Raw genomic sequence first — 144,179 nt, forward strand, 5'->3', positions numbered from 1 at the left:
TAATATTTGTATAATGGGAGAGGTACCTACTATTTCTAGTGGTAGAATAAAAGTAATACCCTATAAATATATATAGTAAACACCCCTATAATGGAACAGACACCAGTAATGGGATGGTATAGACAAATCCTGTAAAACAAGTATTTACCATCAGTCTTTAATCGCTGACAACATTTTACCATAAGAGCCAAAGAGCTGCTTAAGTTTAATTTTTCATTGATGTTTGTTATTTTGAAAATGAATGGCGCCATACATTCCATGACTGGAGCAAAAAACCACAGTTTTAATTGGTTAATAATATTGAAACCAATTGCAGTAGTTTTCATTAAATACATAGAAAACAAGAGAACGAATTGGACATTCAACTTTTAAAGCATAAAGCGGTAGAAATTTTACAGGTGTCGGTGAAATATCAAAAATACTCATATTTTTCTCTTAAATGTATGTATATTTCTGGTTTCTAGTGCATAGTATGATCAAGGTCTAATTGTATATACGGGAGGGATATGGAGCCAAAAATATCTATAGGTACACCTTAATGTACAGACAATATTGTCTGTACATCAACGTGTAGCCGTGTACATATTTTCGGCGCTTATTCCGTGTCGATATTTTAGACCTAGAGTCTACCTAGAGGACCCTAACTAGCTAAAACACTATAAAAGGTAATCACGGTTTATATCCAGGTCTATCCATATTGTTAAAATATTTAGTCTACTTATCTAATTCGTATTTTAACTGTGTTCCTTTATTAAACTCTGGAGCCGGCCTTTGTTCCCGGCTAGCCCCGGTTAGTCGACAGGAAATTAAAACACTCCGGCGCACTCCACGTTTGTTTTACGGAACTATTTCACTCGATCCGTATCTACTTGAAGAACAGGTTGCTAAAGCAATCGTTTCGAAAAAAAAAATTTTTTTCGACACATTATACTTTGTTCTTTGCATAGGTAACGGCAAAAAACGTAGAGCTCGCTGAAATTACTTAATAAGGGAAATTACAACAGTAAAGCAAATTTAAATTGAGACCTTTTTCGTAAAAATAATAAAAAGTACAAACGGGGAAAAACTGTAACTGCAATTTAATAACAAGTTGTATAATAGGTTAAAGAGTCGAGTTTGCAGTATTTTTACCCCTGGAGTTACACACAATGTTCCCTAGGGAGTTATAGCTTTTTTTCAGAATTCATAACTGCCGCGGCAACAATATAGGCCTTGGTCCTTCTGTACTGCATGAAATAAGACCTTCTTCAAACAAGTGTGATGAACTAGTACATTGTGCATTGTGCAACGAGGAGTTTAAGTGAAATTTTGGAAACGAGGTTTTTAAACATGAACCAAAATATTAAACTATGAACGTCAGTATTTTAAAAGTTTAATTCATTTACTTGGTTTGCATGAATTAATGACACATTAAAAAAGGCAACGCGGGAGTTATAGCTGTTTTATTTTTACACACCCACGGGAAAAATATAGGCCCTTGTCCTTCATTCCACCTGCATGATATAAGATATTTTTCGAGCAAGTGTGAGAAAAAAAAAATAAAGATGTAGGCAACTGTTCGTTTAGGGTCTTTTTAACACAATATCTATGAATTACCTATTAAAAATAAATTAACTAGGAGACCGCCTAAGTATATTATCGTTGTATGTTTTTTTGGTAATCGATATACTAACATAGATATATCAATACCAAGATACCTAATATGTACGGTTACGTCTGAAAATATCGGTACGAAAAAAGTGCAAAAAATATGTATACACGACTTTATTGCCCATATATTAAGGTAGTGTATACATATTTTTGGCACATTTTCCGTACCGATATTTTCAGACGTGACTGTACTAATGTATTTGTATATGTGGGTATAAAAATAGTACTTATAGGACCTATCCTATAGTACCTATACTAAAGGATTGTTCACATAGCTTGGGAACGGTGACATCGGTCATTTGTATACAATTTATAACTTTATAACGCACACTAGGTAACGCATAGTCTTTGTTAGTACGAGCTAAACATTTCAAATTTTAGTGTAATTACTTCAGAACAATGCTATCGATGTAAATTAGCTAAGTATCAAAGATTGTCATCAACACACTTCAATCAAACTCCTTGAGATTAAAGTCGTAGGTACTTACATACTTCCGCGTTCACGAACCATCTTGTGTCTCGACACTGATGATTGCTTTCTGCCAAGTTTACATAAGCAGCTTTGCGTCGACGTATCACAAATCATAAATGTTCAATATTACAGCCGGGATCGTTTAATATCTGCGGTACAGGTGCTTCTTCTGTCCCGCAGGCAGGCGATAGCGACACGGAGCGTTTTATTAAAACTTCAACTACTCTAATATATTCTATGTAAATTTTCCGTTCCTAGTTATTGTCGACTTTGGTTTGTGTAAAAGCTTCCTGCTTTAAATCTTGCCATAGAAATATTTCTAAAGGATGGACAGCGGCGTAGCGCGACCTAATCTAACCGTGGGCGGACACGCATTTGCGAGGCCCTTTTCTTTCAATATATCCCCAATGGTTGCACCCGCGGGGCCCCCTTTTAAGTGCGAGGCCGTGGGCGAGGGCCGGCTACGCCCACGCCTAGCTACGCCACTGAGGATGAATTTGTTATGTAGGTATGTTCACATTGGAAAAATTCTAATCTTATCAGTCGGTGGGTTCACACTCCTGCCAGAGTGGTAATCGTCACAAAGAATTTGAACAAACTGGTTGACTGGTAGATAATGCCTTTAGGCATTAAGTCCGCCATTTGTACTTAATTTTTTATACGGTGCAATAAAGTTTAACTAAATTAATTAACCTATCAAAATTGCTTTTCTTATGCTTGTGTGTACTGCTGCTCTAATTTAGATTTTAGAATAATATTCGTTCAATGTTTTTTTTAGAGCAATAATAACTGCATCAATAAATTGCTCTGATATTTAGATTAAGATGATATTTGTAAAATTTGACGATTTAACAGTGCTTGTTGCTAGGCCTATTTGAATAAAGAACATTTTGACTTTGACTTTGACTTTATTGATATGTTATAGGATTGTTAACTTTTTTTTGTAAAATACTTAGTGTTGGTCATATTTTTGCAAACGGAAATTACAAAATCCAAAATTAGTGCCTATGCTGATTTTCGGAATCAGTTGCCAAGCGGACTCCAGGCTCTCATGGGTCGTGGCCGGGACAAACGCTAGGAAGAAGATATTATTTGTAAAAAGATTAATTTGCTTTCTGCTTGTAAGAGAAATCTCGGAAAAACGGTTTATCCGTTAATGAAACCTAGTTATAAATCTATTTTACAAGCTTTTTTCTTTATTGTTTTTGTCTCTGTAAACCTGGATTAGTTAGTGCTAGTTTAAAAGTATAGGTTATTCAATATTAGATTCATCAGCTAGTGACTTAAACCATCTCTTAACTAATTCCTTCCCCCAAAGTGTAATTTTCAATAACAGGTGCGTTCAACGTCGCCGTCCCGTATTCATTACGGATTCCCGATAATACACATTTTTTTACGATAAATCCTTGGAATTCTTAATGATTACATTCGGGCTTACAACGTTTCTGAGGTTAATTAAATACTTACATATAATCACGCTTATTTCTCGGAATGGCAGGCAGAGACCACGGATTTCAACTTGCTACGATCCTTGATTAATTAAATATCCATAATTATAAGACTAACCACAGCCGGGCCCTATAATTGCACTAAATTATAAAGAAATGAAATTGAGATTTCCTAATAATATTTGAAGGATATGAGTACAATCGTAATCTGATGAGGGGAGAGAAAATTGATAGCAGATATTGATGTAAAGAAATTATTTGATGAAGGTACGAAGATATTGGAGATTTCATTAAAATATTATATTAATAGAATATCTAACATCTACCATCTATCTATTCCTTGAGAGTTAGTAAGTTGACGAAGCCTGTTGCAGATTTTACCGCCGTATGGTTTCGTGACGAAGCCTGTAGCTGATTGTGAGTTTGTGTTCACCTGACGAAGCCTGCGTTGCGGGCATAAAATTATGGTTCCTGAATGGTTAATGAGTATGGACATCTACTACCCTGAATTGGAAATGTTGCTTCTTCGTTTTAATCAAAACTCACTTTAGTAATGCATAGTTTTACACTTTACTTGAGACACTGAATTCTGCCAGCTGCATAGAACTGTAACGTCGTAACAGACTTTATTTTCCTGGAGCTACACGCCTTTTCACGGATAGAAGCACGAAATCCGTAATTATGCAGGCTCGGTGTTAAAGCTCGTGTTTTGGTGCACAGGCACGTGTTGCCTGTGAAGTTTAGGTACTCCGTGACGTGGATAAAGCTAAGGAGTGTTTATGAAGTCATACCGGGTGTACCGGGTACAACATATTTTTTAGCTAGAAGTTTTTAAAATGACGTGGATTTTATATTCATTGTTACTGTTGTTATCTTAACCCCCTAAAGTTCACGGTCTTAGCTATAGTACTTATTCAATTTAAATCATATCCAATTGAAACAGTTGCATTGTTTTGTTCAAGTTTCAAACAAAACAATAAAATCTCTATTTTCTACACTTTAGATTCAAAATACAGTATTAATTTTTAGATTTTTTATGAATATGGCTAGGACTTAAGAGGCTAAGTCACGTCAGTACGGACATGATGGTCGTTCTTGTCTACGTGACAGCGTGATAAAACGGTGTCGGTCATTTTCAACCGCGCAGTGTTAAAAAGTGACGGTTAGTTTATCACGTAGATAAAGCGATCCATAATACGCCTGCAGGTGTACAGAGGGCCTTTATAAGTCCGTGGCAAGGTTAGGGAACCTTAGTAACAATTTAAGCCTCGCTCCAATTTAGTCCAATTAATTTCACGTAAAAGCGGTGGTGGCCGAGTGGATGTGACGTCCGACTTGCAACCTGAATCAAATCCTGGCTCGTACCATAACTTTTTAGGAGTTTATGTTCGAAATCTCATCATTTGATTTTTACCACTAGCTTTTCGGTGAAGAAAAACATCGTGAGGAAACCTGCATACATCCGCGAAGAATTCAGAGGTGTATGTGAAGTCTCCAATCCGCATTGGGCTAGCGTGGGGACTATAGCCCAAGCCCTCTCGCGCATGAGGAGGCCTGTGCCCAGCAGTGGGACGTATATAGGCTGAATTTGTATAATTATTAATTTCTCGTAGCTTGCTTTTGACGGATCGTCACCGCTCGCCGTGCATAGCCCGGGCCACGGCTTCCGTCCGGCTGTTCTATATAATTATATTTATTACAGCTCAAAATCTATCAAAACAAGTACTTAAGTGAAATAAATTAATACCCGGCCAAAATTGATTCTGCTGGGAAAGTAGCCTCGGTTCTTTCCATTTAAAACCGAGTAGTTTTAAACATTCTGTATAAACTGGAACTGTGGTAATTGTAATATATGCACGTGTTAAGTAAACGTCATCATTTCATAGAAGTTTGACGTTTACAGTAACACGTGCCCCGTGGCTATCAAAATCGCTGCCTGTCTGACTCTAACACTTACACGTCACGTCATTTTAAAAAGGTAAAGTAATGTAAAGAGGTGAAGAAATCATATTTCCTGATCGCAGGGATTTTTACGAGCACCAAAGTCAAGTTAAAATCTTTACGTCAGTAAAGTGGTCTACAGATAATCCAATTTACATTTTACGAGGCTCGGTGGAATTCAATTTATTTCCATTACCTTTTGGGGCTTGGAACGCAAAAATCAACTTTCGATTTTTTTCGTACGTAAAATAAAACAGAAAAATAGATTTCTTATTAAAACAACAAACTTATTTTATTTATTTTATATCGACTGCTTTTTAAATGTGTCATACAATCATATTTTGTGATTCTTTGCAACACAAGTCAAGTTAAATGTTTGATTTGTATTGGGTAGTGGCACATTGTCGTAAGAAATGTGTAAGAAAAAATATACCATATTTAACTTTGGTACAACAATTTACTTGCTAAAATGTGACCACCGTGCACGAAGAATTTCTTACATTAACCTGCAATTACATATCTCCGTATACCGCGCGTAACTGGTCACACGTGATAAAAATGCGAGCATATGCGACGGCAATACAATTTTGCTGTAAGCCAGCAACAGATGTATTACAGGTTGATTCTGTTGTGTGTGACAGTAGGTAATGGTACAAACATAAAATCTACTGTTCCACAGAAAATATCGACATAATTATGACTCGTCGAAACGTGTAACAGCATATATTTTTCGCGATTTCGGGGTTGGTTTCAATAAAAGTAGTAGATTAGTATGAAATAAAAATAGGTTTTTGTATGTCATATTTCTTTTGATATTAGCGAGCAATAAAGAATATTTGTCGAATTAAAATTGTCGTGAGACATAATAACGTTAAACTAAGAAAATTTAGTTTTTTTGTTTGAGAAAGGAGACGTAGGCTCTCCGAAACCTGTCGCGCGGCGCGAGTGACTAAAAACACGTGAGCGTGAGTGTATACCGTAGAATTAGTTTAACGAATTATTGTATTGTATAGGTATTAATAAAATATGTACATAATTGTTTGTTAACGATGTCGGTGGTTTATTAATACTACACCACAACGATGAGTGCTTCCCCGTGATGACTGCTGTGGTCTCGTTGTCACATCAGTATATATGGTCGCTCCTACTTAGATTATTATGCGAAATTGTTCGTGCACGATATCGGTGGTTCATTAAACTTACACTAGGGAGTGTTTCCCCGTGATGATTTCTGTGAGTTTGTCGTACTTACATCAGTTCTTTCCGGCCACCTGTATAAGGGTCAATGTACTAAATTGCTCGTGAACGATGTCGGTGGTTTATTATGACTCCTGTGGTATTGTTGTAACACAGTTCTGTGGCAGCTAGTATAGAGGTTAACGTACGAAACTGTTCGTGCACGAATCGGTGGTATATTTAAGCTACACAGAGGAGTGCTTCCCCGTAATGACGCCGGTTGTCTTGTTGTACACCAGCTCCCTGTGGCCGCCGTTGTTGGGCCGGTCATCGGCGCGCTCGCCCTCTGTTACCAGTAGTCCCTTTTTGTCTCTGAAATCATAAAAAGCGTTCTTACCAAAGTTCTACTTAATTCTAGGGAATTAAGGAGTCAGGTAGGCCTGACTAGCACAAAAACACCAATCTCATATTCCTCTTTGAGATTTGATAGACAGTTGCTTGTATAATTTACTGAATGCGCAGTGTTGATCTTCCTCACGTTTTCTGAATCACCCTGTATTGCTATATATATTTTCTCTGCCCTAGTAAATACTTGACAACGTAAGTAATAAATGGATCAGTTGTTAGCTAATACATATTAAAAAAAAAAACTCGCTAATGTCTGCCGCATGCAGGAGTGGGTATGTGTTTTCAATCTTACCGGGAATTAATATTATCAGCTTTCTTCTTATTCTTCCTAAAGTAGCAGCTTGCGATCATGCCCTGTTTCCTCCAGCACAGAAGCAGCAGGTCCAACACGAGAAGGCAGAGGACCACCGCCACCACCGATATGCCGATGACTGCGCCCGCTGAGAGAAGGCCTTCGCCGAATATTTTTGCTAGAAACAGGTGTTTATTTTTATACGTTTGTTCATGAAATGTTTTCATTCTCGTGTTTGTTTAATCTAGACTAGCATCGCAGATGGATATGGACACCCATGCGAGATCATACTGTAGAAATTACAACAGTTTTAAGCTTATAAAATGCACTCATTTTAGTCATTTTTGTAAAAAGTATTGGAGTAGGGTAAAGCGTCTATTACTGGCCACCCCCCAATTACTGGCCACCTTATACTAAAATGGCTAAAATAAGAATTCTATTTATTTATTTACACAATTCAAGTAAACTAAATAACTATCGTTCTGATGATTCAATTAGGTTGTGTGATTATTAAACAGAATCCCTTTTTGTATAAGGTGGCCAGTAATTGGAGGGTGGCCAGTAATAGATGCACACTTCTTTCGCTTCATAGCCTAAATAGATATTATAGGACATATTACACAAATTGACTAAATCCCACAGTAAGCTCAATAAGGCTTGTGTTGTGGGTACTTAGACAAAGATATACATATATATAATATAAATACATAGAAAACACCCATGAGTCATCCGTTAGGAACTAATATCCGTGCTTAACACACAAATAATTGCCCTTACCAGGATTTGAACCCGAGGCCATCGGCTTCATAAGCAGGGTTAGGGTCTTTTCCCCAAAATATGCTTTATTCGTTTTAATTAATTAACTGTGTAAAAATAACAATGCGAATTTCTCAAGTCGGAACGAGGGAGAATGCAAATTGGCTAGCATAATGTATAACAATGTAAACTTGTAAAGGTACCTTATGGTGGTTGGCGCTTATGCTATTAAGCGCCAACCACCATAAGCTATCTTTAGCTGAGGAGCGTCACATTTTTGCACTATTACTATAGGTACTACAGTTTATAATATATACGCACGCATAATTCAACAGGGTAATTAATTTTACCTGGCGTCCTTATCTCCTTATACGTGTAATCCGAGTAGCCTTGAGAGTTGTGTGCACTTATTCCGAACTTATATTTAGCGTTCCTCTCCAACTTCCCCAGCGGGAATGCAGTGTCTGACACGTTGTCCTTTTGGCAGAGCGTGTGGTTGACAACTTCACCGACAAACTAAAACATTAACAAAATATATCAATAAAGATTTATTTATTTTTCAAATTTTACTATTTATTATTTATTGGGACATCATAAGACGACAATATACGGTAACTAAAGCTTTAATAAAAATTAAATAAACTAACTAATCCTTAAAACTAAATTAGCTGTCTGTTAATATATTGTTTTTAAAACTTCAAATAGACTTAAAAATAAACTTGTAAATAAAAAATCCTCCCCAGGTCGCTATCATGTGTTAAGGTGCCCAGAAGACTGGCAGCGCAACCTCTTTGGTGGCCAGAGAATCTCTGGCTGAAGTAGTTGCCAGCCTTCTGGTCACCTGAGGCAGCCACAAGGTGTTGAGAAATCTTCTTATATAGGGATTTTGCACTGGGCCATACGGTCCCAGAGTTTCGCCGCTAAACGGCGCAAAAATGTAGCCCATGCCGAGGACAGCGAGTACCAATAAAGTGATTGTGCGACAGATGGAAATTGCGATTACTTAACTGTTGCTAGAAAGAATGGTTTTGCGATGAAAGTTTGTTCGAAAAACCTGTATCGTGCTTAATAGTCAGACGAGCGTAATTATTTGAGTTGTGAGTCGCGTAATATTGCTCAATTTGTTGCTGTTGCATGTTGCTCTACAGAACGGCAGACCGCTTGTCGACAAATTAAATAATATTAATATATTTGCGACAAAAATACTGTGTTGTAGTAATGTAATCTCCACAAAGATCTATTACCTATGACTTTTCTCTTTCAAACAAACCAGAGCTTATATAAATAGACATACAAGGTGTCCGTGAGCATTGCGAGAGATTTTAACGGCGCATTCCTGATGGCAACAGAAGCAAAAAAAATTATATGACTTTTTGTGAAATTCGACAAAAAACTTTTTTTTTGTTTTTTTTTTTCAGTTTTTTGAACACTCCTGTACATAAAACGTAATTTATTGATAAACACATAACCTAAAATTAACTAAAAAGTTTTTATTTTTATTTGGGGGTAGCCTCTCGAATACATTTTTTTAATTTTTCGATGTCAATCAATAAGTATGTCCAGACTAGACCTCAAAGTGGCAATACCGCAGTCAAAAATGTGTTTTGTATCGACTTATGGCAAAATAATGATTTCGAAAAACATTTAATTATCTCTGAAACTAAGCCTAATCTACAAAATTTTATATAACATTTTAGTTTCAAAATATTACCAGGAATGCTTAGTTAAAATGTCTCGCAATGCTCATGGGCACCTTGTATGTATGATGATATAATTAACTAATACCAAACTAAACATTTGTATAGCCACGCCGCTAATAACGCATGACTAGGCCTTAATGCCCTTAATTAATTGGGTCTCTGCAAATTGTTTACTTTGGTAACATGACATAATACAGCTTGTAGCCCCACGGCAAAGGTCAATTGTTTCAGATACTTGTATATAAGACGGGTTGAACTGTTAAATTGAATACACATGTATAGGTAGATATTGCATAAGGATACGGGCCACTGAATAATATGGAATATTATGAATCGGACCATAAACTTAAGGTAATTGTCCCGAATGACAAATTAATCTAGCTTAAAGCGCTTTCGGCGCCATTAGTTAATTGTATAACTCTATACACTGACCTATCACACATAGACAGTTAGTCCTCATAAGGCTAATCTGCCAAAAGTGAAGCCGAAACTCGATCGATGTGTGCGTGCGACGCTCGTGTCTTACGCTCAGCGACACACACATATATACAAACATGGGTTGCCAGAGTTCATTTATTCCCCTTAAAGTAGATGGATTTTAACCACATCCTTATACTTGGCTATCAATCATTTGGGAGTGTGTATGTAGATATTAAATTTGTAGCAAAAGCTTTCAAGGTTTCTTTTAAGGACTTTGCATTTCTGTACTTTGTGAAATAATGTTTAAATAAAAAAACGTTTATTTTTTTATTTTACAAATGTTCACAGATAATAGCTGGTAGAATTGACTTTGGAATAATGATTTTAAATGATAAATATTTAATGACGATCATTTGGATTTGATTTGGTTTGATTTTATTTGACTAATATTTTCTTCGGGTTGGTGTGGTGAAAATTTTTGTGTTTCCCTTGGGGCAAAATTTGTTTAACTCTCGTAACTTGAAACCCTCGCAACGCTCAAGATTCAATTTTCCGACATTTTGGATCTTTATTTAGCTCGAGTAGCAATATTAGCACGAGCGGTTAAACAACAACTTTTCCACTTGTAAAACAAATAACTATTTATCGTCAGTACTCGTAATTGTACCTGCAGGCCTAGCCAAGGTGGCAATCGCTATTGCTTCGAACAACGAAACGCTTTGTGTCTCTCTATCAGTCTTCCATATAAGTGCGACAGTGACAGTTGCGTTTCGTTTTTACAGACCTTAACTGTAACACCTGTGTTCCACAAATAAAATTTACTTTACTTGCTCATCAAAATGGCGAGAGCATATTCGACTATGTTTAGTCGGTTTCCATATTGCATCGTTCCTATTTAATCTAATTTTTTCCGTCCATCTCGCAGACAGAAGCGGATCAGTCGGAAATCTAAAACGAATATCACACAAAATAAAAATATGAATTTAAACTGTAATTTTATAAAAGACAAAACATAATTTGAAATAAAAGAATGAAAAACTAAAAAAGAATATTTTCTATAGTCATACAAGGAACTTAAAGTAAGCATATTAATTTTATAAATGTAATCGTCATGCCTCATTTGGAGGAAAAAAGATTCATATCACCTGGCAACATTTATTAGTAATGGCGGCTGACATAAATTTGGATTTTTGTATTTACAATTACGTAAAAATATCACATTAAACTGGATACTTACGCGTGAAATGTTATATCAGGCGGTTTGTTTTTATTCACTGATGTGTTGTGACACCAATTCACCGCACAAACAACCATCTTTCTTATATTTTTTAATTTATAACCGGGAGGTGTACACAAACCAACTCGACCTTGAGTACTGCGAGGGCCGTTCGGATACGATGACACGAGGGCGACATAATGTCGTACTCGAAATGGCTTCACTAGGGATGTACAGACTAGGCATCTAGGCTAGTTATAAATCTATGACTCTATATATGTAATATGTGCGCATTAAACGGTGATATGTTTAATATGGGTGCATTTTCGTAATAGCATCATATTTTATTCACATCTCAGCTATAACGGGCAGGTAATACCTACTATTTGAAACATTTGAAAATATTCAAATGTTTTGCATACACTTTCGTTGTTGCGCTTATATACTCCGTAATTATGATTTTAGTATAGTTTAAAAGGTATTTACAGTTATTTAAAACAGTGTCATAGTGGAACTTACAAGTGTATCGACGTTATAATTGACTGAGACACCGATAATATAATGTGCAAAAATATATCTATAAAAACGGCAACAGCAGGTAATTGTAAAATAAGCAATAAAGATGAAATCAAGTGTGTCGACGTTAACACCGATAGTTTGCATTATACATCTGTTTTTCGTAAAGAACGTCTTAAAAACGTTATAATTTTTTTTTCAGGAGGCTCGTGTAAAAATACCAACAAATCCCGATCCCAATAACTATTTGACCGTTCCATATTACCACTGACGATCGAATAAGCACTTACCGGGCAGAACTCGACGCTGTAATGGTCGATGGGCTCGCCGTTAGGCTCGGGCGCCTTCCACCTGAGCTTGCCTTGATTGCCCCACACTTCTGTCGGCGGTTCGGGCGCGGACCTGAAGCATTATCATATTTGGGACACAAGAAAATATATTTTAATAAAAAATAGGATCTAGGTAGGTTGAAATGTTCTCATGTGAGTGAATTGTTCTTGTGAAAATCAATGTCTTTAAACCGAGCATGTCTTTGACCTGAATGTTTGACCACTCGCCATAATATGGCATCTTTAGAGGAATGTGTTTTGACGACCGGTCTGGCCTAGTGGGCAGTGACCCTGCCAACGAAGCCGAGGGTCCCGGGTTCAAATCCTGGTAAGGGCATTTATTCGTGTAATGAGCATGGATATTTGTTCCCTATGTATTTAAGTATTTATAAATATTAATAAATTATAATATATATCGTTGTCTAAGTACCCTCAACACAAGCCTTATTGAGCGTACTGAGGGGCTTAGTCAATTTGTGTAATAATGTCCTATAATATTTATTTATGTGTAAACGTACATCATCGTATATATTTTATAGTAAATCCCAGAGATATTTTTTAACTTCCTGTGGTCAGATTTTCTGCAGATAACCGTACCTACTAGGCAATACATTTTCTGAATACATCGGCAATTTCATTCAGTCATTTAATACAAGTTGCATTTACCGGCTTAGCATGAAAAGAAAGGTGTAGATGAGTAAATTATTAAATTGCGTTATAAAAAGATAACGTTGCATATTTTGCAACAGATTACAAGCAATCGAATATCTAAATAATTCAGATAACAAATCCTTACGATTCAGGCGTCATGAATTCAAACGGCTCCGACCACTCGCCATCACCAACCGCATTTTGGGCTGCGAACTTAATCGAATATGTCCTGTTGGGCTTCAGCCGGTCTATGGTAAAGTTCCGTTCCACGCCGCAATAGCTTATGTTATGGTGGCTGGTGGTGGCGTAGTTCTCCACGAGGTCGTATTCTGCGACGTAGCCGCGTACGGGGGCGTTGTCTGCGGAGTCCGGGCCATGGATTTGGAACGTTACAGATGTTGCTGTCATGGTTATGATTGTTTTCTGTGAGCAAAATGATATTATAATTTAGCAGACAGTTGTAAAAAGCGCAAAGGAACTTTAACTTGCCCTGCATGCGGGTCAAATCTTGGAAGCTAAATTTGGCCCACTTCACGATTTCCGATTGATGATGTAAGGTGACACAGATAAAGAAAGGTGGCCATGAGAAGTCTGAGATAAAATAACGCAAAACTAATTGTGGGGTTGTTAGAATTATCTCAATGAGTATTAGTCGCCTGTGAAAAAAAGTACAGTCAGCGATAAAAACTTATACCGAAAAATATATTTTTGCCATAAATTTATTATGACACGTATTTATGACTCATGAAGATTAAGGTGTATTATAAAAATAATAATGTAAACCATGCATTTCATTACACTGTCGAACGGGCCTCGACTCCGCGCACGCCTACCTAATGTCTGAAGCTCCACGTATGCCAGTTCATTGAAGTAAGCTACTAACACTTTTTTCAAGAAAGACTGGGCATTTTTTACGCACGATTCCAATGCGCACGCAAGGAGAAGGCGCGAACGTAGTCGACAAACAGCCAATTAAAGAAATGTAAAAAAGCTAAAATTTTCGTATTCTATTCGACGGATGGAGTTAATGATAAAATGTTATGGTTCATTAATGTAATTTACGAAGAAACGCAAAATTATAAGTGCGTACTTACATTTTTGATAGCCGTCGGTTTGAATGCTTCTCTCAAGTATATTTTCTTCGTAGTATTTCCATAAGGATTGACAGCTGTGCACTCGTACTCCCCATACTCATTAGCGTCAATTTGGAAGGCTAAGTATTGTTCTGAACTGCCGTCACTCAGTTCTTGCAGCCGTTTATTGACTTGATCGTGTTCAGCTGTCGTTGTTTCGCGACTTTCACTCCCAAGGAACCTGACAAAAGTTTTAAGAATTCAAAATTAACTGAATTGGCCGCAAAGTTATTGCTGCGCACCATGGGAATTCATTATACTAAATTGCGCAGCGCAGCGAACAATTTTAATTATTATATTTTTTCTATTTTTATAAGTCTGTACTTAGATATTTACTATTACTTACTTGTTAATTGGTATTTAAGTTGTCGATATAAGTTTTTTATGAATTAATTTCAGTGAATTTCTGTGAAATATTTCTTTTCAGCTTAAAATTGTGACCTAAGTAAAGCTGTCTAACAATAGCTAGTTACTTGAAAATCATACTTCCATACTATTGTGGATGGTGGGTTGCTTGCGTGGACGCAGCTGATGTTGACCGTGTGGTTGTGCCAGCCCCATATGGTCTCGTTTTGTACGGGGAAATATGGCGCGTACAGGACGGTCAAGTACATTTCCTGAGTAACGTTGGTGACTGCAAAAAGGCAAAAGAAACACTTAGGTACTTCTGGGCACAGGCTCAAACTAAACAGCAATATAGTATTTATATTATTACAAACATAAATAAATATTTATCTTTTCTTCAAATCTCTCTCTCTTCCTCCTGCCCTTATCCCACGTTATGTGGGGTCGGCACAACATGTTCTTCTCTTCCATTCTCCTCTATCTTTCGTCACCTCAGCACTCACTCCTTTCTTTCTCATATCCTCTTTCACACAATCCATCCATCGTTTTTGGGTCTACCATCCGCTCTCCGTCCATCAACATTCATTCCTAACATTCTTTTTCCTATATGGCATTCATCCCTCCTCATTAAATGCCCATACCACGCTAACCTACCACTCCTTATCTTCTCCGCTACCGGTGCTACTTTCAAACTTCCCCTTATATACTCATTCTTAATTCGATCCTTTCTCGTCACTCCACACATCCATCTCAACATTCTCATTTCCGCTGCGTGCACTCTTCTTTCATCCGTCACTTTCGTCGCCCAGCATTCTGATCCATACATTACAACAGGTCTCACGATCGTCCTGTAGATTTTCCCCTTAAGTTTAAGGGGCATTCGTGGATCGCAAGTTGTTCCAGAGACCTGTCGCCATTTCATCCATCCCGCATTTATTCTATTTTTCACGTCACGGTCGATGTTGCCGTCACTTTGGATCAATGACCCAAGGTACCGGAAATCGGTAAATCGGGTATCGTTAAATTGTTGATAGAAAACTTGATTCTGAATGTTATTAGCGTATATGCACCGCAGACTGGATGTGATGATAGTTTGAAAAAGAAATTCTGGGAGGATTTGGATGTGGTAATTATGGGAATACCAGAATGTGAGGAGATGTACATTGGAGGAGATTTTAATGGACATGTGGGAAGAATGAATGACGGATATGAAAGAGTGCATGGGGGCCGTGGTTACGGAGTCAGGAATCAAGCGGGAGAGGCTCTACTGGAAGCAGCCTTAGCCTTTGACTTAGCCATAGTGAACACCTACTATCAAAAGAAAGAACAACACCTTATCACATACCGTAGTGGCCACCACTCTACCCAAATTGATTACTTTCTTCTAAGAAGGAGTAAAATACATTCGGCTAAGGACTGCAAAGTAATACCCAGTGAGAGCCTAGTTTCCCAGCATAGGTTACTGATTCTAGACTTAAATCTTAAAGTACAACATTTGCAAAAGAACTCGAAGCCCCCACCTAGAACAAAATGGCATAGATTGAGCGATAGGGAGTTAGCTGAAAATTTTAGAAAAAGAATAGTCGATAAAATGGTAGGAATGGGTGACATGGCAGGGATGAGAGCGAATGATTGCTGGAATGAAATGGCGGTATGTTTAAGAAGTGTGGCAAGGGATGTTTTTGGGGAAACAAAAGGGAAAGGAAAGATTGATAGGGATACATGGTGGTGGAACGAAGATGTGCGAACGATTCTGAAAGAAAAGAAGAATGCTTTTAAAGAATGGAAAAAGGTGGAAGAGGGGAACGATAGAGAGAAAGAAATCAAGAGGTCAGCTTATTTAACAAGTAAGAAGAAGGCTAAGAAAGCAATAGCAATCGCAAGGGCCAAGGTACAAGATAAATTGTACGATTTCCTGGAGAGCCCCCAAGGCCAAAAAGACCTCTACAGAATAGCAAGAGAACGAGAGAAGAATGCAAGAGATATAAATCATATGAAATGTATGAGAGACGAAGCAGGAAAGATTTTGACGGATGACAAAAGCATAAAAGAACGCTGGAAGAACTACTTCAATAAACTTATGAACGAAGAGAATGATTGGAGTGGAGTGCTAGAAAATGATAGATGTAACATAGGTATGGTGAAAGAGATCTCTGTAGAAGAAGTAAGGTTGGCAGTGCAAGGTATGAAGAATGGGAAAGCGGTTGGGCCAGATGGTATACCTGCGGAAGTATGGAAGTTTCTGAAAGCGGATGGATGGAAGTGGCTGACTTTATTCTTTAATAAGTTGTTGCAAGAAGAGGCGATCCCTGATGAATGGTGCAACAGTTCGCTGGTGCCCATCTTTAAGAATAAGGGTGATGTACAAGATTGCAACAATTATCGGGGAATAAAGCTCATGTCACATAGTATGAAGATATGGGAAAAAGTAGTAGCGAGACGAATGAGAGAAGAAAGTGAGGTAACACAGAACCAATTTGGGTTTATGCCGGGCCGGGGAACTACGGACGCCATATTTGCACTTCGCCAATTGTGCGAAAAATATAGACTTGCGCAAAAGAACTTACACATGGTGTTCGTGGACCTGGAAAAGGCATACGATAGAGTCCCCCGTAAGGTTCTGTGGTGGGCTATGAGAGAAAAAGGAATGCCAGAGAAGTATGTGCGGCTTATTAAGTCCATGTATGATGTATGATTATCTTTTCTTCAAATAGCCTCATTTTTTGTTTTTTGAAATCTGTTAAAAAAGGCGTGTACAGGTTTTTTAAAGTGAGGAGTTAAAGAAAATGTTTGTAGCCTAAATGTTAGCAGAGAATTTGAAATAGAGGTGGATTGTGAAAAAAAAATTGTAGGCACAATAAATTTACTGCCATCTTTCGACATATGATTAAAACTTTTAGAACGCCATTTGACTTTGATCCGTATTCATTCACTGCTGATAAGATAAGTTTTAATCATGTGTCGAAAAATGGCAGCAAATTTATTGTGCCTACATTTTTTTTTCTCAATCCACCTCTATTTCAAATTCTCTTTGGCGACAACCCTGGAGTTGCAATCGTCTATACTATAGGCCCTATGATTTTTAGCCACCAACGTGGTATAAAAAAGTGTTCAGAGTGTCGCTAGAACAATTTACGATTTCTAATCATACCTAGTTATTCGTCATTTGTTTAATTATTTGATAATTCTGGCCAATCCGACATACTTAATATAAAAATGTGGAAAAGGAGCCTTTCCAAAAACAAAAATCGGACAAGTGCGAGTCGGACTCGCCCACCGAGGGGTTCGTACTTTTTAGTATTTGCTATTATAGCGGCAAGATATATCATCTGTGAAAATTTCAACTGTCTGCTATCACGGTTCATGAGATACAGACGGACAAGACGGACGGACAGCGGAGTCTTAGTAGGGGGTTATACCCTTTGGGTACGGAACCCTAAACACCAACCAACCTGCATTAGCTGCACTGCATCTGAATATACCCTCACATGATCTGGACACGTTCACAATTGTCAAATATAGCTCCGACGTGTCCGGTGTCGGGTGCATGATTGCTGTTGATACCCTGTTTTAGAACAATAATAAATAATTTTATTATTATGGGACAGCTTAGCCATGCTTGGCCATAGCTTTCACTTGGAAACCGTCGGACGGAAACCGTGGCTCCGGGCGTCCTGTACACTCTTGGCAACGGTCCGTCCTAAGAGAGCTACGAGCGGTCAGGTTGAGTCGGAGCGAGGCCAGAGGGCGAGCTGAAGATAGGAAAGCGTGGCGCGAACTTGTGAAGGCCCTTTGCACCTCTGCTGGGGGTGCTTTAGGACGACAACCAACCTATTACGGGACAATCTCCCACAAATCGACATAGTCCTACAGTTCATCTCAATAAGGCTTGTGTTGAGGGTACAAGACAACGACATATACAGGGTGTTTCCCATCATGGAGCTTTAAATTCAGGCCTCGATTCTACTCGCTATTTTTATTATGGGACCGACTACTCCGAAATCGCGAAAACATTTTTGGCATTTTCATAGAAACATCGACATCTGATCAGCCAAAATGTATTTTGAGCCAAAAGTCGGTTCCATAATAAAAGTAGCACAGTCGTCAGGCCGAGACCTGAAATGGAACTGTTAGTGTGTGACCTTTTGCGATTAATTCCCAGACTCATATAATCAGGCGAACTGGTAATCTGTGGCCCTCTTTAGACTGATTACTAAGATACTAATAACGTCGACAAAAAAACTACACCTTTTGTCTGTCTCCAATCCGTCCAGACTGGTCTCTATGAGAAGTACAGGGGCAGGAACTCCGGTAGCCTTGCAGGCAATCTGTGCTGCGTTGCCTTCCACGACGGTGACGTTTTCCAGGAACGTTATTACTGGCGGCACTTTGACCTAGTAAAATAAAATGAAATTAATTGCTATAAAAATTAGGTGAAAGTAAAAATCTTTGACTCGGTAAGGGTTTGACTTGATCAGGGCTTACTGTGTTAATTATGATATTTTCATTAACTGAATTTTTAGGTTACTAAATTCTGAAGTAGTAAATTTCGAACTATCGTGTCTTTAGAGCTAAGTATTTTACACTTCTGACTAGACGTATTCATCATCTTCTTTGCGTTTTCCCGGCATTTTTTGCCACGGCTCATGGGAAGCCTGGGGTCCGCATGGCAACGAAATTCTGACTATGTATTAGCGCTTCAAAAAAAGTAATGATATGTTGTAACAAGAACCATTTGCTTCCAGCGGATAACAAAAACAATTCCATGTAGTCCCTAATGTGTTTGTACTTATCAGGCAGATATACTTACAGCAATGGAAACTTTTACAGCTGCACTATCCACAGTGTTTGCTGCGGTGCATACGTATGTCCCTGCATCTTCTTTTTTGATGCTATCGAATTTTATTGTATTAACCATTGGTGTCCACGTCGAGTTTGCATTTTCTATAGGATTACCGAACTGAAAAAACATGACAAACGATTGATATATAGAGAAATATAATGTTTATTGAAATATGGTTACGTTCGCCAGTAACGTAAAACAAGATTTTTGTTAATCTTTTTTAATACTTTAAAAATAGTTCTTAAAAATTATTAAATAGATGAAAAGTATAAGAAAAATACATGTATTTGTTTTATGAAATATAAATGCAAATATACAAAACCTCTAGAGGCGTTTGAATGAATGTAAGTATATTCAAAAGAACATAATATGGCACATTAGATATCATCAATTCATTAAGTTTATGTACATTATTGACCCTTGATATTTTCGTATTTTTTGTTATTTTCCATTTTTATCCAGATACAATATTATACTAAAAACTTATTAGCTATTTAGGTATTAATTTGTGATGGATTGGTATAGGTGGTCCCGTGACAATACCAATTAAACGAGGTGTCAGGCAAGGCGACCCACTGTCTCCGCGAATATTTATAGCTGTATTGGAGAATATTATAAGAAAACTAGACTGGAACAACATCGGCCTAAAAATAAAAAATTAATACCTACCTAAGCCACCTAAAATTCGCGGACGATATTGTATTACTTTCAGAAAAAATCTCCGAACTAGCAACCATGATAGAGTGTCTAAATCAAGCAAGCTTAGAAGCCGGATTGGAAATCATTTTAACTAAAACAAATTGATGACAAACAGCACTAAAGACGAAATTACTCTAAATAACATGCCCATAGAATATGTTGATAGCTATATCTATTTAGGAAAACAAATATCTTTCCTTAAACAAAACAATGGCATGGAAATAGACAGGAGAATATCTTGCACATGGAAAAAGTTTTGGAGCCTTAGAGAAGTCCTGAAAGGTAATTTGCCACTGAGACTAAAGAAAAAAGTTATGGATACATGCCTCTTACCATCTCTTACATATGCGTGCCAAACCTGGAAATTTACTGGACGGACAAAAAAGAAATTAAATACATGTCAGCGGAATATGGAGAGAAGCATACTAAAAATAAGAAAACTATACAAAATACGCAATACCATCATACGCCAAAAAACAAAAGTTACCGATGCGCTCTCCTACGCGCAAAAATTAAAATGGCGATGGGCAGGCCACATAGCCAGATTGACTGATGACCGCTGGACATTACGAATAACCTCATGGTTAGGACCAACAGGAACCAGGAAACATGGCAGACCTATCACAAGGTGGGCATACGACATCACCCAAACAGGAGGTAAAAAATGGATGGATGTTGCCAAAGACAGAGATCACTGGTCATCACTGGAGGAGGCCTTCACCTTCACAGGAGGGGTTCTTGCAGAATAAAAATAAATAAATAGAAAAAAAGCAAATTTAAACGAAATTTTAATTACATTTATTGCATGATATTATAACATTGAATTGTCATTTGAATATCAAATATTATTGTAACTAAATACTAAACCTAGAGTTAATTCAAGTGTATTGCTTTCGCTAATTATGTTTGTTAATTAAGTACCTGCGAGAAATAAAAGGCTTTTTTATTTATTTATTTTATATGTAATGGATTATAAAGCAAGTAAATCGTACCTCATCAGTAATCTTGGTCCAGGTATATTCAGGGTAGGGTATGGCTTCCGCAAGGCACTCCACAACCACTGAATTGCCGACAACTATTGCCTCAGGTGGAATGTTAAATTTCGGTTCGAATATTACTGGCCTTGCCGCCGCCTGTGAAAATTAAATAATCTGTATTTAGACCAGACCTGTGATGGTATTAAAACAACTGGGAAAAGATAGAAAAAAATAGGCGCGGAGGTTTGATATCTAGGCAATGTTTTGAGATCGCTTATTTTTTTAGTGACGTATTTGGCTGACTAGACGATATTAGTTAAATCTTATTTAAAACAAAATATTCAAACTTCACCCTTTGCAAGAAAAGTAAATAAAGCTTGCTCAAATCGAAAAAATTGACTGATCGCAACTACTTATCGAAGCAGTCAGCCAAAATATTCGTTATGCAGTTCAACATATACGATATAACGTTCGCAAGTACTCCTGCTCATTATCACAAATCACTTTGTTAACTGTATTTCCATAATTGTTTATTGCATCAATATCATCTAACGGACCGGCTAGCTTTAAATATGGTGCCGCCAACTGCCAACGGATATTATTTAACTTTACGCATATATAGGTTGGCTGTTATTTCTGGTAACTGCAGAAATGTTGACAAATAATTTTTAGGATTCTTTTGTCGTAGTAATAACAGATGCAACTTTTAAGCAATGTATATTTACCTGTACATTGATACGTATTGGTATAGAATCCCCTATGACAATGTTATTGACTGTGCAGTTGTAGTACCCGGCGTCCTCTTTAGTGACATTTCTGATGAGTAGGCCATGTTCAGGCAATATCTTGTACTTCATGTCGTTGACCAAAACCTAAAAAACACATTTGTACATAAACAAAATCAAGAAATGTGTGATGCGCTTTTAATTCAAAAAATATGTACACCAAGTAAGTAAGTAAGTAAATATTCTTTATTGCACCTACTATTATACATTTTACATACATGTAAATCTACAAATAAATTTTAAAGGAAAATAGAACCAGGTAACAACAGGCCAACTAACCAAGTTACATAGGCATCGTTTTATGTTTTTGTAATGTCTAAAGGGTATTCAACTCATAAAAATGGCAAGTTGTGACGTCGTCATTATAATGTACGTATGTATACTAGAGTGGTCTAAGAATGTAGGAAAAAAACATTCCACAAGTTTTTTCTTGTTCCATTGTTTTCAAAACAGAAATTTACCAAAAATTATGGCTTCATATTAACTCATTTAGAGGTTGCGATGGTTTGCAAGTAACAGTACATTAGTATGGAAGTCACGAAATTTCAAATTCTAAAATCCGCAGATATGACCGGTCGAGTCTAAGCGAGACTCATTTAGGAATTCGTATTCCTATCCCCGTTCGAGCCAACGTGCTAAGGCATATTTAGTATTTTTAGACATCAAAATGCACAAAATGCACGAAAATGATGTAAAAATGGCTTATTTTTGACTTTTAAGACTACAGTGCCGACTAGTCCATCAAATCCACTTTACGCGAAAAGAAAGAGTCTAATATTATGTAATATGGCAATTAGCCACTTTCCGTGTTTAGCAGTGACACTCTCTTGTTATTTGAACTACGTGATCATCAACAAAAAATACCAGTTCTCTATATGTTGGGGATTTTATTTTATTGTCTACCAAAATGTCGAAATTGAAAAATCGTCTAATCATCGCGACCCCTAGACACAAATTACGCTAAAATTTGCATAGCGACATTTGAGATCTAATCAAGTACAAAATTTTCCAGCAGCATTCTGAGAATGATATCTGAACGGGTAGATTGTGTATATCTCAACCGCTGTTGTAGTATACACCTGAACCGGGGTGTGAAATATCTACACTGACATCCTGACAACTGTATAGAATAGCGAAATTGTATGAAGTGACATTTTATCAAATTTGACATCTGTATTAATTAATACCTGCGGTGTCAGCATGGTTCCATTTTTATCACTTGTCACTATGCCCATCACTTTCGCGCTTACATACTTGTTAGAACGTGACAGGCATGGTGACAAATGATAAAGAGCCGACCATCTTAGCCCTACTGTATTGAAACATTTTTAAATTAATTTTATTTGCATTTATTTTTATTTGATTGAATTTTGTTTTTATTGTATTTTGTTTGATTTAATTTCACTTCTTTCCATTTTCAATTAATTTATTTATTCTTATTCATCATTAATTTATTGACATTCTCGTTATTGTGTATACGTAGTACTAACCATATATTTTAAGATATAAAATTTGTACTAACAATAATGATCTCAGTTGGTCTCTCAATAAATGAAATTGAAAAAAAAAAGCCTTGTGGAACGAGAATAAAAAAAATTGTTTTTGGATCACCCCATTGTATGGATATCCCCTTTAGTTGACTCTGTTCACCCAGCTCAAATCACCTGGCTCAATCCTATAGATTGGGAAGAATAAACATTTATGAAATTGTGGACAAATGGAGGTCACCAAGGAACCTATTCGTCGCCGATAGAGACCAATGTACTTTAATTCTTGATGCATATTTCTTAGTTATACGTGAGACGACATTAATTCAGGGTCATAAATCTGTCAGTTAATCATTTGATTATATATATTAATTGTATATTTATTTTTACAAAAAGGCCAGAGGCTACGTAGTAGAAGAGACAAATATAGAAAGGGAACTCTGTGCTCTAAAGTAGCTGATCATGATAAACGTCATTTATTGATCACCTTGGTAATGAAGGAAATGGCTCGTAACTACAGGTTTTAAGCAAGTTAGTATAAAAATATCATACCACATCCGCTCGGTCTGTGATTCGGTACCAAACCATCTCGTAATCCGCGATTCCCCGCACTTCGCATCGAACTATCGAGTCTTCTCCGATGATTATATTCTGATCCTCAGTCGTATTCACAAAGTACGGGCTATCTAGAAACAAATTATACGCAATAAACATATTTTAGTGTAAACAAATCACAGAAGATTCATTCACAATTTATAACGGAGTTAGAGGGGGTCAAAAAGACCCGGAATTTCTTCGAGAAAAGATAGTACGGTTGCGTAAATGGTAAAGGGCTCATCTACACCGCAGTAAAATTTTGGGGAGCAGCTGTGGAGGAACACTGTGCAACAGTAAGTAACTAGGTAGGTTACTTAATGTTAGCGTGTTGCTCTACAAAAGTTAGCTGGGGTGTGGTTGCACCTTTACGTCTAAGCACAGAAGTTTTAGTTATTTCTAAAGAGCACCTAATGTGGAATAGAATGTGGTACGAACTACGATTTATTTTACACTTTGAATGGAGATTTGCATTTAATCAAACAAAATAAAATTTAAATTTAATTGCTAAATACATGAGTATAATCAGAGTCTGACTTCCGAATCCTTTCTACAAATTTTTGAATTTTGGTGTCCATACGTGATGATCTAATAGGCTTGACGCTCGATATTGTAATGGTTGCAAAGCTTGGATGCTGCCTTAGGGAAATATTGTTTCATATTTTCCGAGTTCAAGTCCTGGCACCCTGGCAAGGTGAGTACTAAGGGCATAAATTTATGTGTTCATCACCAATATTTATTCCCTTTGATATATCGTTAGTACTCACAACACAAGCCTTATTGTTCGTTTTATGTAAAATTGTCTCATAATATTGCTTTATTTATATTTTGCGCGTTTGACTATAACGCCTTACGATTAAATGAATAATACGTACCATATGCTTCAATATTATAAGTCTGGCTATACGTGTTTCCTTCGAAGTTCGTCTGGCATGTGTAGTTGCCTGCCATGGACTTGCTGATGCTCCTCACCACGAGGCTCAATATACCCGTGCCGTTGTGCTCTTGAATCTCCGTGTATACATTTGGATTGCTCGAATCTGGTCTTAGAGAAACAATCATTTATCTAATTAATTTACTACAATCAGCATCAATAGTAGCGGATGAAAGAACGCGCCAAAAGTATCTGAAATCCTCGAAAACTTTTACAAACAGAAAATTATTCGTACATTTCACGTTTTAAAAGATACACATCTCTTTTTGTTAAGCTGTGTTTATCCGTTACTATTGATGGTGACTGTACAGGTTTAAATACCTGCCTGTATAGCTGGTGCAATTTTAGGACCACGACAATAGAATATACAATTCTATTGTCGTCTTAAGATTGTATGTTATGAGCATTTCGTTAGCCACGTAGGTATGACTATACTTATGTAATATATATGTCGGAGAACGACTGAATCGTGCCATCTATCGCCTTTAAGAGGTGTTTCATCACGCCATATTTGATAAATAGAGCAAGCTAGGGTGTTACGTTACATCTGAGTGGCGTTCAACGCAGTTCCGCCAAGGCCTCATAGAGTGCGCTGTTAAAACAATTGAAATCGAGAACAATTGAAGTTATGGTGTCAACCAATCTCCAGACGAGAACGGGAGAAGATGACGTCGCTGGCATTTTCTGGTTCAAACCCACTGGCTTGCTTACGATAAGAAATGTAACGTGTGCTGTGATTTGTAATTAGTCTTGTCCAGGAAAGACTGTGAGTTGGACAGCGTGTTTCATTGAAAGCCCTCGTCATCCACTATTGAAGGTTCTGATGTGCTGTCTCTAGTATTACACGCCCACGATTCCCGACATAAATATATTATGATTATGGTTACCGTACATACTATAGTCCGCGGTCAAAAGTAAGTCAGCATGATTATTTATTTTTACGGTATAAATTATTCGATAAATATGCTCTTACTTATTACTTCTAAAAAAAGAATTATGGCCCTTTCTGAGAAGATGCCTCTAGCCAGTAGTGGGACATAATAAATACATAGGTAACATATTTAGGTACAAGATTTCGAAATACATTCCTGAAAATCTTCTTAGGTTAGGAGGACTTCTCTACCTGAAAATATTCCGGTATTATATTCTTCTCTTCTCTTCTTTAAGAAGTTAATTGAAAAAAAGAAAATCTCGTTTTTTTTTTGCATAGCACCACGGAAACAGTGACCGCGCAGACTGACTCATTTGAAAATACCTACAACCGATATGGTCAATACGATGGAAAGGGCACCCTTACCCATTGATTGCGTTGCCGTCCGGATCCAACCACGTCAGATGCTTCACCGAGTACCCGACTTCTTTGCATTCACAGTTCTTAACATAAGTGGAGCCCGTCGTGCCTGTGTACTTTTCATATTCGCTGCCGATAAAACACGCCGTACAGGCTGAAAAATAAATGTTTCAGAATTATAGACAATGGTTAAATTACATCATAAAAAACACAATTCCATAATGTTTTCTAGCCGCCTAAACTTTAAAACTGTCAACTGTCAAAGCAAAGATAAGATTCAAAATAGAATGGAATAGGAGACCTTTTTTTAGACTCTCCGCTCTGGGTGGCTTCGGCGGCTAGAGGATATATCTGCCATAGTGAAAAAGGGTACAAGTCTCGCGCAGCTTAGGTATAAAAAGGCATAAGTGTAACGTGAAACTTACACCCTCTTACACCTGCGCTGCCCGAGACTTGTACCCTTGTTCACTACTCCTCCTTGCATCGGTTTCCTCATCACTAGGGAACAGCTTCTCTTTGACAATTTGCCGCCACCTCTTTCTGATTCACCAAAAAGATATATTCTACTCTAAACTGATAGATTTAAGTCATCATAGAAAATAAAATAAACTGTATCTACAGTAAGCCGTAATTTTTCTTATCAAAAGTCAAATACGTATATTATATTTATTTAATTCCATTTTTATCATTCTAATTATTTAAAAATTGATGATCAAACGAACTTCTTGAAGTGAAGTTCGATCGATATTATATGAGTCACTTCATTTGAAGATATAATTTTATATTAACCATGTAGTTTCCCTATTGTACAGATAGCATCGCACATACTTAAGAGTAACTATTTTGATTAAAACTGTGAAAAACAACTTCCGCCCACTTCCGGTTACTGGTTACCTGCGTGCGGCGACCGCTGCGCTCTTCATTATTTTTAGAGAAGGCAAGAACCAAAACTTATATCAGGGTTCTAGGGTGGGTGGGACCTTATATTATATCTTCAAATGAAGTGACTCATATAATATCGATCGAACTTCACTTCAAGAAGTTCGTTTGATCATCAATTATATTTCGTCACTTCATTTTTCAGATATAATTTTATATTAACCATGTAGATGTTTAGAGATATAAGTTTTGGTTGAAATAAGACAAAAGCTTTGGCTGTCTGAGTGTCTAGTTTAAGTTAAGACGTTCCTTCTAACTCCACACACCACATAGAGAAAAAAAAAAACTTCTCAATTTATATGCCATGCCAATGACCGCAGGATTTTTATTTTACGTTACGTATACACCGTACTAACATTAGAAATATATTATTAAAAAACATCATAGTGAGACACTAAAAACATATATCTATCTTAGTCCGAAGTAAAATAAGTCATTCGGGTGAGATTTATTTGTTAATGTTAACCATGGTGATAAACCGAAATATTTTGTATTTTTTTTTTTTTAAATCTGATCTACTGTATTTGCAGTTAGTATCCTTGGTATGAGATATTTATATTATAGTTCACGTTTCAAAATCAAGGTGATATTTAAACAGTTATTATAATAAACACAAATGGGTGGAAAAACAATTAAAAACTTATAAATAATTATTATAGTTTAATATTTCAAATTATTAGATTATGTAAGTTAATGGCTAGAATTTATTTATTTTCAGGTGCTAGGGATTTATTTTGATCTGAATTTATTTATTTTCAATTTCTAGGGATTTATTTTGATAAGTTGTATTAAGTTAGTGTCCCAAATGTACCATATTTTGAGTTATATGATTTAAAACCGTATTTCTGCAATCGTTTAACTTTAACCAATTCTGTAATAAAAGAAAACGATCTGATGATCCTTTTCCATGAAAACACATGATACTATTTTAATTGACTGCTAAAGAAATCCAGAAGTATGGTAAATTAAATTGAACCAAAATTAAATCAATGCTTTAGCGAACAACTGTCTAACGGGTTGTGTTTTAAGCCATCAAGTAATTGAAGTTATTATCGCTGTATCCCACCTGCGCAGAGTAGCCCACCTGCGTAGACTGCAGACCAAGTTCAGGACATAACATGTGTACTATACACAAGTATACTATGCCAATTGAGTTATAAAGCCTTGTTTAAAAGCATAAAGAAAGTTTAGGTATGTAGGTTCAAAATAAAAAGTACATATTAGGTATGTACACATGATATATATATATTGTAATACGCCTATTAGGATATCAAAACAAAGCCTAATAATCACGTTTCAATTTGTTGTTCACACTGAACCATAATTCACTAAGATTCTATACACTTTGTGGTCTACTTTACATTCAGTTTAATTCGATTACAAAAAGTAGAATTAATTCATAAAACGTCCTTTTATGAATGTATGAAAGTTCACTAGCGGTCCTTGTCCGCGATACGGAATTAAAGAAGACAGGCGGTACTACTATTGATATCAACTTTAGACTTGTCTAAGAGTAATAACTAAAATAAGACCTAATTTATGTTAACGATACAACCCAGCGTTACCTCCAGACAGGGTGGGATACGCTGTGTTCACTGAGCAGCTGGCGACAATGAGAAAATTCAGTTATTAGGCTCATGCACACGCATGTTGGCTTACAGCAGCTCTTGCTGAACGAATAGTGACACAACGGCCTACAAAGACTTACGCGGCCTAGCGCGTTTTAAGATTTTTAACATAAAAAGAATAGTTTTTTATTTTACTTTTCTCCAAAACGTGTCTAACGTCATTGAAATTCGTTAAAATCTCTGATCTATTCAAGAAGAAATATACTTTGGATATTATCATATGTAAAAATCCATCATGTTCTTGAAATATAAGAAATATATGAACGTGCATAATTCCATATGCTTTCGGTTAAGTTATGAAAAAATAAATTTATAAGGCTACTATAACTACTACTCAACTTTCGAAGTTGTTTCTTATATAAGATTAGAATTTACCCAAATTCAAATGTTTATTATTGCGCTCATATTGCATACAATAAATAGGGCAAGGGCCGAGGCCCATTAATGACATCAGAATATATTTATAAATTAATTTTATATACCTTATGTATATTCGAGCTACTCGTATTACGGTGCTAAGTTAATAATAACCAGTTGCACCTGAGTAGGTAAAGTCAGCGTACAACAAACATGACCAGTAAGTCTTTTCATTTGAATAAACTAGGGAATGCAATAACCGGGCGTTTTTCATTACCGGTAATTTACCGACGCGAGGTCCCACTAACCGGTTAACCGGTAAATTACCGGTTATACGTTTATGATATAAAAAACATTGATTTTGCATTATTATTGAATGTGTCCTTATTTTCGTCAGTAACCTTTAAAAGTAATCAACAGCACGTTATAGAAACATCGACAAAATAAAATAATGAAAATAAACTATAAACATTAAACAAGATATATTTACTAATCATATTAAATAAAAAATCAAACATGTATCATTTCAAAGCGAAATGAACTTGTACATTAAATAAGCAACATTAAACTTTTTTAATTCTTTAAAAATCGCAGTAATCAAAGGGTAACAAAAAAGTGACAGTCGTCATTTAAATGTCATACACGTTTGCATTTACACATCTATCAATATAATATTGTTATTAAAGTAACTAAAACCTTAATCAACATTCATTAAAATCTAGTAAATATAAGAAAAAAAAAATTAACAGCAAGATTAGTTTCATATCATTTTAACACTAGTTACTTTAAAATTGCACTTTAAGAGGCCGTTATCGATTTTAGTCGCATAAATGTCAAATTGATAGATTAAGCGCATGAAATTGTACACCTTTTGTTAACTATTAAAAATAACAAGTACTGGTTTGTATTAGCACGTCTTGTTATCTTTCATTATAATTTTTTTTTTTTTTACTGACTCACTTAATTAGTAATGATTTTTTTTCTGATGGACGTTTAGGTAAACGCGCGAAAAGCAGTGATTTTGTCGATCTTATTTGTAAATTTCGTTAAGTTTGGACTGCTAAAAATGGTAATTTTGTATTACACATATCCTGTACGTCAACTTCAATAAACTACATTTTTGTTACTATAAATTTGAAGTAGTGTAAATGAAAGTTAGACGAAATCAATTTTCTCCAGAAATTACTTCAAAACAAGTGACAATTTCTCTGAAAATTGACTTAATTTCAACGTAATTTTGATACTTAAACAATCTACAACATTTGCTGAAACTGTTCTTATACATCATTTTGTATAATTTACTACCATAATTTATATGAATTTTTAAAAACTATCCCTTCTCGTTACCTATTACCGGGGACGCACGCTTGCGACGTCATTATTAAAAGGCAAGATGAAAAAACGTGCTAATAGAAACTAATACTTGTTATTTAGATATTACGTAACAAAAGGTGTACAATTCCAACGACTAAATCTTTCAATTTAAAATTTTTGCTCTAAAATCGTTACCGGGCTCTTAAGATAGGAGTTGGAATCCGGAACATATCATCATCAGATCATTCTGTTAATTATATATAAAATATAGAACGTTGCTTAGACATTCGTGAACGATATCTTGAACACAAGTAACCAGCGGTAGAAAATGTTTTTTCGCATTCCACACTTGTCTGACACTACAGACTAAAACAAAGGACACTGAACATAGTAAGGCGGATCGGGTAGGGGTGGCGAGAAGGGAAAGGGCGAGGGATTAGCGACCACTCATTTGTCACAAAACATTGCTTCCTAGTTCCTACTCCGACGAGATCATAAGATAAAAGTAAGTATTTTAAGTGTCTCTTCGTAATCGTAAACCGTAGTAATTGTTTTTTTTTTGTAAGTACGAAGACATAGATGGGCTAATTCAACAGGTTGTTACATTTTTATTTGCCTATACAACGTTCGGTAAATTCCCGGTTACGGCTGGAAATTACCGGTATTTTACCGACTGTAATATTGGTCAAATTACCGGGTAACCGGTTAACCGGTTAACCGGTTAGCATTCCCTAGAATAAACATAAATAAGATGAACTAATTTTTTTTTTTTTTTTAATATTAATGACATCATGACACGTTTGACCATATTTGCACAAATATCGGTGCTGTAGCTGCTATTCTCTCAGCGCAAACTAAACCAGCACAGCAATCAACCACGATAACAATAACAATCCACAGTATTTCAGGTATTAAGCATCAAATCTCAAATGCCCTCTATTTTTATTTTATCCAAATATTCGCTCTGTCGGTAACGAAAGACTGAGACGTAATGTTGTATATTTTTATAATGTATAAAAAAATACACTTATAGAACTGACATAATAAAATAGAAAATGTATTTGCTGTATTGCTACTGTGGTTGTATTGTGAGTTTAGAAAACAAATATTATATTTAGTGATTCGGTCTTAATTTTATGAATGACTATATTAATTATAATACTAAATGTATATGTACATATATTTTAAACTTAGCAAAAACGTATTGCATAACCGTTTTGAGTTTTTTTTTTTTTTTAAGTCTTGTGAACGTATTGCATAGTACCATCGCATTAATGATGGCTGAAAGAGTACCGCGACCGACACATGAGAGTTGAACCATACATTAATTTATTAATTTTGTACGATTTCTATTACCTATTTAATAACTTAGTTATTTAAGTAGTAATCTGAGGGGTAATCCTTTAAAGGATAATCAGAGGGTAGTCGTCTTGTTGTTTTAATACAATTAAATGAATATATGAATAGGTATTTACCTAGTTACCGATTATTTACAATCATAAAAATAAACACTCAATATCTGTGAGAGATGCGAACAAAATTTATTAATAAGTGCAACTCGCCAAAATGAAGAGAAAACCGCTTTCTGATTAACTCAGATGGATGGTACTCTAGTGGTGCTTGACACTGTTCTTGCAAATTGTGATGAAAAAACTCGTCTTCCTCTAATTCAATTGAAGTAAGTGTACTTATTATAATTTAATGATTCAATTGAATTAATTATCCAATATAACTTTAAGAAGAAATCTAATTTTCAAACAGATAATAAGTACTTACTGGCATCGCCTATGAGCGACCATGACAAATAGTCATTTATTATCAAGTTTTGTTATATCTTATTCTGAGAAATAAAGATTCTTACAGCTGATATTATAAATAGGTATATTTTTATATAAGTATTCATTTGGTTGACTCTTTTTTTTTTTTTTTTTTATGCGATTTAATATAGGAGTAAACCAAAGTTGTTCAAGTTTTATCGCCCATAACATTATTGACGTACGTAGCCATATTTTTATAGTTCGATTTATGAATGTTTCTGCACATCATAATCATTTAAAAATCGACACCAAAATGTATGCACTCTCAGGGCACCACTATACATATTAACAAGATATTTTATCAAGATTTAAGTTTAGAAATTGCTTTCAAATTCACTACACGTCTTTTATAACATATAAGAGTTTAAATATTGTACGTCAGAAAGAATATACTTTAAATAATACTGTGACGTGATATAGGTACACGTAGCAATTCCCACTTTTAGAGACAAGTTATACCTACCCAATGTATTAATATTATATTTATGTGGGTAGTGTAGTATAAAAACAATGTACTATTGTGTTAAATACAACATTTGTAAGTCGCTTGTTGATTTACATTCAACCTATGGGCGGGGATTCATACTTCTTTTTTCATTTAATACCGTACTATGGGTTAGGTGTGGCAGGAGAATTTGGATATATTTTAATTGTTGGGCCATCTAAAACCAAATAAAAAGAAAGCCTCCCTCGGCTCGTTATTTCCATTTTTAAGGCAATAAATTTCCCACAAAATATATGGGTATTATGAAAAATGCACCAATATAAATGTCTAGGCCCTTTGTTTCGTTGTGCGTTGTGCATTATCCGATCTTTTGGTTCACGACCAATCGCCGCGCCGGGCGAAATCGGTGTTCGAAATACGAACAGACTTTCCTTCGTGTTGGTTCACGACCAACCCCCAGGATGATTTTTTATGCCTTTGTTTCGTTGTGCATTATCCGATCTTATACCTTCGTGTTGGTTCACGACCAACCCCCGGGCGAAATCGGTGTTCGAAATACGAACAGACTTTCCTTCGTGTTGGTTCACGACCAACCTCCAGGATGATTTTTTCCATCGTGTTAGTTCTCGACTAACCTCCAGGATGTATGTATGTCCTTCAAGTTGAAGGATTGCACAACGATTTTAAAAACAAATATATGTATATTGCACAACGAATTCAATGAAATCTCACAGCTAACACCATAGTAGGCATAGGCAACGAAGATCGTTGTAAAAAATGTGGTCTTGTGCCGAAGTGTTCGGCAACTAGACCGAGGTGTGGACGCTACCACACACAAATAAAGAATGAAGAGCGCAGCGGTCGCCGCACGCAGGTAACCAGTAACCGGAAGTGGGCGGAAGTTGTTTTTCACAGTTTTAATCAAAATAGTTACTCTTAAGTATGTGCGATGCTATCTGTACAATAGGGAAACTACATGGTTAATATAAAATTATATCTGAAAAATGAAGTGACGAAATATAATTGTAAATAAAAAAATAATATAAACGTGCAAATCCAGCACTTTCATTTGATACTAAAGTCGACCATACTTTCGTGCAAATAAGATGACCAGAATAGCAAGACCCCTCACAAATAGTTTTTTTGCCTTCTAGGCTCTTCTAGCTCTATAATCCCTTGATAAAGCCTGCTCATAATTTAATGACTAGAATATACTTCCCTCAACTATACGTTTTAATAATAATTTTTATTTTATTTGATTTAAAACCAATTTACTTAAGTTATTGGCCATCAAACTGTCCCTCTAGCCAGCGGTGTGTTCCAAGTTAAATGCAAGAACTTCACTTCGCTTCGTTCGCTCGTTCGATAACTCAAATATGTAAACGCCATCAATAAAATACGTATGCCAACTTATTCAAGAATTATTTTGACCCTCGTCTAGATTTAAACAAACTTTCAACGTTTCTTGCCAACATAGGTAGTTCAAGTTTCTGTCAAACGTTAGCAATGTTCGAAGTTTGGGTTATTGATTTCCTTTGAAGAACAAGATTTAAAAAGTTGTCCGGATCTTATTAAAGTTGGTCTAGACTTGGCATGCGGTAGATCGTAATCAGACGAGTTCTAGTAATGATAGTCTAAAGTTTAGTAATATAAGTTCAGGTTTTGTCATATTCGAATACTAGCGACCGGCCCCGGCTTCGCGCGAGTTAACAAATTATATACCTAAACCTTTCTTAAAAATCACTCCATTGATGAAAAACGTATGAAAATCCGTTCAGTAGTTTTTGAGTTTATCGCGAACATATGAACAGACAAATTTCGGAGACTTTTCATATTGTATGGGGATCGAAATTTGCTGTTTCCAGAATGAAAGATTCCATACCTTTCTATGGAATTTCTGAGGAATTTTCCAATTTTTTTTAAACTTTCCGCAAATTGCAAATATTTAGATCTACCGTTATAAAATAATTAGTTACTGATGAATTTTCAGTGGTCTGTATACTAAAATTGGTAATTGCGTTGCCGGCCTTTAAGATGGGAGTACGCTCTTTTCTTGAAGGTTTGAAGGTCGCATCGGTCCGGAAATACCGCAAGCGACAGTTGATTTAGCTGTCATACTCGTATTTAAGGCACAAATTTGCTTAGACTTTGGTCCGACCTGTTCTACTACGTATGTATCAAAAACTCTTTGCTTTATACATCCATTAAACTTACTATATTCTTAATGAGTAATATTGTAATGACTAGTAATGAGTGTGAGTAGTATTGTATTGAGTTTGATTCAAAGACATAGATTCATACATAATGTCATTGCAACTGGGTACCGTTGGCATAATACAGATGATTGTGGTTAGTCATGAAGGTGAAGATTATTAGATGAGTTGCAATATTATTTCATAATAATATCATTGCGAACCATTATATACGAGATGGGTTTCTAATGGGTCGGTAAAATTAGTCGGTAAAACTAAATAGCGATTTAAACATATTTGAATAGTCTCCTAATCTAACTTTTTATTTATTGGCAATTGGCATTTACAAATATAAAAAAAGTTGTGATCAGAAATATCGTTATACAGAAAAAAATAAAAAATAAATAAATATTTGGGAACAAACTTACATAGATCGAACTAATTGCAAACGAAGCAAAGCTTGTACAATGGGTTCTAGACGATAGTATGTATGTTTAAGTTATTCTATGATTTATGTGACGTGATAGCGCTGCTCTCTGACGGCAGAACATTGCAGTAATACTTCCTATAGTAAACGATATTGTCAGAAACACAACAGGCAACATTCAAAAATTCAGTGAGTGTTTAATTTTACATAGGTAATATTAACGGTACTAGGCGAACCCTTGTTCCCATTATTTCCTATTACCTTATGTAATTCTAAGTTCAATTTTCTTCGATTTTATATTTCAGGCTATCAACTTCTTCCCGCCGTGTACCTACGGATTAAAATGGCGACACATGGCAACCGCTTGAAATTTTAAAATATGATACTTATTTCTAAATCGTAGCAACTTCTGCTCGCAGCTCGCTTTCATATATAAGCTGGGTGCGTAGCCAAGATGCCAAATGTTTACGTTATATAGCGAACGAAATGCAACTGTTTCTGTCACACTAATATGGAAGAGTGATAGCTTTATCATGAAAACAAAAACATTAGGTACCTTGTTATTTACTCATCTATCCTCTCTCAAATTTCTTTTTTCACCCGCTGACATCGTAAGCCAATGAAAGTTGTTTTTATCCCTAATCGAACAGCGGGAAGCCTTAAGACAATCAGATGGATCTAACTTGCTGACCGTACGTCAGTATTGGATATCAGAGTGACATTTAATCAATCTACTCTGTTAGCATACCTATGCCTTCGATGTAGTTATAGTGTGTAAATGGTTATACATGTTTATTTAGTCACCTGCAATAATTTACTGGGTGAATATAATGGTCATATTGAGTAACTTTGACTATGAGACCAACCCCGAAATCGCGGAAAAACAAATACTCACCCATAGAAAATGTCAGACAGCCAACATCTATGAAACAGCCAATTTGTTTTCGCGATTTTGAGGTTGTTCCCATAATAAAAGTTGCTCAGTATGACCTATATATTCACCCCGTAAATTATTGCAGATGACTAAATAAACATCCTATATAACCATTTACACACGAAGAGTGAAAGAGACACAAAACGATTCGTTGTCGAAGCGATAGCGATTTTCACGTTGGCGAGGCCGGCAGGCATCTTTGTTCGGGTGAGCGCTATCACGTTTGCATCGCACCCACACAAAAATCTACCTTAACACGAGTTTGATACTTACATACCTATTGGCTAGCGTGTGCGTAACTTACTTTCTATGCATCTCGCTCATACTGGCATGTTAGTGCGAGCGAGATGTATGGAAAGTAAGTTATGCAGACTTTATGGAATACGTCAGTTTGACACTGATAAAGCAGTCGTGGTAAAGGTATATATATTTATTCATAAGACTAACATACATTTTTAAGAAGCTACTAACCAATTTTTATATGGATTATGGTCCGAAATAAACAATTTTTATTTATTATTTATTTATAAAGCCGTGGTGGCCCAATAATACGTTGACAAAGTTTTTTTAGGAATATTTTTCTTACTTTTGCCATGTCTTTTACAACATGTCATTAAATTTAATACCAATTAGCTAAATTAAACGTTTTCTAAAATATTCTTGGGCCACCCCGTAATACTTACTCAAAAGTCAAAAGCTTTGAAGAAACGTGAGAAAACGTACTTACTTTAATATCAATATGACTCACGACAGACGAATTTTAATTACGGTCGCGATCGTTAATTTGATGTTTCATTGTGACCTAATTTTTAAGAAACCATAAAACTACCCTCAGTACTTTGATTTCATAGCAGTCATCAAAGTTTAATAACAGTTTCCTGGACATATATGGGTTAATAGGCGAGTTAAAGCATGTTATGAAGCGCGTGCCAACAAACTTACATTATGAAATGTCGTAGTTTATATGCCGTTGGTGGTAAGACTATTTTTGCATAATTTAAAGGAAAATTAACGTGGTTGGGCTATTAACAGGCATATTTAGTGTAAATGCATCGTCACATTACCATTTATCGATTATAATAGTATTTGTCACCATCATAATGCGCGGTTAGTGGAACAGCAATTATTAGCATCGATAGCTTGGAGGGTGGAGGCCTTGGAGCCTAAGCGGCTCATACACATTTTATAGTATGCTTATCTCGTTCCCGTCTTTCCTGTAGACATCGTAAAGTTAAGGTATCAAAAAGATAATGTTTACACGGCAGCCTTAAGACGAAAGTGGAGCACCTGTGCGAAATCGCTTTTTTTTTGTATGAAAAAGCGTAGTCCTCATTTTCCTCTGTAATGTTAATATCTAGATATTAACATTACTGAAAATATTTTGACACAATTGGTTGTATATTTACCACAGCTATACCCCTACGTTTGATTTATTTGATATTTTTATTATTATAAGAGTTAGGCTCGTTTAAGAATGTGTATGAAATTAGTTTTTCGCCCCTAATTTCTACAATAATAAAAAAAATCGAAAAAAGTCAAACGTAGGGCATAGCTGCCGTGAATATACATCAGTACCCCTAGTGTAAATAAATTCGATTTCCAAACGTGACGTACGCGTTTGCGAGTTCTTAGTAAGTTTTATTATGTTTGTTTATTTCTCTGTTTTTGGATATTAAAGTTTGTAAAATAGTTAAGCTTCCTAAAATTCCAACATTATATAGCTTATTAGATTCAACATCGCTTGGTGGGACCTGGGAGCTTCTTTACGGATTTGGCCAAACGGCTGGTCGATATTGCTGGGGACAAAAGATTTGACACAGGGGCGGATTAAGAAGGCGCGGGGCCCTTAGCACAATAGCACGCGGGGCCCCCCTGGTTTAAAAAAAAAAGATTAAGTGCGAGTCGGATTCGCACCCCGCCCGAGGATTCATTACCATCACAACATTTTTACAATGTCTTAATTTTTTTCCACTCGTTCTCGATTAGTTTTAACATGTTATGCAGTGTATTACAAAATGTGTTTTCTTTAATTTTTTTTTGCTTTGACCCTGTAGTAGCGTATGGTTGGATAAGGTCTTTCAAAACGAATAAAGGTCTTCAAAAACCTGTTTCTTAACAAAGTTATTATTTACTGAAATATTCGCCCTCTTTTGAACCATGGGCCCAAAAAACTTGAAAAAATCGTGAAACAAAAGCTTAATAAATACTTTCAATGAAACCTATAGCGAAAATACTACATTGCCAAAAAGTTGCAGATTTGAACTATAAGCGATTAGGAAGAAGAGCGGGGCGCGTCTTCGTGGATGACACGAACTATAGGTATATGACGTCATTTAAAATCCGGAGTATTTTCCTTATTTATTAATTTGAAGGAATTCCGATTTATTTATTTTTCATTATTTTAATCAGCCATTTTAAAAGAGCCTAATGTTAATGAAGTTGTGTTATTTTATCACAGTTCCTTTCTTTTATATAGGTATCCTTCGGTCTTCATCATTTTGCCAAATTTTGACAAATGGTCAAAATAATAGTTTGCAGATGGTTTGCAGATTTTGAAAAGAACTTACGAGTATTGAAAGTTAAATAAAAGCATGTAGGGATACTGTTTAACAACATCAATATTATTAAGTTTAATAAAAGCTTATAAAAATAGGTGAAAAGTGAGTCTGACCTCAGAAGTGGGAACTAATGGCTAAGTGAGCCAAAAAACAAGGCCGAAGGCTGAGCCCCACGAGCTAAATATGCGGACCACCCGATTTCGTAGCATTCCCGTGCGAAGCTGAAGGCCAAGCTGCAGGAAAGCGGAGCCTAGATAGAAACCAATGCCAGAGTGTGAACGAGGCCGTAGGCCGAGCTCCGTATAAGGGCGGAGGCCCGGAGCGTTCTATCGCGGCGCGCCACCATGCAAAGGCTGAATTGTAGGAGAACAGAGTTTGGAATTGAACTAATGTGATCTCGGCTCGCCTGCTGCTCGGCCTTATTTCTTGCTCGAAAGTGCGACTTGCTGGGATGCTTTGGGTATCGGGCCCTATGTAGGGCTTTACATCCGGCCTATGCGAATGCAAAGCCCTGTGCAGGGGCCCCGCTGTTTTCTTTTTATAACATTTTGACAATTAGATCATATGTATCACGGCTTTGCAGCAACTCTGCATATTTTGGGCGCCCGGCCAGCCGTAGAGGAGCGCGTCCTTTGGCCTCCTATGGGTTCAAAGCTGATCATCATTAGGCATTAGCTGTATAGGTGCAATTTGTTATTTGAAATAATAATTAATGAATAAATCATCCTTCCTTGCTTTTCACTAATATGTTTTTAAACACAGTATATTCTTTTGTTCGTTTCCGAGCTCTGCTGTTTCCTGCAGCTAAGCCATGCATAAAAGTTTTGAGACACTCTGCACCTTCGGTTTTATGCTAAACTCTGCTCTTGGTCTTTGCGGAAGTCTAAAATTTTTTTAAATTTGGTATCGTCATAAAGAAAAATAGACAGGATAATTACAAATAATAATAATTGATCAATATTGTTACTGACTTACGAAAAAAATACATTGTAAATAAAATGTGGTAGTAAAGGATCCGCGGTGTGCGAGTTCTACTTGAACTTGGCCGGTTCCGCGTGCCGAAATCACATGGTCAGGTTCGGAGCGCGGGGCCCCCCTTCGGCGCGGGGCCCTTAGCATATGCTTTTTCTGCTGTTCGGTTAATCCGCCACTGATTTGACAGCTTCCTCGCTCAAATAAGCGTTGCGATTCTGCGAGGAAATGCTGCAATATCTTTGGCACTGTGACCTGTGACCCAGGGGCCCTCTTAAGACATAGATTTTTAGTTTTTAATTAGTTTAAGTTTGTATTGTACCATTATTTACATTTTACTCTAATAATTTGTTAATTGAAAACGTAATAAAAAGATTATGAGCCTAAAAAACGAAATACATACATAATGTTGGAATTTTTCAAGACGGAAAATAGGGAAAGTTCACAGTAAGTAAATTCGTTCTCTTTGTTTTTATTTTAAGCCAAATACGCGTGGTATGTTACCTATCTACCCAATTTCAATACACAAGAAAACAAAAAATCATCAGTCACGTATACATTACAGATAATTCCGGAATTCTTGTATTTCCTGAAGCATGTGTCACGATATTATGAGTCACATTTCGCACAAATACCACAAGTTGAATAATGTATTGAGTGTTAATACTATTGTTAGTATTGTTGGTCGTTTTGTGTTTAGGACGTGTCTGACATTGTTATGGTAGTTATCTGCAATGTATGAAAAGACATTGGAATAATGTCAAGAAAATTACATATTTTCTCAGAACTTTCATGACTTGAATTAAAGACTGTATAGTGTATATAATGTCTGTGTATTTCTGTATAAATATCTCTCAGTGATAATATTTTATTCTAACATATATTATATTTAAAACTTAGAGATCTACATTAAAAAAATATTGAAAATCCTAATAGTTAAAATAAAAACTAAATACTTTTATAAATAACATGAGAAAAACACACATCAATTTTTTTTTTTAATTTACACAAACTTAGCCTGCTAAAATCAGAAGTATTCGGGTAAAAATCACGAAACAGGCTAGAGTCAGACCAAGCTAAGTTGGCAGCGATTTTGATAGCCCACCTGTGCAAGTGTTCAGTAAATGTCAGAATTTCATAGAAGTTTGACGTTTAAAATAACACTTGCCCTATCTGTCTGGGCTGTCAAAATCGCTGCCAATTTATCTTTCTACAGCTTAAAAAGCCTGTAAATCGGGCAAGTAAAGAAAAGTCGTTAAAGTAATAGACTGACTTTTTGATTACCAGTAGCCGTACCATGTGTTGACAGTTGACGTTTACATTAGCGACTATGTAAACTCAATCGTAGTCTGTCTCACTCGCACTGATGTATCGGTGGGATAGAGAGGGAATGCGATCGAATTCACGCTGTCGCTAACGTAAATGTCAAAAGCCAAATCTTGGTAGCCGTATAGAACATGTTAAGAGGGAAGAAAAGCTTGACGATCCTAATCGAACTTACGTACATGTTTGATGAGATTTCCATTTCGGGAGAAAACGGTTTCCATTAACTAAATCTTAACAAATCTGATTTTGATGTCGATCGCTTCTGCATAATATATTCTAGCTTCTGTTAGGTTTATAGGTTTCGCTTAAAAAAATCATAGTTTTTATAAAACAAACACCTTAATTCGACAGTTGTTCGGGATTGTCAACTTTTTGTTCTAACTGACAGGCCCAGTGGGCCCCTTTAAGCGAATGTATTGTTGACCGCGTGTCATACTTTAAATGACTTTAAACGCTGTTAACGGTTTGTATGCAGATGAGCTTCTGTTGCATAGACGGGTCATTGCTTGCCTTATTTATGTATAAGGAAACTTTTTAAACCGGTTATGGGTTATGCAAGATGTATTTAAAATTTAATTCAGTTTCTATGAACAGATTCACAATCACGAAAATGTGACTTTTGTGTCGTGCTGTTGTAGAAAAACATCTAGTAATTAGTCCCCTTGCGTATAAAATGTAAATTTACTCTACTGCTCGTATTAAATACATATAAAGCAGTAAGTAATATCAGCATAGTTTCTAGTAATTGGCGATTGTCCCTATAAATTAGCAGGTTCCAACAAAATTGTCAAATAGACTTTGAATTTCAGAGACATGTAGAGCCCGAAGTTGCGAGTCGGCTGGAAGCAGATTTACAATAATAATGAGCTACAAGTCATCATCATCTTCCTCGCGTTGTCTCAGCATTTTGACCACGGCTCATGGGAGCCTGGGGTCCGCTTGGTGACTAATCCCTAGAATTGGCGTAGGCATTCGTTTTTACGAAAGCGACTGCCATCTGACCTTCCTGACTGATCCAACCCAGAGGGGAAACTGTCTTATTGGGATTAGTCCGGTTTCATCACGATGTTTTCCTTTACCGAAAAGCGACGGGTAAATGATTTCGTACATAAATTCTGAAAAACTTATTGGTACGAGCCGGGGTTTGAACCCGCGACCTACGGATTGCAAGTCGCACGCTCTTTCTGAGCTACGAGTTTCATACATACATCATAAAGTTTAAGTAGCAAACATTCCCACAATACTTATTTAGACCCAATTAACTACATACATGCATAAGGAACAGGAACGGCCTCAATATTGATCCCTGCGGTCCACCCATAGAGACCATCTACCCTTTCTTTGTTAGAAATTATATTTAACACCATGTATCTTGACTGTACATGTATAAAATAAATAAACAAATAACTAAGATTTGTATTTTGGTTGCCTTAAAACTTTTATCAAGGAAGAAGAGAAATGTTACCATATAAATTTGTATTCTGCGTTACAAATATTGTAAGATTATCTCAAATAGACAATCGTGTTTTCCTCGAAGGTTGAAATGGGTCACGGTGTCATTCGTATTGTGTTGAGTAGCGGTTAGATGTTTGAGTCATTACGTCTGTGCACTAAATAAAAGTATGTACACCCAAAATATACTGTTATATTTTATAAATGCTATGTATGTGCTTAACTATTATTACCTAAAATTCTACGAGCAATGTTTGTGGATATTTGTAAATGGGTTCTTGGAAACAACACTTACATTTTCGATGCAAATTATAATGTAGAGGCAAATCCCGGTAAGGGCATTTATTTGTGTGACGAGCACAGTTATTCCTGACTCATGGATGTTTTTTTTTTATATTATAATTAGGTATGTGTTGTTGTCGTTTACCGTGGGACTTACAATTAGTCAATTTGTGTAAGAATGTCCCTATAATATTTATTTATTTAATTATCAGATAAAATGGATTTAGCTAATGTTTTTTAGCAGAAAGTAAGAAACTTCTTGAAATATATACTTAAGAGACCGCAGCAAGCTCCGTTCTCCATACAAACGCGCGTTCTCATTTTAAAACGACTAGCTATATTACTTTGAAACTTTGTTACAATAGGATAAAGTATATCTATGTCTGTAGGTACTCGTAATTAGTTAAAAACCATAGTTAAAAAAACAGCGAATTAAAGTCTTTCATACAAAGCTTGTTTTTGCTCTATTTCGGTTTTTTATGTGCTGGAGCTATTAAAACTAATTACAGGCATAAATATACCTTATGCCATTGTATGTGAAAATTTTTATTACAATCCAACACGTAGTTTTAAAATGAAGTTACGTTCTCATTTGTTCCGTTTGTGTGGGAAGGTGAAATTCGGCCGAGCGTGCTGTGGACTCTTAAATATGTCAAGCTTCACAATTTTGTAATATCACGTAGTTTATCGTATGTTTAAAATTCGGAGTACGGTTACATTTAACCAAACCTAAAAAAACGGTTCATATACAAATTATGATTTGTAAACATTTTATATATATTCATTTATTTATTGAATCAAGTTATTATAATTATAACATTACAGCTTACGCCAAAGCGTTACGTAGATTTATTACTTAAAAACTACTTATTTATTAATTAAAAACTAACTTACATCTACGAATATCTGTCGTGCATATTTTCAAGCATTCCCTTCCACTCAGATATTAGCCTTCCTATCCCTGCCTACCTATACATACCTATATATACTTCCTTATTATATAAGCGTTGGTGGCAAAAAGATGATCATAATTGATGATGACCAAATAACAGTGAGGCACCTAGACAGTTCAACTTGTGTTTTTATAGTTATTTTACCGCACTTGTGCGGTAATTAGTACTTTACGTGCCTATGACGAAAATTTAAAGGGCAATATGAATTTAAAAACATTGTACGATACAAGTGTAATAATTATTGTAATACCCAACTCCCTTCGGTCATGTTTTAATTTATCACCACTCGTTGCGAATTTCCTACTTTCCGCACTTCTATCTTAAGTAACTATTATAACTAAGCGTCAAGTAGAAACTGAAAAGTCTGCACTTTTACCAAACCAGATTCTTCTATTAGACCAATCCAATATTGTTTATTGATTCAATGACAAGCTTACGTAATTTCCTCAAAAAAAACTAATTGTGGTGCTCAATAGTGCACTGTTGAAGGTAAATATTGATGTGTGTGACACGTACCTATTATTGTGAGATATAAATAAACATTGAATGGCGTAATCGTTCTGTACCGGTCGGGGGTTTTACTGATATTTTATGTTTTATTTAATACGAAATTTCATTTTTGATTCACAGTATTTGTCACGGTGAGTATATGTCATTATCGTTATCGTTTAGTTTTGGCTCCTACACTCCTAAATCCTGCTAAGTGCTGCATTCAATTGTGTATTTATCACAAATATTTGTTGAGTTATAGATAGGTTTTTTCTTTCAATGTAAGAATGTTTATAAGTATTTATAAAAAGGGATTATGTTTATCGTCGTCCAGTACCCACAACACAAGCTTATTGCTTTGCTAGTAAACCCCATAGTAATACTAGTCCTATAGTAGCCACGTAGTAGTCTCGTAGTAATGGGAGTAGGTCGATTTTAGTATGATTGTCTACTGATATTTATTTATTTTACTCTAATACTTCATAAAATTTAATACCTGTTAATTATTAAGTATGGAAAATATTTCATTGTAGATAAATAAATAAAAATGTGTGAGTATTACACCTACGGTTTCAGATGCATTTCGTATTCGCTAAGTCAAAGTATAAGTAATTCCAATTTAAAAAAAAAAAAAAAATAATAATAATAAAATTCTTTATTGTGCACTACTAAAGAAATACTCATATTACAAACAAAGACAGGACTTAAATTAGTAGGTAACAACAGGCGGACTTATCGCTATAAAGCGATCTCTTCCAGACAACCTTCAGATAGCGAACCGGTGGCAAGAAATAGGCTATTGGGCAGTGCAAAACAACAATAAAACAAGTATACTTATAATATGTTAATTTTAAATTATAAACTACAAACAATAAAACATACACTACATAAACTACACAAATTATTTAAATTACAATAATACACTACATAAACCTACATAAATAAATATTAAGCATTCTAGGGAGTGAAGTAACAACCAGGTAGAGAAAATAAAGGAGAATTTAATTACATGAATAAAATGACCAAGACTAAGAAAGTGATAAATAATGCTCTTTAAGACGTTTTTTAAAAATGGTTAAGGATTGAGCTCGTTTTATATCAATGGGCAAAGCATTCCACATTCTTACAGACTGGAAAGTGAAGGATTTGATGTAGAACTTACTAGATGACCGAGGGGGAGCAAGAAGAAGATTTTGAGAACACCTAACAGACGAAAGAAAACTAAACCGCTTTTTAAGGTAACCAGGAGTATTAGGAATAAATAAGGTACTGTAGAGAAGAGAAAGGATATGCGTATTACGTCGAAAACGTATCGGTAACCACTTGAGCTGTGACCGAAAGCTGGAGACATGGTCAAATTTCCGTAGCCCAAAAATGAAACGAATGCACACATTTTGAAGACGTTCAAGCTTGTTTAATTGCTCTTCTGTAAGATCGAGATAAGATATGTCAGCATAGTCTAGAATAGGAAGAAGAAGTGATTGCGCCAGCGCAATTTTAGTGGCAAGCGGTAAAAAGTTGCGGAGACGCCTAAGCGATCCCACGGCAGCAAAAATTTTTCGTCCAACCTCATTAAGTTGCGGACCCCAAGAAAGAGTACGATCCAAAATCACTCCCAAAATATGTAAATGATACGATTTAAAATTAAAATAAACGACACAGAACTATTAAAAGAAGCAATCAAACCAATTTGTCGTCTGTGTCACCGTCCTGTTTAAACCCTACTCTTAAATAGTCTAAATGTAACCGTGATTCACGTCAACCTTAACGTCCTTAACCAAACGTAAGTGATACAAGAAAATAAACGAGATTAAAGGTCCTGACATCAGCGCGTGTGTAACAGCTATTTCTAGTGCTATTACGACAATTTACCATGTTGCCTTTTTAACACTGATTAACATACTCCGCTTCGACGGGTGCAATTTGGTTCGACGTTTGAAAAGGGCAAGGATAACTTAATAATAATCGATATCGATAAAATAAGAACGAGTACTTACGTTCACAAACTCTACACCGCAGTAAAAAATATGAATACAATTTTCGCCTTACGCTCATGTGACAGTAGCGAAACGGCCAAGCCCATTTCGTTACTGTCACATGCCGTCACAAGTACATATTTTGACTAAGGTGTAGAGTTTGTGAAGTTAGGGCTTTTGTATATCTGTACCCCTAGTGTAACTAAATTCGATTTTGAAACTTGACGTACGCGTTTGCGTTTAGTCTCATTTTGTATTGGATTTAGGAAGAGCGCGCCAAGCGGGACGTTTTGGAACCTCAAAATCCTATACAAAATGAGACTTAACGCAAACGCGTTCGTCACGTTATGATGTCGATCAAAGTTACACTAGGGGTACTGATATAATCTTAACACAAGTTATGAGGTTGAAACGACGACGCTTCGAGAAAAAAAAATATTTTCAGGTAACTAAGGCCTATAGACCTTACCAAACAAAAAAAAAAAAACAACAAAAAAAGGTAAAGGTAAAAGGTATGGATAAAGATAGGTCGTACCCTTGCGCTTTGCTTGACTCGTCTTGGCGGGAGCACTACCGCGCCCCCAGATATTTTTTTGTACCTGTTTTTTATCTGTGGTGTGTAATCCTGATATGAATAAAATTTAAAAAGTATGTATATTAGGACGTTTGTTCCTCCCTCACGCAATCCTGAACGGATTTCGATGAAAGAAATGTGGCACTAAGATATTCACAGGAGTCTATCCCGGAATTCATCCCCGAAAGGGGTTCAATAGAGGCAGCAATGTAGTACAGTCAGCATCAAATGTAGTGGAACAAAATGCGCGTCAAAAGTGTCTCTTTCTTTGAGCTATGTCTCCGTATGTAGAACAATTCGACTGTACCTAACAGATACTTCATACAGCAAACTGTAGAGATTTATCTCTATTTGGAGAAGTATTCCAGGGTGGCAGATATTTTTGGCGCGTTGTTTCACCCACTACTATTGATGCTGACTATGCCTTCAACACACCAGACACAACAACACACAGACAGACAGACAGTCAGACAGGCCAATTTGAACTTGCACCTGACATGAAACCGATATATTTTTTATAATCATTATTTTTTATTTTAATATTAATACTCGTACATTGAACATATTATTTTTTACATTTTTTAATCATTTTATTTAGCTGTCATTCGCGCGGACATCTCGCTTGCACTAATACATGTATGGACAAGTCAGAGCGAAATGTACGCGCGAATGACAGCTAACTAATATGATTCCAATATTATTTAAATATCGGTTTGATGTCAGGTACACCTTCAAATCGGCCTGAGAAGCAATTTTTATTAACGACCTCGTCGCGGGCGGACCCTAGTAAATAAACTATGATAAAAAAACACTTAATACCAAAATTCACTTTAGGAATTAAGAAAATTGTCCTGTGCCTGTTCCTACAAATTAAATAGAACCCAAGGTCATATCCATTCAGCGCATCTCGTGTTTAATATCGCCAATATAATTTGGCTTGCCAACTAAATACAACATATTAGTTCATAATGGGGCCAGGACGAAATGGCTTTATGTCATAGTGATATAACAGGTCGTTTTGACTGTTGCGTTGTGAGAAAAAAACAAGTGGCTTTATTATTATGAGTCGTTTTACAGTTTGTGTAACTCCATTTTATTTTGATAACTCTAGTTGTACTTGTGGCTTTGCCTGTGTGATATCAGGCAATATTTTTAATGGGGACTGGATATCATAAAATAAGTTTAGCGATATTTTTTTTTTTATACTACGTTGGTGGCAAACAAGCATACGACCCGCCTGATGGTAAGCTGTTTCCGTAGCCTATGTACGCCTGCAACTCCAGAGGAGTTACATGCGCGTTGTCGACCCTAAACCCCCCTCCCCCTCGTTGAGCTCTGGCAACCTTACTCACCGGCAGGAACACAACACTATGAGTAGGGTCTAGTGTTATTTGGCTGCGGTTTTCTGTAAGGTGGAGGTACTTCCCCAGTTGGGCTCTGCTCTAGATCTGGAATAACATCCGCTGTGCTGTGCCCTACCACACAAAGCGAGATGACATTCACAATGCCCATACCTCTCTTTTGGACGTAGTTTAAGGACGTACCTGGGTCCAGATATCTTATAAATATAGCGTGAAGTGAATTTTTTTTTTCTCGTCCATTATCCAACCATTGACACAACATTTAATAATATTTATATTGGCTCGAAACAAAAAAATTACAATACTAAACATGCAAAAAGACAGAAGCGCCAGTAAATAAGTAAATTCAAAGACTCAAATTACTCAATGTAGCACTTAACGTGTGTGAGAAATTAGTTGTCACAATAGACATATTGAATAGCCGCTACATCTCTAATATTGAGTGCAATTAACGCTTCAGTGGCGACAGTAGTAGTGCCATTCAATTCAATCCCAACCAATTACGTAGTGTCTCGCTCTTATTTACCCACTTCGACGCAAGTGCACTAATGTGCAAGAACTAATAGCAAAGACACTTTAACTGTTCTGACTTTTTCTTGTCCTCAACAAGTACAAATTCAATTCGAGTTTTAACGATATAGAAACAAAGTTCCAAATTCAAAAGCGGATCTGGGTCAAATCTTGTATAATATTTAATAATTATCGCGGACCACATCATCGCAATAAATTGCTCAAGAATTGTCAGTACAAAAAGTACTGAGTCTGACAAATACGTGCGTTTTTCCGAGAATATACGTCTGAAAAGGATTACTGCCTACATCTACTATTTCTACTGTTAGAAACCACCCTTAGAAAAGAGCTAAAAATATTTCACTTTATTGTTAGACAAAATTGATCGGAAATGCAATCCCCCTAACTTACCGGTTCGTTAACAGGAAAGCATCGGGAACTCGGTCCAGGATTTAATGTTATTTCTCCCCAGCGGTGGAATTAGCACATGGAAAACATCCCCGGCCAGTATTACTTTCCCGGAGGTCGGAATAGATGTGAATAAACAACAATGTTTCAGTTTGAGAATGGATACTTGAAGGAGCTATTTAGATTTATATTGTGGTTACATGGGTACGCTGTTTTAGAAAGAGAAAATACGAAGGCTGATTAGTAATTTTTTCCGACTCCATTTTCGAACAAGCGAAGTGTTACAATTTAGTTAATTTGGAACTGTTATAGTAAAATTAGCAACCTAATTGTTACAAAATTGTAAAGATTATCCTCTCGTTAAAATAAATACATAATAGTTATAATTTACACCTTAAATTTAAAAAGAACTAATTGTATTCAGGGACCAATCGAAAAGTAAAAATGTATCGTGATATCAAATGCAATCGAAAAGTCACGTGGCTTAGGCTTCTAGATTTCACCACTGTCATGAATCTTACATTATTATGAATAGTAAAGTAAGTAGTAAGTACTATCAGTCGACTGTGTCAGTTGACTGACCAATTGTGATCCTTATTACAACGTTACAAGGTTTGCCACTGGGCAGTCACTGTTAGTAATAATAGTTCAGAGTACGTACAGCACACGAGGCGTCTATTATGCTCCGTCATGTATCACAAGATTACAACCCGTTCAATCTTCCTCAATACTTTCTCATCATAAATAATTTGGATCTCTCAACTTGCAGTCCCGCATGATTTGCCGTCACGGTCAGATCATTTGACCTACACTATTTGTTTTAAATCAGGGCAATATGGCCCTAAGTTGTCTTTTAATCTTGGCTAAAACTACTTACACCCGAATCTTTGGAGTCCAATTGTTTAAGACCACTCGTTCTATTTATGTAATCCTCGTTAAACTTAGACTTTGAGCCTATTCAAGTCACCGGTAGTAAAATTTGGGTACTTAATTATAATTATAACATAAAAGCATTATAGAATCCGATTTATTAGAATACTGCAATTTAGTTTGAGTAGGTATGACTGGTATGAGTTTGAGTAGGTATGACTGGTATGAGTTTGAGTAGGTATGACTGGTATGAGTTTGAGTTTGACTTATTTTTTCTCAAACTTGTAATGAAATGTTGACATGACTTACTTCAAATTAGGTTCGGAAATACCACATATCATGTGCGATGAGTGAAGATGATATGTAAAGGAATTTCATACAGCCTTACACACCTAGGCCTGTAAGGCAAACTTCTTTTGTTTTTAAATGACACGCCTTGGCATTCAACCTTAAAATTCTGCCATTATGCTTCTTTTTTGTCTTTTTTGGAAAAAAATATCACAATCTATGTCTATAACTACCACAGGAACATACAGGCCTTTGTCCTTTAGTACACCTGCATAAAAAAAGATCTTTTTCGAGCAAGTGTGATGAAAACCACATTTATTTTTAAGGTCTAAGATATCTTCTTCAAGTGTCTCTAATCTATGGCATGCGGCATGCGCAGACGCCTTATTGGAGTGACATAAATATTGTCGTTACGGCGGCGGCTCGCGTGCGCGGCTCACTCGACCAATTACGACCTATTAGGTCTCAGGCTGAATTCAGACGCTTAAAATATAATGCTACTTTTATTTCAACATTATAGTCGCGCGCGCTTAGCGCGATGTTACGAGTGTGTGATGGTGACACACTATGGATGTGAGATTGATATTATATGGTGCGTGTCGGAATCGGCCTCTTGTTTCTTCTTTACCAGTCATGCAATTGTTTGGTTTCTTAGATTATTGCTCTGTCATTTAATGATAGGGAGATAAATAGTAGATTATCAACCAAGGGATGAAAGGCACCGATATTTAGCCAATAGTCCGAGACTTAAATGGTACCTGTCACCCGAGTTAAGAACTCTTCATTCATTTCGAATACGAGGAAAGTAAAATACATGTGCATTATAAAAACACGGCTAAGTATAAACTTCAGTAGTATTTCTTGATTCTGATTTCTTCAATTACCAATTTAGGTAAAAATATCGTTATTTATGGAATGGGGAGTTAATTATCTGAATGCCATTTTTACCACAAATCCATTTCAAACCAAAATTTTAATTGCTTATTGTAAAAAAAGAAGGAATGTACAGTGCTCTATAGCAGAAACCAATCATTTTCTGCATCCTTTTTAGAACAACAACCAACTTTCAGAGCATCATCATCTCATCTTCCTCGCGTTGTCCCGGCATTTTGTCACGGCTAATGGAAGCCTGGGGCTCACTTGACAACTAATCCTCAGAATTGGGACCCACTTTCCGAGCAAGAGAAATGAAAAAAAAAATACCTATATGGCCACCGAAACAGCTGGCTGGCTGTACCGTTAGGTCAGTTCGTTTAGGCTAAAACTATTTACCCATAAGTACCTATCCAAAATACATACATGCATAAGTAGGTATAAAAAGCAATAATATAATAGTAGGCAGGGACAGTCAGCATCAAAAGTAGCGGATGAAACAACGCGCCAAAAGTATCTGATATACCGGATAATTTTTCTAAAAATAAATCAATTTCTAAAATTCGCGTTCAAAAGTATATCATTTAGAGTTTTAGAGTCTTAGTTGTTCTATATTAAACACATCACTTTTTGTTAAGCTATTACAGAATGGTAGATACTTATGAAGCGTTATTTGCGATACTTTTGATGCTGACTGTACAACGATATAAATCTGAAAATAAATAAAAACAAGACATGTTTCTGTGTTTTTTTTCAATCGAACTAAATTTAACTTAGGGGTCCCTAGCAAGCTCGGTTCTCGATACAAATGTAGTTACACTCTCATTGAAAAACGATTATCTGGATTGCTTCGATACTTTGTACTTACAATAGGATAAGGTATTTCTCGTCGTGTAATTAGTTTATGTAGCTTCAGGTACCATAGTTAAAAAAATACAGCGAATTTAAGTTTTTCATACAAAATTTGTTTTTGCTCTATTTCGTTTGTTTTATAAACGTATTACAGGACAAGATGAACCTCATGTCATTATATGTGGAAGTTTTATTAATTCATTACAATCTAACACAGTTTTAAAATAAGAACGAAACTTTGTACGGGAAAAATATGGGAAAGTGAAATTCGGCCAAGCTTGCCGGGGACTCTTAAGGTTTTGTTTGAACTTTGCCATTGCTAATATAGTCTGGTTTCTGTATATTTTTTTGTGCATCATATGCCCCTAATTAAATTATATAAAATTTAAAGATAAAAACTAGGTACAATTTTGCATCATCCCCCTCTTCATACCGGTGGCGCCACACTGAAAGTAATGTTTGCATAATTGTAACAAAATTTTGGTTACTGTTTACACAAACATTGGGACTTGCGAACTATGTGTTATATGTTACAAAACCGTGTTTGGCTATCAGTGTTCAGGTACTGGGTATACACTACAAAATAAGTTTGCAAATTTATGCAAAGTTTATTTTCTTATAACCGTAGTTTAGTTATTTAGTAAAGTTACAAAACCAGTTCGGCTATCTATTTTTTTCAGTGCACGCACAATCAACAAAGTGATCAACGTTAAATATGCCGATGGCAGCTGTCACGTCATCAAACTTTCATTCAAGTAAACTTTAACGAACTAAGACGACGTTAACAGGCGGTCTGTAACCGGTACTCATAGTACTTAGTAAGTTCTAGAGTTGACATTTCATTAAACATTAAAGCTTGCCATCAAGCAGTATAATCCGCAAGCTGGTAAGGCGACGAATAATTCATAACTTGCGAAACTAAGATAAACCGGTGTCGAGTCCTAACCGCTAATATCCGCTTAAGACAGGAGATTATCAGACATTTTTATAATACAGACCGTCGATACAATATAAATTGTTTTCGTTTGGGTAGTTAGAAGAATTACTATCTGAAATGAACACAGTTTTTGACGAGTTCGAACTGAACAGAAACATTAAGAAAACTAAGGTACTTGAAGCTTCAAAACATACCTCAAAAAAAAGCGGCCAAGTGCGAGTCGGACTCGCCCATTAAGGGTTTTATTTATTTTATTTAAACTTTATTGCACAATACATGAAGAGTACAAATGGCGGACTTAATGCCAGAAGGCATTCTCTACCAGTCAACCATGAGCCAAACCGAAAGATCCTAATTGGTGCAGGGTCAGAATACAGAGTAAAATGACAAAAAAAAAATCACAAAATTATATAAAATTATACGTACATAAATAATATGATACATAAATATAAATACATACATATATAAATATATACCCATTGTGAAACATCATGAGGACGACCTTTGAACCTTGTCAAACAGATGCAAGGGTTCCGTACCATTTATGACGTATTAAAAAACTACTAACTAGATCTGGTTCAAACCAATTTTCGGTGGAAGTTTGCATGGTAATTGTAGTTGAAGACCTATCCCTAGATACCCCACACGTATGGGTTTGATGAAAAAGATTTTTTTTTAAATTTTATGACTCATAAAAAAAAACTACTTACTAGATCTGATTCAAACCAATTTTCGGTGGAAGTTTGCATGGTAATGTATATCATATAATTTTTTTAGATTTTTCATTCTGTTATTTTAGAAGTTACAGGGGGGGGACACACATTTTTTCACTTTGGAAGTGTCTCTCGCGCAAACTATTCAGTTTAGAGAAAAATTATATTAGAAACATTAATATCATTTTTGAAGACCTATCCTTAGATACCCCACACGTATGGGTTTGATGAAAAATTTTTTTTTTTAATTTTATGACGTATAAAAAAAAAACTACTTACTAGATCTGGTTCAAACCAATTTTCGGTGGAAGTTTGCATGGCAATGTATATCATATATTTTTTTAGATTTTTCATTCTGTTATTTTAGAAGTTACGGGGGGGGGGGGGGGACGGGACATTTTATCACTTTGGAAGAGTCTCTCGCGCAAACTATTCAGTTTAGAAAAAAATGATATTAGAAACCTCAATATCATTTGTAAAGACCTATCCATAGATACCCCACACGTATGGGTTTGATGAAAAAAGATTGTATGAGTTTCAGTTCTAAGTATGGGGAACCCCCAAAATTTATTGTTTTTTTCTATTCTTGTGTAAACATCTTAATGCGGTTCATAGAATACATCTACTTACCAAGTTTGAACAGTATAGCTCTTATAGTTTCGGAAAAAAGTGGCTGTGACATAATCGGACAGACAGACGGACATGACGAATCTATAAGGGTTCCGTTTTTTGCCATTTGGCTACGGAACCCTAAAAACTGCAAAAACAAAGCCCAATCAACTTAAATAATACTACAAGAGAACAGGTAAAATATAAGGTACTAGTGACTTCAGATGTATACAAGGTATCACTACTAGAATAGCGATGCCTAAAAAAGCTATTAACGCCAAAAGTGCCTATTCAATGTCCAGATATCAGGAAATATACGAAAAACAGTATAGCACTGTACGGGAACGAAACGTGGAAATGAGGTAACGTGATAGGAAAAGGCTGGAGGCTTTTGAGATGTGGTGCTGGTGTTCTACGTATAGTATGAGAGAGGAGGAGTTTAATAAGAACTATAGATAATAAAAGAGGAAAGGTGCTTGGACATCTGTTACGACACGACGAATTTATCAAAAACATCATAGAATCATAGAGTTGAAGCAAAGATGAAGAAGGGAAGACCAAGGAGAGCGTACACGGAAAAGCTCAACGTCGTGTTAACAACTCAACTCTTGCTGTCAAAGAGAAGGCAGAGCAGAGGATCGCCAAACATGGAAATTGCTGATTATCGTTATTGCTGTAGAGTAGGTGGCGAATTGGCTGTAGAATTGGTGATAGCGTGCGCTACTTGGCCGTGCCAAAAGTCGTAAGAATATACAGGTTGAAATTGTTGTTTGAGTTTGTCCATACGCTGTAGGGTGAATATGTATGTAGGTCATACTGAACAACTTTACTACAGGGTCAATCCCGAACTCGCGAAAAAATCTGCCGTCTCATACATATTGGTGAATCATATGTTGTTCAGTATGACACGCACATTCACCCATCAGCTTATTTATTTATTTAATCTTTTTTGCACAAAAGAAAACCTTATAGTACAAATGGCGGACTTAATGCCATGAGGCATTCTCTACTAGTCAACCTTTAGGCAAAGCAGAGAGATTGTGGGCGGTGCTACTTATTGCTTAGGTTATACAGAGTAAATTGTTATGGTCAAACATAACAATTTACTCTGTATAACCTGTGCCAAAAGACAGAAGAGCAACCTTATCTTATGCGGCCCCTACTAGAGGATACAATACAATACGATACGATCATTTAATGATAAATAAATATTTTAAATGTCATGTCTTAATGCTAAATAATCTATACCTACATCATTATTTAGAGTTTTGTTTAACTAGTATTTATAAATCTGTATTAGTGCGTATCAGCAATTGTCACGTTATCAAAGGCGATTGACAGAAATGTTTCCCATAGCTCATGCCATTGATTTATCGGTTACCTGTTTGAGTGACAATCGCTTCTCATTGTTTTGTTTTCCCTCAATTTCGCAGTCTTGAAGAACCCAGAAACATTGACGCATGGCGTATATTCTTCGTTTCTAGACCATTTCTCTTCTTCCGTTAAAGCCTCCGCCTTCTCCTCCTCCGTTTTTCAATGTTATACTATAGAAATCCGGGGCTTTTCGGCAGAATAGTACGAAGAATTGTTGCAGGCATTGGTTTTTACGAAAGCAGCTGCCGTTTGACCTTCCAAACGAGGGCAAAATAGGCCTAGTTGTAGTGGTAAAACAAATATATTGCAGCCGGCCATGGTTCTAACCAGTGATCTCAGGTTTAAAATGTCGCTAAGTTACACACCCCTTAACGCGAAATAGTCAATTACTAGTCTTAACTAGTCTTTGGTATAATCTAGCGTTCAGAATCTCACTAAGAGACCCGGTGGCTTATATTATGCAATACTATTGTTAATTTTGGTACACAAAGCTATTAATTAAGGCCACACAAGGGAACAAATGTATAAATACATCTATGCACCTTATCCCATTGTAATACGGATGAAACATGTACATATATTTTTGGTTACATTGTATGTTGCAGACCGTAACGTGACGTGTCGGTTATTCTCGCTTTATGTAGATTGAAGTTGATTAAATGCAATGTCAAACAATATCAAGTATTATGTTTATGTTGTCATAATAATTGTAAGCTGGGTTTTGTTTGATGCTACAAAAACATGTGATAAGGGACTTTTGTCATCGACTTTATCCCTAGTTCCTATTAATATTATAAATTCGAAAGCAACACTTGTCTGTCTGCCTGTTACCTCTTCAATTGTTTCGATGAAATTTAGTTTCAAGAAAGAACAAAATTCCTATTATCGTAGAAATCAATGCTTGGGTTTGACTCACTCTTGGAAGTGGGATATGGAAATATTAAATTTACGCATACGAAGTCGCGGGCAGAACTTGTAGTACAATATTTACGGCGTTCATAAAAAAATGAAGGATCGACTACACTCAGCAGCGTAAAAGACGTTAACGCACCGTTTACGCAGTAAAATGTATGGCGTAAACTCAAGACGTAAACCGTGTGGTATGTTCTAAATAATAAGTAAAGTGCAAAGTGGAGTTCTTTAGAAATGGCAAATAATGTAAACAAATTATATATTATGGCAGATTTTGTTAGCATTAGACGTATAATCTAAAAGTTTTACGGTGGATGTTTTCATTGAAATATTAAGAATTAACATATACTAGTAATTGATATAAATAAAATTATGAGTAGGTACTGTTGATAAAATCATGGCTGTGCACAAGAAGTACGAGATTACGAAGAAATTATAGTAAATTAGTTTACTTTACTAGGTTTTTCTATTTAACTCCACTTTAGACTAGAGTCGAACCAAACCAAGCTAGACAAAGTGTAGAATTGTCATGAACTCATGAATCATGATCATTGTCAAATTTCCATGAAAACATGATTTTTGATTATTTTTAGTTACACGTAAACATCCAAAACATGGTGAGGAATCATTCTGAAGTCTTCGTTCTCGTCCTTTGGGTAGGAAGTTCTTGGTAGGAAAACTGGTTTCTTCCGCGACTTCTTTGAATTGGGTTGGCGAGCGGACCCCAGAATTACTTACTTAAACGGCAGGACAATGCTTGGACAATATATATTAGTGTAACTTTTTTGCTTGTAAAAATATTAATATAATATCTAAAAATATGGACTACAAACCAGTTACTCACTGATGATAAAATCAAGCATCTGAGAGCCTACCGCGAACCACGTTCGACGTGTTGCCTCCCTGTCACAATTACGTACGAATTAACAAGTGCGACAGAGAGGCAACACGTCGAACGTGGTTCGCAGTAGGGCTTCTGATTCGCAGTGACCATTAAAATGGCCTCAAAACTATTAACACTGCACTTTGCATGTTGTTATCGTACGTGCTTACTTACAAAGTTTTTATAGCCGTTCGTATAACGAGTTTGAAACAAGTAGAGAGCCCATTCGACCTTTACAAATCTCAAATAGTTTGATGTTTATCGGTTATTTATTTGACATTACTAATTGTGCAACTCGTGCGCTAAGTTAAAGGCGCCTGAGCACACCGGATGTATGTGCGTAGTTTTCTTTAAAATAATACAAATCAATTTTTTTCTAATCCAGCGGTGGCAGAATGGTTGCATTTGTATCGCCTGTTATTATGCCTGTCACTTTCGCACTTACATATTTGTTAGAACGTGATAGGCATGGTGACAGGCGAAAAAAATGCGACCGTGCAACCGGCGCAGGTCCATAGTTATAGATTATAGACGTTATTAAAGGTTAGATTTTACAAATCTGCGCGTCATCGTGGATGACACGAACTATATAAAGTATACTGTCCCCGTGACTTTACTGTGCCAACGTGTCTTAAATAGCTCCCAGTGACGTGGAACAGTTAATTAAGCTAACCCACTAATTGGGGCGTGAACCCGAGCTTTCAAAGGCATTAAGGTCATTGATTACCAAAATAACAGGGAACAGGAACTTTGTACCGCGTAATTTTGAGATGTTGCGGAAATTTGCGCGGATGTGGTTTTCAAATTTTATGATATTTAGGAGTAAACGTTAGTTTAAGAGCAAAATAAATTTTGTAAGCAACATTTTATGACGGCTACAAATAGGTAATGAAAAATTAATTGAACTAAGTATTCGACGATAAATTGAAAATAAATAGGTATTATGTAAGGTAAGGTAGGGTAAGAGAAACATTGGGACAAGATAATCATCCTCAGAGTCAGTGTAAAAGGGTACGGTCTATCTGAGGTGGGGAATGTAAACGCTCCAGGTAGATTCTGAAGATAATATTTGTTTTTTCAAACAACAATACAACTCTCGAGTAACTCAGATGCTTGCTACTTTCAGAACGAAATCGCGTGCAGATCTTTATTCCTTCAGCAGGGCCATAGTTCTGAATTCAAATAATCGTTGCCAGTTTATCTATCTCGAGACTGTGAAGGTTTCCAACCTTCACAGTACGTCATGAGTGGAGCTCATAAGGGATATTATGCATGCATTCTTACTGCCAACTGTGTGAAAAGCTAGCGTGGTCTAGCTAGCTCGAGCGTAATAAACGTAAAAAAAAAATTAATAAATAATTATATATAATTATATACATATAATTATAAATACTTAAATACATAAAAAACATCCATAACCCAGGAAAAAATAATAGTGATAAACCTACCAGGATGCAATCCCGTCCTGCTTCATAAGTAGTGTCACTAACAACATACCCAAGAAGGCCGTCATACTTGTAATTAAGAGGCCGTTATCGATTTTAGTCGCAAAAATACTGTCCCGTTTCGTCACATATGAGATGAGAAGACGTGCTAATAGAAACCAATACTTGTTATTTAGATATTATGTAACAAAAGGTGTAAAATTTCAATGACTAAATCTATCAATTTTACAAATTTGCTTTTAAATCGTTACCGGGTTCTTAATATTTTGACAGAAACCATTAAAGAGTGTGCATATAAAAGTAACCATCAAAAATGTTTGGTACACAGAATGCGGACCCATCAACCTACATAAGTGTAGTGACCTTATCAACCAATTGAATAAATTTGGTAAACGGTGTATTATTATCTCGAAGATTATGAGGTCTTTGGTCTCTGTATTTTCATTTTTATTTCTACTTGACTACGGGAAGGGGTATGATTTTAGCAGTCCTTGTATTTATGTAGGTACCTTTGTAAATGTTTGTAATTCTTGTATCGTTTTGTTCCACCTTGTTTGAATTACGTACACCACCGATTTTGATGAAGTGTCAATTGCATGTATACCAATCCTAATGTAATGCCTTCTCTATAGGTTACGCGTTGTATATAGGTTCATATGAGTTCTTAATTTCCCGCTACCCAAAGGTTGTCTGGGAGAGATCGCTTTTTAGCGATAACACCGCCTATTGTTACCTAGTTGTAATTTTCTTTTAGATTTTCATTGCAATTTTACATGTACAATTTATTGTTATTGGAGCAATAAAGAATATTTAGTTACTTAATAATTTATGCTTCTGTAAATCGCGTCCATCATACTGTATCAAAATTACTTAGATAATGTTCTTAATAAATAATAAAAGCTTAATTAATTAATTTAAGTTTATTTATAAAGTTTACAATAGGCTACAATTGTTACGTAAAAATCGTATGTAAAATTAAATACAGTTATTTAAGACTCCCACAAACTTGGCCGCAGCCTGTATGGCTAGCAGACCGGGATAAGTGGCGTACTGGAAGAGAGGCCTATGCTCAGCAGTGGGCGATAAAAGGCTGATATGATGAATATGATGATACATGATACAACCAAAGTTACGCTCTGAATTTAAAACGACATTATGAAATAACATGAAATTTGACATGAACATTTATTTATGTATATATTTCTGGTCATCATCATTTAAGAGCATGGCTCTTGTCGGTGGAGTAGACGCCAGTTTTCGCGGTCCTCGGCCAAGTTCTTTAGGTCCCTGTAAGACACAACATTGTCTGGTACGAGTTTTCATTGCTAGAAATTGTAATACGAAGAAATTAGACCAAATGCCAGTTTTACATATAAATAAATAAATATTATATGGATATTTTAAAACAAAAAAAAATGTTATATAAAATTTCTACTCGCTCTATTTTCTTTGTTTCATGTTATTTATCATGTCGTTTTAAAATGCGAGGGTAACTTCGATTGTGTTGACTGTTGATGTTTTTTAGGGTTCCGTAGCCAAATGGCATAAAACGGAACCCTTATAGTTTCGCCATGTCCGTCTGTCTGTCTGTCTGTCTGTCTGTCTGTCTGTCTGTCTGTCTGTCTGTCTGTCTGTCCGAGGCTTTGCTCCGTGGTCGTTAGTGCTAGAAAGCTGAAATTTGGCATGGATATATAAATTAATAAAGCCGACAAAGTCGTACAATAAAATCTAAAAATTTAATTTTTTTTAGGGTACCTCCCCTACACGTAAAGTGGGGGTGATTTTTTTTTTTCGCTTCAACCCTAGAGTGTGGGGTATCGTTGGAAAGGTCTTTCAAAACTAATAGGGGTTTTCAAGAAACATTTTTTGATAAAGTGAATATATTCGGAGATAATCGCTCCGAAAGAAAAAAAAAATGTGTCCCCCCCCTCTAACTTTTGAACCATAGGTCCAAAAAATATGAAAAAAATCGTGGAAGTAGAGCTTAAGAAAGACATTAAATGAAAACTATAGCGGACATGATCAGTTTAGCTATTTTTGAGTTATCGCAAAAAGTTTTCCCTTCATAGTAAAAAGACTTATTTTAATTAGGTACTGATTATGCAAATTTGCCTATTTGTTTAACTCAGGTGAAAGGTACCGTTTCATCCCTTGGTTAACAATTTACTATACTTTAAGCTCCAGTTTAGCTTATTGTGACGGAAGAGTAACTACGGAACCCTACACTGAGCGTGGCCTGACATGCTCTTGGCCGGTTTTTTTTTTTTTAGTTTATTTCACATATCACAATATACAATGTGCCTATAATTAAAGTTTCGCCAAACTGTAAAATAGTGTGTGTACAACTAAATTTAAAAAAAAAACGACCTAACCTAACTTTTGCACATATTTTATTGCCAGCATACCAAGAGCTGGTTCCAAAATTACCGTGCTATTTTAGTTTAACGATCAACTGCATAGTAACTTTACAAAGCAAGATTATGCGTTGAACTGGTTTTCGAACGTATACGGGTAAGGTAAACGTTCTAGTACTAGACAACCTAATTTCAATAGTTGCCAGCCCGTTTGCGGCCTCTATTATATGGAACCAAGATCAAGGCAATTATGGGAACATTTACGCTGCCTGTTCAACAAAAATCGATGGATATGCCAAGAAAAATATACCAGGATCCAGGTACGTCCTTAAACTACGTCCACAAGAGAGGTATGGGCATTGTGAATGTCATCTCGCTTTGTGTGGTAGGGCACAGCACAGCGGATGTCATTCCAGATCTAGGGTAGCCCAACTGGGGAAGTACCTCCACCTTACAAAAAAACCGCAGCCAAATAACACTAGACCCTACTCATAGTGTCGTGTTCCTGCCGGTGAGTAAGGTTGCCAGAGCTCAACGAGGGTGCGGGGTGTTAGGGTCAGCAACGCGCATGTAACACCGCTGGAGTTGCAGGAGTATATAGGCTACGGAGACTGCTTACCATCAGGCGGGCCGTATGCTTGTTTGCCACCGACGTAGTATATAAAAAATATATACCGGAAATAGTTATTTGTGCAACAAGAGAGGAAAGTTGGTTTTTCTTGCGAGTGTTGATTTTGAGTCCTGAGTAAGCGAAAGACTCTAAGTTAGAATCTTGAGCATAGCGAGGGACTCAAAAACATGAGATGTAAAATAACTTTGCTCTCGTGTGACACATACAACTTTTTACCTCAGTAGTGAGAACATATTAAAGGTAAAAAAAAAACAACATCAAGTAAAGTTTATCACATTTATTTACATTCATGAATGAAAGGCATCATCATTATGACGAAAGCTTGTCTCACTCCCTGAAGCGACGAAAGTAGCTTGTTCTAGCTGCTGAGGTAAAAAATATACTTATATAATAACTTTAAGCTATATCTTTTACTGAGGTGTGCCAATAAAGAGTATTATTTCTATCTATCTATTTACCTATTAAAACTAGTCTTTTTCATATAATTAAGAAGACGTACCTAAAGGAATCGTTGTAGTTACTATTTACTTTATCTTATAAAACTTCTGGCATATTTAATATTGCGCTGCTCTGCTGTGTAGTGCAATGTAGTGTTTTTCAATTGATGGTCCGCGCTCCGCGGGCCAACCACTCGAAGACGTCCGCGAATTTACAAATAAATAGAGGAGCCCTTTCATAATTTATCTCATCTACTTCATAACTATTGGGCGGTTCTAGGCAAAACAGAAGTTTAGTGAAATGACCGAATATAATAACAGTAATCCGATAATTTCTCGTCAAACATGATCGAATCAAGTGTATTTCAGCCATGGCGTAAAGCGAATGAAAATAATTGGTTAGGTGGGTGTATAACCTTTGGTACTACTCGATGCCATCCAGGGGAAAATACAGGCATTTTTGTAGTAGGTACCTATAGGGTTTCCAATCCACAGTCTTTTAAAACACCCCAAAAAGTGAACTGGTCTTTTTATTCCGCATTATGATAGATTATGTGCATTTAAACACTAGACTAAAACTCCCGCGTCGCTAGTGTAAATAATAATTTTCAAAGTTAGCGAAATTCCGATATCGGAAAATAAAAAAACACGAATAATTCGTTATAAAACTACAATTTTTTTTGGGTTTTTAATTATAATTAGACCCTTATACAATACACAATGCTGCTGAGTTTCAGCTCTGTACATCCAACAGTAATTGAGATATAGCAATTTAAAAAAAAGCTGTTTAGTGAAATGACCGAATATAATAACAGTAATCCGATAATTTCTCGTCAAACATGATCGAATCAAGTGTATTTCAGCCATGGCGTAAAGCGTTTAGATGATTTGTCATTAGTTTGTGCTACAATATGATCGTTTGACACGAATAGCGCACATAATTCGGAACGCTGGTACGCGAATATGAAAAGTGATAAGTGCGTAGAGAAATGTAACGTACATAAGCTGTTTTGGGTTTAAAGTGTTGGTTAACAAGCTCAACTGGCCGGTGCCCGCTTCAAATACTCGTTGATACGCGTCTAGTATTTAGTTACGCATTTTAATAATTCCTTAATTTACTGAGAAGTCCGATCCGAACATGGGAAGAATCTATAAACTATTGTATTTTATTTAATTTTTGTAGTGTCACTCGATGCCATTGTTACAATTGGTTGTCCTGGGGTAAACCAATCCAACTACTAAGCCACTGGGGACGCCTTGTCTGTAAATTCCTGTACAAAACAGTCTGTCGATTTTTGCGTGGAAAGGGCAAGTCAAATGTTTGGCTATTTGTACGTAACGTGCACATAGCCATGTCAGATAGACGTCAGTCCATACAATACATATGATGCTGACCATTGGCCGAGGTCTTTGACAGAGGAGTAAGCTCTTAAAGGCGTCTCCAGTTGTTAAATCCTCCAAGACTAATCCTGAAGTAGACCATGATACATTTTTTTCCTAACAAACTGTGTCACAGTTGTCACTACAAAAAAGACAGTACCCAGGTAGAAAATTTGTATATTTAAATAATAGTTAGCAAGTTGTGTTCAAAGTTAGTTAAGTTAGTATAAGGAGCATAAAATGCAGTTTTAAGAGTTTACAAATTATATCAGGGATCAAAATTCGTTTTTGTCGTCCGAAATCAAAATTGAAAACGTTGGTAACGAAATCTGAAAGGAGTTTAAAATATTGTTTTAAAAGTACAGTGAATATTCTCGCCAGACATGGTAACAAATTGACAAAACAATTAAAGGTAACAAAAACCTTTTTTGTACTTTCAACACAAGGAAAAGGCGCTTTTTTTTTCGAATATTGAGAAGTGTAGTATGATTGTAACATAATTACTGGTAAGGCTTTTATGTTGATAACATTGAGTAATTGAAACACTAGAGGTCCACTTATCTACACTGCACGTTCTATAGTAGTTCCGTACTTGTGTTGAACACACACTTTATATTTTTAATTCCGCTCCGGACTCCGGATTTCCCGAAGCGCGGCTATTCAATCCTCGTGTGACATCATTTTAGTCTACAGTCTGCGTATGTATATGTACCTATGTACTCTGGCGGGCACAACGTGTAGATTTCTACACAGGTGCAGGTATTTTGTAAAAGTATTAAATGCAGCCAAGGACGAGTCACAAATCACACTTGTGCGTTGAGGGTTCTATTGCAATGAGGCTTATATGTATGCTTATATATACGATGAAGTTTAATCGGTGATCACTTTTCTAATTCAGTAATCGATGGCGATCACATTAATTAAGTATGTTGTTTTTTTATCATAACTGATTTTTATATTGGTTTCCTCTAAAACGTTTATTGTATTTAAGGCTTATATGTAGACTTGGCGGTCAAACCCTGATGAACTTGTCGATATATTGTTACATTATTAGACATTTTGTGTGAAGTACCACGGCTTAAACTTTTGGCCGCTATTTTTTATATGTAATCATGTCCGCACAGGCTAATATAATAGGTACAAGCCAGGCACCTAAATATTACTTGAACGCTATAACACTTATAAACTTTATACATATTTGTGCTTGTATAATACAGTAAACGATCTTGACGCTACGGGCACCATAACACACAAACTTGATGTTCATAGGGTTAAATAAGTATAGTAATTAAGGTCTTCTATTAGTCGTTTATTTGATGTCTGTAATAAAGCCAAAAACACTTTCGAATTATAACTGATCCCGTACATCATATTATATTTTTACCCACATCTAATATTATACAATTCAAATGCTATTGTTATGAAGAGTAGCCTTTGTAATCGTTACTACGAAACATTTTACCACTTAGCTGAATTCTTTGAATTTGTATCCCTTTATGTCTTTGAACGTTTGATGTAGGTAAAATTACTAAGAATTCCTTATCATGTGTAAGTTTTCAAACATCTGTAAGGAATTATACTTATAGTATGAGTAATAAATATTAAATATTTGGAACATTTATTTATAATTGCTAAAGATTTCAAGAAAAATCTAGTTCAAAGAAAATTCCTCAATCTTCCTCGTATTGAGCACATGTGCGAGACATCTGTGATTCAGTTAGTAAACATTTTAAAAACTTAAAACACATCACTTTGATTTTTAGGGTTCTGTAGTCAGAATGGACCCTTATAGTTTCACTATTATGTCCGTCTGTGCATCCGTCCGCCTATCAGTCCGTAAAACACAACCATTTTATTCGAAAATTATAAGTAGCTAACATATTATTATACCGTCGCATGGGGACATTTTGAATTACCAATATGAATCAATAGCAATTGTCTGAATAAAAAAACTATTTAATGTGAAGTTAAAAAACTGATCAAATCAGCAATCAAAACCTATTGGAATAATTATTGGAAAAGTGGTAACGTAAGTGGTTTATCGTGTGTTAGAGAATCAATTTTTGAAACCCCACCGATACCATTCACGTGTAGAAGAGATCAGTACCCCTAGTGTAAATTTAGTCGATAGCGAAACGTGACGTACGCGTTTGCGTTAAGTCTCATTTTGTATGGGTTTTTGAACAGCGCGCCAAGCGGGACGTTTTGGAAAGTCAAAAATCTCATACAAAAAGACACTTAACGAGAACGCGTACGCCACGTTTCGCTGTCGAAAATATTTACACTAGGGGTACAGATCGCGATTACTAGGTTAAGAATAGGATACACAAACTTGACCCATTGCTATCTTATCACTAAGGAAGAAAAAAATAAATGTAATAAATGCGGTTTGGAGTTGACTGTGAGCCATATTTTAGTTGAGTGTTTAGCATCTTCTCTTCTTCCTCGCGTTGTCCCGGCATTTGCCACGGCTCATGGGAGCCTGGGGTCCGCTTGACAACTAATCCCAAGATTTGGCGTAGGCACTAGTTTTTACGAAAGCGACTGCCATCAGACCTTCCAACCCAGAGGATAAACTAGGCCTTGTTGGGATTAGTCCGGTTTCCTCACGACGTTTTCCTTCACCGAAAAGCGACTGGTAAATATCAAATGATATTTCGTACATAACCGAAAAACTCATTGGTACGAGCCGGGGTTTGAACCCGCGACCTCCGGATTGCAAGTCGCACGCTCTTACCGCTAGGCCACCAGCGCTCTTGTAATTCTCTTGTGGTCGCTAATGACCTTTGTTGTTAAAAAGCGACCTTAAATAAAAAAAGGGATGTTTTTACGTGGCAAATTTGTTTTCCAATGTTCACCAAAAAAAAAACATAAAATCTATAATGTTTCGTATTTAAATATGCTCGAGGATTCGAGTACTATCAGCTGTAAAAATATTGGTAGCTAATTTGTAAGCACCTTATATAGGTACTATGTTTTTATTGCTATTAATAAATATGTTATCGTAAAAATCTTGTTTTTCATATCCAAATTACCTATGTTAACGGCACCAACCATGGAACATTTAAGAGAAAATTTACAGTGTTTTTGATATTTCACCGACACCTGTAAAATTTCTACCGCTTTACGCTTTAAAAGTTGAATGTCCAATTCGTCCTTTATGTTTTCTATGTATTTCATGAAAGCTACTGCAATTGATTTCAATATTATTAACCAATTAAAACTGTGGTTTTTTGCTCCAGTCATGGAATGTATTCAATTTCAAAATAACAAATATCAATGAAAAATTAAGCTTTGGCTTGTTTATGGTAAAATGCTACCAGGGATTAAAAACTGATGGTAAATACTTGTTTTAAGGGTTCTGTCTATACCATTCCATTGCTGGTGCCTGTTCGATTATAGGGGTGTTTACTATATAGAATACATATTAACGGCACTTTGACAGTAGAAAATGTAAAAAAAAACCCATCACAATAATTACGTTATTACTAAGTAAAATAAGTAAATAGACACGTGATTGGCTTGTTATTAACAACAAGGTCGTGAAGTTCTCACAAGTAATAGAGGTAATTTTACTTTATTTCATTATTTACATTTCTAACAAAGCCATCGATACAAAAACACAACACAACAACCAATACTAATAGGTACACATAAATATAAATAACTCGAAGTACCTAAATACTTTATTCAAAGGCGAACAATCTTTAAAAAATAGTTTAGTTAATAGTTACCCTAACTTGTCAAACGCATAGTAGGTACTATGGAGTGTGGAATTAAGAGGAGTGGCATCTCTTAGGGTAGAGCTGTTGCAAAAGTGTCCAGCTGTCAGCTATAAATAATAGTTCCAAATCTCTCCAGAGTAGCGCTAGAGTAGCTAAGAACCTAGGCGTTATTGACGGAGTGAATTGCGCTGTCTATGATTTGATATTTTTGTTCAAGTACTCTAGGTATTGTAGCGCCACCTATTTAAAGTTTTTTGATGACACTTTTTGGTACATGGAGATTTCGTTCCTTATCTCCACCTTCCGTAGTAGGTACCTATATTTACTGTCAAAGTTACTACTCGTTCCTATACAATTCAATTCGTCTGCCGCATAGATAAATGTCAATTTGTCAACCAAATTGGCATTCTGTTTCTCTTCACTCAGTTTACACTCAATCTGTTCATATTTTGCGTTGAAAAGTTGTTTACTTGTGTTTTTAATCTTTTTCTTTTATATATTGCACTATTTTTGTCGGGCATTTTTCTTGTTGAATTTCAAATTTGACATAAATGTATTCACTGCTTTTCCTGGTACGTTTTTGAGTATGAAAATTATCAGCTTTTACAGCTATATTTTACATAATTAATAATCAATGCTCTCAAGTAGTGAACACATTTTAGAGTTCCGTATCCAAAGGGTAAAACGGGACCCTATTACTAAGACTCCGCAGGCTGTACCTCATGAAACGTGATAAAAATAGACAGTTGAAGATGTCACAGATGATGTATTTCTGTTGCTGCTATAACAACAAATACTAAAAAGTACGGAACCCTCGGTGAGCGACTCCGACTCGCACTTGTCGTATTTTTTATTCAGACAAGTGTTATTGATTCCTATAGCTACCTAATTTAAAATGTCCCCATGCGACTGTTTAATATGTTAGCTACTGCATATGAAACTTTTGGTCGACAAGCGTCAACAACATCGTTAAGACAATTAACTGTGGTATTCTTAATCAAAGAGAACCGCAATTTGATTGAAAGAAATAACCGTAATTTGGAACGCAGTAGGGTGTGTGTTTATTTTAGTCTTATTGTAAAATATATGTCTATTGAAACATTGTTTTAAAAATAAAAATCGTAAATAATAAATATCATAAGCAACTTTGTGCTACTTTCTGGATTTTTTCTTATAGTAATCTGTTAATTTAAATTCGATTTCTTTTAAATTCTCTTGTGTGTGTGTGTCTTGTATTTATTATTCGTTGTTAACCTACTTATATATTGTTTCTCGTAAAATAAAATAGTATAAAAAGAAAAGAAAAAAAAACTCACCTTTCGATGAAACAATTACGAAAATGGCAACAAAAACATCAAATCCCTTGGTCAATATCATTTTCTGGCATTAAAACAAACGATGTCAACCGAAACGTCCGAAACACAAAATAAAAAACAAAGGATTACTGGCCGTCAAACAAGAAAAATAAATCTATGACACATTCTACTTTCGCGCCTTTTTCATTCAAATGCGTTCGAATTTTGAAAGGAGCGTTCCGAAATGTAACGTCAAGTTATGTAGGCGGTGATCTCCTGATGCGTGGCATAGCGCGACTGACGTTTGTTACTTGGTTGCACGACACAATCTGAAATAGGACGTATATTTTGTAGCGTAAACATCACGCTTATTTTTAGAGACGGCCAAATTATACGGCACTCTTGATAGTAATGTCTTTGGTACTCAGTTTAATGATGCTGTATTTGCAAAAAATACAGTTATTTGGAGCCCTAACGAATCTATTTTTCTTTTTCGCGCTTATTTTTAGGCATCGCACTTTTTTCCAGACAGGCAACCCTTTTGTGTTGTTTTTAAAAATAACGAGGGTTATAAGCGGCTATGTGTTTTGGCCCTACTTAAATAAATCGCCTTCTTGTAAAAAGAATGGCACTAATGGTGCCAAGAACGGATAACACGGGGATAAAAGAGGGGCAGCACAAAAGATGCAACGTTGCTTAATTGTTTGTTTGTGCAAATTTCAGATTAATATCTTCTCTTATTTTGGTGATTGCGTTACTGACGTTGCGTTAACATCTTGAATTTTTGTTGCTAGGTAAAGAATAAAAAAATGTTTTTATTTTTTAATGCAAAAAATAAGGTAATACAAATAGGTTAAAATCATATTTAAATACTTTAAACCCTAACGCTAGCTTTGCAAATTGAAGTTCGTATTAACAGGTAAAACTTAGTGGTTTATAATCCATTACTTTTATTAAATTTGTGTTACTAACCATATTATGGAAGCTGCTTTCTGAAATAATAGATTATTTTTAAATTATTTTACATTATTCAAATTTGTAGATTGGTGTTTCAATCACTATAGTCTTTTCATCACTTAGCACCAGAAGGCTTTATTTTAAAATTGTGCGCATAAACCCAAAAATATGTTAGGTATCTTTCGTATCATAAGAATCAGATTACCATGTTGAATCACACTACAAGTTGCCTAGTCGGTTTGGTCGAGTCGAGTTATAATTCTGTGGCGCTAGTGAAAAAAGGGTACAAATCTCTCGCAGCTTTGGTGTAAAAAGGTATAAGTGTTACGTGGAACTTACACCCTTTTACACCTGCGCTGCCCGAGATTTGTACACTTATTCACTAGGGCCACAGAATTATACAGTCAGTATTTTAATACAATATTAAAATGTCGGTGATTCTAAAAGGTCGTGAAAAGGAAAGTGTTTAGAACGATAAAGACGCCCGCTAAGAATGAATTGTTCATCAAATGGCTGGCATTGTCAGGGGGAATAATTTATGTCGCTATGAAGAATAACGAGATATCCAATTCGTCGACCGTTTAGTATCTTGTTATATTCGGGTTTTAATTAATTAAAATATTTTTTTTTTATAAGTTGTACGTATCGAGCCTAAGATCGGCATACACAACTTCCGATAAAGCTTTTTGGTAAATAACTGTTGAGGATAGGTACATCGGATATTTCTCATGGGAATAATAACAAGCTACTTTGTTGTTGTACTAGGCTAGATTCTGTTAGATTATTTATTTATAAATTGTTAGTTTACACCGGTTTGAAGCTCAAAGCAGCGAGAAAGGGTTAAACTACGAATATACATCACGCTCACATATGTTTACAGCCTTCGAAGTGTAACATATTATTGCAGGCGACTGCAGCTAAGTGAAAAATGTTTTTTTTTTAGGTTTACGACGGTAGTCGTTCATTAAATACCGGCAATGTCCACAGGTAAAACCGTTTACAGGTGCAGCACTTGCCCCTACTAAAAGTGATGGAGTCTAATAATTCAATTCAAGTAGGCATCTTTAAATCAATATATATTTATATAAATATAAAAACACAATCTCTCTGCTTTACCTTAAGGTTGACTGGTAGAGAATGCCTTTTGGCATTAAGTCCGCCTTTTGTACGATAAGTTTTCTTTTGTGCAATAAAGTTTAAATAAATAAATAAAAGATATTTACATTAGTTCATTATGTTTAATTGGAGTTCAAATGTACCTTTTTTGAAGTAAATATTTTGTAGATTTTAGAATTCAATAGCTATTTTGAAATATTTCCAAGTCTTTCCAAGCTATTATTTTTATTTTAATCATTATAATTTTATTATATATTCAGCATTCTATAACCTATAACAGTTTGTCTAGTGAAAAAAGGTCGATCGAAGTATTCGAATTGCAGTTAATAAAGTACAAGAATGTTTTTTTTTTCTACTTGGTTTATAATAATTATTTTTTTACAGTCATCCAGTGCCTCTGGTGTATAAGAGGTCACTCGGTCATAGTTAATTTAAAGAAAAACTCAAATTAAGCTTTTATTCGCGAAGCAATGGAATTATTGTTGCCTGGCGTACCTAATAACATAGCTATATGGGTATCTCTGATTTTCACAAACATCATTTTTATATTTTTATTTATTATTTTTTTATATATATATAATTAATACGCTATTTTAAAGAAGATAAAACGCAAAAATGTTGTTGGCCGCCTAGGTTGTTCAAATCTACGTACAATGTGCATGGTCTCAACATCCCATCATGAAGTCAAACTGATCCGCGGGAATTATACGTGTTTACTCTCCAAACATAAGAGTATACGCAGACACTCTTGACCCAATTGCCTACAATAACATACTAAACGGAAAGGAAAAGCTGATTATTCCTAAGCGTTCCTTTTTCGAAGGAAAACAGTTCTGAAACGTTCGGCCACCTTACCCTAATAGGAGGTAAACGCTCCGAGCGTTGGGCAAACATTCTGACGGACCCTTTTGAGGGTGCCACATATCGTATCTGTTGGTATAGAAATGCAATTGGCACTTTGAAAGGAAACATACGTACATATTCCCGTATAGGTACATGAATATATTTTGGTCGTTTCTCGCGTCGGCCACCGGTAGACGTGGTCACTTTTTCTTTAAATTTATGATATCTGTTTCAGTTTAAATTTTATTGAAAGTTGTTTTTTTTTTGTATTCATACATTATTTCTTTTGTCAGCAATGTGTCGCGTTTTAAAAACTTTAATATACAATAATAATCAGGCGTTACTAGTACTCGTATCTTATACATTCCCTATGTGTTAATTTAGTACATTTATTTATTTTTATAAATTTCGTATTCAGAATACAAAAGTAGTTTCGAAGTACTTTGATTGTGAAAAAGATCGATTTCAAAGTATCTAGATAAGATAAGCATATTTAAAAAATGCTCTGTTACCTACATGAACCTAGTCTTTTTTCAGTTAGCCCGTTATACCCACGTTAGTCCCACTGCGGGGCGAAAGCCTCTCCCCGTGGTGTCCACAGCTCCCGTTGTTGTGCTATTTTTGGCCAGTTACTGATGAAAGTCTCCAAGTCGTTCCGCCATCTCCATCCTGCCATATCCGCGCTTAACGTATGGCCCGATTCAAAGAATGAGATACGATAACGATAAGTTCCGGTTTAGATAAGTTCTCATTTAGATATTGTTTGTATGTCGTATAATTGACAGAAGCAGCTCGATTCGGGCTACCAATGTCACTTTGACGTTAGAAATATCGTAGATTGTTCTTATTGGGATTACAGGGGAATCGAAATAAACGTCAATTTTGACATGTCATGTAGTTATCGATCTTTTAAAGATCTGACATTAGTATCTTAATCATTCTTCAAATCGATAGGTAAATATTCATAAATACGCTACACGCTACAATTAACTTAATCGTTTGTCTTAATCTGTCATTTTGACTAATGTCAGAAAGGGATAAAACATAATCTAACTAATTGAGGTTTGGAAAATTTTATAAATAAGAGAATTATCCGCTATTATTGATGCTGACTGTACAAACTAAAAGTAATTTGATTACAAAGGAAACCGTTTTCTTAATTCACTTTCACTAAGCCAGATACGAGGATAAGAACATTATGTACACCTATTAACGGCGAACAGTCCCTTCAGTGTTGTCCGTACTAATCCGTGATGATCCAGAGATTTCGCCATTACGTGTCCTAGTCTCACAGGCCAATTCGAACGTACACTGACATCAGAATGATATTTGAATTATTTTATTTTTTATTTACATAAGGTGTAATCTAAGTTAATTATCAGAACGATAGTTATTTAGTTTACTGAATTGTGTAAATAAATAAATAAATAGAATTCTTATTTTAGCCATTTTAGTATAAGGTGGCCAGTAATTGGAGGGTGGCCAGTAATACACGGTTTACCCTACTCTGCTCCTGGAGCATAGTGAAGTTTGAAACATTATAGGTTTTATGATGTCTTTTGGAAAAAACTGGAAAACAAATTTGTTACGTAAAAATACCCTATTAATGAGATGGTTAAATGAGACCTTATTGAACAGATTCTAGAACCACTTTTACCTTACTGTTAACTGGCCATTTCACGTTGATAAATCAAATGACACGTTAATTATGACATTTAAGACAAACAATTGTTACATGACAGAAGTGTTCTCATCAGTATTTTTTTTGTTCGGTAAATGAAAACTAAAAATCATATAAAAAGTTTTCTTAATTTCTATTTAAAGTTAATTGTTTTAATGTAAAGTACCATTTCTGAAAATAGCTAATTTGTTAGCGCCTTATCTATATATAAGGTATTATATAAGAGGTATTCAGACGTACTATGTACGGTCACGTCTGAAAATATCGATACGAAAAAAGTGCCAAAAATATATATACACGACTTTATTGCCCATATATTAAGGTAATGTATACATATTTTAGGCATATCTTTGTACCGATATTTTCAGACGTGACTGTACAACTAGCTTAAATCTAAAATAGTCTCTTGAGGCATTTTATTTAGTAATCGTAGGTACATTTCGCTCGTACTTGTCCGTACATGTGTTGTCGCAGGCGAGACGCACGATAACTAAATAACATGATTCAAATATAATTCTGATGTGAGTGTACGTTCGAATTGGCCTGTTTGTCTCTGTCGTGTTGGGAAAAGAAAAAACGTTTACAATAGCGGCGTGGTAGAAAAACTCTTCAATTAACCTCTCAATCACGGGCTGTTTGTTTGATGCCCTGTTATTAGCGTCTCTTACTTAATGAAATACCTTGAAAGAGTAATTCTACGTAACTAAGCAATAGGTAGGTGGAAAGGCAAGTTTGATTTATTGATACGTTGTGGATAAACGATTTCAGTGATGCAAGTATTTTACTAGTGGAATATAATTTAATTTACGATCCATTACAGGTGTTGCATTTGAGGATGTGCATATGTCTAGTTTTATATATTTACAGTACATACGGTGCTACTTTCCCGCACCCGTGCGGGAATGAGAACTTTTCGAAACTTTAAAAGGCTATAGGTACTGTAAAACGTTGTACGTAATTCGTTATTTACGATACAAGTGCAGAAAATATTATTCATTTTACCTATACATAAAATACCATTCTAAATAGTAACGGCTTTCTTTATTAGAAAGCAAAAAGATTTTCATCATGTGTACGTTAACGTTTGAGTAGGAGATAAAAGTAAACTTGTTTACCTTACAGACTACATTCTACTGTTAACAGCGTCTGTTCTTCGAAGATCGTTTCAGGAGATAGGTGTTTACCTATTTTAGAATCTTTGGTTAATTGTCCGAACACGGGATGTATGTATATAAATTAAATGCGCGTTGTCGACCATTTAATAACCTGTACCCTCCTTTTTTGAAGAACTTCGCACTGTAGTCTCTTGAGAAAACCTCCGCATCCCGAGCTCATTCCACAGCCAGAGCGTCCGTGGGAGGAAATTCCTCTTAAATTATGCAGTGCGCGACAATTTAGGTTCTAGGGTGTGAAGATGAACACAGCCGATGTTAAGCGGCAATTAATATAAAGTTCAACTCTTTTCTAAACATTCCCACATGAACCCGTGACCCGATTACCGGTCGTTTGTGAAAGTTGCCGAGCACGTTGAAAATAACTCGTCAACTTGTAAGGGCTAGAGTTGTTGGAAATTTTCTCACGGGCGCACTTTGTCAAAGGGAACGTGGTAAGGACGTGAAAGTTTTTATTAAAGGTCAATAGTCTGACTATTGTTACTTTTAGGAACCGTAAAAACATCCAACTGTAGTCCAATACTATAGCTATTGCCAACAACAAAAAAAAAACAGCCTCCATGTAATAAGATGTATAAAAATAAGTTTATAACAAACTACCCCACAGTATATCCACTGAGATTAAAGACAGCGTATTCAAGGAAAAGCTTGTAATCCTACCGACTAAAAAAATGTTATAAAAAAGACGAATATACGATTATAAGAATACTCTAATAATCGTATATTCGTCTTTTTTTTCGTCTATACATACGAATTGCTTAATGATAAAGATTTAAATTGACTAGACGTTCAATAAGATCTGACAAGTACTATTAGTTATATTCACACGTACAATGTATATAACCATACATATCCTTCAGCCTGAGGGGCTTAGTGAAGGTTTCCAGGCTAACTCAGGGTATGGAGGATGAGCTGATAGAAAACACAAGTTAACTTATCTAAATGGCGTCTTTCGCGCCCTTTATTATTACCAAGAAGTTTACACTTAACTAGCAAGCTATATATACACAGCAATCACTAAATAAATCCGGTATCACGTGATTGGCCAACGGGCCCTGGTTACGGCGGTACATACACGTCAACTGCAAGTTTCATACGTTTATTTTTACTGCGTTTAATTTGTGGTGCCGTCATGGCGTCATCTATTGGATTTTTTGGTCTGATGGTCAATTAGACTAGCATTTTATTTTTAACTTTTCATTAATATTTGAGGCGTCATGTTAGCTTATGACTCTAGTCTAGACATGTATTTAACTTGTGAACGTAATTACTTGACAACAATTACAACCTTCAATATAATTACTCACATACATAATTATATAGTTAAGCTTATTTTAATCAACACAAGTATGTGGATTAACTAAATCGTGAAATAAAAAAGTAGATCAACGATATAAATGCAATAATCGACATAACTGTACACAACTTATTAATATATTTCATCAAATATTGGTGTTCGTTGAAGTTGATTTTCTATCAAGAGGCTTTGTAGGTATAATTTTTATAAGCATGTTTTATGTCGTCATTTGTCTTAACCCAAAATACAAGTAGCTACATTATATCGCAGTAACAAGATTTCTTAAAGTCTGATTGATACAAAACCCAATCGAAAATTTTACCACAAATCAGCCTTGTGCATCTCGCCTGATGGATTAAGTAGGTAACAGAGCCAACTGAATTAATAAGTACAATCTTGAAATGTTCACGTCTCACATCGCAAAGCCAACTGATGGAGGCGAGTTAAATCTTTCCTCGAGCCGAGATTTATTAGCTCATATCTCGCATACAAATGACGAAAATCTATGCTCGAAATCCCGCGTTATACCCACCAGGATAACTAGATCCTTCTAGTCTTTTAAACATCATTACGTTGTCAAAATTTGGCGTTCGCGGAGGGCTCAAGATATAATGGTTAATATCCCCCTGCTCCATTATGAAGTTAGGATTACGAGTGATCGAAATTTAAACCATCTATGAGTAAGAAATATTTTCTAACGTTAATATTAGGCATACTTTATGGTAATTAGTTTGGTAATCGTGGATTTGTCGAGAGGAAAATGTGTATCGAAATAATATACATGTACCTATTAGACTACGGCGTTGTTCAAAAGCATTCGGGTAAATCCCTTCAATTTTAGGTGTCAGGGATATTCTTACCAAGGTTGTTATAGCTGCAATCCAGCTACGTTGAAAAAAAAGGGACGTTTAAAACAAGTTGTTTTAATGAATAATTTTAATGGTGTCCGGGAAAATATGAGTATATACTTAAACGTCCCTTTTTTTTCAACGTAGGATTGCACCTATAACCAATATCTCGCTTACATTTTAAATGAAATAGATGTGCATATACATACTGTTTTTTTACTTGATACTGTGGTATTACTTTTATTATATTTTATGAAAATAAAATTGAACTGGAAATTGAAGATATTTCACTTCAGGCTGCACCCGACGCCAACGACCTCGCGCGTGTGGCTGGAGCTGATACCCCTCACCGCACCACCCGCTGCAAAAGGTCGAACGCGCAGAAGTATGCCTTTGAAATAGAATTTCGCTTGCTCGCGCGCGCAACGCAGCAGAGGTTCGTCTAGCAACACGACTTGCACCGCACTGACTATAGGAACGTAGGCGGGATTTAGGCTTATTTTTTTAGGAATTGATGCATAGTTTCATGCACTTGCAAAAAACAAGAAAACCAAATCGTTACATAGTGTTTTGTGGGAAAGATTGGAAAGTTTCATACATTTTCGATAAAAGTTGCAGTGGTAAAATGGATACAACTGAAAGAAATAGGGCTGACTTCAAGATTTTTTTCTTCACTTATTTAAATTAATATAGTTTCCAGAAAAACATATCATTGCTCATATCTTGTAGATTGTTATATTTTTTTTTCTGCTCAAAAAGTGTCATGTTTAATATAAAAAATGGTTCAGAGTAACTTAGTTTTACGGTATTTTGCGGGAGGAGGCACCTTCAGTAAGATAATCAGTTAATTTACCTCCAAGATCGTCTGAATATATTTTTTAACTACCTATCTGTTTAAATTCATAAATAACATGTTTGATAACACGTAAGAGCGTTGGCAGCCTAGCGGTTAGGGCGTGCGACTTTGAATCCTTTGTTTATAAACCGATTATCAAAATGTTAATGGAATTTTATAGCTGATGTAGCATTCATACCTTGATACAATGTTCAACTGTAAAGTTACTAGATAGATAGAATACTCTTTATTGGCACACCTCAGTAAAAATATACAAGAAAAATAAACCATTGATTAAATTTAGAGGCAGACAACAGGCTACTAGTTAAATTGATAAAAACAAAAAACCAATATTTTTTTTGAGAAAATGTTAATAAAACTTAAAATTTCTCGCAAGCTATGCTATTTACAAGGTCAAATGTTGTAGCGCATTTAATTTTGCTTTTTTTGACACCCCACACAAGCATACAGGTGACATACTTTCTGTGGTATACGCAATATTCTGAACGCGCCAGCGGCCATTTTGATGACGTCATAACTGGTGACATAACCACGTTAGAAACTGTCTCCCGATGGTTTTTTTGTCAGAATAACATGTTTAACAACATACTAAAATATGGTGCTGTTTTCATCAAAGGCACCTTTTGGGCCCTATATGACTTTAAGGGAAGCGACTATAGGTCGCGGACTCAAACCCAGAGGGACTAACGCGAAAACCTCAATTCGAAAATTGCGGGGATCTTTCTCTTTTACTCCAATGAAGGCGTAATTAGAGTGACAGAGAAAATGCCCCCAATTTGCGAACTTTGATTTTCGCAGTTATAGCCCAGGCAAACATAATATGTACGATATAATTAAATATTTACCATTCGCTTTTGATTGAAGGAAAATATCGTGAAGAAACAGGACTTATCCCAATAAGGCCTAGTTTTCCCTCTGGGTTGGGAGGTCAGATAGTCGCTTTCGTAAGCATTTCTTGGGATTAGTTCCCAAGCGGACCCCAGGTTCCCATGTGCTGTGATATAAAGTCAGAACAACGCCAGGAATATGATGATGATGATGAAATAACATGTTTGATAGACCATTAAACAAGCAGTAGGGTAGCTAAATTAAGCTTTATCACCAATAGACGTTGATTCTCTTAAGGGTCTGTTTCACAATGTCCAAGTAAAGTCCTGAATAAGCTACTTGCCAGTTATCTGACGAATAAAGTCATCGGTGGCGTTTCACAATTTTCAAATAAGCTTATCTTGTAACATAAAGTGCTAAGTTTTATCTGGCAGTTAATTTATTTGTTAATTAGCTATTCAATACTTTACCCAGACTTTCTGAAACAGACTCTAAATGATGTTTACTAATCAATTGTTTAAAGAGCTCTTATGTAATGAAATGACTTAAGCTATCTTCGCTATGAGCTATACTTCGGCTGGGATACCTATATGTGTTAAGACCTATAACATCATATACCTACATGTCTATTTGAAGGGGCTATAATACACCGAGAAAAAAAACATTTAAAACAATGGAAATTGGATGAACGTTTAATGCTTTTAAACAGTGCGTTTCGTTTATTTTTATCGTTTTTACCCGACTGCCAAAAGGAGGAGGGTAATGTTTTTCGAGTATGTATGTTTCATTCATCAATTCATGTATGTATGTATGTATGTATGTATATATGTATGTCTGTTTCTTTGTGGCCTCCTGTAGCCTAAACGGCTTGATAGATTTTGATGTATGTATGTTAGATTCGTCTTGATCACGGGAGTGTCATATGATGTTTTTTTGGGGGTAACTAAAAAGTTATAATTAAAAAAAATATTATAAGAAAACAAAAAACCTGACTGCACACTAAAAAAGAGGAAAACAAGCCCCACAAGAATATTGTTGTTGATGGTAAGTATCGCAGGCGAGACCAACAACCAAAATTACTATAAGTAACCCTCTGTTGGTCCCCGCCTGCGATACTTACCATCAACAACAATATTCTTGTGGGGCTTGTTTTCCTCTTTTTTAGTGTGCAGTCGGGTTTTTTTTATTTTATTTTTTTATAAAAAAAATTTTCAATACTTGGAAATGTTCAAACAGTTAACGTTACTGTTTTGTACTGTTTTTCAAACATTTGTTGATATTATATAAAGCAGTTAATCTTCATGAAAATCTCTTTAATGTGTGCTCGATAGATCATGTTTTTCAGTTTATCTCCTCGAAATTCATATAAATCGAATCAATACCATATTTTACACATAAAAGTCACGAACCGCCATTAAAAACAATTCAAATCCCGTTCCCGTACATTGTGTCAATTCACCAATTGACAAAGTAAAAACGGAAAGTGGAAGAGTGCAGCCATTGTTCGTTGGCTACGCTCGGAATATGATTGATTTGCAAAAATAAGCATTTATTTATTTCCCTATGGCAAACGGGGCTACATCAAATGGCTTTTAGATTAAAAGGCCGACATCCTCAGGGACATGACTTTTATCTTCCGTCTGTCACCGTGGCTAGTGAAATTTGCATAGTTTACACACTGTTTTGCTGCTCGTTAAATATTTTCATTTAAAATAGGAAAGATGAATTCTGGTGCAAATATTAGGGTGGCAATGTCAACTTAAAGGTACCGTTTAGTTGATTAAAAAGGGAAGATAACATAAATTATATTCTTAGAAGTCTCATTATCGCGAATCTAAATAAAATTGTATTTATTTGCCTATGTTGCGGGCCGTTCCATACAATGTATAATATTTATTAAGAGAGGTGAAAGGCAAGTATATTTTAGATTTAAAACCAGACCTACTTTTTAAGAATTACCATTTTGTTAGATGTCAATTTAGGTATTTTAAGAATGACCTTTAAATATAAAAGTTAGGTACATAGGGTAGATCCTATTTAATTTTTGTATACAGGTGAATTTTTAGGGTTCCGTACCCAAAGCGTCAAACGGGACCCTATTGAGACTCCGCTGTCCGTCCGTCCGTCCGTCTGTCACCAGGCTGTATCTCATGAACCATGATAGTTAGCCAGTTGAAATTTCTACAGATTATGTATTTCTGTTACCGCTATAACAACAAATACTAAAAAAGAATAAAATAAATATTTCTTTTCAATCTCGAGGTTCTCATCCAATAACCGAAGTTAAGCAACGTCGTACGGGGTTAGTACTTGGATGGGTGACCGTTTTTATAGATAATGGTACGGAACCCTTCCTGTGCGAGTCCGACTCGCACTTGGCCGATTTTTTTAAAATAAGGCACCGAGGGAAGATACCAGATACTTTCCAGCTAAGTCAAATTAAATAAAAAAATATACTTATATATATTATATATATCAACCGATCCCATTTCTATCCAGGAACACAAGTTTCATTGAGACCAATCTGGGATATTTAGGGCACTAGAAACAAACGAGAGTAATTGTTTTCCATACAGGTATATCCTGTCCAAATTCTAAGATCAAGTTCGCCATACATTTACTATGGCGTACTTAATCTTAGAAAAACGGACAGCCTATATATACATTTAGTACGAGAAAAGATGATTATATCACATGCATGTTTGCGATTGTCAAGCCATTCTATTTATTTAAAATCTCTGATTTGGATGCATTAAGAGGCCCATTTCTCGAACGGTATTTAGAATGATAGTATTATTAGGTTTCCATGACAACACACTAATAAAATTAGTCTAATATTATTAGTGTATGGTAACCCATACGACTTGACAGTTCGTGGACTAATATTATTAGTCTAATACCGTTCGAGAAATGGGCCTCAGGTCACTATATTAGGTAAGTTCACTAATTGCCATAGAAAAAGTGCACATCTAATTAATTTATCATTGAACAACATCCTAAACAATGTAACATAAAGAACCATTTTTCCTTCTGTCGAATCCTATATGAAATGGAGTATACCAACTTATATAATGCTCTGACAAAAAAGTAATTCAAAGAAACTTTCCCTTCGTAAAAATGTCTTTTCCCAATTGACACAATAACCGCATACTCGCAAATGGTGTAAATGAGGTAGGCAAACATGTTCCACCTCCCTATCTGTTAGGGAGGACACAGATGGTCCGATATTATTACCCGTGCCGAGGGGAGAGCACACGTGGATTACTTACCAATCAATTTCATATCGGCAAGACTTTTCGTTACTTTGATGATAATGCGTCTTCGAGTAATGCTTATGGTAGGGTTAATTTCAATTTGTTCAAGGAGAATCAGACTTTGAAAAGTGATTGTTTTATGTTGTTTTTTATTGTTCCGTATTTTACAATAACCCTTATACTTAGTTTCGTTATGTCCGTCCGCGGCTTTGCTAGAAAGCTGCTATTTGGCATGGATGGATAAATCACGGATGGCAACAGGACGGTAAAATAAAAAACTAAACTTTTTTTTCTTAGGGCACCTCTCATACAAAATTTTATTTTTTGAATTTTTCTTCGCTATATCCCAATGGCGTGGTTGTACCGTTGGATAGGTTTTTCAAATCCAATAAGGGCCTCCAACAACCATTTTTTGATAAAATACTTTCGAAAATAATCGCTCCGAAAGAAATGAAAACTTTTTCCTCGCCCTTTTTAAACTTCAAACCAAATTGCACCCGTCAATTATATGACTGTTGTCAGACTCAACTCCGCTAAACCTTACATTTAGTATGGTTTGACGGAGTTTAGACGCAGAGCGTCTTTCTTCCGTCGTCCAGTGTCGTATTCTCACTTTCTTTGGATATTTTACACGTCGACACATCTGTGGAACGACTTGCAGTGCAAGGAAAAGTCGAAGGCACAAGGCGCGGTAGGTCATCAACGCGTTTAGACCGAGTCAAAATGCACTCAATGGACCACTCCACGAATATACAAGAGGGGAAAAATGGCGACGGAATGTGAAGCCTGCCACCGGACCTGATGACGACCACGACCACTCTGACAAGAGTGTGACGACAAAGAAGAAGAAGCAGGCACAAATCTGGAGAATGACCCATTAGTTTGATTGCCGTATTTGAAAACTCCAAGCATGAATATGTCTGGTGGAACAATTCCCTAGATCAATCCGCATAGGTGAAGCAAATCGAATTACTCTTAAATTTGGGACCGGCCCAAATTTATCTTAAGCCGAAGAAAACCTTTACCATTTTACCCATATCGCTTCCCAAGCCCGCGCCCAACAGCTTTACATACTAACCTTTACGCCATCAATTTGGCAGTTTCCCTGCTCGCCGGAAAACATAAGTTTGCCGGCCGCGACAGGGAAAGGTCACAAGATAAGGTATCGGAGACTGTCAGTGTGAGAAAAACCTGGCTGATAAATGAACATCCTTGCCCGTCCATGATTTATAAGAGGCTTTTCGAGCTATTGTTGGAGTGACTCGAGGGATCAAGACGAATCGTTTGATATCTTTTACATTGGATGCGTTCAAGGATCAGTCAACAAGTAAACATGCGTAAATTTAACGAATTGTTTATTTTTGTCTTTATTTGGTAGCCGCTTTTACAGTTGAGTGGAGTGGAGTGTGTATCTTTTATCAATATACGAGTACTTTACCCCTAATAACGTATAGGTTATTTCATTTTGGCATGTTAGATATATTTTCGTATTTGTGACAGATATTTTCAAAATACGTTCTTGCGCACCTAACTTACGATTGGCTCTGGTCAGGGTGCGTAGCAAACGTTAACGCTCCAACGAAATGCAACTGTCACTGTCGCACCAATATGGAAGTCACCAAACCCGCACCAAAAAGGCACCAAACCCGCGACCTCCGTATTGCAAGTCGCACGCTCTTACCGCTAGGCCATGCACCAGCGCTTCTCTTATTGGCTGTCGGCTTTATTGTGTACACATACATAAGTATAAATGCAGATGGAACAGCTTTAGGTTTGCGTCACACATGCTACCTCTTTGTAGAGTAGTTACAATATATTATTATGGTCTAATTACAAATAACATAAAATAGAATTAAAATAAGAATATCGATAAGTGGACTGAGATAAATCGATACTATAAGTCAAGTCAATCGATATCATCAGACATGAATTCTTCTACTGAGTAGTAGCAATTAGTGGCAAGTGTCATTTTACTTTACCTTTCAATTGGTGTTTCTTTTTGCTCCGACTTAATGCTTTTATTTATTTTATTTTTTTAGGAGGTAAACGAGCAGACGGATCACCCTAATGGTAAGCCATTACCGCCGCCTATGGACACCTGTAACACTAAAGATGTTGTAAGTGCGTTGCCGGCCTTTAAGATGGAAGGAGGAGTACTGTAAAAGAGATACGGTCTATCAGAGGTGGGGAATGTAAACGCTCGAAGTAGATTTCTTATTTTATATATATATATTATAATTTTTTCTTCAACAACAAATTACAGCAATATCGACTAGTTCAGATGCTTGCCATTTTCCGAATAAAATCGCCTGCAGATCTTTATTCCTTCAGCAGGGCGATAGTTCTAAATTCAAATAATCGTTGCCAGTTTCTACCACGAGATTGTGAAGATTTCCAACCTTCACATATCACGCCTCCTCGGGTGAAAGTGGCAAACATTTTCACAAAACTACACCCTAACCTATTCTACCCTAACTACAGACTCCTACCTACTCCAGGCCCCGGAGTGTAGCATTTTCCTACCTCCCATTCAATATGAGTCAGCCTTATTCAAGGTAGCTCGTTTCCAAACCATCCGCACAGGTCGTGCCTATGACTACGATCCTCGCAAAACGGTTGGATATGGCTTGTGGTAAGGGAAAACCGATGGGAAACAACCTTACCCCTGACTCCTCGGCTAAATCCTTTTTATATTTGAACTTCCTGATTGCTATTTGCCACTGGACTGTGAAGGTTTCCAACCTTCACATATCTCGCCTCCTCGGGTGAAAGTGGCAAACATCTTCACAAAACTGCACCCTATCCTATTCTACCCTAACTAAAAACTCCTACCTACTCCAGGCCCCTACAGAGAGCATTTTCCTTTCCGTTTACATTCCCCACCTCAGATACCCCGCACCTCCACCATGTAAAAGAGATACGGTCTACCTGAGGTGGGGAATGTAAACGCTCGAAGTAGATTTTTTATTTTACATATATTTCTTCAACAAAGAATTTTAGCAATATCGACTAACTCAGATGCTTGCCATTTTCAGAATGAAATCGCCTCCAGATCTTTATTCCTTCAGTAGGGTGATAGTTCTGAATTTAAATAATCGGTGCCAGTTATCTATCACGAGACTGTGAAGGTTTCCAACCTTTTCTTGGAGGTACGCTCTTTTATTGAAGGTTTGAAGGTCGTATCGGTCCGGAAATACCGCAGGCGACAGTTCATTCCACAGTTTAGCTATCTGGAGTTTTGTTATTTTTTTACAGCGACATGGTACGGGTCACTTTGGCACAATCTCATTTTCTGTATTGCTAGTATAGGAATATTTTCTTTTTGTGTCTTTTATTTTGGGATACTATGAAGCAGTGTACATTTTTGCGGGCGATCAAGGCTAAGTATGTATTGACAAGGCACAGTAAGAATTGTATGCTTGATAAAATAAGGTTTACAGGTTTCAGGCCATTATATTCTTACTAGAATACCCAGACAATTTTTTGATCAAAAAGGCTGCTTGATTATCAGTACTTTATCCCCACATAATTATTCCATAACTAAGTCAGGCGTCTGCAAATGCAAAATAGGCTGAAAATGTTGTTTTAAAATTAGTCGTTTTATGTGTGTTGTGAAGTGCATATGAATATAAATCGCGACATTTTCATTTTTATGTCTTGAGTGTGTTCCATCCAATCCAAGAATGATTACGAAGTTTTTTTTTTAGGTTTAAAAACTTTTTTTTTTGCATACGTATACAGTATATGTGTAGGTATATGAAGGCCAGCCATATTTAGCCCGCAGCCATAATTACCTACCCAGCTTAGCCCATTGACCTTACTATATTTAGGTATTGTATCATCGGTACGCAAGCAAATTAATTAAGCCGCACAAATAATCTATTTACGTAGTGCTGCATCAGGTTTATCCAATAATGTATCGGACATTTTCATATTAATTAGCGGAAATTCGATAATTTCTCAAAAGTCTGCTGCTGTATGATATTGAAGTTAAAAAAACTAGTGATTCGAGCTTTGCCATTTATAAAAATCCAAAAACTGAATGAATAAAAATAAATTCATGTAATCAATTATCGAACCTGCTGACAAATAAAAACAGCCTGGCTTACGAAAACATTTATTTGAACGTTAATTATTTAAGGGTTTTAGTGACTTCTTGACGATATAATTATACAACGTGTCCCTCGGCTCTGGACAAACATTATTTTTAATTAATTTACAAAGAATTGTAACAATAAAAGCGGAAGAATAAATTATCTATTTACCTAATAACCTAAATAAAATCTTCTTCTTCTTCTTCCTCGCGTTGTCCCGGCATTTTACCACGGCTCATGGGAGCCTGGGGTCCGCTTGACAACTAATCCCAAGATTTGGCGTAGGCATTCGTTTTTACGAAAGCGACTGCCATCTGACCTTCCAACCCAGAGGGGTAAACTAGGCCTTGTTGGGATTAGTCCGGTTTCCTCACGATGTTTTCCTTCACCGAAAGGCGACTGGTAAATATCAAATGATATTTCGTGCGTAAGTTCCGAAAAACTCATTGGTACGAGCCAGGGTTTGAACCCGCGACCTCCGGATTGCAAGTCGCACGCTCTTACCGCTAGGCCACCAGCGCTTCTGGTAACCTAAATAAAATATTCTACATATATTGCAATTTGTTAAGGTACACTTCCTAACTTTAAGAATGTCTCACGCTACCGCGACCGGGCCCGGGCTGGATTTTTCGACACTCCGTTTTCTATGGAAAACAACACGTGATCACCGATCAGCCGTCACAGAAAATGACGTGTCGAACGCCTCGGTCCGGGCGCGGGTCGGTCTAGCGTGAGTCATCCTTTAGGTACACTTCTCCGACAAAAGTTTTCCCTTTTGATGAAATACTCCAGCGTGTGTCACTCAGTTCTGGGGCGTAAACCAAAGTTGTTATAATTCAGACGGTGTTAAACAATATCCGTCGCAGTAACTTGGTTGCATCAGGGACTCGTGACATATTGTGCACGAATCACGAACAAGTTCGTGCAGCTGCGGCGGCGCTGCGATATCCATTCTCGCGGAAATAAGGGCGGTGATCCACTGGCTTAATATACAGCATTGATTTTGGAAACTTTTGTACACTAGTACATCTGTGAGCTGTAGACTGCGGATCTCCATGGCTCCGCCATTTTGAAATCGATATTTTTTATAAAATTATCGAATGTGTTCACCAAATTTCAAGAGAATCGATAATGACATTGGTATCAAATTGTACCCATTTGTATATACATTGTGAACTGGAGTACCAACGTTCTATGATTTTGAAGCGACAATTAACAATTTTTCTATTTTATTTCTTCACTTCTCGATAGAAGTGATTCCGGTCTTAAATTTTACATATAATACAAAGTTTAAGGTTTTAACGTTTTACCGTTACATAGACAAAGTATGCGGCTTTATTTATGTCCACTGGTGTAGTGTTAATCTTTTAACAGGTCAGTGTCTGCATTTCGTTATTAAACCGCTAACGATGTTGTCGCGGCTTATCCCGCTCGCGGCTGTAATCCGGAGGTAATTATAAACTGGCGACGCCGTTAACACCGCGATCTAATAGCTTAAATACCGTGTGCCGCAAAAACCTGACAGATTTTAACCGACAGTTTTATCAACAGGGGTTCCGGATATGACATATTCGTTGAACTTCTGAAAAAAAGGCTGATTATTTATAAGCAGCAATTACTGAATATACTTGATTTACTTGACTTATTGTCCTATGTCCCCTAGATAGGGCAGAGGGCGTCTACAGTACGCTGCCATCTGAATCGGTCTTGAGTTTTGTGCTTGAGTTCGCTCCAAGTCTTCCCAATAGTCTTCGCGTCTGCAATTATAGTCCGACGCCAGGTCCCAATAGTCTTCGCGTCTGCAATTATAGTCCGACGCCAGGTCTGCTTTGGGTTGGGCGGCAACGTTTCCTCTTTCCTTGGGGATTCCAGTCTAGGGCTTGCGTCGATATGTGGTCAGGATCCCTTCGGAGTGTATGCCCAATCCATCTCCATTTCCAGCGCTTGATCTGCTGGTCGATCGGAGTCACATTGTAGCACCCCGAGAGGCTGGCATTAGAGATTTTCTCGGGCCAGTATATACCGAGAATGCGGCGGAGGCAGCGGTTAACACAGACTTGTAGCTGGCGCGAGATGTCTTTTGTGACCTTCCACGTCTCGCACCCATACAGCAATACGGTTTACGTTTGATCGGAATATTTTGAACTTGACTCTCCGTGTCAGTTTACTTGATTACCATACGGGGCAGAGCTGTGCGAAGGTTGTTCTTGCTTTGGCTATTCTCGAAGAGATATCTTCTTCGGACCCTCTAGTTTCCGACACGATGCTCCCGAGGTAAGTAAATTTGTGGACTTGCTCCACAGCCTCTTTGCCAAGGAGCGGCACGGTACTTGATATAGGTGTACGGGTAATATCCGATAATGATAGGCAATTGAGATTTTCATAGACATTGAGCGATTGAATTGACACTAGGTTAATCAAACAAAATTAAAGTTCACTATTTTACCTCGTCACTTCTTTTATTTCCTCCACTTCGCGCATGGTCTCGTAGCTTAGCTTCTCATAGCATGAACAGTGGATTGTCGGACTAAGACAAGCTGTTACCGTGTGGTACATGTGAGCGGCTCACAAAATGCGACACAAAACCGCTCGATCGAAACTTCACGCTTACAGAAGCTTGTAATAATGTAAATAATTTGAGGTTAATTTATAATAATATATTGTTATTATTTTACCTGTTAAACATAGGTAATATGACACACGAAATAACTATCATAACAAGTTGAAGATGAAAATACAATTTAATACGACACCTTAAAGTTTTTTATAAACTTCTAAAATTAAATTAGAAAAGGTATCACCAGTATCAGTACCAGTCACACTCACACGTTATATGAATGGATCCTACTATAATAACACTTTAAACTCGAGAGCTTAAAGACTTTGAAGTCTTATAATAGTAGGATCCACCAAACCATTTGTCACTCAATTTACAGTAGTTTAGTTAAAATTATATTGTGTTTTGGTAGGTTAATTAGTTTTTAATATTATGTTCTTGTATTTGCTGTTGTGGCAATAAACACATTTCTTTCTTATTTCAAATGAATCGACGTAGAGAAGCCGAACAAACATCCCCGTTCCATTCATTTGTCCAGCATTTGATTAATGACGTTTCTTTCCCGTCTCCGAATTAATCATTGTTTGTTTCATTTACTTTGTTGGCTTTCTTCCATATTCATTATCTGTGAGCTTTATTGATGTTGGCATTTATTCCTAATTAGGTTTATTGTGAAGATTGATAGATTTTAAAAGGGCATTAAATTATAATGACCACCAAAAAATACTTGAGCTTTAAGATTTTGTTACAACTTGACTAACATTTAGTTTATAGGGCTCCGAGCTCCGAGTATAAGTGATACTAACAAGATATGGATAAAAAAAGTCTGAAATAAATATTTTGTATTTTTATTTTTTTAAACTCTCTTACCAAAACTTACTTAAAAGGTACCAAAAAAAATAATAGACGAGATGTTAAGTAACTGCATTAAAAAAAAAATTAAAACTCTGATTTAGACGTACCAGCATCAGCTGCCTGTCTAAAACTAAAAAATAATAATAATAAATCCGTATAATAAATTGTGGCGAGCTGTTGGAGAGTAACGACCCCACGGACCCGAGTACTCCCGTCTCCGGCGTGATGTCTCCGTTCGGTCAGAGATGTTAAATAACTGCATAATTATTTATAATAAAAACTCTGATTTAGACGTACCAGCATCAGCTGCATGTCTAAAACTAAATAATAATAATAATAAATCCGTATAATAAACTGTGGAGAGCAGTTGGGGAGTAACGACCCCACGGACCCGAGTACTCCCGAGAGACGATCAGGGTCTCCGTCTCCGGCGTGTCTCCGTCGGTCAGAGTGGACCCCAAGGGGACTCGCAGGACTCTCAGCTCTGGCTTGCCTTCATTGGCCGTCTAGAGAGGAGTCGTTAGAGCTAAATGCTCCAGGGTAGGAAGTGAAAAATTGCATAAGACGCGAGTTCGCACAGTGGCTGTTATCAGCCACTGGGTAGAAAGCGGCGTACACCTCTCGACACCCCTGAGCCGCTCACACCGGCGGTGTTGCTCCTGGTCGTCTTCACGACGGCAGTTTCAGGAGCCCATCTAGTGGGCGGCGAGTCACCACCTGCCTCGATAATTAGTGAAAACATTGTTATGGCAGGTGTCCGGACATCTTTGCGTTAACCCAGTCTCATTGTCCACTCAAACTTCAATCGTTATACTATTCACTTTTTCCCCAGTCCCAATGCCTGCTGCGACCGGTTCATGGGTGTCTATTGTTGCGCCTGTGAACGGGTTCCAGCAGGCGTTCTACGTGACATTAAAGCTCTCCAAGGGGCTTCTACGTGTTGAATCTATATCCCCACGCAAGCCCATCAAAAGACCGGGATTTATAGGCCCGTAAAATCCAAGGAGATACAAATATTATAATAATAAAATGTTGTTAAAATTTTGGTTGTGTCACCTATTCTTGGGTTAACAATGATTAGTTTGTCCATATAAAAATGAACTGTCATAGGGACGATCATTTGACGCGACAGGACCAATGTTATTTTTTCAAGCGTCCACCTATGCAAAATAGAGCCCCAGTATTAATGACAATGACGTAGCCGCACGTGACGTCACGCTATTATTCATCCCACTGTAATGGCGGCCCGGAAATGAGGCGCCCAATAATGTGCAGTCAATCGCATAGCGTACGAAAAATGTGGTTATATCATACGTATTATAAATGTGGAAGTTTGGAGTTTGGTAGCTAATACCCAATCACGTATGGATTACGATACTAATTGTAAGTACATTTGTAGTATACAGGATGTTTATTTAGTCACCTGCAATAATTTACGGGGTGAATATATAGGTCATACTGAGCAACTTTTACTATGGCTCCAAACCCAAAATCGTGAAAAAAAATTTACTCTCCTATAGAAAATGTCAAGTATGAAACAGCCAATTTATTTTTGCGATTTCGGGGTTGGTCTCATAGTAAAAGTTGCTCAGTATGACCTATATATTCACCCTGTAAATTATTGCAGGTGACTATATAGCCAGGATTCCATGTTAATCCAATGAGTAACCTTTTAAATCAGGTCCTAAAGTCCTAAGGTGAGGGGAGAAGTTCCCGAGATACAACTTCTTTTAAATAAATATTGAAACATTTAATTTTTCTTCGACACATACTGATGTGTAGAAATTTTTGAACTTTACCTAAAGTAAAATTGGTGTCCATTTTTAGAGTTCCGTACCCAAAGGGTATAAACAGGACCCTATTGCTAAGACTCCACTGTCCATCTGTCTGTCTGTCACCAAGCTGTATCTCATGAATCATGATAGGCAAAAAAATCACGTTTGTTATAAGGGAGGGCCTATGATTAGTACTGACATCATAAAAACCGGCCAAGTGCGAGTAGGATTCGCGCACGAAGGGTTCCGTACCATTATGCAATAAACGGCAAAAAAATCACGTTTGTTATAAGGGAGCCCCGCTTAAATATTTATAATATTCTGTTATTAGTATTTGGTGTTATAGCGGCAACAAAAATACATCATCTGTGAAAATTTCAACCGTCTAGCTATCATGATTCATGAGATACAGCTTGGTGACAGACAGACAGATGGACAGTGGAGTCTTAGTAATAGGGTCCTGTTTTTACCCTTTGGGTACGGAACTCTAAAAATGGATACCAATTTTACTTTAAGTAAAGTTCAAAAATTTCTAATTAGGTAAATCTCCGAGTTTACACTGTATGTTACCCTGTATTCGGTGTATGCTAGCTGACCTGTTTCCCGCGAGTTCAAAGAGGCTGATCCGCTTATGCCGAGCGAGCAAGTTCAGAGATGAAAGGCGAGCTTCGTAAGGAAACGTTGTCTATTCATCACATTGTGTATCTGAAATGTTTATTTCTATTATAAACTCCCTTTTTCATATGTGGCTTAGACGCTTTGTTGATGTGGATAATATTGTCATTCCTTCGTTTCCATTTTCATATTATTTCATTTCATTGTTATCATTATACTGATAATAGTAGGTACGGTAGGTTATTACGAGTTCTTACGAGTAATCATCATCATAATATAAGCTTTTTATCGCCCACTGCTGAGCATACGCCTCTATTATAGTACGCTACTTATCCCTGTCCTGAGCCAATCTCATCCAGAAGTGATCTTTCGAATTTCGTCCACCGAATGAGCCACTGGATGCGTCAAAAATTGACGTTTGATAATTCGGTTAGCACAAAACATGTCGGCTCCGTACAAAGCCATCTTTCAGAAACACATTTTTTAGACTATTCACTTCTTTCTTATATATACAATCTACCTATACAGATCTTTGTATTTACTTTTTATATTTTTATGCTTGAGCTAAGAAACAAGTATTTTCTTCTGACAAGGTACCCACTATAAATCTGGTGTAAAAAAATTATGTGTGGGGATTGGGCCCCATACTTTCCACGACTCTTTTCTTTCCGCACAGACTCTAAACAGTTGTGACGTTCGATTTAATTTATTTTATTGTGATATAGGAGGTAAGCGAATATCGCTGCCCATGGACACTCCCAACACCAGAGGGGTTGTAAGTGCGTTATCGGCATTTAAGATGAGAGTACGCTCTTTTCTTGAAGGTTTCACAATGAAATCTAGAAAAGTTTCAAGTATTTTCAATTCGATATCTTCACCCGTTCTTGAGAAAAAGGGTATTGAAAGACATTAAAATTCAGTCAGTAATACTTAGAAGAATTCTGCCCGTTTGAGGCAATTATCTGATCGCTTAAATTGATTAAGAAGAAAGGGAACGAGACGCTCGCTTAGGTGGTCCAACTTTGTATGTAGAAAAAAAAACATCTTCACAAGGGTCCCTTTAATATTATGGAATAGAAATCTATGTGCCAAATTTGAACTCTTTTGCTAATGATTTAGTGGTCACTATGATTTGCTCATATCCTCATACAAATAAAAGAAAAAAAAAACGACCATATGAAGATATTTCCAAAGCAGAATTATTAATGGGTCAATTTATTTTCATACAATTTTGTATGGCAGAATTGTTTTTATTTACCACCTCTAAATGACATTTAAATGCTCTACATTTTGCTATGGATACTTTTTAAGTATATTGGAATAGAAAACCTGCGTGAAAAGGAATTTTCATAAATTTATATTTTTGGACTACCCTAGTGCTGGCTCATACAAAGTAGTCCCCATTTTCCTCTCTGGAAATTTCATCAAACATTATTGAAAATTCGTCGTCGTCCACTTTAGTCGGAACGTTATATGGATGCTTATCTAATAAAACTACTTTTCAAACTGTCTGATATTTCCAGAAAGGAATGTTTCATATTAACCCAGATCAACGAATAAAAATACAAGTCTGGTACTAGAACTCAAAAATTACCCCACGAGAATTGTGCCGCGAGCGACTCAACTGTACCCACACGTTGACAACGCATGTTACCTTGAAATATTATGATCCCGTGCAAGACGTTTGAAATTTTTTTTGTTAGGCTATTACTATAGTATCCCACTGCTGGGCAAAGGTCTCCTCTCGTTTTCTCCACTCGACTCTGTCATTGGCATTTTCCCACCAATTTGGATAGCATGCGTCCAAGTTGTCCCGCCATCTTCTTTTCGGTTTGCCTGCACCCCGTCCTGCACCGTCTATGGTATTCCGTGAGTCCCACTCAGTAACCGTTAGGGTCCACCTTTCCGGGTGCATACGGCAGACATGTCCAGCCCAGACCCACTTGAACTTAGCGGTCTTGACGCCTACATCTACAACTCGAGGTTTGGAGCGTAGTTTCGTGTTTCTGATTAATAATATACTACGCTCCATCGCTCGCTGGAAAACCTTGAGTTTCGACTTAGAGCTTAGAGCCTCAGTTAATGACCAAGTACTCAAACTTGTACTTGTACTGTAGGTTAGGATAGACAGGATGCACATGTCGAGGAGTTTGCGGTTTAGACACCAAGGAAGGTCGCCCTTCATTAACGCTTTCATGGACCAGAACCTCTTCCAGGCGTTCTCGGTACGTCTATCGATTTCTATGGACTTGGATCTTGGATGGATGTTCTCGAAGGATGCTATCTGGTTGGTAAGTGTACTAATCGACATATTGTATATCCTGCCCATCTACCACTAGTAGGATTTTATTTTAGCCAATCAAAACTTTTATTTAAAAAGTGGGGAATGCGCTAGCGTAATATTCTAAGCGGCGGGCGGGGTATATTTATTGAGAAGGGACAATTTTTCTTTTCTTAAATGTGCCGTAATTTTACCTACCCGTCAAAAATAAAACTTACAAAACCCACCCCTCATAAACCGATTGTAACCCCAGCAGCCGCAGGCGTGATCAAACCTATTCTAAATTGGACAACGGCCTAAGCCCCGGACACCTACATTAGGGACACGTCGAGGATTACTGGGATTAGCAACTTCGCAGCGGATCCTAATTAATGCGGCAAACTTTTGACGTATTTTGAAAGACTAATGGGGTTTTTGAATATTTGTTTTGTCTGCTTTTGTTATGAAATTATTATGGAACTTGATGCTGTACAGCGGTATACTGAAAACGTGCGACTTCCGATCCGCAATCCCGTACCCTATTTGTAGTTACAAATGACTTGCTTAGGGGGCCTAGCTGAGATGGTAATCGTTGCTAGAAAAAGCTAATCAAATCAAAGGACGGGCCTTACGGGCAATAAGAATGGGGCTAGTAGGTGCAGCGGTGTCACGCACATGAATTCGGGCCAATCGTGCAGTCAGTAACGCCACAACGCGATTGGTTGATGAGTTCGCAATACGCGCGTGATTGGTCACAACTACTTAGTTGGTTGCGTGAGACTGCACCATTGGCTCGAATACGTAAGTGACACCACTGAACTAACCATTCTTAGTGCCTGTAAGGCCCGTCCTTAGATTATATAACAGAACGAAAGGCAAAGAAAGAGACCCATTAATGTTTAAGTAATTCTGAGCAACTTTTACTATAGGACAAACCCTGAAATAGTGAAAAAAAATTGGCTGTTTCATATATTTTCCTGGCCTTGAAACTTCCTATAGGAGAGTAAATTTTTTTGCGATTTCGAGTTTAGTCCTATAGTAAAAGTTGCTCAATATGACCTAAACATTAATGGGTCTCTTTCTTTGCCTTCTGTTGCATACTTATGATCGAGACATAAATAATGTACTTATATAAATTGTCACGTGACTTTTCGTAGCATTTTTCATCCCGATATTTTTTCTTTTTGTTTATCGTTTATCGCCATTAACATCTTAATTAGCCAGTTTCACCTTTGTCTAGGAATATCACTTAGTATTATCTTTTGTAAATACTATTGCTTGCCAATTCTTGAGACAAGGTTGTTCAATCTATAGTAATAGTAATAAGCTGGTGTATATGTTACTGTAAAAGCCCGAAGTACGGTAACACCTAGGATATAACGGTAAGACGTGGTAAGACCTAGGTTTTACCGATGCCGATCGGTAAAAGCCCGAAATGTGAGATAATTATGTTCACTTCGGGCTTTTACCGACATGGTTTTGGTAAATCCTAGGTCTTACCACGTCGACCGGTAAAGGTTGAATCATCCACTGGTTCTTGACATTATTAGATGAAAATCTTGATGCACTACGCCAGAACAGGTGACTCAGCAAAAAACAGTTGTGTTGCCTAAATGATTTTTAGTTTCTAAAGTTAGTTAGTGAGCATGGATATTTGTTCCTGAGTCATGGGTGTTTTCTATGTATTTAAGTATTTATAAATATTTATATATTATATATATCGTTGTCTAAGTGCCCTCAACACAAGCATTATTGAGCTTACTGTGGGACTTAGTCAATTTGTGTAATAATGTCCTATAATATTAATTTATTTATTATTTATTTATTTAAAATTATTGAATGTATGTTAGTCTGTAAAGGTAAAAAAGTGCTTTTTTATTACCGTAAGAGCTTGTACACGTATTCAATAGGAGTCAGAGATAATTTTCTGCCCTCGATTAGGGGTCTAAAAATGTAAATCTCAATCTTATTCGATTTTAGAGTAGGTGTTTTCCACTTTAAAATGTAGCTACTACGTGAGCGGAACGCAAGTAGTATTTATATTCAAGTATTCATACTTCAACGCGGTTAGCAATGTAACTTCTAATGTACTAAGTTCAAGTGCTCCTTCTCACAAGACAACACACGGCGCCGTGTTTAATGGGCAGTTTGGAAACTCTGTGTGCTTGCGATAAATACTGAATTCTAAACTAAAGCAGACGGGAACAAGAAGGATTATAGTCTGAAGTATTTAGTATGTATAAGTCTTTCTTTAAATAGTTTAAATACTCTAAATAGATACAAATTATGTTCATAGACAGATGACAGAATTTCCATTTAAATGAACTGTGAAGAATACAGATAGTTTTTTGGTCTAGTTAAAAGGCGTTTTCCTTAGTCAAAACTAGTTTTCATTCAAATACATTTTTGGACTATTAGTCACAACTAGTTATATAGGTATTTGAGGCGCTTATTGCTTGTTTGACTGAAAAAAACCAGTTAAGAGTTATCGTTATCACCGAGGACTTACGGAGAACTAGTTTTAACTTGTAACAGGCTGACATCTACATTTATTTATTTACTCTCTTAGAAATTATTGAATTTGTTTGGAGTGAATTTCGCGCATAATATTCGCACTTGTAATGTGACAGTGGCATCCGGTGACATCTGGCGGTGAATGACAAAACTAGTAGGTAGTTTACTCATGATAATATTGCATAGTACAATATTTGTTTATAATATATTTTTCAATATAAATTCTTAAGTAATGTTTATTGAATAATCAATTAAACACAATAAACTACTTCGTAAGCTTTTAATTTATTTATGTTATCTTTAGAGATGCCATCTGTTGTAAGGCAGATCAATCTAAATACGCGGGAATAAAAGTGACCAATCATAGACGAGGATAGTAAATATTATCCAATCAAAACTCTGCATTCTGGTTGGGCTTAGGAGTAGGATTAACATGGCGGTTTAGGGGTTCTCATGGGGGGAACAAGGTTATTTAAGGAACTGCAAAGTGGATTCGAGATCTTTTGCCTTCAGCAGAGCGTCGAGTCAAGAAGGAATCCTGTGAGTGTTAGGTTGTAAGAAAACCATGTGTCTAAGCTTGTTTGCAGATACGTCTATTAGCGGCCATCTTCAGGAGATATGAAAAAGAACAGCGACTGCAATGGACGACGCGCGGGTCGTGTTGACTTGAACCATGGTTGTGAGGAACTGCGTGAGCCTACCACGGGCAGCTGCCGAAAGGGCTACATTTCACGAGCATCGGGTCTTAAAGGTTCTTAAATTGTCACTGTGAGTGGCAAATCATAAGAAAACCGTGTATTAGAACTTGTTCGCAGATACGAGTATAAGCTGCCACCTTCGTTGGAAGCTTAGCGTGTGGATACGGCCAACATGGGCGGGAAGCTGTAGGAGCTTCATCCGGACCATGGGCGTGTTGAAAAACACAAAACCATCATGGGTCAGCTGCCAAACAACTATGTGTTACGATGCGGTAATTTCATATACCTACTTAATTATTTGCATATCATTTTATATCTTGAGGAAACCTAAAATACATATTTCGTTCATTCATAGGCTCCAATGTTTGCTTAATATCAGTAGGATTGTAGGCTTGGTTGATACCAACGAGTTGCCCATAAATAAAATCATTATTTCTATATATGAATAGCGGGTAGGTTGAATAGATCGCGTTGGGTACCCTTCATTGTGGAACGAGATGACGATTCTTGTGCTCTGTGAATGCAAGTCGGATTCTTGTACGAGAGTGTTATTTTAACTACGACGGCAAAATGGATTGAGATATTTAATTTCATTTGTTCAGTGAATTTCTAAATCATGTATATGCTTTTTAAATATAATCAATTTTGAAGATAGGTAAATCAGTGTTCGTGTGTAATATGATTATAGGGTAGGTAGATGCATTCAATTACGATAAGTACTTGATTTGAGTTGTGAAATCATTAGCAAATAAATGAATGTGTGTTTAGTAGTAAACGAGCGCGTTTATTATTGTGGATTAACCGTTTACGAAAAGAAGTGGAACGTATGTATTTTCCATGTTTTAATTCAATGGCAAGGGTGGAATGTGTCTCGATTTAGATATAGATGGCATAAGTAGATGTGTTCAATTAGGTTGATAAATAACTTTAGTTGTGTTACACTCGGCGGTCATTTCTTTATCGTTTTATGTAGGTTTAGCCGTCAATATCAGTCATTATTACCATATATAGTATAACACGTAAAGTCAACGAACGTTGTAGGTAGTTTAATTCATGAAATGTTTTAACATATATTTAAAATTATTTATTTCTGAATTCTCGGTTCATGTACGAGGAATATCGAGTCCTGTCAGCGGATCCTAAGGGCGCCTGCTTCGTGTCCCGCCATCAATTCCTGGGGTGTTCTGCCTTCGAGAGCTTCTACGCTTCAAATCAAGATGCAGACTTCGCAGATGTGGGCGAAGGCGAAGATTCACTCCGGTGCAAGCTAGTAGACACGGTGCGTTGGTTCTGATTTATATGTTATCTCAATCTTGACCTGACATATCTATATATCACATACTTTCATGTTTCAGTGTCAGTGAATTACAGCACTTTGATTGAAAATGTAGGTTGATAGGTTGAGTGTATTAATTATGATGTAATACGCAGCTACATAATTCACCTTTTACAATACTACAAAAATAATTGGTTGTGTAATTATTTGTGCGCGCGTATATAGGTATACGGCCACGTTTGTTTAATTAGCAACCAAGTTCATAAACTAGATTGATAGAATTGTTTGGTGAATGAGGCTTACAAAATACTTATTTATTTAGAATGTTATACAAATGTCTAATGACGTAATATTATGTCGCAATACATTATAGGTTTTATTCAATGACTTCTTACAGTAGCTTAATTACCGTGGCTACTGTTATAGGTATTCTGTACGTCACTAAGTTTAGATCCTTTGACTTCCACTATTATAGTTTGATTATCATAATTGAAATGATTCTTCCTTTGAATGCCTAGTTGTCTTTATTCATATAGATACTTAGCTTCATATATTCCGTAGGGCGTAAATGTTTAACTCGATTAGAATATTAAGCACTATTTTTGTCTCAATTTCCGGTTCACGGTGGTTGCGGAGCGAGTCTTGTTCCATCAGCGGCTTTCGAGTGTCTCGGTGTCTCCGAGCATCCTCGTCGGTACCTGATCAACCCCACTGCCACGGGCGCCCAGATGCAAGACCTATCTTCTACATGAAGAGGCTGGCTGCACTACGCCGCATCTGTATCTCACGCCTGCACATTGTATCCAGTGCGCCGTCCATTTGCGTGGAATGAGAATTGATCCTGCCTTGCCTTGTCTTCTCATCATGATGTGAGAGCATCGAAGCCCCATCAAGCAGATCTTAATACCTAGCGGTGACGTAACCTTTCAATAAATTATACAAAAGGTTTTAATTTCATAGTCTAGTCATTATAGGAGTATACAAGCGGTTTAAATAATATTCACGATTCCTAACTGCTTACTTATTTGTAGGTAGATAACTGGTGCCTATTTGATACTTATTTTATGATCATGATTCCGTTTTATAGGTACATACCTAAGTATATTACGTATGTTGAAATGTTATTGTGGGTGTATATATTTTGATCATTTGGTATATAGTTTGATCTGTATTTGCCAATGTATTATACCTGCCCTAATTTATTTGTCATATTGAATCAAATCATATGACTAGAATGTGGTTATTACATTTTGGATTATGTCCAATTGAGAGGATATTATATATATTTACTAATCAATTGTAGTTGTTGAAACCTGTCACAGTGGTTTTATAAGTGGCTGTTTTAACAATGCGGTTTTTAGTTATATTTGGGATTGTCGTTGCATTTGATTGATCCCAGTTATGACTAAAGGTATCAAATCCTAAACCGACTGGCTTTTAATTTAATTAACAGTTGTACTCTTTGCGAGATGTCGCATATGATAATTTAGTAAAATGGCTGATCTCATGATATTAGGGGCAACGCTTATATCATTGTCTTGTATATTTTCGTTCTTGGTCACTCATGTCATTTATTTACTATTATCCCGGTTTCAGTACTTGATAGTCTGAACCTTACGTGTAATATTCCATTAGGCTACATGCCTCAGGTACTGCAGACGGTGCAAGGTCCAAGTGACTTACCTATGGAAACATTTCACGTGGGATTTGCGGCTCGACATATTAGGGAGTTGTCCATAGAGCGGTATATGCATGATAATTTTATGAGATTCAAAAGGTTGCCTTATAGTTGACTGCAACCAGCTATTTTATTTTACAGTATATTAAGGTGATAAAGTTGTGTGAAGCCAGACTACACCCCGTCGATCCTACCTAATTTTATAGCGTATTTATGAATGTGTTATCATAAGTACTAATACATCTTTACTTATATTTGATCAAAAGGTATCAAATCTTAATCCAACTGGCTTTTAATTTAATTAACAGTCTTACTTTTTGCGTGACGTTGCATATGATAATTTAGTAAAATGGCTGATCTCATAATATTAGGGGCAACGCTTATATCATTGTCTTGTATATTTTCGTTCTTGGTCACTCATGTCATTTATTTACTATTATCCCGGTTTCAGTACTTGATAGTCTGAACCTTACGTGTAATATTCCATTAGGCTACATGCCTCAGGTACTGCAGACGGTGCAAGGTCCAAGTGACTTACCTATGGAAACATTTCACGTGGGATTTGCGGCTTGACATATTAGGGAGTTGTCCATAGAGCGGAGTATGCATGATAATTTTATGAGATCCAAAAGGTTGCCTTATAGTTGACTGCAACCAGCTATTTTACAGTATACTAATTAAAGTAATATAGTTGTGAGAAGCCAGACTTCACCCGGTCGATCTTTATAACACATTTATGAATACGTTATCAATACGTCAATCACAACATAAGTGCTAACATATCTTTATTTATATCTGAGCATATTAGTAAACCTTATATATTATTAATAGAACTTGCTACAACTTCTTGTTTCATAATTTTCTTTATCTTAAAGTAGGAATATTTTGATCTCCTGATGTATCCCACAATGGCATTTTATAGGAAGAAGGTAGGGTTTATTATAGTAGTCTTGTAAATAGTATTCAATAATTTTGATAGGATTTTAATAATTTCCTATTGGTTCAATGCACTTAAAATAGTGTTTCATTTTATTGACATGGTTTATATTCGTCTTTCTTTAAGAACGGATATGTTTTGTGCTTGTTGGAACATATTTCAGATTTTATTTTATCATGTAACATGTCTCACACCTCAGAGAGCTTGGGTTGTTATTTATCATGATGTTGGTCTATATTTACCACTAAATGATCACGCCATACCTAATTTAAATGAGGTTTTAATTTGTCTTTATCTGTGACATATTTTGTTATGTTTGTGTAAAGGTTAAATTGGGCAGTCAGGTTTTTGTTCCGTCTTGTTTTCCTGACTTAGGTATTTGGCCCTAGCAATCAAGGCGGTATATCCGAATGGGTCCTAATCAGACTTCATTGGATATAGAGCTCATAAATTATTGAATCATACTCAATCAATTTTAATGCAATAAATCAAATTTATTAGCATTTAATACCTTGTTTATTTTATACTTCATCCCCTATAGCCTAGACCCTTATTTACTAAATTTCAGTATTACTTTCCAAAGTTTTCAATAGAGTTGAGGAAAGTAACAGTACTTCAGCTTACAAAGGTTTCAATAGAGTTTAGTCAGGCTAAGATATTACAATTTGGTGCCGTGACCAGGATATTAACTTATTATTTATTTTATTTTCGTGCCTTTTAAGGCACAATTTGATGTTCGTGCAATGGTCTGGGGTCGAAAGTGAGACATGTTCTTTATCTGTACTGTGTTCTAACAAGCATTGTTTATATGTAAAACTGAACTTTAGGCTGATTCGTTTCGTATACTTTCCTTCCATCTTGATATATTTTACTAGGTATCGTTGTTCACAGATGGTATTACCGTGATTTGTTTTATAATGCTTTGGTTTCTTTCAGTATCATGCACCATACACTACAGTTTTCAATTGACGTTTTACAATTTATTCGATTTTTCAGTAGAGTTTTATGATATATTTTGATTTAAATTACAATGATTTAATAATGATTAATTTAATTTAAAAATTTGATTTATTCAAATTTTAATCTACACTATTCGGTTTAGATTTTATGAGCTCTATGAAAATGTATTGTGACAGTTTTAGTATACTAACTTTATTTTGAAAATTTCTTCATTTTATTTTTTCCTTAACATTCGTTGTAGTAGAATCGTACAAATTTATTGTTTTGTTGATAAAGGAACAGTAATATCAGTGTTGGAGCGAACACTATTGATTTTCATTTACTTGTACTGTGTGTGTTTATATAATTTTATAATTTCCAGGATACATTATTTTAATTGGTACGTATAAATACATATGTTTAGTCTTTTACGTGTAATATTTTACAATTGTGTACTATTTATATATCGACATTTTTTTATTTTAGTTTAGCCGCTATGTGTGTCAGTCTATCTCACAGTAGCTTATAGATGGTTGTATTAATTTGGACGCGGATTTTTTATTTTGAAATTATATTTTAACGATGGCACTGCGATATATCTTAAAATCGGTCCTTTCATTTTATTGCATTGGTGTTTATTTTCATGTTAGTGATCTTATTTTCAGTTTTCACCGACAAAGTAGGCTATTGAGTTGATAGTGACATTACCTTTGGTTCTAAATTGCGGGTTTTTTGTGTTTTTTAGTTAAATTATACCGGACGGTTGGTTTATAGGTGCTATATAGTAATTATGTCAGTCATGGTTATAGTGTTTATAAGGGAAACCGATTTAGTTATGTTGTGATATCTTGTTACCTTAAATATAATAAAACGTGACATACATGTTATTTATGTTTATCGGTATATTATTAATATTATTATAGCCTTTAGTTAGTTAGTTAGTTAGTTAGTGCTTCTGGGCATTTTCCGCAAATCGACAACCATTGTGCCTATTTTGCGTGAAACGAGGTAGCGCTACTCTAACCACCCTAGCTCCTCCACGAAGCCTAGCAAAGTTTCCAGGTTGCTAATTGCCTCTCCTAGTGTGCACGGAGTCCCTAGGTATTTGTTCCTGTATACTTCTACCTGTTTGCAGTCTAGGAGAATATGTTTTGTTGTTTCTTCTTCTTCCATGCACGCTTTGCACATGGGGCTGTCTGTTTTACCCATATTGCGTAGGCGTTTGTTAAGTGTGTTATGTCCTGTAATTAATCCTACTATTTTACGTAGTTGGTGTCTAGGTGTTTTCAGTAGTATTTTGGTGAGTTTGTGGTTCAGTTCCGGTAAAACATCCTTGGTCTGCCTGCATGTGTCCATTTCATTCCAGTATTTAGTGTGCAGTTGTCTGTGATGTAGGTCTAGCCGGTTGTGTATATAGGATATTGGTAGGGGTATCATGGGCTCGGGTCCATATGCCGGCGTTTCCGAACCTTTACTGGCCAGTTCGTCCGCTGCATCGTTTCCTCTTGATCCACTATGTCCCTTTATCCATTGAATTGTTACTTTGTTGCCTTCTTTGCTCACTTCCGTGAGGCTTCGATGACATTCGAGTACGAGCTCTGAATTAAGGTTGTCGCTGCATAGCGCTTGTAGTACTGATTTACTGGTTTTTTATACTACGTCGGTGGCAAACAAGCATACGGCCCGCCTGATAGAAAGCAGTTTCCGTAGCCTATGTACGCCTGCAACTCCAGAGGAGTTACATGCGCGTTGCCGACTCTAAACCTCCCTTTCAATCGTTGAGCTCTGGCAACCTTACTCACCGGCAGGAACACACCACTATAAGTAGGGTCTAGTGTTATTTGGCTGCGGTTTTCTGTAAGGAGGAGGTACTTCCCCAGTTGGGCTGACAGTATTAGTATTAGTATATTTTCGTGTTTCACTTGTAGTTTTGTTATAGCATTGCAAGCTTCTATTATTACCACACATTCAGCTTGTAATACCGTGTTATGTTCTCCCAGGGGTTTTGAGATGTGTATGTTCAGGTCCTCCGAGAAGACACCACATCCTGTACCTTCAAATGTTTTTGAGCCATCTGTGAATTTTCTTAGGTTTGTTTGGTCTAGTCCTGCTTTAGGATCTTCTGTTAATGATATGGTGTATTCTTTCCAGAAGATCATAGTTTTGGTGTTTTGTCGATGGGCGCCTCCAGCATGGGTAGTTCAGAGATTATATTTTCATAGATCTTCTTGTACGATGAGCAGAAGGATGTCCATAGGTTTAGCTTTTTCAACCGAAGAGCCGTGGCAGCCACTTCTTTTTGTATGTATAGGTGTAATGGTAGGAGTCCTAGCATTATTTCTAGCGCCGCATTCGGAGTAGTTCTCATACAGCCGTCGCAACCACACATGCTAGTCTTTGTGTTTTGTTTAGTTGTCTACTACCGTGGTTAGCTGGGTGCGGGGCCACCATACGATCGCGCCGTAGCTGATCATTGACATTATTACCATTTTGTATAGCCACAGTATGATGTGAAGAGCAAGTCCCCATCTCTTGCCCACCATCCTCCGGCATTGCCAAAAGGCGACTGTTGCTTTGTTTAGTTTATTGTCCAGGTGTTTGTTCCAGTTCAGTCTATCATCCAGGATTATGCCTAGATATTTTATATCCTTTGAAAGTGTCAATCATATACCAAAAAGGGTTGGCAGTTCGTAAGTACCCAGTTTTTGTTTGTGTGTGAAGAGAATTGTGTCGGGTTTTTTTTTTTTTTTTTTTGGTTTACCGATAGGTCATTCTCCTTGCACCATTTCTCTACTATTTTCAGTGCTGTCTGTGTGAGATCCCACAGTGTGTTTATTACTAGGCCGCTGATTATAGACTTTATTGCTGGAAACTAAACTGCACACCATTGTTTATCAGTTTTATGAGGTTTTCAGGATTTAGTGTCCAGCGTGTCTCGTGACATATAGGCCTCTTCCAGCGTCTTAAATTTTCCTCTATCGTTTGCTATTTTGGGCCATCTTGCTCCTCTAATTTGTAAAGTTTTTTTTTTGTTGCCATAGGGAAATGTGTGCTTTTGATTACTTCTTAAAGGATCTTTTTTTTTCTATTTCGAGGCTTATTTGATTTCTAAAGGATATTAAATGCACAGGTACGCATAACTTTCTGCATATTCGATATTCATCATTGACTTTTTTTGGCTATATTTTCTTTGGTTGTCATTACTTTCGGTTTTGATTTGTCATAGTCTCACCAGCTACTCTGCTTGCCTCTGTGTTTATCGGTTTTACAACTTCTTGTAAATACTTGCGATGTCAGTTGTTATTTTTTATTAGTATTATTACTCTGGTAAACTCCGTAAATATACTAAGGGCGATTGTAACAGGCTGACATCTACATTTATTTATTTACTCTCTTAGAAATTATTGAATTTGTTTGGAGTGAATTTCGCGCATAATATTCGCACTTGTAATGTGACAGTGGCATCCGGTGACATCTGGCGGTGAATGACAAAACTAGTAGGTAGTTTACTCATGATAATATTGCATAGTACAATATTTGTTTATAATATATTTTTCAATATAAATTCTTAAGTAATGTTTATTGAATAATCAATTAAACACAATAAACTACTTCGTAAGCTTTTAATTTATTTATGTTATCTTTAGAGATGCCATCTGTTGTAAGGCAGATCAATCTAAATACGCGGGAATAAAAGTGACCAATCATAGACGAGGATAGTAAATATTATCCAATCAAAACTCTGCATTCTGGTTGGGCTTAGGAGTAGGATTAACATGGCGGTTTAGGGGTTCTCATGGGGGGAACAAGGTTATTTAAGGAACTGCAAAGTGGATTCGAGATCTTTTGCCTTCAGCAGAGCGTCGAGTCAAGAAGGAATCCTGTGAGTGTTAGGTTGTAAGAAAACCATGTGTCTAAGCTTGTTTGCAGATACGTCTATTAGCGGCCATCTTCAGGAGATATGAAAAAGAACAGCGACTGCAATGGACGACGCGCGGGTCGTGTTGACTTGAACCATGGTTGTGAGGAACTGCGTGAGCCTACCACGGGCAGCTGCCGAAAGGGCTACATTTCACGAGCATCGGGTCTTAAAGGTTCTTAAATTGTCACTGTGAGTGGCAAATCATAAGAAAACCGTGTATTAGAACTTGTTCGCAGATACGAGTATAAGCTGCCACCTTCGTTGGAAGCTTAGCGTGTGGATACGGCCAACATGGGCGGGAAGCTGTAGGAGCTTCATCCGGACCATGGGCGTGTTGAAAAACACAAAACCATCATGGGTCAGCTGCCAAACAACTATGTGTTACGATGCGGTAATTTCATATACCTACTTAATTATTTGCATATCATTTTATATCTTGAGGAAACCTAAAATACATATTTCGTTCATTCATAGGCTCCAATGTTTGCTTAATATCAGTAGGATTGTAGGCTTGGTTGATACCAACGAGTTGCCCATAAATAAAATCATTATTTCTATATATGAATAGCGGGTAGGTTGAATAGATCGCGTTGGGTACCCTTCATTGTGGAACGAGATGACGATTCTTGTGCTCTGTGAATGCAAGTCGGATTCTTGTACGAGAGTGTTATTTTAACTACGACGGCAAAATGGATTGAGATATTTAATTTCATTTGTTCAGTGAATTTCTAAATCATGTATATGCTTTTTAAATATAATCAATTTTGAAGATAGGTAATTCAGTGTTCGTGTGTAATATGATTATAGGGTAGGTAGATGCATTCAATTACGATAAGTACTTGATTTGAGTTGTGAAATCATTAGCAAATAAATGAATGTGTGTTTAGTAGTAAACGAGCGCGTTTATTATTGTGGATTAACCGTTTACGAAAAGAAGTGGAACGTATGTATTTTCCATGTTTTAATTCAATGGCAAGGGTGGAATGTGTCTCGATTTAGATATAGATGGCATAAGTAGATGTGTTCAATTAGGTTGATAAATAACTTTAGTTGTGTTACACTCGGCGGTCATTTCTTTATCGTTTTATGTAGGTTTAGCCGTCAATATCAGTCATTATTACCATATATAGTATAACACGTAAAGTCAACGAACGTTGTAGGTAGTTTAATTCATGAAATGTTTTAACATATATTTAAAATTATTTATTTCTGAATTCTCGGTTCATGTACGAGGAATATCGAGTCCTGTCAGCGGATCCTAAGGGCGCCTGCTTCGTGTCCCGCCATCAATTCCTGGGGTGTTCTGCCTTCGAGAGCTTCTACGCTTCAAATCAAGATGCAGACTTCGCAGATGTGGGCGAAGGCGAAGATTCACTCCGGTGCAAGCTAGTAGACACGGTGCGTTGGTTCTGATTTATATGTTATCTCAATCTTGACCTGACATATCTATATATCACATACTTTCATGTTTCAGTGTCAGTGAATTACAGCACTTTGATTGAAAATGTAGGTTGATAGGTTGAGTGTATTAATTATGATGTAATACGCAGCTACATAATTCACCTTTTACAATACTACAAAAATAATTGGTTGTGTAATTATTTGTGCGCGCGTATATAGGTATACGGCCACGTTTGTTTAATTAGCAACCAAGTTCATAAACTAGATTGATAGAATTGTTTGGTGAATGAGGCTTACAAAATACTTATTTATTTAGAATGTTATACAAATGTCTAATGACGTAATATTATGTCGCAATACATTATAGGTTTTATTCAATGACTTCTTACAGTAGCTTAATTACCGTGGCTACTGTTATAGGTATTCTGTACGTCACTAAGTTTAGATCCTTTGACTTCCACTATTATAGTTTGATTATCATAATTGAAATGATTCTTCCTTTGAATGCCTAGTTGTCTTTATTCATATAGATACTTAGCTTCATATATTCCGTAGGGCGTAAATGTTTAACTCGATTAGAATATTAAGCACTATTTTTGTCTCAATTTCCGGTTCACGGTGGTTGCGGAGCGAGTCTTGTTCCATCAGCGGCTTTCGAGTGTCTCGGTGTCTCCGAGCATCCTCGTCGGTACCTGATCAACCCCACTGCCACGGGCGCCCAGATGCAAGACCTATCTTCTACATGAAGAGGCTGGCTGCACTACGCCGCATCTGTATCTCACGCCTGCACATTGTATCCAGTGCGCCGTCCATTTGCGTGGAATGAGAATTGATCCTGCCTTGCCTTGTCTTCTCATCATGATGTGAGAGCATCGAAGCCCCATCAAGCAGATCTTAATACCTAGCGGTGACGTAACCTTTCAATAAATTATACAAAAGGTTTTAATTTCATAGTCTAGTCATTATAGGAGTATACAAGCGGTTTAAATAATATTCACGATTCCTAACTGCTTACTTATTTGTAGGTAGATAACTGGTGCCTATTTGATACTTATTTTATGATCATGATTCCGTTTTATAGGTACATACCTAAGTATATTACGTATGTTGAAATGTTATTGTGGGTGTATATATTTTGATCATTTGGTATATAGTTTGATCTGTATTTGCCAATGTATTATACCTGCCCTAATTTATTTGTCATATTGAATCAAATCATATGACTAGAATGTGGTTATTACATTTTGGATTATGTCCAATTGAGAGGATATTATATATATTTACTAATCAATTGTAGTTGTTGAAACCTGTCACAGTGGTTTTATAAGTGGCTGTTTTAACAATGCGGTTTTTAGTTATATTTGGGATTGTCGTTGCATTTGATTGATCCCAGTTATGACTAAAGGTATCAAATCCTAAACCGACTGGCTTTTAATTTAATTAACAGTTGTACTCTTTGCGAGATGTCGCATATGATAATTTAGTAAAATGGCTGATCTCATGATATTAGGGGCAACGCTTATATCATTGTCTTGTATATTTTCGTTCTTGGTCACTCATGTCATTTATTTACTATTATCCCGGTTTCAGTACTTGATAGTCTGAACCTTACGTGTAATATTCCATTAGGCTACATGCCTCAGGTACTGCAGACGGTGCAAGGTCCAAGTGACTTACCTATGGAAACATTTCACGTGGGATTTGCGGCTCGACATATTAGGGAGTTGTCCATAGAGCGGTATATGCATGATAATTTTATGAGATTCAAAAGGTTGCCTTATAGTTGACTGCAACCAGCTATTTTATTTTACAGTATATTAAGGTGATAAAGTTGTGTGAAGCCAGACTACACCCCGTCGATCCTACCTAATTTTATAGCGTATTTATGAATGTGTTATCATAAGTACTAATACATCTTTACTTATATTTGATCAAAAGGTATCAAATCTTAATCCAACTGGCTTTTAATTTAATTAACAGTCTTACTTTTTGCGTGACGTTGCATATGATAATTTAGTAAAATGGCTGATCTCATAATATTAGGGGCAACGCTTATATCATTGTCTTGTATATTTTCGTTCTTGGTCACTCATGTCATTTATTTACTATTATCCCGGTTTCAGTACTTGATAGTCTGAACCTTACGTGTAATATTCCATTAGGCTACATGCCTCAGGTACTGCAGACGGTGCAAGGTCCAAGTGACTTACCTATGGAAACATTTCACGTGGGATTTGCGGCTTGACATATTAGGGAGTTGTCCATAGAGCGGAGTATGCATGATAATTTTATGAGATCCAAAAGGTTGCCTTATAGTTGACTGCAACCAGCTATTTTACAGTATACTAATTAAAGTAATATAGTTGTGAGAAGCCAGACTTCACCCGGTCGATCTTTATAACACATTTATGAATACGTTATCAATACGTCAATCACAACATAAGTGCTAACATATCTTTATTTATATCTGAGCATATTAGTAAACCTTATATATTATTAATAGAACTTGCTACAACTTCTTGTTTCATAATTTTCTTTATCTTAAAGTAGGAATATTTTGATCTCCTGATGTATCCCACAATGGCATTTTATAGGAAGAAGGTAGGGTTTATTATAGTAGTCTTGTAAATAGTATTCAATAATTTTGATAGGATTTTAATAATTTCCTATTGGTTCAATGCACTTAAAATAGTGTTTCATTTTATTGACATGGTTTATATTCGTCTTTCTTTAAGAACGGATATGTTTTGTGCTTGTTGGAACATATTTCAGATTTTATTTTATCATGTAACATGTCTCACACCTCAGAGAGCTTGGGTTGTTATTTATCATGATGTTGGTCTATATTTACCACTAAATGATCACGCCATACCTAATTTAAATGAGGTTTTAATTTGTCTTTATCTGTGACATATTTTGTTATGTTTGTGTAAAGGTTAAATTGGGCAGTCAGGTTTTTGTTCCGTCTTGTTTTCCTGACTTAGGTATTTGGCCCTAGCAATCAAGGCGGTATATCCGAATGGGTCCTAATCAGACTTCATTGGATATAGAGCTCATAAATTATTGAATCATACTCAATCAATTTTAATGCAATAAATCAAATTTATTAGCATTTAATACCTTGTTTATTTTATACTTCATCCCCTATAGCCTAGACCCTTATTTACTAAATTTCAGTATTACTTTCCAAAGTTTTCAATAGAGTTGAGGAAAGTAACAGTACTTCAGCTTACAAAGGTTTCAATAGAGTTTAGTCAGGCTAAGATATTACAAACTACTTAGTGAAAACGCCTTTTCATTGAAATGATATGGAAAACTAGTTTTAACCAAAGAAAACGCGTTTTCACTAAAAACTGTTTTTACGGTAACAGAGCCCCTAGTGTAAATTTATTCGATAGCGAAACGTGACATACGCGTTTGCGTTAAGTCTTATTTTGTATGGGATTTAGAAACAGCGCGCCAAGCGGGACGTTTTGGAAACTCAAAATCCCATACAAAATGAGACGTAACGCAAACGCGTATCCGTACGTCCAAACACTATTTACAATTATTTCTGTACCTATGTTTAATATTTTAGAAATGGCGATCTCTCTTCTTGTATATGTATATTATATTTCGTGTTTATTTTATATTCCCTTTACTTATAATATTTGCTACCTATATGGCTTGGATTAATATATTGTCGTTATATAAAATAATAATAAAAAACATATGACACAAGGAGTGTGATATTTTATATGATTTAAGTATATATTTTACTATATAGGCACTTAGGTATTAATAAATGAAACGTCCGAGCTTTTGAGCGGTCAAATACGAACTGGTTTATTCATCAAGCCGTAAGTAAAGTGAACCTATTTGTTTACATTAAGGGGTCGTGACGTCACACAACCACAGGGCGGCTGTCACTGTATTTGTACCTCTTGTATTTTATTACCTACATGCCGAAACAAACTTAACAAGTTACCTACTTTAATGGCGTCTCGAGTCGAAATGTCTGATCTTGTTCGACCCATATTCCGCCAGATTTGAATTCGGAAACTGCTTGCTGTTGGGAAAATATTTTCGTTCGAAAAGTTTGCGAGTTGGCAGCACCGTTTGAATTTTCTTAAACCAGGTATCGGTTTTCTTGAAATGCCGTTTGTATTTAACTGTCGAAGAAATGTTGCGAACGTATAAAAAATAGATGCTTAGAAAGAATATGGAAGCATATTAAGTATCTATAGCTAAGTTTGTTTGATTTTAGGGTTTTAGCCGAAAAAATACGTTAGCGTTTCTAATCAAAGAAGTTTATATCATTAACATAATCCAACTTGTGAATTTTACTACTTACTAAATAAATAAAGAAGACCGAAATTTTACATACAAGTTATCCTGGATTATTCGATTATCACATGATAATAGAATATTGTGCTTTGAGCGTTGAAAAAACCCGGAAAAATACGGAAAGATTTCCAAATGACTCGTTTTTTTCAAGTTTCTTTCGAAAAAAACATTGCAAATTTTAGTTACAATACTTCTGAAAAAACGAATAAAGCCGAAAAAAACAAGTTCTTTTTAAACTTCTGTATTTTTCCATATGAATTTAATTGGGAATTTAAACAGGACGTCTGATGTGTTAGTTTCTGGCATTTTGTATATTTGTCACTGTCATCACTTGTCACTGTTATCAGTGGCATGTGTATGACGTATTTAATTTTTCTGAATAAAACAGGAAAAAACCGAAAAAAACGAATTTTGGCAAAATTCCCGAATAAACATTTGATTTTTTCCGGAATTTTCATTTCTATGACGGAACATTTGTATGAACTATGAAAGTGCTACTAATGACTTTCAAAGTCACGTGCAGTCAAAATGTGTTTCCTCTATCTGGCATACTTTTGGGTATCCGAAACGCTTTTTGCAAAACAGAAGTAGCAGAAACCTTATTGACTATAAATCGAATATTGCTTTGTCAGAAAATTAGTCTGCCGATTATCTTTACAAATAAACTTGATTATCATAATTCAAAAAGCAAAGCATATCCAATACTTCCAACGAAACTTATCAAGAATCATAACCATTTTTTAACAGAAACCGCAACGCAAAATTCAAATACTCACTAAGTTAGAGTAGAGTAGTACCAAATCAATTACAAATACGAAACAACAAAATAAATATTTATAAGCACTATAGCATTCCGAACAATACACCAATATTCTACCTTGTAATTTAGAATACGGCACGCACACATTGCGTTCGACGTTCGTTCAGATTGGCCGTTTTACCCCGAGGAATCCCGATAAACGGCCCGGTCATTAATCCTAATCAGGCATCATTGATTGTCCCCATTGTGTTGGAAGGTTGAAACGTACGGGGTACGGGCAAAGAAATCGCAAATAAGTGCTTTACCTAAGAAAAGTCCTTGAAAATGGATGAGAAAATGGTAAGATTACATTAATGGCCTCTACAAACGTCACCGGTAATCGCATGCGATTTGCAATACATTGCGGCATTTGATCGATCGATTCAAAACGTTGCTCCAACTATGATCTGTGCTCCAACCATAGAGAATTAAGTAAGCTTAGAGTGCTCACTCCATACATACATATAAATCAATTTATTATTTCGCTCGTTTTTGCCCAGAACGTGCAAGTTGTGGAATGAGCTACCTTCTGAAGTGTTTCCCTTGCGCTATGACATGGGGTTCTTCAAGAAGCAGGTATTTAGGGTTCTCAAAGGTTGGCAACGCATAAGTGGCTCCTCCGATGCTGCTTATGTCCATGGGCGGCGATGACTGCTTCCCATCAGGCGGCTCGTCTACTCGTTTGCGGCTTATTACATTTAAAAATAATTAAGATTTAAAATTAATAAATAAACCTGTTTAAAAGGTAAACATAATACGTTTTATCATAAATACCATGATGATGTAATCCTGTTATCCCTCATTAGGGACATAGGGCTCGCAGAAGAATTTTCCATTTGGTGCGATCCTGGGCGGCTACTTCCAGCTCTTTCCAGCCGAGTCCAGTTGAGCCAGCCTCCTTCTCAACTGATCGCCTCCATGTGGTACGAGTACGAGGCCGCCCTGACCGTCTACTGCCAGTCGATTGCCAGCGGAGACACTGCTTGGACAAGTGGTTGTCCGATCTACGGAGCGTTTGTCCGATCCATCGCCATTTCCTTACAAGGATTTCCTGGCCTATGGGTTTCTATCAGTCATCTGCCACCGTCGGACGGTATCGGCCGGTCAGTAAGAATAAAAATTTGACAGTTCTGAACAACTGATCGGCCGATACCGTCCGGCGGACTGTTAATCAGTGGGCCCCTTAAGCTTATTTGTTTCTCTATGCTCTTACTCAGCCAGAAATGATAAAATCGCATGCTGTTGCAAGGTCTGTAGCAGCTTAAGCTGTGATCTAACTGAGAAATTTGTGAAGCAAGACAGATAGGAATTTGTGTCAAGCAAATATGACATATTGTGACAAGGGGGAAGGCGGATCTGTAAACGAAAATTATTTTAATATTTCTTATTCATTGTACAGTCAGCGTCAAATACTTTGTAGCAACCAAAGTAGCCAAATAGTTCGGTACACCATATATTTAGTATGGTGTAACGAACTATTTGGCCACTTTGACTGCTACAAAGAATTTGACGCTGACTGTACAAGTCAAATAACCAGTTTTTTGTAATGAGCAATACTTTTTTATTCATGTAATTTTTATTTTTAACCGATCTTAATGTTATACATTTTCTAATTTGTTGCTTTAATCAAAAATATCGATGGGTTGTCAAATGTGTGTTGCCAGGTGTGACCAGGAGGGGGGGGTCAACAAATATAAAAACCTGTGACGTAATTTATAGATAACCGCTTTGATGGAACAAAGAAATAAGAATACTATCTATGTCATAATAGTGTCTGGACAGCATCAGACAAGAATTAGATAACTTAGGTATAAATAATATTCAGGGATTCATCTGTAGGTACAAATATCATAAAATTATCGAAAGTTTTGGGTATTTCTATAGTTCTTATTTTATTATTATTTTAAGCTTGCTAGCTTTAATAAAGTTTTACAAGTTTAAACTTGGTTCTCAAATATATTTTAACTTGCAAGCAACAATATTGTAGAATCCAGGGCGAAGCGGCGATATTTCAGCCGCGATCCGGAATTCAGTTTCATAATTTGTGTCCGCCCGGGCGAATTTTACGCAAGGAAATTGTAAATCCGAGCCGCACGACGGAATGGGCCATACCACGAGTTTCCAGTACCTAGACTTATTTAAATTAGGATTTTAAAATTTCTATAATTGATCCGCCATTGATACGATCGTTCGCGGAAGAAGCGCAACTGTCTCTGTTGCACTAATATGGAAGAGATATGAAAGAGTTATAGAGAGATAACTACGTTACTCTACGGAGCGTGAATGATTGGTACCTTGTCTACGCACCCAGTTCATTTTGTTGAGGCGCAAAGTAGATGTTGAGGTACTTTTTAGAGAACCATCCCGTGGAAAGAGATACTTTGCGTCTCAAGAAGATTGCCTCTAAAATGCGTAATTTTATTTTTGATTGAACTCGTCTAATTTAAAATAACAATTCAATAACATAGGATATCAGCGAACCCGGGTACGCACGGCCGTCCGCTCAGTGCTCAGCGAGCTGCGTTCGGGGAACGACGTGAACTCACGGCGCCTTAAAGGACCATTCGAAGCTATCGCTATTGGCCACTGTAAACTCTTATTTTCTTACGAAGAGGGGCAGACCGAGTAGGCATGTAGCGGGGTGGAATAAATATGTTGCGGACGCTCACAGGGAGGCTAGGATTAAGTTCTTAGTATGGGTAGGAGCTAACAAACCATCTGCTGGCTTAATCTATGAGGAAATGTGTGAAACCAGAAGGGTTTTTAAGTCACGGTTGAAACGGTGCCAGGATAGGCAGGATCAGATAAAAAGCGACATCCTGGCGTCAAATCAGACTAAAAAAGATTTCAAATCCTTCTGGAAAAACACAAACAAGTTTAGTCCTCGGCCGGGTATCCCTGTGTGCGTAGGCGGAGAAAGCGATAAAAAACATATTGCTAGTAATTTTAAGCGTGCGTTTGCAGTAAGTCCACTTATTAAGGCCACGCCCGGGGTGCTGGGTGCTCGGACTATCATCTCCCCCCCTACTGTCACCTTCATGGCTAAAGATGTCAAAGCCATCATAAAAAACATGCAGAGGGGTAAGTCTCCGGGACATGATGGCCTAAGTATTGAGCACCTCAGGTACGCCGGTGTACACGTGCCGCGCGTGCTGGCAATGTTTTTCACGCTTTGTATAAGGCACGCGTATCTTCCCGATCAGCTCACACGCACCGTTGTGGTGCCGCTTGCGAAAAACAGAACGGGTGACCTTTCTGATCTTGGGAATTACCGACCCATCTCACTTGCTACTATAATGGCTAAAGTGCTCGACAGCTTGCTCAATGCACAACTTCAGATCCATATAAAGTTGCACGACGCGCAATTCGGTTTTAGGTCTAGGCTGTCAACTGAAGCGGCTATATTGTGCCTTAAGCAAGCTGTCAGGTATTACAGGGACAGGAACACGCCTGTGTATGCGTGTTTCCTGGACCTGTCAAAGGCTTTTGACCTGGTTGTTTACCACATACTGTGGGACAAACTAGCCAAAACGGGAATACCTAAAGAATGCATAGATTTGTTAAAATATTGGTATAACAATCAGGTCAATCAGGTGAGATGGGATGGGGTGTATTCAGACGAATACAAACTACTATGTGGGGTTAGACAGGGGGGGCTAACATCTCCCACCTTGTTTAACCTTTATGTCAACGAGCTTATTGGGAGGCTTAGCAGGGAGCGTGTCGGATGCTATATTTGGGAAACATGTTTTAACAATATAAGTTACGCGGACGACATGGCGTTGCTGAGCCCCTCAGTAAGCGCGTTAAAAAAGTTGATCGCCATATGTGAGGGTTATGCTGAGCAGCATGGTCTTAGGTACAATTCAACCAAAAGTGAAATACTCATTTTTAAGGCTCCAAAGTATAATTCAAATCTAACTGTGCCTAGGATCATGCTGGGTGGAGTACCCCTCAAGGTGGTGGGCAGCTTTAGATATCTAGGGCATATGCTCACCGGAGATCTGAAGGATGATGTAGATCTGGAGCGGGAGAGGAGGGCTATGGCGGTAAGGGGCAATATGGTTGCCCGCAGATTTGCACGTTGTAACACAGAAGTAAAGTTAACGCTCTTTAGGGCATACTGTCAAACTTTTTACACGTGCAGTCTGTGGGCAACATTTACACAAAGGGCCTATAACACGCTGAGAGTTCAGTACAACAACATTCTGAGGATGCTGTTGAAACTGCCGAAGCACTGTAGTGCTTCGGGCATGTTTGCAGAGGCGCGAATAGATGACTTTTACGCCATTAGGCGTAAAAGAATAGCGTCTCTGCTGAAGCGCGTGCGTGGCAGTAGCAACAGCCTCCTGAGGACATTGTCCGAACGTGCCGATTGCCGCCTCACAAAGTACTGGGTTGAGGTGGTGATAGGCAGGGCCAAATAAACCATCTTGCCCCGTGGTCCTCTCTACACGCAGGGATGTATTGTAGTAATAAATAGTTATAAGTGTTGGTGTATATGTGTTTTTATGTAAGTACTAATATAGGATGTAAGTTGTTTTGATTTACTAACAAAATATGGATCTGATGGTCTGAAATAAACAAATTTTATTTTATTTTTTTATTTTTTTTAAACTGACTCGCAGTCATCTCACTCGCATCAATACATTACGAGGGACACAATCGCTAGAGATTACGGGCTGATTTAGACGGCACGCGAACTCTCATACGGTTTTATTTACATTGCGGACTATTGAGGTTACTACCAATTCGGCCGATCGATCAAATACAGCAATGTAATGAAACACTCATGCGAGTTCTCGCATCCTGTAAATGAGCCCTACGGCTACTGCAAACTCATGGTAAGGGTAAAAACTATTCCGAAAAATATGATACAATTTCGGAAACAGCTTTAATTCCAGAAACTTGCGGAAGTACTGAAGCGAAGTGAACTGAAATAAAAAGAAAGCTTTTCAGTTTTCGTTCATTAATTTCCCGGAAATTTTACATGAGCTTGTAACAGGGGTTGGCTTTATTTGGGCTTCTAATAAGATATAATAATATAATTATTTTTCACCACACCAACTAACTGGTACCGCCCTCTTTATTGTTCAGAAACGATTGAGAAAGTTGCATTTTATCCACACGTAGGGCAAAGTAATCAGATGCAAATTTTGAGTTGTCTCCTTATGTGACTTTTAAATGATGATTTTATACGATAAATATTCCATAATGATCATTTATTATGATTTGTTTTGGTTTTTTTGGTATATCACAGTTAGTATTTTCCTCGCGTTGGTGTGGTGAAAATTTTTGTGTTTCACCCGGAGGCAAAGTTTGTTTAACATTTCGCTAGCTCAGATCCCAATATTATCACGAGCGGTTAAACAACAACTTTGCCCCCTTGTAAAACAAATAACTATTGTGCGATATAGATACAAAGTGAACATTATTTACATTATAAAAAAATGTAACATTTGCCTGTAATCTAACATTTAACTCGTGGAAGTATTTGACATTATTTTTCCGTTTAAACAATCTCGGGTTTTTCAAGGCCGGTCATTTATAAGGCATGTGGGGATATACATCCAACACGTAGATGCCGTTTGGACAGATTTGATGTCAATAGGAAGCCTGCTGGAACTGGAACCCATTCACGGGTACATCAATAAATACTTTTTCGGGAACCGGTTTCAGCAGGCATTGAAAGCTTGTTTTTATTATTGACATTTACTTATTATCGTTTAAGTAGTACAGTCAACATCAATAGTAGCGGATGAAACAAGGCGCCAAAAGTGTTTGATATTCCGGGTAACTTTTCCAAATATAGATAAATTTCTGAAATTCACGTTCTAAAGTTATTCTACAAATAGAACCATCACTTTTTGTTAAGCTGTTACAGAATGGTAGATACTTTAGAAGCGTTGTTTCCACAAAAAATCCAAAATTAAATTTAGCTTTCGCTAACAAAACTATCGACACAAGACAACGAAATTCAGTCGGGACTGTTAGGCTTCTCACGCACTATAGCGGTTAACCGCGGGGGCGGTTAGCCGCTTTTCTAGTTTAATATGCAACCGCTTGTGATCGTACGCACTTGACCGCCACAAAATTTCAGCCGCGGCGGTTGAATCGAGAGCTGCGGCCCGCTTCGCGGCTGGCCGCCAACTTGTCTGTACGCACTGGCGATTAAGTGTGCGGCGAACCGCCGATGACGTATTTTTTATAGTAAAGCAAAAAAAATAACAGTACACAGTACAAAAATAACAAGACACTCATTCTAACATAGCAGAAAAAAATATCTTCGTGCTTCTTCAGTTCTTGAAAACAACTTATGAACTGGCCAAATTCGTTGCGTGTTTCTAGTAAAGGATGAATCTAGTATCTTTTTTTATTTTTCTTTCGTTGTTTTAGGTAGTACAAATATATAACACAAGCTACCTCGACGGCGTCCATTTTGTTAATGGACCAATGACGCCGAGCGGTCCAGCCTCTGAAGGCGGTTTCATTGCGGTTGGCCGCCATAGCGGCCAGCCGCTATAACAATCGCGTCAGGCGGCTGGCCGCACAAACGAACCGCCTAAGCGGCCAACCGCTAGTGCGTAAGAGGCCTTATAAGTAGAGTCGCGCAAGTGTGATCCAACTGAACGCAACACCAATGAAGGGTTTCGACCGAAATGTGTCAAGTACCGACCTCCTCGAGACCGCGGGGTTGCGTATGGCGTAACACATCGCAGCCATAATTGTGTTCTACTTTTAGATAACTTTGTAATAATATATCCTATAGGTCTGTCACTTACCTCAGGCCGTAGAGTCATAGTCTATAGTCCCATAATAGTTGCCTGACAATAAATAAATAATAAATACGAATAGGACATTATTACATAAATTTACTAAGTTCTCTAGTAAGCTCAATAAGGCTTGTGTTGTTGGTACTTAGACAACGATATATATATGAATACTATAACATTATAAAAACTTAAACGCATAGAAAATACCCATGACTCAGGAGCAAATACATCACACAAATAAATTCCCTTACAGGATTTGAACCCAAGACCCTTGGCTTAATAGACAGAGGCACTACGCACTAGGCCAGACAGGTCGTCTACAATAAATAATATTTTTTTTAATTCCAGGACCCAAGTGTCGGCGGGCCTCGCTGAACTAATCTCTTCTAGCCGATGCTCGGGTTCAAACATATCGGCAAATTAATTGCCCTGGTGAATCTGTTAGGAAATTTTCACCTGATTTGGAATACAAGTTTTAGTCGTTTGAAAATTATGAGAGAAATTTGAAAGCTTGTTATATACGAAACTTGACACAGAGATGTTGAAAAAACTTGAAGAAGAATTTAAATATATGTTATTCATTTTCTAGGACGTAACTTATCTAGGTTGTTAACTTTATAAACGGCCAAACCACATAATATTTTGACTTTGGTGTAGAATTTGTGAAGGCGTTTAGAGTTAGGGCGTGTTGAGTTAGAAGCTTGGCTCTACATGAGTTCTGATAACTTATTGACAGTGCGAGCCATATGGTTTTGTCTTGGCAACATTTTACATGGTCTTGTACTAGTTTTCGTTCCTAGAAATTAAAATAAAATGGAATACAAAGAAATTAGAGCGTGTAGAAGTTTTACATATAATACTTCTACTCCCTTATCGCATGTCATAAAAAAGATTTTGTTTAAATTTGAACTTTAATAGCTGTCAATAGAGTTTATTAAATTATAACTGTCATATATGGTTGCATATGCGGTAAAGGGTTAATTTCTACTACTACTATAATTTGCTAAGTTTCATGTAATGTCGTTTTAAAATAAGAGCGTAACTTCGATTGAGTGGGAGCAGGTTTTTGGCGGCGGGTAAGATGAAGATAGTTTATTATTTAAGTAGGCATATTACAATGCGCTTATGAACGTCAAATAAAGCTACACCGGATCTAACCATACACCTCTGATCCGAGAAGATTTAAATCCCCCCTCAATTGGAGGAGAGTATTCCAATGGACCGGAGGGTATGGACCGGCAGGAAACTCGGCGGACACATCTTTTCAAAACATTACATCCTATAATTAACACGCATTCAATAAGAAAAAATACAATTTAGATTACTATAGAAATCATGCAATTACATACAGTAGCTACATTTCTTGATAGAAACTTGATAAAAAAAAAAACTTAAAACTATAAGGCACTGCTACTGGAGCGCGCGCCATCCCTCGTCCCGGATATTAGTTAGTCGCTTCAAGGATATTCAATAGGATGGAACAAATCGGCCGAAAGAGGATTGTAGGTTATGTAGGTATGTACTTCCATATGCACTGGGTTAGTACATTGTAATTTTTTATCAAAACATTATCATCAAAATAATTATCATTATTTTTTTCCATGTCGTCATCAACATTGTCTTCTAAACTATCGTGTTTATAAATCCCCTTTACTCCTTTAGGCCAATTTCCGCCATTTTGAACAGTATCCAAAAATTGAAATGACCGAAACATTATATTTAACTATCGAACCTGCTCACAAAATCTCACGAGAATCGGTTAAGAAACGCATCGCATCGGAATTGGAAAGCATTTTCGTCCAAGCTGAAAAGGAGTTTATTATTAATGTCATTGTCAACGATTACGTCATCATTAGCATCATTTTTATTGCCATTATCATTATCCTCGTTATTCTTGAACTTGTAACGTAAGAAACTTTACTCGGGGATGTTGAATTTGTTGATATCCTTTAAAAAATCTTCAGATTACCAACACTAAAACTGTTGCTATTCACTTGCATTATTATTTACTGCAATTTAATAATTCTTAAACTTTATAAATGTAAGGCACGACGTAGATTCAAGCTCTCGCTCCGGATATTACTTACTAGTCGCTCCGAAGATATTCAATAGGAAGGAACAAAACGATCGAAGAAAGGTTTTTCGAGATACATATAGGTATTTAAGGGTGTTACCAGTGCCATCGCTCAAGTATAATATGTTACGATTAATTCAAAGTAGATGTCTTACAAAATCACGTTGTTTACTCTGACTTATCTACTTACTCTGTGCAAGCAAAGCTTCGAGTCAGTTAGTGGTTGTTTAGCCGGCATGTTTGTAGCCACTAAGTAGTTGTTTCGGCTAACAATCCTCTAAGCAGGCGCTGTGTCTTTAGATTAGTCAGTGGATGTAGCATAGCATGTTGTGTAACGACAGATTTTATAGTTAATTAATACTATACTGTGGCGAGAATACCTAAGTGGGAATTAAAATGTTTCATCAGGAGAACATGGGCAACTGTGTCAAAATTATTTTCGTTGTCTTTTTTGGTCCCCAAAAAATGTGACGGGGTGGAGTTTTTTGTATGAATTGAAATTTTGTTTTTTAATTGTTCTTATGTTAAATATATTCTACAGCTAGAAATGCATACAATTTAGCACTCGACTTTTTTATTTATTTGATAGAAAACATACAAGCGTGACAGAGTGGTCAGAAACAAGACAATTTTGACCCAACTACGCATAATTATGATGATGTCTTGAACAGCATTCGAATGTAAGAATTTCACCTAGGTTTCATATTGATATAAAATGTCATCACGTTCACGGATGGTAAGTGACGTCATGTCTCATAGGGCAAGGGAAATAAAAAACTACGCGAATGCTATTAGCATTCGTGTCCGCGAATGTGTTAATATCATGTTCATGAGACCAAGTCAAAACAAGTTGAATTTTTTTAAGTTCTACATTATTCGTATTATTAAATAAGACGGCCCTTAAATTAATTATTTACTCCATAATAAGCTAAGCTCTCTTTGCCTCCTAGGGTCCCCCATCTTTGAAGAATCCTATCCAAATTTCATTTCCGATACTACTTCTAAATTTCAAGATTACAAAAGTCGTCTTCTCGAAATTAGCCCTCATTTCGCTTTATCTATAATTAAATTCTGCCTCTTTGTTCCAAAATTAATGTACGTACTTCGCTGCTGCCCTTTTTCAAAATTTCAAAATTTATTAACACCACTTGACGACTTGATCAAAAGCAATTTAGAATCTATTTTGAACTTGCAGTTTAGCGAAGAGTCCTGGACCCAGGCATCCCTTCCCATTCGTCACGGTGGGTTAGGGATCCGCAAAATTTCAAGTGTCTCTACCCCGGCGTTTTTATCCTCCGTCCATAGCTCAGCAACTCTTGTAGGTAAAATCCTAAGGGCCTGTCCTTCAAACTACGAGATTGCTGGCTTAACGGACTCTAAAAACGCCTGGTCCATTGTCTGCCCGGGTAAGGATTTCCCCGAAAATCTAAATTCGCAACGGACCTGGGATGACATACAATGTAAAATCATTTACGACTCTCTCTTAAGCCGCAGTACAGGTTCAGCACGCGCCAGACTATTAGCAGCAGGTGCTAGGGAATCCGGCGCCTGGCTACACGCCTTCCCGTCGGTACATACCGGTACCTTCCTGGAACCGCACACTCTGCGCGTTGCTGCCTGCCTGCGACTCGGCGTCCGGGTCTGTGCCCCACATAGGTGCCCCTGCGGCACTAACGTCGACGTCCTTGGACACCACGGGCTCTCTTGCCAAAGGAGCGCCGGCCGCTTCTCCCGACACGCCGCGCTCAACGATATTCTCCGCCGGTCTCTCGCCAGCGTCAACGTGCCAGCTTTACTTGAGCCCGCCGGCATTTTAAGAGACGATGGTAAGAGACCGGACGGAATGACACTAATTCCGTGGAAGATGGGACGGGTGCTGGTATGGGACGCCACTTGTGTAGACACCCTAGCCCCGTCTCATCTCCACGGCACATCTGCTGAGGTCGGCGCGGCGGCAGAAGCGGCCGAAAATTTAAAAATGTCCAAATATAGGGGTCTCGGCGCCGAATACAATTTCATACCTTTTGGCGTCGAGACCCTTGGCCCGTGGGGTCCAAGTGCCCTTAAGCTCTTTAAGGACCTTTCAAAAAGGTTAGCAGAGGTCACCGGCGACCGCAGAGCTGGCAGCTTCCTGGCTCAAAGAATTAGTCTTGCAATACAGCGAGGAAATGCTGCCAGTATCTACGGCACCATGCCGCAGGGGGATATTTTTTAGTATTTTATTTTAAGTTTAGTATTATTTATTTTTAGATTTAGGTTTTTAAGTTTTATAGTGTATTCTACAAATTGTATAGTAATGTTAATCGAAATAAATTGTACTCCATAATTACGTGAAATTGTTTGGTATCGCATATACTCCAGGGTTACCCAGCGGAGCCTTCCTTTGGAGAGCGCAGCATTTTTATGAATTTAGTATGTGGGACGGAAACTTGTACTAATGCTGAACCTACGCACAGGGTAATAGGCGTCCAATTTGTGGCACGCCAGTCAAATCCTCAAATTAATGAGATATGCTAAAAATATAATTACTATTACTAACAATACAATAGATACAGTTAAACGAATTTGGAATTAAAAGTGTTGAAGGAATTAATTCATAAGGGCGGGTCGGTTAAATATATGTACAGTCAAGTGTAAAAATATGGGTGTACACATCTTACTCAAAAATATGTCCCATAGCATCTTATTCCAGTGTAAGAGCGTAGGACCATATTTTTGAGAAGATTCTTTCGATACATATTTTTGCACTTGACTGTACATCAAACTGATGGAATGTGGGGCTTAGTCAATTTGTGGAATAATCTCCTATAATATATATTTTTTTAATTTTATTTATTTATTTATCTCTATCATCTACGTAATAAATATACTTTTCCTTTTTTTTCTTTTTGAACAGGAAGAAATAATTTTATCTACCATTTCCGAAACTTACATTTCCTATAGCAATGCAACCGGAAGCAATGGTGCTAAATTTAATGTTTCCTTAATTTATGGTTAACTGGAAGAAATCTCTTAATCCGTCCCTTACTTTTTGTACAAATATTATACAGAATGTATCAAAAATTGTGGGGATCCGTTAAAGGGCGTATTTGGTATCATGTTCTGCCGGCCTAGCCAAGGTGACAATCGCTATCGCTTCGACAACGAATTGCTTTGTGTCTCTCTATCACTCTTCCATATTAGTGCGACAGTGACAGTTGCGTTTCGATCGCTACGGAGCGTAAGCGATTTGCACGTTGGCTACGCGGCGTGATTAGGAAAAACAAGAAGAATAATTTTTGGGACGCCTAAAATTTTTGGCCTTTTTATTCCCGACTTGTACGACCTGCCCGTTGCTGTTGCTGACACAAAAACTAATTAATACTTTTTTCTTATCAAAACACGATACCCAATATGCCCTTAAACGGATCTTTAGTATTTTTGTGACATTATGTATGTTATTTGCCTCTTTTCTTTCTATTTCGAAAAGGCTATTCATTTAAAGAGATACCACAAAATTTACCTTTGCTGTCTTATGTTTTTATATTTTGTACAATAATATCCAATAAGTATTAAGCGATATAAGGAAATAAGGATCGCGACAACTGGAGGACGATAGTCGATGAGGCCAAGACCCACAAAGGGTTGTAGCGCCATTAGAAATAAGTACCTAATATCTAATATTTTTATGCTTAGATTTGCAGAATGAAAATCTTTTATATAGGTACAAGTATTATTCCATGATATTTTAATGAGGTAATTTAGCCATCAGTGGAAAAATTGACAATTTCACGCAACACAAAAGAGTATTAGTAAAGATAATGTATTGTTGTGTAAAAAATAGTATTGTTGTTAGGGGTCATAATTTTACCAAACCTCAACTTGTGGTTTCAGTCTCGAAATGTCCGCTCAGAAACCCGTTATCATCGGGGATGGGATCGGGGATAAGCCGGGGGTTGCCGCCGCCAATTTATAGAGTGTGAAAATTTTCGCAGGACGGATTGGTGTGAAATGACAAACGTGACTCGGATTCAGATGTGGGGTACAGTTAGATCAAAATGTTTGAATTGCTAATATTTGTACAGAAACATGCTATAGAGTTGCATTAAAAGGAAGTTATGGAATTAGTTTATGAGTATGGCATATGAAATTACAGTGATTTTCAAAAACTTAATTCCGTGGTACTGGTGTAAAACATGGTTATAAAATTAAGCCTATCAGGCCAAATCGAACGTACACTAACATCAAAATGATGTTTGAATCATGTCCACCCGTGACAATACATGTACGGACAAGTAAGAGCGAAATGTACGATAACTAAATAACATAAATTAGATAACTTTAATTGTTGAGCCGCTTAGGGTCTACTTTACATTGGACACTCATACCGTTAGTATTACAAACCAAATTATTTTGAACCCTAAATGGATTAATTTGTAACTTTATTGAACACATTATGTGAATATTTTTATATTATTATCTAGATGTTGGTATTAACTAAAATCCGCTTAATGATCATTTCACTAATTGTAATTTTGACATGTAATGTATGTGTACATTATTAATAATAAATATGAATATGAATAATATGAATATGATCAACTATTCAAGTTTGTGACCGTACGTTCGAATTGGCGGATTTGGCCTGTCATGTCTAACTTTCTTTCTTATACATCCTATTGAAACTGCAAATGAAAGTCTTTGTAAGATTTACTGTTTTACAAAACAATATGTACTTGTGGCTATGAGCTTAGTTATTTACCTACCTAGTCATAATAATGATCACATTACCCATTTACCAATAGTAGGGAATTTAATATGTGCCTTTTTTCCTTTCGGCCGTACATTATCCCTAAAAGCCTCGAAGTGTTTTTGTTATTGTTCTGATATTTAAAATCACTAGTTCCTTTAAAAAAAATATTTACCTTCTAGAATGACATGACAATAGTTCAACACTTCTGCATTACGAGGACGAAAATAAAACCTTCAATAAAATTCATTACGTCGCAGAGTGTACAACATAGAGTGATGCAAGTTGCGTTCTGCCGCACAAATACAAACTTCGACGTAACCCTTCATCTACAACTTCGTGTCATCCACGATGACGCGCAGGTTTATCAAATCTAACCTTTAAAAACATGACAACACGAATCAAGGCGCGCGTCTTCGTGAATGACACGATCTATAGTAGGGACAGATAACTAATTATAGCACACAAATAATACAATAACGCAAAATTTCTTAACTTGTATTTAGGTTAAACCTATGAAATTGTTGACGGAGTCTTTATTCCGAGGCTCGAGTCCTTTTGAGCTGTCTTAAAATATACTCAATAAATGACTCGCCTCGGGACTTATAAGACACGGAAGTTTTTTAAGCACGGAGTTTCGTAAGAACGAGTCGAGTTCTTCAAATTCAGACTCAAACGACTCGAGTTCCTACCAACACTAATTAAAATTTTCTAATAGATTGAAAACGAGTGGTCAATTACCACATAAGACACTACCAACCACTAGATTGCCAATTTATATCGCTCGTATTTCAAAAATAGCATTTCGCTGTTTTCCACAGATTTTCGAGTGTCGAAATCGAGCGCTCGAAATTCAAAAATTGGCTCCCTTATTCGTCATTTTCACATTTGCGTTTATTAGAAAAAGACAGATAGAGTTTTTATGAAAACGAGGGAAGCAAGCACGAGGGATAAGTACGGTGTATTCTTGTAATTCCGAATAACTTCCGAATGTAGACTAATTCCGAAATGATGATGACGTACCTAATTAAAATTATTTTCAACGGGTTACTCACGTATTATTGAGTCGAATAAACGGTTGCAATGTTTCAATCCAGACGAGGATCTTCATCTAGGAGCGATTTACTGATCGAGCGCGCGACGAGTCAGCAATATAATTCGCTTAGCACCTTCCCACACAAACTTCTATGTAGGGTGAGACACTTTTCTCTGCAGCTAACTGTACAAATTCTAATTTCAAGAACATTTGAATAATTTTTCCCGAAAATTCGCGAACCATATTAGGCTAATATTATCAGTGTGTTGCTATATGATTTGACAGTTTGTGTAATAATATTTACAGTACATATAATGGTGCTACTTTTCCGCACGCAAGCGGGAATGAGCACTTTCCGTGTATATGTCTAAACTTTAAAGAGCCATATGTACCGACGTTGCACGATACACGTGCGAATAGGTAATTTGAATTCCTCAAATTTTTTGCACTTGTATCGTAAATAACTATAGTCTAATACCGTTCGAGAAATGGGTCCCTGCAATAATTATTATTGTATTTTTCAATCAGTGTAATTTTATCATTGAGTATATTTTTGAAATTTCCCTCATTTACATCAGTGCCAATCGTGCTTGACGTGGGCACTATCGGATTGCATTGTCAGAGTGCCTACTGCGACCGCGAACGCCGTTCGTTCATTCGTTCGGTTCGGGCATCTTTCTCTTTTACTTGAATTGAGGCGTAATTAGAGTGACAGAGATACTTGCTCGAATTTACGTGTTTCGATTTCCACGGTTATAGCCCTGCCTGTATATATCGCGTCGCGACGTGACAGATCTCACTCATTGACATATTGTCTCATCAGCGATATCCAGGAAATTGTCCCGGGTATTGGATTCGCAATTTCATGGAAATCTGTTTAACGTGTGAATTTCCGTGCATTGAACTACGTACATTTTTGGTAGTTTATTTGGACTTTACAGATTGGTTTTATATTGATATCACTCGCGAAGCGATGCGACGTCGCATCCATTGAACCAGGGTTAATCGGGAAAATCGAAGTTCATCAATTGCGGGCATTTTTCTCCGTCACTCTAATTACGTCTTAGTGAGAGTAAAAGAAAAAGATCCTCGCAATTTCCGAATTTCGGTTTTCGCGGTAGGTCCCCAGCATTATACCTAGGTATTGCGTCGAATGATGGTCCCTACGAGAGATCCTTCTCTTTTTGTTGGGCTTAATTTAAAAAAATAATTGAAGAAATGTGTTTTCACCGTGTTTTGGACCCGGATACGTCTTTAAACTACGTATAGCGTAAAGCTACGGGGAAGTACCTCCACCTTACAGAAAATCGCAGCCAAATAACACTAGACCCTACTCATAGTGTTGTGTTCCTGCCGGTGTACTCAGGCAGGCTCAACGAGGGGGGGTTTTAGGGTCGGCAACGCGCATGTAACTCCTTTGGAGTTGCAGGCGTACATAGGCTACGGAGACTGCTTACCATCAGGCCGACCGTATGCTTGTTTGCCACCGACGTAGTATTAAAAAAAATCATAGGTCGTTATCGGACGGTACGGACTTGGCGGATGGGAGCTAGGCGAAAAAAAGTGTAAGATTTTTCTGCCACAAACCATACCATTGAGAAATAATGAGGATGAGAATGAAGATGGGGAATGGGGATGACGGACACGGACATGAACACGAAGAACATTAAGAGCATGAGCATGAAAATGATTTCCTCATATATGATGTGAAAAGCATTATGTGTCACACGGTAGCGAAATTATTTCCACCTTGGGCGTTAACACTTAAATTCCGTCACGGTTTTCTTCACGGCCCTTTTCTTAACTTCGTTCCAGTAGAGTGTTCCATTCCACGACACTCAGGTATTTTTTATTACTTAAATGTTACATTTCTAAATAAATTAATGTGCTAAACTTCCAAATAATATCTACAAACATTAAACGTGACCGCTACTCCGTAAAAAGATGAACTGTCAAACCATAATTCGGCGCTAGAGATATAATAATAGGAATAAGGAAACTGTCCAAACTATACATTACACCATTTACACCCGTCAAGTTAAGCATAAAGGTCGTATCATTCACTAACCCGAAACAATTCTCATAATACCCGACCGTCAGGGTTGTAAAAGAGGCTAATGCCCGGTTTACATTTATTCCAGTAGCATTCCAGTCCAGTGATCGAATCCAGTGCTGGACTGAATCATACCGTTTACATTATGCCTAGTGAGTAGTTAGTTAGTGCTTCTGGCCATTTTCTGCAAGTCGAAAACCATTGTGCCTATTTTGCGTGAAACGAGCTAGCGCTACTGTAACCACCCCAGCTCCTCCACGAAGCCTAGCAATGTTTTCAGGTTGCTAACTGCCTCTTTTAGTGCCCAGTTAGTAGCATTCCAGTCCAGTGAGCGAACCCAGCACTGAACTGGACTGGATCGAATCGTTTACATTAATTCCAGTCGTTTTCATCATCCAGTGAATTTATCGATACCTTGACCAGGAACAACAATACGCGATCATTGTTTAACGTTTAATCTATCACGGGATTTGCTGTCTACACTATTTCAGTAGCGCTGGATTGGGCGAGCTGGAATCAAAAAGTAGACCGTCAATCCAGTCACTTGACTGGAATGCTCACTAGAATAAGTATATTCCAGTGCCGTTTCACATTACTCCCATTCCAATACTGGTTTCGATCACTGGACTGGAATGTTACTGGAAAAGATGTGAACGGGGCATAAGGGAGTGTTCCCAACTGGTCCCTCAGGTACATTATTTATATGCGAGGTACATTATAACTGACAATAAATAAACCTTAGTACAAAGGCATAAGGCACACAAATGGTCAGTTTAGAAAGGTGCTGTAGTTCACGGGTTTCGTGTTCAAATAATATGTCAATTGACAACCCTAGCGAGGTGTTGATGTGAAATACTTTACTTTTAATAGGTATGTGTTTGAGTGAAATTTTATTTACGGAAAAGGTGAAACGTTGACAAAGCTCTTTGTGCTTATCGTTTAATTAAAAATATTTACTGCAACTTTTCTGTGTAAAAGTTTTAATAAAGGTAAGCCTGTCTAGCACGTAGTACATTTATGTCAGTGATTATACCACCTGCAGGTCTTCCTAGATTTGTAATTACTAAAACGAACCAAATTGAAGCGAGAAGCACTATGTATGCACAATGTAAATACGCGCACTAACTAATGCATGAATATAAACCGCAGCGTGTTAATGCATCTGTAGCCATTCCCGTTGTTTGATTCAAACGTGTTCTAAATTGTGGTTTGGAATATATCATAAGTACCTACATATGGAAAACGGACAGTAAGATGATAGTTTTAGGCGGAGTAAAAAAAAGCTTTTATTTCGGATAAATTATCCATATTACGAAACATCAAACAATTACGTATATTATAATAAACAATGAAAATATTTACATATCAATTAATCAACTAAACTAACTAACTGCTTTGGCTCAGCGATCCAAAAAGAATCTTGGCCTCCGAAACGAGAGAACGCCACCTGTCCCGATCCAGCGCGGTTTCCTGCCATGAATTGGCATTCAGCCGACGCAGGTCCACCTCCACGACATCAGACCAGCGGTACCTGGGGCGCCCGATCAATTAATTAAATTAAATTAAAATTTATCGATTAAATTACAATTATTAATTACAATTACTTATCATAGTAGGCATGTGGCGCGTGAGATTTCGCCCAGTGGCCAAATATCGGGCTGTCATGGGCCCCAGCGACCGCGCTCAAGAGCCCGTTAATGCTGCCGCGCACACGGCACATCAGGGACGCGACATATATTAATAATAGCATGAAAATCGTCCGTGTGTAAAGTACAATAAGTATTTGGCAAAAAAAAAAACATTATTGGCTCAAGCTTTCATCAAATTGGCAAATTTTTAGCTCAATCTGGAACATCTGGAAGTGGGTCAAATTTAGCTTCCAAGATTTGCCCCACACTAACATACATTCAAAAGATTTCGTTTGTGACCCATTTCGTAACTTGTCACAGTGACAATAGTATGAGGTCCCTAGCGACTTTCATGTTATTGGTCACTGTGTCAAGGTATACGAAATGGGTCACAAATTAAATCAGGCAAGGCAAGTTAAATATAAGCTTGTTGAAATTCGTTGGATTATGCGAGCGACCTAGTTCTGTTGATAGATCACGACCATTTTTTTTTCAACACTGCACAAGCACTGTCTTGTAACCTCGCAGATTTATTATAATTATGCTCTTCTGTGAGAAGTTTACTGTTTACACAACTATATTCTCAATCAAATATAAGTATATAGAATGCATTCCCAAATGAACGCGCAGAATTTACTCCAGTTTTCACCACATTTAGGATAGAAACCCAGTAAATACACTAATTATTCAGACTTCCTTTGAAAAATCCGTTTTAACAAAACCTTGCCACTTCGTTATATGAAACGCATATAACGAAGTGGCAAGGAGTTTGAGGTAATATTGCGGAAATTTTTCCTCTAAAAACCGTACAACAGAGGCATTTTTATTTTAATGTGAATGTTTTCCGAGCCTTCTCGTGTTTTGTGGTCTGGTCCATAGATATTTGGTATTAGGATTGGCAATCTTGTAAAAAAATATTGCATTAACGTCTTATATGTCTTAAACATTGATTTGGAAAAGATTTGTTAAAAATGTACACAGTTTAGTACAGTGTGTATTTAAAGTGGAAATTCTTTAATATTGCATATCTGATAGTAATATAATATTGCGATCTACATCAAAATCAAAGTGATTTGTTAAGATTTTGTTGGTAGAAAACGTTTTCTCCCGAAATGGAATTTCATAGAAAAAGTACCGTTATTACGCTAGGATCGCAAAACAATTATTTCCTCTTAAAGCTTCGCTATCCTGATATCAAAATATGTGTTATTGCGGTTTACGGTTGTCGACGTAAGTTAGTTCCAGGCTGCATAATAAGTGCTTAAAATTTCGTGTATGCTAGCGGTTGTACTTACTCTACATATTTGTACCAATGTACTGGGAATTTTTGTATTTTAACTACTGCTATTTGGGCCGCGTGACAGTAAACCGTTGTTTATAAACAAGATAGCCAAAAAATTTAAAGTAAGGCCTTTATGTACAGTCCACTTTAATTATCTTGCAATGTGTGTATGTGTACGTTTTCTCCGAAATTTGTAAACGATTGAGCTGAAATATGGCATACCTACTTAAGGTATGAAACATACACAATATGGTGAGGGACAGTAACAGTAACAGGTGGTAAAACTAATAAATAAAAAACCCAACGCCAATGAGTTAGGGTTTAATAGAATTACTGTTGAAAGAACAGTAGTCAGCGTTAGAAGTATGTATTAAAAATATTTTCTTGCAAACATATTGTTTGCTGATGAGAGAAAGAAAAGAGTGAGAGAAGATGGGAGGGATGGAGACAAATCTTCTTGTGATTTCGAGTTTAACGATAGCCATACGTAACTACTTTACGTAATCCGTTGGTAGTCATCAGTAGATATTAGTTTTAAAAGACTTATAAATTTTGAAGCTCTCAATTTATCGCAATATTTTTTTATGTATGTTCCCCTATTTCGCTAAGGGCCGATACAGACAACTGCAACCCGACTGCAATTTGTATGGGTACTGCACGCAGACTGCACGTCAACTGCAACGTCGGCGTGCAGTTCCCAATTTTTTTTTAATAAATTTTAAAATATTTTAATTCGTGTATAAAAATATATTATTAATGATCCTGCATACAAGTGACTTAAAAGTAAGTAAAATTATCGGAAAAAGCAACTATAATATTGAATTCAAAAGCTCTTCATTGAAACGTAAAAATCATTTTGCTTGCTGCGCTTATAAGCTCTGAGAGATTTCATCACGAAATACACGTATTGAAAATACGAATATTTCCAATGCCATTTTAATGCAGTTCTGATGCTACGGTGTAATAATTTATTTATTTCTGAATCGCTCAGAAATCTGAATATTTAAAAACTAGCATTTATAAAAATTTAAAAATCTATGATCGTAATTGATGTAAAACAAGGAGCCTACCCATGCTAACCTGCTTTGATTTCAATGTACCTTAATTTAACCTTAATTTAAGTGTCCATTATTTGCAGTTCTATTATCTAGGCAAGACTTGGATTTGGAAATAGTACATTTCGATGCTAGTGCGGAAAGTATGTTATCACTTCACGAGAACCGAGACTTGGGACGAGTGAAGAATTACCGCACGTGTATCGAACGACGTTTTTTAATACAGTTGCGAAAAAATAAGAAAACCGGACTAATCCCAACAAGGCCTAGTTTACCCGAGTTGGAAGGTCGGATGGCAAATCTTGGGATTAGTTGTCAAGCGGACCCCAGGCTCCCATGAGCCGTGGCAAAATGCCGGGACACACGCGAGAAAGAAGAATTACTATTATTACCTAAGTATCGTTATTTACGATTATTTGTGTATGTTGTGATTATTTGTATATTTAAATTGTATAAAAGCAATGTCGAATGATGCCTTCGGAAACTTAAAACATGCTTGCAGTAAGAAAAAACGCCTCTTCTTTGACAGGCGTTTCGGCAGCTATTCCGTTCCATTTAGACAAATTATTAAGAACGGTTTTTCAATATTAAAAAATAAACGTGTTATAATTATAATGATGAAAAGGTAAGTAATGTAAGTAAGTTATAAAATATGAAATATGTATATTTTTATTATTCATACATTTACAATAGGTTTTTATGTTCATTACGACTTTAAAAGGAAAACCAATTTTCCGCACGCTAAACAGTTACGTAAAGTAGCACTTTTTGAGCAACTATATAAAAAAAAATATTTTACGAGTATCCTGACCAGCATGAAACCTTTTATTGGCGCTAAATATTTCGTTCCACATAAATGCAGCATATACTAACCCAAGACCCATGTAGGAGTATTTTATCTTGGGAATTAAAATTAAATTGTCTGTGTTACGGGCTGTGCCAAAAACTTGAAACGAGTAAACACAAACATACAAAATTAATTACCTACTGAAAGTGAACAGCCTAAAACAAAGTAATTAATACATAATTTCTACAAATTACCCCATTTAATTACACCTTGTGTTGCTAGAAAACAAACTACTGCCTGTAATGTATGTAAATGAAACGTAGGTTTGCGAAATATACGCTTTTGTTAAAGCCATTTATTTTGTATTATTACTTTCATAAAGTTTTGCGATATTTATCTTCTAGTGGGAATTGCTTGAGCGTCAGTATGGCGGGTATGGGTGGACTTCAGCCAATTTTAACGGAATATTTATAAACATACTGTACCTTCTTTCATGTGTACTTTAAATATAAATCGGTGTACGTTTTCCTAAAACGAGCTATTTTATAAAAGAGGTCCACGGCCATTCAGACGTCAGGATGGCGGGTGGACCTATAAAATCTTTACCTATTATTATACCGAACTAAAATACTTTTATACACATAGTTATACTGTACCTTCACACCTTCAGTGTTATTTAATAAAAATCTCTGTAGGTACCCTATCTCTCCCCAGTATGAGCTCATTCTAGGGATTCATTCATTATTATTTTGAACGTACTACGCTCAAAATAATAATGAATGAATTCGTAGCGCCAATCTGACGTCAGGTTGTGGTCTATTAAATCTAGCATTAGTGCACGCAAAATGTATATCTATAAATATTTTATTTCGTTGAAATTAGCTTCACCAGCAGCAGGTTCACCCGCTATTCTGACTCTCACGGATTTGCAAGTGCTTTTCAGTTGCTTTTAAGTGAGCAAACGCAGTTCCTTAAACTGAATAACATGGGAAGATGTCTAGACAACTAATGGGTTTCTTATGGTACCTACTTTATTTACTATTTTCTGTTTATTGTCCGTATGAACACTTTCATGTTATAGATTTCTGTATAAATTATCTCCAACGGGTATTCCTTCGAAAATGATAACTGTTTTTGATTTCTCTTATTTCTTAAGTGTTCTTGTTCTAGCTGCTTTCACCAAGAAGGTCGTGAGGTCGGACCCTGTGAGGAAATAAGACTAATTGCGAATTTATAATGTTTATATGCAGTATTTAATAACTTTGGCACATATTAAATAATAGACCAAAACGTAAGTAGTCTCTTTTTCGTGTGAAATTTTTCATGGCGTTTGCCCTTGATTGAAACGTGTAAAAATTCAATATAAAAACTACAATTTGGCTTTAGCCCCTTAACCTTTTTCCAGGCATAGTACGATTTATCGACCACATACGCGCCATTAGAATTTCAACTTTAGCATTCCGATTTAAGGTTCAAATTAGATTTCACTTTCAGGAAATGTTACTTGTCTTCAAATGAATCATCAAAGCTGTATTAATTGGAATATATTTGGATTTTTTGTGAAAACCTTGTAGATTTGTGCGGCCTGGAAAAGAGTTAATGGTACTTTACGTACCTAAAGCTCATTTGTGGTAGTCACTGCCTTCTTCTTCCTTGTCGTATCCTCATGATGATGAGGGACGTGAAGACTGTGGACACTCTTCACCAGAGCTCTCCAAGCCGCTTTATTTTGAGCACAGTATATGCTAGTCTGTAATATAGCTTATTTTCTGCGATTATTTCCTCCCCCAACGCATGGCCATACATCCATCCCTACGCTCCCTTGCCATTTAGCCAGTGATTTCCAGACTATCTGGCCCTGTCCTGCTCAGATGGCCGAAGAAAACAAGTACACAGTGGAGATCCTCGTTTTATAATGTTAAGTTCGTCGAGAATAGATGCGTTTGTACGGCGTTCAGTAGGTACATGAGGGGCGGAGCATTCTCCGCCAGCACCACATCTCGAGACGACCTTCGACGAGTTTCGGTTCTAATAGTCCAGATTTCGGACGAGCACAGAAAGATCGAGAAAACTTGGGTCCGCATTAGTTCGATCTTTGTTTTGTAGTCACTGTCGTATACTTAATTTTATTACATTAACTACTAATAATAAAATAATGCTATATTTCCGTTGTTATTAAACAAGTATTAAAACCACCGACGACCATCCACCGACACTTCTGGATGACTTCTTGACACGTCTTGTCGTATGTCATGCTATCATGAAGTTTACATTGTTTAAGTTCTCTCTAAACCTCAGAGGAATATTGCTACTATAGAGGTGACAACTGTGACAAGGGGGAGCGATTGACGACCAAACGAGATGGTCTTATGGAACTTTCTGCAGGAGTAGCAGAGAAAGCGCTCCTAGTGTGCCCTTGTCCAGGCGAAGCTGTTATGACAACTGTTCATTTTCTGCCTAAATACGAGTACGCACTGTATAATAGATTCTAGATAAAATGTATTTATTTCCTTACAAGTGTATTGTTTTTTTTTATATACGTGACACTGACGACATTAAAATTTATAAAAAAAGTCATAAAACTCTTTCTATTCGACTTTCGTACACGTAGCAATTTTGATCAAATCGCGCTTATGGCATTAAGAAAAACACTACAAAAAATTACGATATAAAGAGTAATATATCATTATTGTGTATATATTTTGCAAACAATAAGGTAGGTTATTAGTACCTACGTGTTACTTAATCCAGCTTTTATTAGTTTTAATACATTACATGATTTTATTGACAAGTTAATAAAAAAATATATATAAGTAATACAATTAACTAAACTAAAACTACTATATAAAACTAAAAATCTAAATCTAAAATGGGCCCCCGTGGCAAGGTACCGAGGATGCTGGCAGCATTTCCTCGCTGGATCGCTATGCTCAAGCGTTGGGCGAGGAAGCTGCCAGCTCTCTTATCCCCGGTCCCATCCACCAGCCGTTTCGCCAATTGCCGGTATAGGCCCTGCGCTGCGGGGCCCCACGGACCAAGAGTCTCGACTCCAAATGCAACAAATTTGTAGTTGGTGTCGAGACTCCCGTATTTGCGCTTTTTGAGCGCCTCTGCCGCTTCCGCCGCCGCGCCGGCTTTGTGTGTAGTACCGTGGAGGTGGGAAGGTGCCAGCGTGTCAACACAAGTTGCGTCCCACACGAGCACACGTCCCATCCTCCACGGAATCAAAGACATCCCGTCTGGTCTCTTGCCATCGTCTCTGGCAATACCGGCAGGCTCCAGTATAGCCGGAACGTTGACGGTGGCAAGTGACCGACGGATTATGTCGTTAAGTGCAGCGTGGCGCGAAAGGCGACCCGCGCTACGTTGGCAAGCAAGTCCGTGGCGTCCCAGTTGGTCCACCTCAAAGCCACAGGAGCATTTGTGCGGTGCGCAGATTGGGGCCCCTAAGCGTAGCCCCATTGCCAATCGGAGTGTTTCGGAGTCTAGGTGGGTACCAATATTGGGCGATGGGTAGGCATTCAGCCAGTGGACTGCCTCTCTGCAGCCGACAGCCAACAGCCGGGCTCGCTCAGCTCCTGCGCTGCTATTTAGGAGGGAGGTATATGTTAATTTGTTTACAACATCGTCCCACCCCCTTTGTGAACATGGGTTGTGTGGAATGTTTTGCCCCGGGCAGGCAGACAGCCAGGCATTTCTAGCGTCATCCAAGCCTGAGATCTCGTAGTTTGTGGGCGGAGCCCTTATGATTTTTCCTACGAGGCCAGCAGAGCTGTGGACAGACGATAGAAATGCGGGCAGCGAAACACTCGAAATTTTGCGCACTCCGAGCCCGCCGTATCGGACGGGCAGGGATGCTTGGAGCCAAGATTGTTCGGTGAGCTTTAAATTTAATATTATTTCCAAGTGGGTTTGAACTAAGGAGTCGATAGGCGTCAGTAAATTTGGATGTTTCCAGAAGGGGCTGCACCGAAGCATGTATGTTAATTTTGGCACGAAAAGACAGAATTTAAGGATAAAAAAGGCCGAATGGGGGCTAATTTCTAGTAGACGATCGGCGCAATTTTCGAAATTAGCTATGATATTGTTAATAAAGTCAGGAAAAGAATCATCAAATCTGCGAAATGTAATCTATGCGCCAAAGAAAATGGCGCACCACCGCGAGTGTTTAAAGTGAAGTTCCGAAATTATCAAAATGAGCTTAAAACAAGATTTTTTCGCAGTGGATTGTTAATATATTGCTTTTATCATGTTTCTTGATATTATTAGAAAATATTTTCATAACGCACAAAGGCATTTTTAATTTTAATTTTATTTTTTTATTTTTGTTACATGTGTGGCATCTCACCAGTAGTCGGAGATGTATTGGAGATGTACTAATCACAATGAAGTGCCGGCACTTCATTGAGGTGCGGAATGATTTTGACAAAGATGCCGACTCTAGTACTATACCTCACATTGCGTATATTCTGTCCGTTAAGAGCGCTCGCATTGGGACAGATCTATAGTAAACTTGATTTGAGCTTAGAGCCTCTAACTATAAGGATACATTTTTCCTTCTTCAACCAATTGTACATACTCCAGGGAGACTGTGAAATAAACTTAAACTGTCTGAAGTTTGATATGAACATTGTTTTGGGCTGGCCACGGGTTGGCCCTTCGTGTATTAGTTTGATTGACATTATTCAGATAACTGACATTTATATAGACATGGTGTCTTGTGTTTGTTATTGAATTTATGCTGTGTTTGCTGTGTTCATGCTCTAATATTTAAAGGACTGAGTTGGTTGAGAGATACCGATATTATTGTTTACAATGCACTTACCACAAATCGATGTGCAAACGCCTCAAAAGCATGTTTTTAAAGTAGCTGTATCTAGTACGGTAAGTTCCTCACTGTGAATCAGAAATTGGGGTCCTGGAGAAAACGACGGAACTCTTCAAATAATATCATAAGGGCAAACCCATGGTTTCTTGGGTGTTTATTGCCGTATATTTTTAATGGAACTCTTAATGATGAAGGCCATAAAATTATAGCATTTTAAACTGTTTCGTGAAGTTGGTTCTTTTTTTACAAGCTTTTATTTAACTTGCAATGTATATATGTGCAATCTTGTAAGCTAAATAAAATTAGACCCACTTGTCATTATTCGATTGAGCTGAAACTTTCCATACATATGACATTTCTCGATGGAACCATCGAACTGATCTCATAATTATGATGGACATAGGAGGTAGCCATAAGAATTCTGTGATTCAACGCAACCTAACTGTGTTTGGATTTGTAAGAATTGTCTCGATGAGTATCAGTTGCCTGGTGAAAGAAAGTACTGTCAGCGATAAAAGCTTGTATCAATAATGGTTTTTTTGCTAAAAACTTATTTGTTGAAAATTAATATTGACTTGTATTTTCCATAGGTAATCTCCTTGACACTGTTCTGCAGCGCCATGTGGCACATAATCTACGTTAAGCGACATGACTTGTGCTGTTCCAAAGACACTGTGTTGGCCGCCAATTTCCTCATCTCCCTGATAGTGCTGTTCCTGGCCGCGTATCAGTTGATATTATCTGTGATGCTCTTTATGGCGACCAGAAAGCCGATTGTTAATCGTCCATCTTTGATATCGATATCGGTAAGTATGAGGCCTTTCGCCAATTTGGGTGCACGGAGCCGGTATGCGGGAATCATCGCAGGTAAAATCTTAGCTTTGCTCATAGTATTTTTCGTGATCCCTTTCACCTGCTCCAGTCGCTCAAGTCGGTGAAGGGCCTGAAGAACAAATTTCTAATTAAAATATCTGGATACCCAAGGCAAGCAAGTACAAAAACATGCACTGGCGAAAAGCAAACGTGTGTTACATCACATCTTTAGCTTCTTTTTTCGCTAGTAATCTGCTTATATTTGATTACCTACAGAACTTGGCTAACTGGCACCCGTTTAGATCTCAATTATTTTATCAGTGAAGTCGACAAGGAATTCTTATTGAAATTAGGTACAGTCACGGACTTTAATTGTTGAGCCATGTAAGGTTCAAGCTTGGTTGGTAATACTAACGGTATGAAATGTCCAATGTAAAGTAAACCCCTTTGTTTCTATTGTCTTCAAGTTTTTATTGCCAACTATACTTTTATTGGCGCCTTAAAAAATGGTTGTTTTTGATTAAAAATACCTAGGTTGAATTGTATATATATGTTCGCTCGACATGTTTCACTCCACAACGAGGAGCTTCATAACGCGCGTTGGTGGATCGACTCAGACATTTATTTAGGCGCTTAATATACATATCTAATATGTGTGTGTGTCTGTGTTTTTTGTAATTAAATGGCTCTTGTTGTATGCTTACAGTCGAACCGTTGTGTACAAGTAACGTACATGATCTCAGTCTGGTACATATCCCACCTTACCATCCTGCCGACGTACTGGGGGCTGTATGCACTAGAGCTGGCCGTGGCCCTGCCAACAGGCAGGTGTGTCCTGGCGGTGTCAGCTACAGCCGTTGTCTTTGTATATCAAGGTAATCAAAAATACAAATACAAAATTATTTATAAAAAAAAAATTGTTACTATACTTTACAATTTTTACACTGTGACTCTGACACTATACTCTGTCTCCCTTATTCATAAACGTCTACTAAAGTTACGATGCCGCTAATAATCGTTTGTCCCTTTCCATCATACCAATACGTCGGAAAGGGACAAACGATTATCGCGGCATCATAACTTTAATAGACGTTTATGAATAAGGGGGTATCTTTAGGGATTTATGTAAAAGTAAACAAAATCTACCCTCAAATGGCTCCTTAAGCTAGTTGAGGGTAGATGAAAACATTACATGATCAAATAATGAAGGTTAAAGTCGGGTCGTTCAGTGACAGATCCAGGCGGTTTTGTATTTGGTTGGTTAACCAATAAATGTTATAACTACCCGAAAATGTAAATATTGTTTACTTTTAATACCTAAAGATACAGAGTATAGGCTGAGCCTGTCCTACCGAGTCACTTATAATAGTTTACAAAAAGCGAGAAGAAATGAATAATATTAATAAATAACTATTAAGTATCACAAATAATAATCGTTCACAATAATAATAAATAAGACGATAGTGGACGACCGCTTCTACTACGTAGTTCCCATTTTCCTCCCTGGATATTGACATTATGGAAAAAAATACACAATGTACGTATGTATGTATAATAACCATAGCTATGTCGTTTGACATTTTTATTATTAGAATTAAATAGGAGCGAAAAACTAATTACATATATATTTTTAAAAGCTTCTCTTTTAATAATAATAAAAAAAAAAAACAAGGGGCTGTGGTTAATAAACATTAAATTAATAAATAACAGTTTAATAGTAATATACAGATAGGAAAATGGGGACTACGTTTGTATGGAAGCGCGGTCCCGTGTCTTCGTTTGGGTCTAATAGCTCCTGATGACCATGGCTGCTGGCATGGCTGGCCACTAGTTATATCGCCCAGGATATTAAAATTGCTGGTTAGCAGGGGCAATGCGGCCAGCCTTATGGGCAGGTTACCTAGCGACAAAGACCTAGGGCAAGTTTTTGATTTGTTAGTTTTTAGCTTAAACTAAATCTGTTTTCTTTATTATGATTTTACTTTTATTTCGTTTTTAATCTAATATTTAATAAAGGAAGGACGCTTAGCACAAGGAATTCCGTACATTGACCCGCCTGAGCCTCTCTATCGCACGCGCGTAGGTAATGATATTGCTGTTCGCTTATGATGCCGGCGGCCAATGACACGCGTGCCATAGTACAAAGAGTGGGGAAGTAGGTTATCTTCATACAAACGCACCACGGGCGGCGAGAAACGGGTCTAGATTTTATTTGAGTGTGCGTGCGGCGACGCATAGACACTATGGCGCACACATACAAGCCGCGCGCGGTGCGTTTGTATGAAGATAACCTACTTCCCCACTCTTTGTACTATGCGCGTGCGATAGAGGAACAGACGGGTCAATGTTCGAGATTCGTCGTGCTCAGGGTACACGTAGTTAATTTAACAGTAATTTTATTAAAACAACTTCTCGTTTCAGGTATTTATATATATTTCATCGTAATAACGTATCGTTTTCTGAAAATAAATGGACTATTATAACTCTCACGTGGAATATAATAAGGTACCTATCATTCAATGTAGTTTTTTTTAACATGGAAACACACACATCACACTCACATTTCATTACATTTTCGTGGCCCAACAAGTGTACACTTTGCATTTTTAGGGTTCCGTACCTTAAAAAAAAACGGAAACCTTATAGAATCACTTTGTTTTCCGTCCGTCCGTCCGTCCAGCCATCCGTCAAGACCCTTTATCTCGGGAACACGTGGAGGTATCGAGTTTAAATTAAAACTTTACTCAGGTCTACAGTCCCTTGATGTTGTGAAAAAAAAATCAAACCTCTGAGTTTACGTTTTATACCGCAAATGCCGCAAAAAAAATCGTATATTTCGACACTCTCAAGGGAATCAAAATTTATAGGGTAGCTCAGTAGGTTCTTCCCGTTGACCTACAACTATGAAATTTGGCAAGTTATATCGCCTTACACTACAAGTACGGGGAAAAATCTGAAAATGTATACATAAATTTATAAAAAATTATCTCCGCTGGTAAGCAGTTACCGTCACCAATGGACACCCGCAACACCAGAGGGGTTACCCTCATATCTTGAAGGTCGCATCGGTATGAAAATATTGCGGCGTTCATCGAAATACAACGGTAAACATTGTTTCTTGATTACGCGGTGCAAGTAACGGAAGAGAAGAGAAGTAACCTCCGAAGAGGTAACGGTTAAAATTAACAATAACAAATCTAGTAATTAATGTTAACTAGGTTAATTGCGAGCGACCGATAGTTTCAAAGACCACTAATAATTTATAGAGTCATATGTAGAGTCGAGTTCTTAAATATTTATTCATTTTGCACCTTACTGCAATGGATTAATGTGAAGAAATGTACACATATTTATGAACTCAACTGTACCTATTCATTTCACCTTTAAGGGGTTAAGTTCAAGTTAAATTGATTATATACAGTAGTACCGACACTACAAAAATCTAAAATTCACATTTTTTATATACATTCATATACAAGGGCCATTTTTTAGTTGAACACTACACTTTTTTTAGATTTTTCACTCAGAATCATGAGCTCTTTCCATCCTGATAGGAAAATAAAAGTGTCGTTAGCTCGAAATAATTGGACAGGACAGGATTCTGAGAAGAAAAAACATAAAAATTACCTTGACTTTTTGTATACATACATAAGGTATTTGTGGTCCATTTAATTGAAAGTTGTACACTATACTTTTCTTCAGATTTGAGTATGTTTTTCTACTCAGAATCATGAGCTGTTTCGATCCCTGATAGGAGGAGAAAGGTTTCGTGAGCTCGAAATAGCTAAAAAATACTCAAATCTGAAAAAAAGTATAGTGTACAATTCAAAATTTAATGGCTCACTAATGCCTTATGTATTTATACAAAAAGTATAATTTATAATATAACAACCAAAATGTATCTAAAATCTAATTAAATACTTATTTGTGTCACAAATTCTACGATTCGTAGCAAGCGCTATGAAAACTTTTACGCACAAAGCTTGACACTGTTTATACCATTTTGCCGTAAACATTACACTAACAATAAAATAATCTTAATCTGGCAGATGTTTATTAAAACGTGGCCTTTAATCATATCCTTGTTGTTTAATTTTTACATCTTTCAAAATGTATATTTGGTCGCAAACGTAACGAATACTAAAACTTCCGTACTTTTGTATGACCGTAGTCTACTAACAAATGAATCTCAACCCTATCTTAATACTTTACGGTTACATTTCCAAAGTCAAACCAAACTAGTTACTACCTCATGAAAATTACTAGTAGATGTATTTTTGGTTGCATTTTCCAGCTCGCTTGCGGTCGTTTATGCATTATTCAAAGAAATAGAAGCGTAGCCGTATGCCCGATGTGTACATAAAAAAATACATATTCTGGACCTTAGTCCCCAGACAAGTAATATGACTACAAAAATACGCGGTGTAAATGCACTGGCCGCGATTTCTCAGCTGTGGCTAAAGTTCGCTCTGGAGTTGCTTGTTTGGTGTTTTACATGCTAACTTTGATAACAAATAGAACAGAAACATTTTTCTTTGTGACGCCCAAATACAACACAAACTTATGAGTCTTATGACCAGAGCCCGGAATTCTCATAGCATTTTTGAGCTGTCACTTCTCGTTTATCGACTTCCGATTATACAAATGTATATCGATAAATACAGAATACAATATGTAAAATATGATTACGAGTAGAAGTAAACAACATGCAGTTTTATCGCGAATGAGCGAAATCTTCAAGATAACCTTTGGATACCAACTTTTAGGAAATTATAAATAGAAATTAAAATAATAATATTTTATTGTTTCTTATAAATACTTTGTGGACTGCTTATGCCTTTTAAACATTTTTCGAAAGAAATTGCAACGAGAATTGCTATCGAGCCTATAATGACATCTCTAACATTTTCAGCCACTCAAAAGTTATCTAAAAGAGATCGCTCTTTAGCGATATGACCGCCTCTTGTTTACCTCTACTTTTAATTTGCTATTTTGATGTTTTGTGTTGTGCTCGTAATGTATCGGTAAAATATGTATATCGGAACTTGATAAACGAGAAGTCCCTATT

General features: G+C 36.7%; 1 protein-coding gene across 2 annotated transcripts; it reads right to left on the minus strand.

The window, feature by feature from the left end:
• Positions 1 to 5,797: 5,797 nt before the first annotated feature.
• On the minus strand, positions 5,798 to 68,937 carry LOC133526001 (fasciclin-2-like). 2 transcript variants are annotated; one of them, XM_061862463.1, is made up of 16 exons: positions 68,577 to 68,937; positions 26,070 to 26,217; positions 24,714 to 24,883; positions 23,797 to 23,930; positions 21,698 to 21,844; positions 20,988 to 21,128; positions 19,264 to 19,413; positions 18,702 to 18,847; positions 17,906 to 18,018; positions 14,595 to 14,742; positions 14,070 to 14,289; positions 13,121 to 13,398; positions 12,286 to 12,397; positions 8,494 to 8,659; positions 7,388 to 7,565; positions 5,798 to 7,059 (listed from the first exon to the last, which is right to left on the minus strand). In XM_061862463.1, exons 1-16 carry the CDS (start codon positions 68,635 to 68,637, stop codon positions 6,933 to 6,935), a joined length of 2,439 nt encoding a protein of 812 aa, XP_061718447.1. In that variant the 5' UTR covers positions 68,638 to 68,937; the 3' UTR covers positions 5,798 to 6,932. The 2 variants fall into 2 exon arrangements, with proteins under 2 accessions (XP_061718447.1, XP_061718448.1); XM_061862464.1 differs by lacking the exon at positions 68,577 to 68,937 and having other exon boundaries at positions 24,714 to 24,878; positions 26,070 to 26,210.
• Positions 68,938 to 144,179: the final 75,242 nt, after the last annotated feature.

This window comes from Cydia pomonella, chromosome 15 (assembly GCF_033807575.1).
Source record: "Cydia pomonella isolate Wapato2018A chromosome 15, ilCydPomo1, whole genome shotgun sequence".
Taxonomy (NCBI): Eukaryota; Metazoa; Arthropoda; class Insecta; order Lepidoptera; family Tortricidae; genus Cydia; species Cydia pomonella.

Excerpts from the sequence above, each read along its gene's own strand:
- LOC133526001 (XM_061862463.1), bottom strand. The coding sequence starts at position 68,637 with ATGATATTGACCAAGGGATTTGATGTTTTTGTTGCCATTTTCGTAATT. Across the intron at positions 19,414-20,987 it reads GGACCAAGATTACTGATGAG|TTCGGTAATCCTATAGAAAA; the intron begins GTACGATTTACT and ends ATGTTTTTTCAG. Across the intron at positions 14,743-17,905 it reads ATGCAGTGCAGCTAATGCAG|TCACCAACGTTACTCAGGAA; the intron begins GTTGGTTGGTGT and ends GCCTTTTTGCAG.